This window comes from Neodiprion virginianus, chromosome 5, assembly GCF_021901495.1.
Source record: "Neodiprion virginianus isolate iyNeoVirg1 chromosome 5, iyNeoVirg1.1, whole genome shotgun sequence".
NCBI classification, from domain to species: domain Eukaryota; kingdom Metazoa; phylum Arthropoda; class Insecta; order Hymenoptera; family Diprionidae; genus Neodiprion; species Neodiprion virginianus.
This window is the reverse complement of record NC_060881.1, coordinates 8,019,006-8,134,459: the sequence shown is the minus strand read 5'-3', so window position 1 is coordinate 8,134,459 and position 115,454 is coordinate 8,019,006. Positions and strand designations below refer to the sequence as shown.

At 36.7% G+C, this 115,454-nt stretch overlaps 12 protein-coding genes, 3 long non-coding RNA genes and 1 other non-coding gene across 35 annotated transcripts; 6 read left to right on the top strand and 10 right to left on the bottom strand.

Moving 5' to 3' along the window:
- Positions 1 to 8,898: 8,898 nt before the first annotated feature.
- On the bottom strand, positions 8,899 to 12,029 carry LOC124304442 (uncharacterized). Of its 2 annotated transcripts, none has more exons than XR_006908191.1 (4): positions 11,985 to 12,029; positions 9,813 to 9,867; positions 9,341 to 9,427; positions 8,899 to 9,090 (listed from the first exon to the last, which is right to left on the bottom strand). It is a non-coding gene; the product is annotated as an uncharacterized LOC124304442 (long non-coding RNA). The 2 variants fall into 2 exon arrangements; XR_006908190.1 differs by lacking the exon at positions 11,985 to 12,029 and adding an exon at positions 10,144 to 10,173 and having other exon boundaries at positions 9,341 to 9,490; positions 9,753 to 9,867.
- A 1,911-nt stretch (positions 12,030 to 13,940) lies between these two features.
- LOC124304841 (guanine nucleotide exchange factor subunit Rich) lies at positions 13,941 to 22,080 on the bottom strand. The gene is made up of 16 exons (XM_046763542.1): positions 21,774 to 22,080; positions 21,272 to 21,379; positions 20,964 to 21,119; positions 20,410 to 20,724; positions 20,179 to 20,270; positions 19,804 to 20,077; positions 19,527 to 19,679; positions 19,162 to 19,365; positions 18,719 to 19,082; positions 18,435 to 18,640; positions 17,945 to 18,286; positions 17,365 to 17,854; positions 16,962 to 17,250; positions 16,379 to 16,851; positions 15,926 to 16,283; positions 13,941 to 15,772 (listed from the first exon to the last, which is right to left on the bottom strand). The coding sequence occupies exons 1-16, from the start codon at positions 21,906 to 21,908 to the stop codon at positions 15,448 to 15,450; spliced, it is 4,284 nt and encodes a 1,427-aa protein (XP_046619498.1). The 5' UTR covers positions 21,909 to 22,080; the 3' UTR covers positions 13,941 to 15,447.
- Positions 22,081 to 23,228: 1,148 nt separating this feature from the next.
- LOC124305130 (la-related protein 6) lies at positions 23,229 to 27,002 on the bottom strand. Its single transcript, XM_046764206.1, has 2 exons — positions 24,758 to 27,002; positions 23,229 to 24,332 (listed from the first exon to the last, which is right to left on the bottom strand). The coding sequence occupies exons 1-2, from the start codon at positions 25,851 to 25,853 to the stop codon at positions 23,758 to 23,760; spliced, it is 1,671 nt and encodes a 556-aa protein (XP_046620162.1). The 5' UTR covers positions 25,854 to 27,002; the 3' UTR covers positions 23,229 to 23,757.
- Positions 27,003 to 38,987: 11,985 nt separating this feature from the next.
- Positions 38,988 to 48,654, bottom strand: LOC124304302 (protein lingerer). 5 transcript variants are annotated; one of them, XM_046762312.1, is made up of 15 exons: positions 48,603 to 48,654; positions 46,631 to 46,832; positions 45,788 to 46,154; positions 45,440 to 45,703; positions 44,842 to 45,035; positions 44,461 to 44,754; positions 44,032 to 44,349; positions 43,418 to 43,858; positions 43,015 to 43,239; positions 42,600 to 42,804; positions 42,299 to 42,504; positions 40,128 to 40,337; positions 39,915 to 40,037; positions 39,520 to 39,795; positions 38,988 to 39,437 (listed from the first exon to the last, which is right to left on the bottom strand). In XM_046762312.1, exons 2-15 carry the CDS (start codon positions 46,763 to 46,765, stop codon positions 39,186 to 39,188), a joined length of 3,510 nt encoding a protein of 1,169 aa, XP_046618268.1. In that variant the 5' UTR covers positions 46,766 to 46,832; positions 48,603 to 48,654; the 3' UTR covers positions 38,988 to 39,185. The 5 variants fall into 5 exon arrangements, with proteins under 5 accessions (XP_046618268.1, XP_046618270.1, XP_046618271.1 ...); XM_046762314.1 differs by lacking the exon at positions 48,603 to 48,654 and having other exon boundaries at positions 39,520 to 39,792; XM_046762315.1 differs by lacking the exon at positions 48,603 to 48,654 and having other exon boundaries at positions 40,128 to 40,298.
- LOC124304304 (probable 28S ribosomal protein S16, mitochondrial) lies at positions 48,629 to 50,088 on the top strand. Its single transcript, XM_046762319.1, has 2 exons — positions 48,629 to 49,479; positions 49,695 to 50,088. Exons 1-2 carry the CDS (start codon positions 49,351 to 49,353, stop codon positions 50,001 to 50,003), a joined length of 438 nt encoding a protein of 145 aa, XP_046618275.1. The 5' UTR covers positions 48,629 to 49,350; the 3' UTR covers positions 50,004 to 50,088.
- A 365-nt stretch (positions 50,089 to 50,453) lies between these two features.
- On the bottom strand, positions 50,454 to 50,545 carry Trnai-uau (transfer RNA isoleucine (anticodon UAU)). The gene is given in 2 exon segments: positions 50,454 to 50,489; positions 50,508 to 50,545. It is a non-coding gene; the product is annotated as a tRNA-Ile (tRNA).
- A 4,485-nt stretch (positions 50,546 to 55,030) lies between these two features.
- On the top strand, positions 55,031 to 61,711 carry LOC124304303 (juvenile hormone esterase-like). The gene is made up of 7 exons (XM_046762318.1): positions 55,031 to 56,128; positions 56,213 to 56,350; positions 58,032 to 58,598; positions 58,898 to 59,081; positions 59,168 to 59,440; positions 60,721 to 60,862; positions 60,958 to 61,711. Exons 1-7 carry the CDS (start codon positions 55,862 to 55,864, stop codon positions 61,106 to 61,108), a joined length of 1,722 nt encoding a protein of 573 aa, XP_046618274.1. The 5' UTR covers positions 55,031 to 55,861; the 3' UTR covers positions 61,109 to 61,711.
- Positions 61,712 to 65,170: 3,459 nt separating this feature from the next.
- Positions 65,171 to 69,081, bottom strand: LOC124305675 (uncharacterized). 6 transcript variants are annotated; one of them, XR_006908411.1, is made up of 7 exons: positions 67,689 to 68,054; positions 67,472 to 67,596; positions 67,043 to 67,262; positions 66,778 to 66,910; positions 66,305 to 66,538; positions 65,456 to 66,202; positions 65,171 to 65,304 (listed from the first exon to the last, which is right to left on the bottom strand). XR_006908411.1 is itself a non-coding variant. In XM_046765312.1 (7 exons), exons 2-7 carry the CDS (start codon positions 67,701 to 67,703, stop codon positions 66,045 to 66,047), a joined length of 885 nt encoding a protein of 294 aa, XP_046621268.1. In that variant the 5' UTR covers positions 67,704 to 67,773; positions 68,945 to 69,081; the 3' UTR covers positions 65,388 to 66,044. The 6 variants fall into 6 exon arrangements, 5 of the variants coding, with proteins under 5 accessions (XP_046621268.1, XP_046621270.1, XP_046621269.1 ...); XM_046765312.1 differs by lacking the exon at positions 65,171 to 65,304 and adding an exon at positions 68,945 to 69,081 and having other exon boundaries at positions 65,388 to 66,202; positions 67,689 to 67,773; XM_046765314.1 differs by lacking the exon at positions 65,171 to 65,304 and adding an exon at positions 68,823 to 68,926 and having other exon boundaries at positions 65,388 to 66,202; positions 67,689 to 67,773.
- LOC124305670 (tetratricopeptide repeat protein 37) lies at positions 65,192 to 90,133 on the top strand. Of its 6 annotated transcripts, none has more exons than XM_046765298.1 (15): positions 65,192 to 65,225; positions 81,889 to 82,068; positions 82,271 to 82,604; positions 82,713 to 83,089; positions 83,188 to 83,603; positions 83,698 to 84,168; positions 84,280 to 84,434; positions 84,495 to 84,630; positions 84,701 to 85,068; positions 85,265 to 85,584; positions 85,670 to 85,966; positions 86,049 to 86,309; positions 86,594 to 86,977; positions 87,052 to 87,313; positions 88,566 to 90,133. In XM_046765298.1, the coding sequence occupies exons 3-15, from the start codon at positions 82,279 to 82,281 to the stop codon at positions 88,723 to 88,725; spliced, it is 3,933 nt and encodes a 1,310-aa protein (XP_046621254.1). In that variant the 5' UTR covers positions 65,192 to 65,225; positions 81,889 to 82,068; positions 82,271 to 82,278; the 3' UTR covers positions 88,726 to 90,133. The 6 variants fall into 6 exon arrangements, with proteins under 6 accessions (XP_046621254.1, XP_046621252.1, XP_046621255.1 ...); XM_046765296.1 differs by lacking the exon at positions 65,192 to 65,225 and adding an exon at positions 81,597 to 81,665 and having other exon boundaries at positions 81,839 to 82,068; XM_046765299.1 differs by lacking the exons at positions 65,192 to 65,225; positions 88,566 to 90,133 and adding exons at positions 81,597 to 81,665; positions 87,383 to 87,929 and having other exon boundaries at positions 81,839 to 82,068.
- LOC124305671 (zinc finger protein 93-like) lies at positions 65,237 to 72,559 on the top strand. Of its 3 annotated transcripts, none has more exons than XM_046765303.1 (4): positions 65,237 to 65,306; positions 69,310 to 70,519; positions 70,604 to 71,169; positions 71,270 to 72,559. In XM_046765303.1, the coding sequence occupies exons 2-4, from the start codon at positions 69,319 to 69,321 to the stop codon at positions 71,882 to 71,884; spliced, it is 2,382 nt and encodes a 793-aa protein (XP_046621259.1). In that variant the 5' UTR covers positions 65,237 to 65,306; positions 69,310 to 69,318; the 3' UTR covers positions 71,885 to 72,559. The 3 variants fall into 3 exon arrangements, with proteins under 3 accessions (XP_046621259.1, XP_046621260.1, XP_046621258.1); XM_046765304.1 differs by lacking the exon at positions 65,237 to 65,306 and adding an exon at positions 68,312 to 68,382; XM_046765302.1 differs by lacking the exon at positions 65,237 to 65,306 and adding an exon at positions 68,896 to 69,028.
- On the bottom strand, positions 72,626 to 75,849 carry LOC124305674 (peptidyl-prolyl cis-trans isomerase FKBP8). 2 transcript variants are annotated; one of them, XM_046765308.1, is made up of 5 exons: positions 75,677 to 75,849; positions 74,942 to 75,262; positions 74,606 to 74,805; positions 73,767 to 74,369; positions 72,626 to 72,929 (listed from the first exon to the last, which is right to left on the bottom strand). In XM_046765308.1, the coding sequence occupies exons 2-5, from the start codon at positions 75,248 to 75,250 to the stop codon at positions 72,911 to 72,913; spliced, it is 1,131 nt and encodes a 376-aa protein (XP_046621264.1). In that variant the 5' UTR covers positions 75,251 to 75,262; positions 75,677 to 75,849; the 3' UTR covers positions 72,626 to 72,910. The 2 variants fall into 2 exon arrangements, with proteins under 2 accessions (XP_046621264.1, XP_046621265.1); XM_046765309.1 differs by lacking the exon at positions 75,677 to 75,849 and adding an exon at positions 75,350 to 75,638.
- On the top strand, positions 77,164 to 79,150 carry LOC124305677 (peptidyl-prolyl cis-trans isomerase 5). The gene is made up of 4 exons (XM_046765316.1): positions 77,164 to 77,376; positions 77,785 to 77,992; positions 78,082 to 78,266; positions 78,781 to 79,150. Exons 1-4 carry the CDS (start codon positions 77,284 to 77,286, stop codon positions 78,913 to 78,915), a joined length of 621 nt encoding a protein of 206 aa, XP_046621272.1. The 5' UTR covers positions 77,164 to 77,283; the 3' UTR covers positions 78,916 to 79,150.
- Positions 78,782 to 81,491, bottom strand: LOC124305679 (uncharacterized). 2 transcript variants are annotated; one of them, XR_006908414.1, is made up of 4 exons: positions 81,228 to 81,491; positions 80,726 to 81,018; positions 80,075 to 80,225; positions 78,782 to 79,968 (listed from the first exon to the last, which is right to left on the bottom strand). It is a non-coding gene; the product is annotated as an uncharacterized LOC124305679 (long non-coding RNA). The 2 variants fall into 2 exon arrangements; XR_006908413.1 differs by having other exon boundaries at positions 81,240 to 81,491.
- LOC124305673 (pentatricopeptide repeat-containing protein 2, mitochondrial-like) lies at positions 88,872 to 91,030 on the bottom strand. The gene is made up of 5 exons (XM_046765307.1): positions 90,823 to 91,030; positions 89,982 to 90,511; positions 89,521 to 89,820; positions 89,352 to 89,456; positions 88,872 to 89,149 (listed from the first exon to the last, which is right to left on the bottom strand). The coding sequence occupies exons 1-5, from the start codon at positions 90,902 to 90,904 to the stop codon at positions 88,988 to 88,990; spliced, it is 1,179 nt and encodes a 392-aa protein (XP_046621263.1). The 5' UTR covers positions 90,905 to 91,030; the 3' UTR covers positions 88,872 to 88,987.
- A 28-nt stretch (positions 91,031 to 91,058) lies between these two features.
- LOC124305678 (uncharacterized) lies at positions 91,059 to 92,572 on the bottom strand. The gene is made up of 3 exons (XR_006908412.1): positions 92,556 to 92,572; positions 92,232 to 92,394; positions 91,059 to 91,348 (listed from the first exon to the last, which is right to left on the bottom strand). It is a non-coding gene; the product is annotated as an uncharacterized LOC124305678 (long non-coding RNA).
- Positions 92,573 to 103,173: 10,601 nt separating this feature from the next.
- Positions 103,174 to 105,585, top strand: LOC124304774 (E3 ubiquitin-protein ligase TRIM71-like). Its single transcript, XM_046763392.1, has 5 exons — positions 103,174 to 103,359; positions 103,480 to 103,794; positions 103,924 to 104,076; positions 104,175 to 104,210; positions 104,414 to 105,585. Exons 1-5 carry the CDS (start codon positions 103,174 to 103,176, stop codon positions 105,563 to 105,565), a joined length of 1,842 nt encoding a protein of 613 aa, XP_046619348.1. The 3' UTR covers positions 105,566 to 105,585.
- Positions 105,586 to 115,454: the final 9,869 nt, after the last annotated feature.

Below are 115,454 nucleotides of genomic sequence, written 5' to 3'. Positions count from 1 at the left end.
GGTACCAACCGCGCAGTAGGGCGGACGGTTGAGAGTCGCGCTCCGCAAATTTCGAGTACCGGGTTCTCAACCTCCCGGATCCCGCGCTTCGGGTCCGCTACGCGGTGAAACTCGACTTCCAGGATAAGCGCTCCGTGGTTCCTGGTTCATGTTTACAATAAATTATTTCAATTCGTTTTTCGCGCAATCCCAAATTCGGTAGCTGTCGGTCCGCTAATAAAATTTCTCGACTTCCAGGATAAGCGCTCCGTGGTTCCTGGTTCATGTTTACAATAAATTATTTCAATTCGTTTTTCGCGCAATCCCAAATTCGGTAGCTGTCGGTCCGCTAATAAAATTTCTCGACTTCCAGGATAAGCGCTCCGTGGTTCCTGGTTCATGTTTACAATAAATTATTTCAATTCGTTTTTCGCGCAAGCTGAAATTCAGTAGCTGTCAGTCCGCTAATAAAATTTCTCGACTTCCAGGGTAAGCGCTCCGTGGTTCCTGGTTCATGTTTACAATAAATTATTTCAATTCGTTTTTCGCGCAAGCTGAAATTCAGTAGCTGTCAGTCCGCTAATAAAATTTCTTGACTTCCAGGATAAGCGCTCCGTGGTTCCTAGTTCATGTTTACAATAAATTATTTCAATTCGTTTTTCGCGCACGCCCAAATTCAGTAGCTGTCGGTGCGCTAATAAAATTTCTCGACTTCCAGGATAACCGCTCCGTGGTTCCTGGTTCATGTTTACAATAAATTATTTCAATTCGTTTTTCGCGCACGCTCATATTCAGTAGCTGTCGGTGCGCTAATAAAATTTCTCGACTTCCAGGATGAGCGCTCCGTGGTTCCTGGTTCATGTTTACAATAAATTATTTCAATTCGTTTTTCGCGCACGCCCAAATTCAGTAGCTGTCGGTGCGCTAATAAAATTTCTCGACTTCCAGGATAAGCGCTCCGTGGTTCCTGGTTCATGTTTACAATAAATTATTTCAATTCGTTTTTCGCGCACGCCCAAATTCAGTAGCTGTCGGTGCGCTAATAAAATTTCTCGACTTCCAGGATAAGCGCTCCGTGGTTCCTGGTTCATGTTTACAATAAATTATTTCAATTCGTTTTTCGCGCAAGCTGAAATTCAGTAGCTGTCAGTCCGCTAATAAAATTTCTCGACTTCCAGGATAAGCGCTCCGTGGTTCCTGGTTCATGTTTACAATAAATTATTTCAATTCGTTTTTCGCGCACGCCCAAATTCAGTAGCTGTCGGTGCGCTAATAAAATTTCTCGACTTCCAGGATAACCGCTCCGTGGTTCCTGGTTCATGTTTACAATAAATTATTTCAATTCGTTTTTCGCGCAAGCTGAAATTCAGTAGCTGTCAGTCCGCTAATAAAATTTCTCGACTTCCAGGATAAGCGCTCCGTGGTTCCTGGTTCATGTTTACAATAAATTATTTCAATTCGTTTTTCGCGCACGCCCAAATTCAGTAGCTGTCGGTGCGCTAATAAAATTTCTCGACTTCCAGGATAACCGCTCCGTGGTTCCTGGTTCATGTTTACAATAAATTATTTCAATTCGTTTTTCGCGCAAGCTGAAATTCAGTAGCTGTCAGTCCGCTAATAAAATTTCTCGACTTCCAGGGTAAGCGCTCCGTGGTTCCTGGTTCATGTTTACAATAAATTATTTCAATTCGTTTTTCGCGCAAGCTGAAATTCAGCAGCTGTCAGTCCACTAATAAAATTTCTCGACTTCCAGGATAAGCGCTCCGTGGTTCCTGGTTCACGTTTACAATAAATTATTTCAATTCGTTTTTCGCGCACGCCCAAATTCAGTAGCTGTCGGTGCGCTAATAAAATTACTCGACTTCCAGGATAACCGCTCCGTGGTTCCTGGTTCATGTTTACAATAAATTATTTCAATTCGTTTTTCGCGCACGCTCATATTCAGTAGCTGTCGGTGCGCTAATAAAATTTCTATAACTTTACAATCTTCTCATAATCTTTTTGGTAAAATATGTCGTTAAAAAAATTATATCAAACCTTACACATTATCTTTGATTTGTTCTCATGCTGAAAATGTTTATTAGTATTCGAGGTATAACTCGAGGTGGTTGGCGGTGGTCGTTGGGGGAGGTTAGGGGTGGTTGCGGGTAATCAAGGTGATTCCGGAGGAGGGGGACGAGGATTTGTGCTCGGTGAGTTTAACGTTTTTATAATATTCGATGGCAATTGTAATTATATTTCATCTAATCTTTTTCAAACTTGTCATCTTTACAATAAATTATTTCAATTCATTCTTCGCGCAAGCACAAATTCAGTCGCTATAAATGCGGTAGTTAAATTTATTCTACTATCAATTAATTAATTAATTATATTAATTCTTACACAATATTTTTGATGTGTTCTTATACTGAAAATCTTTATTATTATGGCAGATATACCTGTGGTGGATATCGGTGGTTGTTGTAGGTGATTGGCGGTGGTTGAAGGTGTTCGGAGTAGGACGAGGAGGAGGACTGGGAGGACGAGGATTTGTGCTCGGTGAGTAAAACACTTTTATAATATTTGATGGCAATTGTAATTATATTTTATCTAAAATATTTCAAACTAGTCATGGTTACATAAAATTATTTCAATTCATTTTTCGCGCAAGCACATATTCAGTAGCTATGAATAAGCTTATACAATTTATTATATTATTAATTAATTAATTAATATTCTTATAATATTTAACGGCAATTGTAATCATATTTCATCTGAAATATTACAAAACTTGTCACGTTTACAATAAATTATTTCAATACATTTCTCGTGCAAGCACATATTCAGTAGCTATGATTAATCTTATACAATTTATTATATTATTAATTAATTAATTAATTATATTAATCCTTATACAATATTTTTGATGTGTTCTCATACTGAAAATATTCATTACTATTCCAGGTATAACCCGAGGTGGTTGGCGGTGGTTGGAGGTGGTCGGAGGTGGACGAGGAGGAGGACGAGGTGGACCAGGAGGAGGACGAGGAGGAGGCGGGGTGGGTCGTGGGAGAGGACCTCTCCTCTCCTCAGAGGAGTGGAGGGGGAGGGGCAGGGAAGTGGGACAGGTGGGCGGGGAGGGGGAAGGGACGGGAAGGGGCGGGGTCGGGAGGGTGGCGGTGCGGGGGGTGGGAGGGAGGGAGGGAGGGAGGGCGGGTGGGAGGGAGGGAGGGCCTGTGGGTGGGAGGGAGGGAGGGAGGGCGCAGCGGGGGGGGGGGTGTACTGCTCTATTAACTCTAACGGGCTCGCATTGACATCCGTTCTCCACTCTCTCCCTCCCACCTGCCCTCCCTCCCTCCCTCCCGCCCACCCGCCCGCCCTCCCTCCCTCCCCCCGCCCCGCCACCCTCGCCGCCCCTCCCCTTCCCGTCCCTTCCCCCTCCCCGCCCACCGCTCCCACTTCCCTGCCCCTCCCCCTCCCCTCCTCTGAGGAGAGGAGAGGTCCTCTCCCACGACCCACCCCGCCTCCTCCTCGTCCACCTCGTCCTCCTCCTCGTCCAGCTCGTCCTCCTCCTCGTCCACCTCCGACCACCTCGGGTGATACCTGGAATAGTAATGAATATTTTTAGTATAGGAACACATCAAAAATATTGTGTAAGGATTAATGTAATTAATCAATTAATTAATAATATAATAAATTGTACAAGATTATTCATAGCTACTGAATATGTGCTTGCACGAAAAATGAATTGAAATAATTTATTGTAAACGTGACAAGTTTGTAATATTTCAGATGAAATAGAATTACAATTGCCATCAAATATTATAAAAGTGTTTTACTCACCCAGCACAAATCCTCGCCCTCCTCGTCCTCCTCCTCGTCCACCTCCGACCACCTTCAACCACCTCAGGTTATACCTTGAATAGTAATAAATATTTTCAGTATAAGAACACATCGAAAATTTTGTGTAAGGATTAATATAATTGAGTTATTGATTAAATAATTAATTAATAATATAATAAATTGTATAAGATTATTCATAGCTACTAAATATGTGCTTGCACGAAAAATGATTTGAAATAATTTATTGTGAACGTGACAAGTTTGTAATATTCCAGATGAAATATAATTACAATTGCCATTAAATATTATAGGAATATTAATCAATTAATTAATAATATAATAAATTGTATAAGCTTATTCATAGCTACTGAATTTGTGCTTGCGCAAAAAATGAATTGAAATCATTCAATGTAAACATGAGAAGTTTGAAAAATTTCAGATAAAATATAATTACAATTGCCATGAAATATTATAAAAGTGTTTTACTCACCGAGCACAAATCCTCGTCCCCCTCCTCCTAAATCACCGAGATTACCCGCAACCACCCCTAACTACCTCCAACGAAAACCGCCAACCACCTCGAGTTATACCTCGAATACTAATAAATATTTTCAGCGTGAGAACAAATCAAAAATAATGTGTAAGGTTTGATATAATTTTTTTAACGACATATTTTACCAGAAAGATTATGAGAAGATTGTAAAGTTATAGAAATTTTATTAGCGCACCGACGGCTACTGAATTTGGGCGTGCGCGAAAAACGAATTGAAATAATTTATTGTAAACATGAACCAGGAACCACGGAGCGCTTATCCTGGAAGTCGAGAAATTTTATTAGCGCACCGACAGCTACTGAATTTGGGCGTGCGCGAAAAACGAATTGAAATAATTTATTGTAAACATGAACCAGGAACCACGGAGCGCTTATCCTGGAAGTCGAGAAATTTTATTAGCGGACTGACAGCTACTGAATTTCAGCTTGCGCGAAAAACGAATTGAAATAATTTATTGTAAACATGAACCAGGAACCACGGAGCGGTTATCCTGGAAGTCGAGAAATTTTATTAGCGCACCGACAGCTACTGAATTTGGGCGTGCGCGAAAAACGAATTGAAATAATTTATTGTAAACATGAACCAGGAACCACGGAGCGCTTATCCTGGAAGTCGAGAAATTTTATTAGCGCACCGACAGCTACTGAATATGAGCGTGCGCGAAAAACGAATTGAAATAATTTATTGTAAACATGAACCAGGAACCACGGAGCGCTTATCCTGGAAGTCGAGAAATTTTATTAGCGCACCGACAGCTACTGAATTTGGGCGTGCGCGAAAAACGAATTGAAATAATTTATTGTAAACATGAACCAGGAACCACGGAGCGGTTATCCTGGAAGTCGAGAAATTTTATTAGCGCACCGACAGCTACTGAATTTGGGCGTGCGCGAAAAACGAATTGAAATAATTTATTGTAAACATGAACCAGGAACCACGGAGCGCTTATCCTGGAAGTCGAGAAATTTTATTAGCGGACCGACAGCTACCGAATTTGGGATTGCGCGAAAAACGAATTGAAATAATTTATTGTAAACATGAACCAGGAACCACGGAGCGCTTATCCTGGAAGTCGAGAAATTTTATTAGCGGACCGACAGCTACCGAATTTGGGATTGCGCGAAAAACGAATTGAAATAATTTATTGTAAACATGAACCAGGAACCACGGAGCGCTTATCCTGGAAGTCGAGTTTCACCGCGTAGCGGACCCGAAGCGCGGGATCCGGGAGGTTGAGAACCCGGTACTCGAAATTTGCGGAGCGCGACTCTCAACCGTCCGCCCTACTGCGCGGTTGGTACCGGACTGAGGAACTCGGCTAGCCGATTTTAGATTGGTGACGTCACTTTCCGAACATCCGAAAATTCAAACTTTGGTTTCGAACTGTAATACTAGGTATGATGATGTATGATGTATGATGTATGATGTATGATGTACGATGTATGATGTATGATATATGATGATATGATATGATGTATAATGATTCTAGTGTTCACATTTCATACAAGAAATACACACCTTATCTGTCCTGCCGATTCCAGACTCAAGCGGCCAGGCCCTTCGATGGTCAGCCGTTGACTGAAGATATATCCTTTACTTAACGGGTCAGCCGATAACGCTGCCGTTCTGCGACAGTTGGATGATGAAAAATTTTGCTCGTATCTTTCAAATGTGTGTTAAAATACACTCGAAGTGTTAAGAAGCTTCGTTCATTCTCTTCCTATCACCTTTTTAGGTCTTTAAATCACTACGCAGCGTTAAATACTATCTCATATACGAAGCATCCATTTCATCTCGTTCAAAATTAGCGCATCCGTGATGTATTACAGTTACTCTGAATTTTTTTCCATCCGAATACTTTTCGAAAAACAATTTTGCTTCTCTACCCAACGTAGATACTTCACTCTCAACTAGCTAGAACAGCGTTTTGGTTATATGCCTACGAAAATTCAAGATCGAGAGAGCAAATGAAAAGTTGTTGAAATAATTATGAATACTAATGTTATGGAATACATCGAGCGCGCGTCGAATAGAATCCCATTTCGAAGTGAATAATTCTTCTCTTTTCATATAATAGCTAATCTAGTAATATAGGTAAATAGGATGGTTGGAGGTGTTCGGAAATGGTAGGACATTTCAAAAGTTAAGGCTGACACCCACTGCACCGCGGCGGACCGCGGCGGACCGCGGCGCAGTTACCGTGAGATGCGCCCACTATAGTCGCGTGACCACCCGCCGATACTGTTTCTACGAAAAAGAGATATTTATCAATTATCTGATGACCACGATTTGTCTCAGTCGTCATGGGCACACAATAAATAATCATGCATATTTGCCACTACTTCTTGATTACTCATTATGGATGAAGAAGTGTTTAACACGAAATAAAATTACTAACAATTGTCCATCATAAATTCGATAAAAAGGAAAAAAGGATTAAAAATCAACCGACAATGCTCATCTTTCGCCAGAATTTTTGTTTCTACCTAAACTATTTCGGGTGTGGCTCGTTGGAAAATCGTGAATTTTTTTATTTTGAAACACCCTATTATACATATAATATATGTATAGTAAAAATGAAATAAATTTTAGCTCAAAATATGCTCTCTCATTTCTTATGCATAAAAATTAATACGCAAAATAAAAAACAGTCTTCATGAAATCAGCATCATACCCGAACAATGAGAAAAAAATAAATTTTTTACATAAAATAATCCGTTGATCATAACTTGTTGTTCTAAAACTCACATTTACTTAAATTTCTTTAAAAATGAAGTAATTACTTGCGTAACATTTATTTAATATCCGTAGGATTTATTTAAGATGTAAAAATGAATACATTTATTTTTCGCAAGAACAGCGGAGAGAATGAAAAGAATCCTTGTAAACCATAACCATTTACATCAAAGTAACGCAGGTTTCCCTATTTTTATACTTGGGATGAATTTCGGCATCGGTCGGGTGTTCACACTAGACGACGGCGATGCGCGGCGATGCGCGGCGCACCGCCGAAATATTCCCAACCTGGAACTCGCGAAAAATTGCCGCGGTCCGCCGCGGTCCGCCGCCGTCTAGTGTGAACACCTATATGGATAACTGTATGAGCGAAAATTTCGCCGCCGTCCGCCGCCGTCCGCCACGGTCTAGTCGGCGTCAGCCTTTAGGTTCTCGTTTTTTGGCTGTAACTTTTGATCCGTTGATCTCAGCCTATTGGGACTGCGCCCAATCGATTTCACTCGCAAAATTACGTCGGACTACTGCCAGAAAGAATTTATTCCAGCACTTTTCAAAATCGCGAAAATTTTCGCCAAAAATACAAAGGGGTTAACCTTCCTTTTTTCTCGACCGAAAAATCTTCCGTCTCAGAATTGATTTGTATGACCCTTTTCCGACCAATTGGACCCCCAGGAACTCAGAAAACGCAGCCAAAAGAGCGTGGGACCAACCGGAGAGAAATGGCGAGCGAAAAAGCACCAGCTGAAAAATGTCGAAAACTCAGGTTCTCGTTTTTTGGCCGTAACTTTTGATCCGTTAATCGCAGCCTATTGGGACCGCGCCCAATCGATTTCCCTCGCAAAATTACGTCGGACTACTGCTAGAAAGAATTTATTCCAGCACTTTTCAAAATCGCGAAAATTTCCGCCGAAAATACAAAGGGGTTAACCTTCCTTTTTTTTTGACCGAAAAATCTTCCGTCTCAGAATCGATTTGTATGACCATTTTTTGACCAATTGGACCCTCAGGAACTCAGAGAACGCAGCGAAAAGAGCGTGGGACCAACAGGAGAGAAATGGCGAGCGAAAAAGCACCAGCTGAACAATGTCGAAAACTCAGGTTCTCGTTTTTTGGCTGTAACTTCTGATCTGTCGATCGCAGCCTATTGGGACTGCGCCCAATCGATTTCTCTCGCAAAATCACGTCGGACTAGTGCCAGAAAGAATTTATTCCAGCACTTTTCAAAATCGCGAAAATTTTCGCCAAAAATACAAAGGGGTTAGTCTTACTTTTTCTTTATTTCCGAAGCTGAAATTTTTTGGTCTCGGATTCGATTTGAATGACCCTTTCCTGACTAATTGGACCCCCAGGAACTCAGTAAACGCAGCGAAAAGAGCGTAGGACCAACAGGAGAGAAATAGCGAGCGATATTCATGATTTATTTGTGATCAATACGTGATGCATACTATAAATTTCATAATTTTCTGGGAAACATACTAGATTATTTACAATAATTGGCTATAATATGACAATAAAAGAATTGTTCGTTCCGATATGGGATTTAATTTGACATGCAGTCTATATATTTCATAACATCAATATTCAGAATTAGGAGTAGGAATAGGTGTGGGATCAGGAGTAGGAGTAGGAGTAGGATCAGAAGTAGGAGTAGGAGTAGGATTTAGAGTAGGAGTAGTAGTAGATGAAGAAGTTGGAGTAGTGGGAGTTGGAGTAGGAGTTGGAGTTAACGTAGAAGTAGGAACAGTAGAAGTAAGAGTAGTAGTAGTAGGAGTAGGGTATGGTAGAGGTAGACCACAGCTTTACCCCACCACCCCATCACTCCACTATCCCAACACCCCAACAACCCATGACCACACCACCCCAACACCTCACCACCATCGCGCTACCTTCAATCACCTTTGACGAGCTCCGTCCTTCTCGTCACCCTCGATCAGCCGCAAACACTTCTTACCGCCTTTGACCACCTCCAGCGACCACCGCTGACCACCTCGGGTCATACCTTGAATAGTAATAAATATTTTCAGTATAAGAACACGTCAAAAATATTGTGTGAGGATTTATATAATTATTTATCAAATTAATAAAATAATAAATTTTATCAGCGCATTTATAGCTACTGAATTTGTGCTTGAACGAAGAAAAATTTAAATGAATTATTGTAAACATGACAAGTTAAAAAAATTTCAGATAAAATATAATCAACCTTGCTACCAAATATTATAAAAATGTTATAAAAATAAAAAACTCACCATGCATAAATCCTCGTCCTTCTCCTCCTTGTCTTCCTCCTCGTCCCGCACGATCACCCGTAACCACCTCTAACCACCACCGACCACCTCCAACTACCGCCAACCACCTCCAACGACCACCACTGACCACCTCGGGTTATACATCGAACACTAATAAATATTTTAACTATTAGAACACATCAAAAATATTGTGTAAGGATTATTATAACTTTTGTATTGACACATTTCACCAAGAAGATTATGAGAAAATTATAAAAACTTATAGGAATTTTACTATCGCAATGATAGCCACTGAAGTTGGGCTTGCGCGAAAAATGAATTGCAATAATTTATTGTAAACGTGACAAGATTAAAAATTTTTGTAAAATATAATTACAATTGCCATTAAATAATATAAAAATGTTTTACTCACCGAGCACAAATCCTCGTCCTCCTCTTCCTCGTCCTCCTCCTCGTCTTCCTCCTCTACCACCGGCAACCCCCGCCAACTACCTCTAACGACCACCGCTAACCACCTTGGGTTATACCTTGAATATTAATAAATATTTTTCGTGAAATTTAGAACACTTGAAAATATTGTGTACGGATTAAATATAATTTTTCTATTGACACATTATACGAAGAAGATTATGAGAAACTTATCAAAAAGTAAAGAAATTTTACTTGCGCATTGACAGCTACTGAATTTGGACTTGCGCGGAGAATGAATTGAAATAATTTATTGTAAACGTGACAAGTTTACAAAATTTGAGATCAAATATAACTACAATTGCCATTAAATATTATAATAAAGTTAAACTCACCGAGCACAAATCCTCGTCCTCCTCGTCCTCCCCCTCGTCCTCTTCCGAACACCTCCAACGACCACCGCTAACGACCTTCAGTTGTACCTTGAATAGTAATAAATATTTCCAGTATAAGAACACATCAAAAATATTGTGTAAGGATTAATATAATTAATTAAATAATCCATTGTAGAATAAATTTTATTTACGCATTTATAGCCACTGAATTTGTGTTTGCGCGAAAAATGAATTGAAATAATCTATTGTAAACGTGACAAGTTTAATAAATTTTAGATAAAATATAATTACAATTGCAATTGAATATTATAAACATGCTAAACTCACCGAGCACAAATTCTTGTCCTTTTCGTCCACCTCTGACCACCTCCAACCACCGCCAACCACTTTGCATTATACCTTGAATAGTAATAAATATTTTCAGTATAAGAACACATAAAAACTTTGAATTGACGTATATTTTCATCATCGATGAACTAAATAACTCATAAAACAACGTTAAATCACATTCATTTTCGTTCAGAAATTTCTTGGTAAAAATCGTTACCTTTCACGTTTGAGCTCGACAAATAATAGGATATCACGGTTTTTTGGGTTATTTTGGTACATCGATAATAGAATGATGCGCTAATTAAAAATAACTAGTTTTAAAACACTCGCTCTGTAAAGCTCGCTCGGGTTCGGATGCCTAGTGTAACTGGTTTTGTGCTCGTGCGCTCGCTGACTCGTTGTCAGTGTTCTACCAAATGACATAATTGCAGGGGAGACTGGGGCACGATGATTTCCTAAAAATTCTGGTATTCGCTTCACAGTATACAGAATGAACACTGCCTTTGTACATGTGACGCAAGCCGCATCTGCCATTAAGATTTTTTCTATATAATGCTACAAATCACGTTTACACATGCATGTAAGTTTAACGTATTGTGATGTTATGACAATTAATTTCGTCAAAAAATACCACAGAACAATCAGCCAAGTGCTGACAGATTTGAAACACTAGGCACAGCAATTCTATCTCCAATTGAACGAAGTTATTGTCATGTATTCCTGTATGTATACAATGCCAACCACTCACCAATTGCAATTTGTTGATCCTGGTCGTTCGTTTCTTTTTCCGATTCAAAATGTTATCTGAAGCATGCATATTGGGTTGCTAGCACAGAACACGACGTTTTCAATAATCAAACTTGTAAACTTGAAAATTAGTCCGGAGGGTCAAAATTTAAGTCACCGGGTCAAGGACCTGGAAAACCAGAACTACGGAACGCTTGTTCTGGAAGTCTAGTTTCACTAGGTAGCGGACCTGGAGCATAGAAACTACAGAGCGCTTGTCATAGAATCAAGTTTCACCAGGTAGTGGACGTCGAGCGCAGGAACCACGAAGCGCTTGTCCTGGAAGTCGAGCTCCACCAGGTAGTGGACCTTGAGCGCAGGAACCATGGAGTGCTACGAAAAACTGGAGAACTACGGAGTGCTTGTCCTGGAAGTCGAGTTTCTCCCAGTAGTGGACCAGGAGCGCAGAAATCACGGAGCGTTTGTCCTGGAATTCGAGTTTCACCAGGTAGCGAACCTGGAGCGCAGAAACTACGGAGCGCTTGTCCCTGACGTCGAGTTTCACCAGGTCGTGGACCTGGAGCACAGAAACTACGGATCGCCTGTTCTGGAACTCGAGTTTCTCCAGGTAGCGGACCTTGAGCGCAGGAACCACGGAGCGGTACGAAAAACTGGAGAACTACGGATAATTAGTCCTGAATGTCAAAAGTCACCAGGTCAAGGACCTGGACAGCCAGAACTACGGAGCGCTTGTCCTGGAAGTCGAGTATCACCAGGTAGCAGACCTGGAGCGCAGGAACCACGGAGCGCTTGTCCTGGAAGTCGAGTTTCACCAGGTAGCGGACCTGGAACATAGAAACTACGCAGCGTTTGTCTTGGCAGTCGAGTTCCTCCAGGTAGTGAACCTGGAGCGCAGAAGCCACGGAGCGTTTGTCCTGGAAGTCGAGTCTCACCAGGTAGCGGACCTGGAGCGCAGAAACTACGGAGCGTTCGTCCTGGAACTCGAGTTGCACCAGGAAGCCGACGCGGAACGCAGGATCCAGGAGGTAGAGAACCCGGTACTCGAAATCTGCGGAGCGCGATTTTCATCCGTCCGCTCAACTGTGCGGTTGTTTCCAGACTGAGGAATTCGGCTAGCTGATTACTGTAGATCGATGACGTCAAGAGAAAAAAAATCTTGAGTGACGTCACTTTCTGAACATCCCGCGAACATCCGACCATCCAAACTTTGGTTTCGAACTTCAATACTATGTATGATGTATGATGATGTACGATGTATGATGTATGATGTACGATGATGTACGAATTTTATCGGCATAGTAATATGCCTGTATATATAAGATGCTTATGAGGTCACGAAATCGGACTTTAGTGGTGTTGCAGGGTATGAACTTCGTTGTAGTGTTGGATTTTCCGATAAATAATTGCTCCCTATCTCAGGTGTCTGTTCCTCAGTTGTAGGACGACTTGCACGTCTCCGTTTCCGAAAGAGACTCACTGCAGATGAGATGTATGCTCTGCCGCAAAAAAAAATTATTCCTCCAATAACAGATCCAATTTACACCACACACGCTCTGATTAACGTGCAATCAGCGTCTAGTTGCCTTTCGTCCATAGTTTTTCACCACGGTGCTGTTTAGATATAATTAATTATGCATCAATTCAGGTTATATACGAATCACATTGCAGTTTTTGCACTCGCGAGGAAATGACGAGGAAGAACTATTGAATCGCCCGCATGTAAGAAGTCGAAGTATACGTCTGCTCTGGGTCTTTGAAACAGTCGCATTTTCAAAGTTTTCTAGGCTTTCAAAAAATCGAATAAAATTCAGGGTTACTTCTTAGGTCTCCACTACATGGCCTAAAAGTTGAAAGTCATACAAAATGAGTATTTATTGTAGGAAATACACAAATTATTAAATAATAATAATAATTAAGGACAATGACAAAATTTATGGTGCGCAGTTATGGCAAAAAATTACTGCCACAACCTAGAAAAGGTGCGAGACGCTAGAATAATATGTAAAAATTACCGAATTATACGCCAAAAATACAGGCGGCTTGAGGTCAAAAATTCTCCGTAGTTTTGCTGCCTCCACTGACAAAATCGATACAGAAACATTTATTATAGCTATGAAGAATAAAAAATTATGAAATAACAAAAAAAAAAACTGCATTCACTTACCCTTGAAAACACCAATATAGTCTGTACACTCACCCCTAGGGAACGAACGGGACTTCCACCGACTGGCGTTTGTCGGTTGAATCCTAGGGTCGACTGCCGGACCCGAATGCCCCTTGGGCCTTTAGTCCCCCCCCCCCCCCTGCTGCACAGATTTTTTTAGGGGTGGTAGCCAAACCCCACGGTCTATGCATGGAAGGGAAATTTGATTTTGAAATTTCGACTCTTCCTTAGAAAGACTTACGCTGAATGAAATATGAAGTGGCATCTTTGACTAACTGGGGTAATCGAAATGGCGTAAGACTAACAATAAGCTAACGGTAATTGCACCGAAATTCCTGCGTTGTTAAGTTCAGTAAATTCATTGAAGCGTTTTTCACAGTCCTGAAATCTTAGAGCGAATAAGTAAAGCGGTAAATCTGTCCAATTTTCGGATACAACCATTTTTTCCATCTTGTTAAGGGGAATGTTAAGGATACCTACAATACTTAGCGAAATCCACTTATATAATACAGACCGTAAAGTTCGTCACAGTTATGCTCAGAGTAACAGAATAAAATTATGAGAAAATATAATATATATTTACGAAATAATATTTTACAATATATATGTATAAAGGTAACTTATTGACTTCTAATTATTTTTAGCCTTCTCGATCTGAATGGACTCTTCTCACTTCGTTATGCACGAGATACTTGAACTCCAGTTATTGACATCGTTACCTTCACCTGTACTGTGTAAAAACCACAGATGTGAATATCATTTGCTAATCCTCCTACTTCTGCCTGTCATCGTTTTGAACAGGCTATACTTATGTACGAATATCGAATATTTGAAAGATTGCTATTAGACTGATTCCTGCATCGTTGCATCACTACAGATTGAATAATTTATTATACATTCTATTTCCAGTTTTTTTACAGTCCTTCAATGAAGTGCGGAACTTTCAAATTATTCCAGTACTGAACTCCAGCAATTCTGTCAAGCAGATTGCCCACTAGCAATTTTGTGACGCCAGTTTTGATTTGCCACAAGAAAAAGTTGTACCACCTTTCTTACTCTCATAATAAGATTCGTTCGTAGAGATAAAAGTAATGAATTGTTATTAATAATATCATACATCATAAGTGATAAAAAATCAGAATAAATCTTACATTATAGATCTGCTACTATCTTTGACAAGCAGATCGAAATTACCACTCGCAAAGCAAGACTATTTTCACTGGGAGCGTACAAATTGTCAATAAAAATAGCATTATTTCGCATGAATAGCAAATCTGTTTCTCATCACGTAATCCGCTAAGCTAAGAGGGTCTAATATTAACGAGTATTATCCTATTAGTATAATAACATTTCGACTCTAAATTACCAATTGAAAAGTAAGAGAGTCAAACAATACGATAGAAGAATACGACTGAACATATCTCCGTATTTCTTCTCTCATTCCACGCTAGATATCAGTAAAGATTAATTGCACATTTTAACTTGCTTTCGTTGCCTAACACAGACTGATTCCGTTGAGCTTTGGCAAAGAAGTGATAACTTGATAATTTCAAATTGAAATATCATTGAGCTGTCAAGTAGTTCATATACTTGAGTAATTTGCTATTGCTATCGTGCTGCTTGGAAAGAATATTCAAACCCTCACCAATTACAAAAATGTTATCTAGTCGAAAAATGCTTCTACTAACGAGTAATTATCAACGATCATTAAGTGCACAATACATACATAAAAGTGCGATTTTTGATTATGGGGGAATACTACTGATGCACGTACATCATTACGGACGTTTCAAATACAGTCAACAGTGTTACCATTTTGTGACTGATCAGTCAACTTTTATCTTCTATCAGACATATTTTATCTACGGGTTTGTGTATAACGTAAATCATCTACATTTCTGAATACATCGCAGGCAAGCATATCCATTCTCAACTGATTCCCATTGTCTAACCTGTAATCTAACAATAAAACGGTAACAAACAGGTTGTAATCGGATGGCGAATCGTTTTAACAATTAATTTCACGTGTAACATTATACATATAGAAAATTATGTTTCACACACTAAGAGATGATGCACCCTGATTGAATATTATTGCTTTCCACTACATTAACGTTGTTAAGGCTTCCACGCAAATCAGCTTCCATAGTTAACGAGGAATCGTGGGATGTCTCCTCTTCTAGCGGTGCAGTTGTTGATGTATGACTAATTGAGGAATGTCTCGATCGTGAAATTGTTCCGCGGGGATTACTGCCTGACGAAGGGGCAGGGCTTGGAGATGGACTTTCTGGAATTTGCTCCTGTTCCGGTTGCTGCTTTGTTGATATCAAGCGATTCAACATAGTCAGGTGTACTTGAATGCCAAGCATGAATGGTTTGTATCCCAAGCTAAAAAGACAATTATTGCATACGTCACGATTTTTTAGTTTGTTTAAATTGTTCAGACACTCTAATTTGCTTGAAATATTTTTTTTAAATGACCTAACCTAACCTGAGTAGACAAAAGTTTCTCATGTAACTAATTAATTTATATCAGCTCACCATTCAGTATTTGACCACCTTGTTAGTGCTATCAGCCCGTCACGTAAATTTATGACTGAATCTAAAGTCTGCGATGGAGCGTTTGCAGCTCTAACAATTCTCGCCATAGCTGGTGAATCTCTGAGAACGGTAGCCAATACAGTAGCCCAGCCCAAACAGCCACCCTCCAAAAAGAGCTGCAGAAGGTATCTCAACTGTACCTCTCCACGACTCGTAGAACCACAGGATGCAGAGACATGTATGTCAGTTGGTTCGACTGGCTCTGCCTCCCAGCAAACTGGACCAATACCATTTCCTACAATTGATTCAACGTCCTCCCTCCAAACTGTACTGGAATCGCTTAAAACACTGCTTTCATCTAAAAATGAGAAAGTAAATTCACCTGTTGATACTAGAAAAGTGATAAGCATCATCCGATGTTAACAAAATCTGATGTAAAAACCAATTAGTTACCTTGCAACATGTGCGGTGCAAGTTTCGCTTCGACGGCTGGAAACTGTGATTCCAAACTAGCAACAGGAGATATTAAACTTGTATATGGAGGCCTGCCTCCTGGTAAACTGGTGTATCCACTGTCAGGTAAATCGACAGCAAAGTTCGGTTTTAATTCATTTTCATCGGGATGTTCTATACTAATAGATCTCATCGATCTCAAAGAAGTGATACTAGCACGCCTGATTTTCTGTAACATTGGTAACGACAGCACAGGATAAGGGAATCCAAAATCTTCATGAACTGTCTTCAGGGCACTAATATAGTCATCAATTTTGGCAGCTCGGTCACGTTCGCGTGCAAACCAGGTAACTAGATGAAAATCAAGTCGTGCAGCAAATCTTCCTAGATCTGCAAGTCGTCTGGCAGTTAATAATCGCCTTGCATGTCGCTGCAGAATAACGTCAATAAAAAATTCTTCTGCTGATCCCTCTCTGTCAATTGAACAAAAGAACACAAGGATAATAATGCTCATAGATTTCACAAATATATGTTTACATCTCAATAGTTTTGTAGTTATACGTAACTGTTACAGACTACTTACTTATTTTCAGTTTTCTCAGACTTGGCAGTTGGGACAGACTTCTTTCGCCTCATTACTACATTTCTGGTCTTCTCCAAAACGGAAGATGGGGCTACATCCTTAGTCGTTGTTTCAATCTGAACTTTAGGAGTTGTAGTAGTGCTGTAACTTCTACTTCTCGATACTTGCATAGTACCCAAGACAAATGACAGATCTTCTTCATGAGGAGATACAGAAGGAGTTTGCGGTGGTCCGCCAAGCTTGCCTGTCCCGCCCCATGATGTACGGGGCGATTCCACGTCGTTCGGATCTGGTTTTAATTTTACTCATTAATTAAAGATAACAATTGCTATTACTTAATATCAAAGAGTAATTAGATTGCAGTGAATCTTGTCTTAAACTAAATTTACAGCTCATCACTCACCAATCGCTCTGAGGAATCGTACTAAATCTTTGGAGAGTTCCCACCTTCCCTGTTCTAAAGCAGCATCAAGTAAAAGAGTTGCATGTTGCCTGCTCACTGAGGAGGGTTCCAAATTTTGTAGAATTATCAAATAACTAGCAGCAGTATCAAGCTGTTGTCTTTGGAGACAGTCTTGAAGTAATTTCTTAGGTGGTCCTGCCACGGAGAACAGATACGGCCAAAGTGCTATTTCCGTTTTTCTGGCACATTGAACAACTGCACGAGCCCAGACACCAGGAAATTCACGTATAAATTCAACAATGGAGGGTAATTGAGCATCAGGAATTGGTTCCTTGCTGGTGGCTTCTTCTTCTAAAACCTCGTGTAATAGAAGTTCTAAAGAATGAGGAAAATATGGTAGAGCTGAACACGACCGCGCAATCTCCCATGCATGGTACCCCAAATTCCGACAAATTAATTGACGTAGTATCTGATGTAAGTAGACTTGACTCTAGAAAAAGACAGCACAGTTTAGAGATCAAAATTATAACAAGATAATGTTTCATGTGTATGGTAAATTAACTATAAAATCAACAATTACCGTTAACTCCAATACACTGAAAGGCAGAGAGAACGGTGAGTTTGTATCCGATGTGTATAAAACAGTATCATTTTCAGCCCCAAGTAAAATTGCATCTTCAAAAAGTATAGCCATTGGATATATTCTCAAATGAAAAAGCAACATTATTCTTTTACTCATAAATGTGTGTGCCTTCTCTTGGTGATTCCTTGGAAATAGAGGAAGCCAAACTCTCATACCATGAGCTCCACAGAACAGCCACAATGCTTCAGTCAAATGAGGTTTATCTCGTCGTGATCTCCAAGGAACCCAAACATTTTCAACACATGATGCAAGTACTGTTGGCGCACTACAAGCGTACAGCTGAAAATAAACTGAGTGAAATATTGAAGCTAAACTCGATGACTGAACTTATTAGTGATTAAACAGCAAAATTAAATCTTAAACAGCAAATTTAAACCAGAACCACGAGGTAATATCCTAGTATTATAATAAGTTACTTTAGTCTTACCACTTCAGAATTATCATTGCAGTGATCGCGCTGAACCATCAGTAATCGTCCAGAGACATTTAGTAATAGACTTTCAGGATGCGGATGACTACCAGCTGTTTCCGCACGAATCGTAGTTAACGTAGCGCTCACAACGCACGCTGGATGAACACATAGACCGCTAATATCTACAGTCTGTATTCTTGTAAGCTCTATACCACTTGTACCTGTGAATAGAAATAAGTCAGTATTGTAAGTTTCATTCTCTTGATAAAATGAGTGGAGTTGCAGACTTGATAACTCACCTTCATCACCTTCTAGCACCATATCGTAAATACTGACTTGTCCATTGGCACAAAAAGTGAGTAATCTTTCTTTTAATGTGTTCAGCAATAAAACCTGAGCAGGCATTTTGATGTTTTTTGCATAACTATTATCTAATCGCGTGTCTCTGGGATAGATTCTGATCTCATCTTTATCCTCCAGCAATGAGTAACTTCCGGCAATTAGATGACCTCGATACCATAACAAGCCTCCAGTGACAATGAAATCACGCTCCTGTGTTTCGTTACCAAAGAGTTTCCACTTTCTGGGTGGTAAAGAATAATGTGCCAAGCCCGCACGACCGGCTACTGCTATACTAAGCCCTTTTTCATCTATGGCAGTATACTGGAAATCGTGAGAAAGGAAGTAAACATTATGCCAAAACTTTGTAGAATTATTGAGGAGTTTCTGTTAAGATACACACCCGAATCGGCCAGTTCGAGCCACTGTACGCACTTGGTATGGGAACAACTAGCCACTGTTTACACCCGGCAAGTGCCTGATTTGAAATATCTAACGGTGATTCGTTTGAGGGATACAGTACACTGCTACTCGTCGATACCCCTCCGCCACCTAAATTTAAATACAAACGATCCTCACCTTGCAGATATAAATGCCCATGGTGACTCTGAAACACAACTGACACTGAATATTTTCTAAAATATTCCATGGAAAATAAATAAGGACGAGAAATATGAGAGCCATTTGCAGAAAACGAAAATTTATGGAATTACAAGTTAATCACTGAAATTTACTTTCATGGGTGAAATTTTGGGTCATTCTACTTACCATGCATGGATTTACGGTTAAAGGACTCTTTACAAAATCCAACTGAACAAGGAACCGTTTTCGACTAAAATTTTGGTTACCAGTTTCCTCAGACAATGTTGGCTCAGGTGACTCTTGAAGCATCCATAATTGGTAACCTTCTGCCGACCATTCCTGAATATCAGTAATAAAGATTGATCACTTTTAAATAAAGAAGGCATGTGTACGAATAAATGCTATAAAACGGCAACTGAATTTGTTTCAGAAAAATGAAAATGAGTTTGTGTAACATCGTTACCACTGCATGGATGTGTAGTGGATTGTCTCTCATTAAGTCTACTCTCAATCCGTAATCCCATTTCAAAGTGCAAAGTAACAGCGCGCCGAATGTACTCCATATTGCTAATCCACCTCCTTCCCAAGCTAAAGCAATTGCACAACCATCTGGGGTCCATTTTAAACACTTGACAGATCCTGGTGTGCCGGGATAATCTTTAGACAAAAGGCTTAGAGTGTGGGAAACCTCCAAGCCACCAGTAGTTTCATCGACGTAGTACACCACACCTTGAGAACTACAAGAAAAAGATTAATTTAATAAAAATAGGTACTTGGGAGGAAGTTCATAAAATAAACTGGTAACTGCAGTCTTTCATTGAGAATAGGATATACTAACTTTTGTCTACCAACAGCAATAAGCCGATATTTATGATTAACAGCAGCACAAGTCGCGTCATCCAAATCTCTGGCCCATATGCCCTGTACTTGCTGGAATATTAACTTTATGTTATACATAAAAGGAAAGAAAGTTGTATCTTCTAAAAGGTTTACAGGGGGTTTCTAAGTGTGAAACGACTGCAAAGAATTATAACCAATCTTAGGAATATTTACAGAAATGCTGACTTACGTTGGGATCAAATTTCAACGACTGAGCAGTGAGAAATGCCGCTTTTCCATTGCTTAGTGTGACGGCGAAACCTCCGACTAAAGGCGAATATTCAATATCCGTAACATAGACATTATTTTCAGTAATGGGCACAGCTAACGTGGACACTTGTTGGTCGACACTAAATGGAATTCTACGCAAATCGAGAGAATAATCACGATTCACACTTCCATCCCACTTGTAGCGAATTACGTGACTCGTCTGTGTTGCTAACATTAATTCGTCCCTGATGCAGACTAATGAACTGATTCCACCATCAACCCATACCGACTTTTCCTACAACACAATATATGTTTTGGATAGACAGTAAATTTTTGTACTTATTCAACAATCCAACAGTTGGCAGCAAGAAGATACGGAAATATGTGAGAAGATGATAATCAAATTAGACACAAAGTTTTGTTGCCAACATTAAAAAATATGACAAAGCAAAGGCTTTTTGCCCAAAGTTTCAAGTTGTTTTCCTTGCAATATATTCCTCACAGTTATGGTTTTTCATTTTAGATTGTACCTACCAGAGTCAAAACAATTGGTGGGATCACCTCCTTGATGAATAATTCGGCACTGTCGCGTCTTAAACTACTAACAGGCGAGTCTTTCTGCTCATAAAGTCCTCTTCCCTCGACTCTGTACTCTGTCAACCGATAAAATAAAAGGTAGCTGTCCGATGTCTGCAAAAAATAATGGTAGTAAATAAGTATCACATCTCTAAATCCAGATTATATTCTCATGTGGAATATTAACACACATCCTTCAACTCAAAAATACCGACAAAGTTTATCAAATAATTAACAATTTTTCCTACTACAGGTAAATAACTCACCCCGATGACCAGCATACTTGAATCTGGACGCCATTGGACTAATACATTCTCCCCGTATTTTATTATAGAATCTTGTGGACGCCTTACAAACACAATTGGCACACATGGCTGAAATGTTACAAACAAGGATTGCAACTTGCATATATTTTTATGATGGATCACAAAATGTTGTCAGACAACATTTGATCATATCGATATAACAATAATTAAGTACAACAATCAAATAATTTTTCGCGAGGCAAGTAGAAAGAGCATTGATGAATTGAGCAAATGTTTCGAGGCGCAAGCACTAGCATTGTCAATGATGATTTCCAACCACAGGAATTGACAACAACATTCGAAAATAAATGTCACAAATTAGAGTAAAGAGAATAGGGGTTGATAACAGAAGGTTATAACACTTGAAAATAGAATAACACGACAGTTGGTTCAACTGTCACAGCTAAGAGTTCGGATAAATTTTCAACAGGTAGATTTTGTTTCTAAATATGAAATTACATACCTTACAATACCAGATGGCAACCACGTCATCCGTTAGAATTGCGAACAATATTTTATCCCTGTTGCAAACGACAGCGCGTATTTTCTCGGTTTCAGGTATGTTCAATACCCTTGGCCATCCTATCGGAAAAAACATGATTTTCCGACTGCCACCAACTTGCGTGCAGACCTCACATTTCACTCAACGTCAATCTAAACACTAGCATTTCACAGTGGAGCCGATATGTAAACACCATTTAACCTAAATATTAGAATTTCTTCGGTATAGTACGCCGTTGTCCGAAGTTGGCTTCCAATCCCGATCCACGTAGCTCGCGAACATAGCAGCTATCCCCATCTCGCTGTGAATATCGATTGGTAAACGCTACTGGCGCAACCGATTTGACATGCTTCACAAACCCGACGCAGTCTGTCGCTATTAACTGATACAACCTATTTCTCAATTAGTAATTTGTTCCTAGCACATATATTCATACATATGAATTATACATACGTTTAACCACCGTTTTTGTAATGCATTTGTCCAATATGTAATGTCAGCACCATTACGCGTCGAGAAGAATTCGAAGCAAAAAATACTGATTGTGCAGTGTTTGTACGTCAGGTTGCCTATTCTAGGGCGTTTTGTACTGCCACGTATTGTTGTTTCTTTTGGTATCCTACTTGCTCTACAGATTTTATTTTTCATTCATAGCACGCAAGTCTATGAGATTTATTTGCATTATGAATTTATTTTCTGAAAATAATGCAAATGCAAGGAACAATTTATAACTACAACGTTTTCAGGTTCATCTGTGTGAAGTTGCTGCCGATGTATTCAACTGTAATAATTAACGGAAGGTCGACACTGTTAACTCGATTAGCTATGCTTCGACATCATAGTAAAGATTACCTCCAAGTGTGGACACGAATTGGGTTATACCATTTCTTTGAAGTGTTCTTTGACAGTTACTAACTGCACGTAGACACTATAACTTGATTATCTACCTAAGTTCAGATGAAAATCCACGATTCCAAAAGCCTTAGAGTTTCCAGCCAATCTAAAGAATAGCTAGCTACTGCAATTGGTAAACCAAATGAACAAATCAAGTTCCGACCAAAATGCAGGGAAAATATTATACGCAAAATGAAATGAGGGGACTATACCTATACATTGCGTAACTGCGCTTTTTACTAATCGGATTACTGAATGTAAGATACACGTAATATTTTCCCTGCATTGTGAACTACACGATAAATAATCTGATTAACAAGAATATTAGTTCTGGAAGGATATTGCATCGTTCCGAATTTGAAAGTACCAGGTGTATTTCTTCCTAATAATAGTTAGACGCAGGCAGTCGTAACCTACCCGAAATATGTACTAAAGTCACGGAGGCGGGCGATATGATATATATTGTACATTAAGACGTGACTCACCAGTGAAATAATTAAATACCGTATTAGAATAGCGGAATATTATTCAAACATCATTTTATTACCCATTTCCTTTTCACTAAAGAAACTATACGGGTATACAAATACACATGCAAATGCCACGCGTATATACTATGTACATAAACAGATCCTTACACAATTCGCTGAACCAAATATTACATTATTGCGCGAGAATAACATCACGAAAACAGCGTATCTGACTTATAGTACGATTATAATTAATTAATATCTAATATACATATTAAGTAACAAAAGAATAAATAAAAATAAATAAAAAATAGAAAAAAAACGCAACAAAAAGAAGAAAATTTTGCTGAAATAATAAGAGCAAAATAAATTACACGATGCCGGTGTTAAACGTAGGTACTTACACGATAATACTAAACAGTAAATATGCGGTGAAAATCTACTGACTTCTTAAATTCTATTCTGACAATCGGGGTTCCACGTGATAAATTCTCTTTCAATTGTTGGGAACAACGTCTGCTATATGCGCAACAACAATATAAAATAACATGGATCGTGTAACGGGAATTAATGAAAAAAATTTAACACGGCCCGATGGGGGCTGCCATTAGGGGGGTCATGGGATTCATCATCATATTCATCCGCGGCGGTCTGCCAAAGCCTCGAGTACCGTCGGGGCCGGAAGGCATTCTGGTAATATTATCGGGAAGATGGTTTACTCCGCCACCGCCACTATTGCTTCTGGATCTGCCGAAAGAGGCATCGGATCCGGAAGAGCAGGCTGACAGTCTTCGCGCTCCATTGTCAAAGCCAGAATCTCGGCTGCAGGCGGATAGCCTTCGCAAAAATGGCCCACAGTCGGAGGAACCTCTCCTGGAAGGGTTGAATCCGGTCGCACAGTCTGATCCCGAACCGGAACAGCAGGAGAAACGTCGATTTTGAGGAAAGTAACCGGCTGTCGCAGGCGCGTAAATCTGATGATGGAAGCCGGCTTCCGAACTGGATGAACAGCTCGAGTATCTTCGTCCAAAACTACTGCTGTCCGATCCTGAACCCGAACAGGAAGAGAGACGACGCAGGATGTAGCCGGTGTCTGAACCGGACATCGAACAAGCGGATAATCTTCTTGACAACCAAGACTCTGGCGAAGGAGGACCTGAAAAGCGATGGAGACAATTTTTAATCGTTCTTTAATACCACACGTTTCGACAATGTAACATCGGTAGTCAATTAATTTTTACACAACGTCAACAGTCGACAGTTCTGAGATCAACCCTTTAAAACTGTTATACCTATAACGTGCTTCTTTAATTCATCAAGTTTATAGCAATGATAAATAATCTAGTTACAGCTTCAGCTATTAAATATTAAAATTGTGTAAGTTTATTCCATTGTACAAAAGTCTAATTGTAATCAAAATTAAATAGTATTAGTTGAGATCATGTGCTATTTATACAATTACAATAATATAATATGTGATCGCAGGAAACGGGGAATATTTGATGTGGTCTATAGGTCAAGTCTACTTTCTAGAATTGAAAACCGTGAAATGACATTTATTCCTCAGTAAACAAACGGTACCTTGGTACGGTTGCCCAGGATAAACAGCCATGGGATAAATTGGATGTCCATGAACCGGTCGTCTGTGTCTCGACCTGCCGTCTTCGGCCTCAGATCCGCTCGCACAGCTTGAAGAATTGTAAATCTCTTCCCTAGAGATTCTCGTGACAGCGTTTTTCTTGCCAGGCTGTTGTTTCCGCTTCTTTTCCGCCGACTGCTGAAGTTCGTAAACTCTCATATCCCCGAGACTCATTTGCTGAGCAGTTCTGGCCGATGCCGAGTCCGTGAATTCGACCAACGCGCATTCCTCGCTCGTTGCCAATTCTTGCCTTTTGGAAATGGCCTGCCTGACTTCCGCGGGTGCCGGATGTCCCGGTCTGAGCACTCTGATCAACGCTATTTCCCCGCAGGAACCAAATATCTCAGCTACGCTTTCCACCGACAGTTTATCGACCGGTAATCTGGCCGCCAATATCGTCCTGGACGGTGTCGTCTGGTCGTAGACTGGCAGAGGGTCCAGCCTTCTCAGCTTGGTCCCAAGTTCATTGACCTCTAATTTTTTTGACCTGGCCAAAGCCGCGCCAACGACTCTCCAGTCTCTGCTAAGGTGTTTCACTCGCTTGAAGCTGGAGATGAGTTTCAGGGAAACGAATCCCTCCTTGTTTCGTTTAACGTGCTTCAGCAGGAAGGCGTCCTTCACTATATTCTCATCCGAGAAGTAAAACTCTACCTGAGCGCATATTTTGTCAGCCAAATCGTCGCTAGGTGGTGAGAAATCTTCTTCGGTATCTTTTGGACTGGGTTTAGACTTCGCGACTACCGGAACGTCCAACTCGCTGGGCACGACGTCTTCCAAACAATCTGCTCCTGAGTCCTGGTCACTGGTTTTTTGCTTCTTATTGCTCGTTGAAGTCTTCCGGTCGCAGTCGGAGCTTCCGCTGTCCGAAAAATCCGCCTCCTCTCCTTTCGATCCTCTCCGATCGAACGACAAACTGACGTCGCTGTCAATCGAGGAAATGCTGTCCTTGGTATCGGACTTCTTCATCGGTGGTGGAGAAAACGTCAAGCTGCCAACTTGGTCGTTTTTTTCAACTTGCACTTCGATTACTTCCTCCATTATAATAAATATTTTTATACCTCGAAATACTCAACGATGGTAACAAGACTCTTTCCGTTCGCCAATATTTACCTTTCGAATATATATTTGAGCTTTCTGTGCGCCAGTTAGCACCGCGTTCCGCACGACTTATCGTCTACAATAAGAACTAGAAAATTATTCCCATTTGTCTTGAGAAATGAATTTTCAAAATTTTCAAAGATTATAGATTCATCAGTCTCAGTTAAGCCCGCATCTATTGTTATCCTTATTGCGATAAAAAAATATTCACTTCTCACCGTTTGTAATATATTGGCTGTGAGATTAAATTTAATACTGGCAAGAAATTTCCTCTCCAATAAAAAAAAAAAAAAAACAAAACATATAATAAACGAAAGAAGAGCAAAACCAACCAACAACAAAAAAAAACAACGATTTTCTTAGTTAACGGCTAAGGTATATGGCACTTTTATGCACAGCTCAAACAGACGTGAAATGTGCGGCACTAAGTTCCACTGAAACTGAACAACTCGTGTAAATTCAATTGTTCGGCAATTGCTGCGGGGAGAGGATGATTTCCTAAAGAGCTTTTTAAGAGCCGATCTTGAAGCTCTTTGGATGCTCTTTCAGGCACCAGGGCGGACCACACTGAGCTTATGCCTGTTCACTAACTAGTAGCCTTCTGCAAGGCTCGCTCCCTCCTTTAAATACTTTCGCTTCTGTCGGACATGCAGCGTTGCTCGGTTTATGCGCCTGCGCGTGAGCGACATTCGTCAGCTATGAGTGATCGGCCTGCCGGCGAACCTTTAAAGACCTCGATGAGGTCGTGACCTTCTCGTATACCGGTCAAGTATGACCCCTTCCCGTGGTTGGCGATTTTTGCGGAAGCTATACACTCACACAGAAAGGAAATAAACGAAAGGACGTCCGGTTTATCCGGCGACCGATCTGCGGCACAATGCCTTAACTTGACTCAACACTCTTCGGTCGCAGCCGCCGTTTTTATGGCTTAAGGCTTATCGTTTGAAAGGTACATACATAAACACCACAACCTCGTCTGCCGGTATTAAGAGTTATAACACATCCGGACGCTGAACGAATAATAAGATATGGGTCAAGTGCGGCCGGTACCAAGATCGGAGAAGGGGTTCTCTCGAGCATTCTCTGATCACGATCCAATAAAAATATTCCCACCGTTAGGCAGCGGCTGACTTTAATACTATGGTAATTTTTAAGTTTTTATAATACTTTCCCAAATATATTTCATTGTCGTGCAAACGACGTTTAAGAGCTGGCAATGAGTTTATTTCAGTTCCGCAGGTTGTCCGGCTCACCGTCGAGAATTATCTGAACATTTGTTTCAGTTTGAGAATTATTTCACCATCGTCGTCGTATTATTATCACCCTCTGCGACAATTCAGTGGAAAATTTAATCACAGATAAATTATACGGGTCGTCCATGATCGTCCATAAATTATAAAAATTCAACGTAATTAGTGTGAGAGAAATTTTCCTTCTGTACTTTAGCCACGACTGATTAGAACTGCAGTTTGGAAAATACCCGAGGCACGCGACATCATTAAGAGATCAGTGTTATCGCCTAATCCATTTCGAACTTTAGTGTGTCCCTCTCTGACGTGTAACTTGCATCTTTTTCACGCCACCCACACCCTGCAGACCTCGATCACCTTACATTTTACTGCTGGAGGAAAACGAGCCGCCCTGCTGACAAATTGGTTTAACTTTTACGTAAACGTATTGAAGCACGAGGTGCGTGCGTTGCCTCGTTTTTATCTATGAGGGGCTTCGGTGTCAATTATGCAACGGGAACATGTCATCACAGTCTAGTTCGTAAATATTGGATATTGCGTCATCCCATTTACAGGTACACTGACCTACAATCGAAGTACAAAGTAATAGTTTTAAGGTATCTACCTTTTGTCAATAATCAAGTCTCACGCAACTTGTATTATTTAGAAATTGGTAACGACAAAACCTTTCGTATTATCTTTTTTCTACAATTAAATATAAGCTAAATACGGAGAGACCCGCGTGTCTTGCAAAAGAGGCCAAAATCTCATCCCAGTCAAGGCGGCGATTATCAAGAAGTAATGTACTGTAATAAACTTCGCATGGGAATCTCTATTAATTTATGAGTAGTTGTATACGAAGCCTATACACATACATGTATACGCCTATAGGACTTCCTGAGAAAAATCTGACAATGAACGAGGTTAAAAAGATGTGTGTTTATAAAATCCATAACGGTGTACGCATATTTTTGGGTGTCTTTTCAATCAGGTTATTGTATAGATTAATGCACAATTTAGTACATAACAATGAAGTCTCGACGAGCTCTTCGTGAGAGTCTAACTTCTTGAGAAACCGCGTTACTGAAGAATAGTGCGAACGATATTTAATGAGAAGAAATCACGAAGACGAAGATTACCATTTGCACGTAACTCCGCGGGGTCTATTGAACAAGTAGATTGTGTAACCGTAAAATTAGGAGGCTCAACCTTGGAGGCTGCAATAGCTACAGAGGTAAATGTATCTTTGAGCGGAACACTGACATGTTCTCTGATGGCCCGATATCACAACACTACGATATACGCTGTAAATGAAATCACTGTTCCAAGAAAGTTGTTTTATGCACGAACAAACCACCTGCCGATGCTCGTATGTCCGTGCGATTCCGATGTGTTAACAATTTCTGTAAAGGTAAACAATTACTCATGTCAGACTGTTCACTGTAACGATCCGCTCGTACGTTCTTGATCCGATTCGGAAGGGAAGAGTTGGCTCGTAGATACATTACAGGCATATACCACGCAATTAGTCACGAAAGGCACGCAAGCACGCACAAAATGTTCAAATAATACGCGTTTACACCGTAATTATCAAACCTTAATTAAACAGCTCCAGCTGCTTATGAAATTTATACCATATGTAGTATTTATACCAAACACGTAGATGAAGAATTATAATGTAAAAATCGTACTATTATTTACAAACTGGTGTCGAAAGAAAACGTGTCAGCGATCTTAAGAAGCGAACTATTATATCAGAAGTACAGCTGATGTGCAAGTAATAGACATAATTAATTACAAGCTGTTGCGTACCACCTTGGGGATTGATAATTGCAGCTTTCAATTTACAAACCAATGCTTTTTACTTAACGCAACGCAACAACTATAATATAAAATAATCAACGTATACGTAATATGTTGATCTATAAATTAATGCTGTACCTCTATGGACAAACGTTACGGGTATAAACACCAACGAATACGGTATGCATGCAACTATATATCATTCTGGAGCAGTATATATTCTCGAAGGGCACGTCGAATGAAATAAATGCAAAATATTATCGTGGCCTAGGTATATTAGTAGGTACGTAATCAATTTGACATTGGTTAGGAATACCTAACAAGTAACTACAAACGATGGAACTGTTTTTGTTTTTTTGATTTTTTTTTTTTTAAATAAAACAACGTTTTGTTCTTTCGTTCCTTCGATATGTTACACGAGGTTCGATATTTTTTTGTTTTCTTACCTCTATTAACGTAAACACTTGAAACAAGACATTTGATTCTGTTTACCGGGATTTTAGACAGCTGATGAAGTCAGAAGTTGTCGAGATCGAGATAGTTCCAAGGAATGTCAACGCTACCTGACCTCGCACTTAACCATCACGCATCGTTGGTTACAACTTCTGCAGTACAGGCGGAAACACGCGGGCATACATTCGTATATGTGCCTATGATTGAGTGTAATTAGCGTAACATTAGAACAAGGGAGCATTATTGTGGGATAACAAGCTGCAGATATCATCAATAGATTGTGCATAAGGTGTAATAACTCCACAGGTGAGTAGACTTTCGCTAGAACGCCATGCATCAGTTTCATAATAACGTGATCGTTGCACCGCAATTTTGCACCGCAATTGAGCGGGTCAGTGACGACGCTTAGCAGTCTTTATGAATACAATAATTATTACAAAATGGCTTGTGGATACAAAATCACCGGCGAGATTTCTATCGGTTAATAATCGAAGAAGTCAAGGCTCAATGTGCTTATAAGCTAATAAATACAGGCAATTCCAACCGTTCTGCATTTTATTGTCCTTACCGTCGTTATTCCGCATGTATGTTAACGTTAACACGGCTCTTGATATTGCGAGAAAAATATTTTTCTTTGTCCAAAAAAATAAGCTAATGGATATAGGAATAAAGATTTATAATATTGTTTTATAGCGAGGGATCTAATATCAAACAAAAATGTTTCCAATAATATATAATTCAATCGTGGAACATAAATGCAGAATGGTTTACTGTTTTGAGCATTCTAAAGTCGTTGTTTGCGATAACAAATTTATTTTATGGTTATATATTTAACCAATTTGTCAAACTTGTCTCTCCCACAGTTCTGTCTCCTTCATCGTTCAACAAACATCCTTCGAACGGGCCCAAAGCACCGGGTGTTATCAAAATTATAATCGGTGACGGGATTAGTTGAGAACAGTTCAATAAGCCAATGACACAGGTATATATACAACCTTCGCAAATTCGCCGTAAGGCTGGCTGGCCGCAGACTCTCATTCTTATTACTTATGTGTACTCAATGCGCACACTATACGCGTGTAGGAAGAACTTCTCAAGTTCTGACGCCTACGGTTGCAGCGTTCACAAAATGACTTTCAAGGCTCTCCGTCTACCGTGTAGCTCCAAACCATTTCTGACAGCGAGATGGACATTCACACGAACAAAACGAAGCCGAAATTAATATTGAAATTAAATCACGTCATAGGTATAGATTGAAGGGTCGTTATCTGATCTCCAGCCCCGGGCTGAGCTCTACGCACACCAAAAATCTACGTACGTTATCGAAAACAAAAATGTGATTTCTCTACGCAAACACGTGCGTGTATGCTTGCCTTCTCGTATTGTGTAAAATGTGATAATTAAACGAGCATGCGATATGAGATATGATCTAAAGACTGGATTTCCATATGTCAGATTCTTGGAAATGACTAATGAAACGGAAACATTCAATTGCTTTACGTGTGTCAATGACAACATCTCGATACATTAAATTGTTGCGCTTATTGCGAAAATTGAGAAATAACTGTATCGGTTGATACATTTTATGCGCGTTGCATATTAATTTCTAGAAAATATTACGTGTTATGATTAGCGCGCCGATGCAGCGATATCCGGTTGGCGGTCAGCGATTTTTAGTCCCCATTTATAACGTTGAGGAGAAGGACATGCATACAGAGATACATGAAATATATGAAATAATTAGCTTTTACCAGTCCCAGTGTACCACTCTCAACAGTAGAAATTCTACCCTTGTCGTGAGTAAAACAAACAAATATTCATACGCAATATTAAGATTTATTCGACATAACCATTGGACCCTGAGGATCGAAACGATTGTAAAGAGTCCGATCGGACACGGATAAATCTCTGCGTCCAATACTACTTCCATTTTTTTTTTTGGCGTCCAATAATGTTGGTGTCCTACCGAATGATGTCCAAGCGGCCTTTCCATGATTTATTGAGCGCGCAAAAAGCGCCTGCATTGACGCAACCGAACATTCACGATAAACTTGCGCACAGTGAAAATAGACCGGAAATTTGAACAAATTATCATCGAATGCGATAGAAAATTTTTATAGCATATACGGGGATTGGTTGATTCGTAATTGGACACTTTTTTTCCAAACACATTCAAACCTTCGTCAGTAAAAATCTTAATATATTATTCACGTCGAACGCATAAGACATGTACGTTATACTACCGGTAATCCCCGAGGCAATTTCCAGCTTGCGAGCCGCAAGAGACAGGAACGAATCTGGGTCATGGCTCAGGGTAACTCGCCAAACGATCAATTCAATTTTATTTTCAACTTATCACTCGATTTTTACTTTTATTTTTGTCTTGTTGGTATGGGTTTTTTTTTTTTTTTTTTAGTCATTTATTTATGTTTGCATTTTACTTTTTACTTCTTGCTTTTTTAATATCCTCGTACCGTCTTGACCTTGTTCAGTATTATGCGACGGTCAATTTTTTTAAAAACTTTGTCACCTTACCCGACAACCTTAACTTCAATTTCCTGTTTTCGCATCGCTATCCATCTTAGTTTGCGCTATCCATGAGATGAGAGAAAAGGGTACTCGTAAGTTAATAGTTCCGATATCAATTAGTTAGATACGGAGTTGGTGATGAAGATTGACTGGACTTTTTGATACAACAGATTATGAAGGTAGAAAATCGCCCTTGAGTAAAAAAAAGTCGGATCTTAACGCGGTGTTTTAGCGTTTTTCACTGATTGCACTCAATGCATACTGAGTACAATTTCCCCAGTTTCGAACCAATAACAGAAGCGAAATCGAGCTGAAAATAAATTGAACTATTTAGCCTAGAATATTTCGGATGCCGAAAATCACCCTCTAGTTTTAAGAAATCCGTTTGTCAATGAGTTTTTACCGGGTTTCGAAAATTGAGCGACACTGCTTTCGTTGAGTCAGTCCTTAAGGCCCGAAGTAAGGCCCTGGGGTGATCCGCCGCGATGACCATGACCATATTACAGGCCAGAGGCCCAATACTCGGTATAACAATACCAATACCAGTCATCGCACCTTTTACGTCAAGCGCCGCGCACACAACACCCAAAGTACATGTATGCCTATCTCCTTAAAGTAGATAATGATTCGATTCTATGTCCTAAGGATAGATCCACGACTTTAGACTGTGATGTATGTGACGTATACAGAACAGCTGCTTATCGGTAGAATCCGCGATCGAGGTTAACTTGTAATACCGATATAATCTTTAAAATGTTATAAGATCAACTGTTTAATTATTACAGCATAACGTATGCAAATTTATCATATACACACAAACACACACACCTTGGTAAATTCACAAAGTTTACGTATATAATCTTAATACATATAAATATAAGCTAAAGTTAGTAACATCTATGCATCCAGTCATTTGAGATTAATTGTTAGGAAACGTGTAAGATACATGTATGACGAAATTCAGCATCGATTCTACATGTGATTATTTAAATTTCACATTATTTAAATGCCAGGAAGACGTAGCCATGCATGTAAAAATCTGGTAAAAACCTCGAGCAGGATCGATGCCCCTCTGTAAACTGTTTCCCCACAGAATGTGACAAAATTTATATGCGAATTTGCTGTTTTTAATATTTACCAACTGCCGCCCGATACCGAGTCGATTCGGTACTTTCTTTTCGCGACCTTGGTGCATCTGATTATAATTTTTATCTTCCGGTTATGACTCGTTATTAATTTATGGCTACGATAAGGAATGGAAAAAGAAGGAAAATAGTGTAAAACTTGAGTTTCCCTCTAGAGAAAACTGATGCTAATAGCGACTTGGCGAGCTTTCCCGATCAACAAATACCCACAATCGTTCCAACCCGCAAAGTAAAGAGCTTTTATTAAATACGGGAACAATCTAAGGCGGTTTGCACAGCGCAAAACTTGGACATAATTACGCTTGGCTCTTATTGTTAGTAAAAACTGTAAATTCAAACTCTGCACTTCGATCACGAATCAGAGAAACCTAAATCCGTGTAAAAACCGCCAATAGATTATCGGTATCAAAGTCGGAACCCAATTACCATTTGCGTTATTAATTTTCTGAACGGTTTTTAAAACTCTTCGACAAACGAGTGCGATTTCACGTCGAGATAAGGGTGTTGTTTGAGGCTTGATGCTCAGAAAATAAATTCACACAAAACTTAATGCAGCCTGTGAATCTTCTACTTCGCAACTATACAGCTAATACTAAGAAAAAATACGCCAAAGAGCGAGCGTTACCATTAAACACGAAATTGTACTCTTCAGTAATCCACGTAGTCCAAGATCATCTGAAAATTAATGACGCCTAAAAGTCCACGAACGTCACATTGATATTCTTGACTGCTTATACGTATATTTTTTCTCATTAAATTTCCGCACTTTTTAGACGTCATTAAGTCAGTTTCAGATGATTTTGTGCTACTTGGAAAGTTATTCTCTGCCTCTAGATGGCATTTTGCGATGTGCCGGGTTCCCGTGATTAAAAATATACTCGTGTACGTACCATTACGGGTAAAATGGGTTTTGCCAAAAGAATGGTTTACGCAGACGAATGCTATTCTCACCGGACTTTGTAGACGGTTCAAGAGTGGAAGGGATGTAACAGTGCCAGATCCGTTTCGATATGAATTGGAAGGGGCGGTCGGCGGTATAATAATATAATAATATACTGGGTCAGGGATCTTAGCTTTGCTCGAGGGACATCGCCGCGAGGCATCCCCCATCCCTCCTTGGAGCCAACTTTACCAGAGATCCTTAACCGCGGTATAAAATCTTGGGAGTAATGCAATTGTAAGATCATAAATTTTTTCAGGAAAAACCACGAGCGTTTCTACCTACAAATGAAATCACAAGGGGGTTCGATGAATTACTATAAAATTACGCGGATCACTTTTCATTTCGAGCGAGGCTTATATTAAAAAGGAAAACTTGACGGAGGACCGCTACGTGCAAAGTGTATTCGGCGGTATTCCAGACAAAGCCCGCAAGTTTGAAAGTTAATGTACACACACACACACACACGTTGTATTCACTTTGTAAAGTATATGTACAGGTATACACACATAGATCGTTCATTGCCAAAATAATGACGTAATTTTAGTTATGTATATTAAAAAAAAAACTTGAGCGCAAGGACCTGAAACAGACTGAAACTTCGGCCCACTTATGACGCGCAGAAACAACAATCCGCTATTTGAAATTATAATATGAACTAATCGCCGCGCTCGGCATATGTAGGTCGCATATACCAGTCGACGTAGTTACGCACATACATACATACACGCAAGTTTATCAAGAGCGAGTTATACAATTTACTCCCTATTATTAAGTTGTTCGACCAAAAAACGTTGATGATAATTTAGTTTTGTCATCCCACTTTTTCTTTCACCCAGAACGATAGATTAGGATATGACACAAATCCTTCTAGATCTACGTTGGTTTATTTTGTATTTTATATAAGTGGGCTTTTTTATTTTTCTACCTTATCATATATTTTCAATTATCATGTATTATTGCTATACGTTCATTTCAAGCTACGCTTGATTTATGTAAATACGAATGAATAATCAGCTAGTGGTAACACGAAATGGTGTATTTTTTTCTCTTCTCTTCTCTCTCATTTTTTTCTTTCTTTCCTTTTTTTTTTTTTTTGTTGTTCGTTAATTTATGTATAATAACTAGTTCAACTCATTAGCTGAATAATTATTACTGTAACAAGTAATTTGTAACGTTATCTATGTCTAATCCATATAATGATGTTCCTATTCAAATAATGATTAAAATTTTTACGATATATACATAAAATATAAAGTATAATCGAAATCAGTACATTAAAAAGAATTTCATTGAACAGTCGGCTGGACGGATGGATAATATATATGTATATAATATAACGATACGCGTTTAATGAAAACCCAACCGATTTCAGGTATATGGTAGTTTTAATACATTTATTCTTAGATATCCATATTTATACACAGTAGTAGCTATTATTAATAATTATAGTATGTAGTTAGCAGTAGTGGCGCAATGCATTTTGCATTTTCGATCATCATATCCAGTTTAACGTTTGACAAAAATACAAAAATTATCAAGGTATAATAATTATTATGAGAACGAACGCTTTTTACTCTTGCCTCTTCTTGTCATATCATTTGTTTTCCCGTTACTTTGTCGTTTATTTTATTTTTATTTTATTTTATTTTTTTTGAAATTTTAATTTCTCATCAATTTCTTTTCTTTCTTTTCTCGTACGTTTACACTTAATATACTTCGTCCTAAGATAATCGTCATCACCATATTTATATACGACGAATGAAAATAAACTTAAATATCCTAAAATCAAAATATAAGGTGTGTCTGTCATCTTCTCGGGTACTTTTTAGTACACGGTCTGTATTGGATCCCCAGCGATTTCTGCAACTGCTTGCTTCTCTCTACCTCTACCTACCGCACGCTATTAATTTGCCACTCTCACTTTCTACCTATCGTTCTTTCACGCTCTGCGTGTGTATTTTATATGTATAGGTACAGGTATCCAAGTCATGTTCATTTTCTTATCTGCCGTACTTGCGGTCTGCGTAGTATATATTTATGTATGTATACATGAATACGAAAAATTACTTACAATGATTTTTATTTACTTTGTATCAATGATGTTTCGTTACTTTGATCATTAGATATACATATATACATATGTATATATATGTATGTGTGTGTGTGTGTATATATATATATATTTTGTAAACGTTGAACATCATTTGAAGAGAATTTTCGGGCAGGGATTTGCGATTTAACGTGGGACAGAAAAAAAACAAAGAATTGGAAAAAAAAACACCAAATCGACATTACGCGAGTACGTCCGAATTTTGTAGCACCCATGATAGATTTTCAGTCTATGTATATTTATATATGTGTAATGTTAAAATTATTCCTTGTATTCCTGTCTCTGCAAGAAATGACATTTCCTTTGATCGATTTTAGATGAAAATTAACATTTATGACTCTATAAACAAAAGGAAAAAAATAGAAACAGAAAAAAAGAAAAGAAAAGTAATGTTTTTAGAATTTTAGAAACCACAGTATGTATTGCAATAGTACAAGATGATTTTTATTCAACTATAGTACAACGACGCTAAGATTAAATAAAACGTTCACTCGTCCGTTTCAAAGCTAGTTATATACGTTTCATGATGAAAAACAGAGAAAAGTTAGTGGTTCAATAAACGGAAAAATATCCGGTGACTTGACCGAGAATCGTTAAAGAATTTAAGAGCGTATGAAAAAAAGAATAGTAACACTTTTTTAATTTGACAAACAAACGTGGTTCATGTTTTTCAATGAGAGGACATCGCTTAAACTATGGATCATACTCAATTACATACCTATACAGTGGCATTCGTATAGCAATAAGAATCCGATGTCGTAATGTATGTATGCATGTATGTATGTACACACCAAATCATTATCCCCAACAGATCTACAAGATATGTCCCTTATTTGTGCATAAATTTGATGTTTAATTTTATTGTTGTTTTTTTGTTGCTAGGGTAAGTCTAAATGTTTGGTCAAGTGACTCGTGATAAAGGGACCGATAATGAATACAATAGACCAGCTGTGTTGTAGATTCAATAGAACATAAACGTAAGAACAGAAAAAAAACGAATAAAATACATAACAAGAAATATGATTGTTTGTTTAAATTAAATATGTGCATGTAAAGTAATTATGTAGAAATTTGCTGCTTGGGCAAAATAAATGTTCACCATTCTCTACCGTTTTGTATCTTCAATTTTTTCTCATGATTAAATACACACAATCATAATCTACAGTAACAATACCTTATTAGCAATTTTACTCAGACCATATTTGGTTATTGCGTTTTAAAAACACTTTAATCAGGCGTCTTAATAGCCAACTAGAATTATCAAGATAAATTGAGAAATTCTAAGAATCGGATAACTTTAGAGTATATCTACTTTTGCTTGCAGCATAATGCTGGTAAAAATGAAAAATAGTTCTGAAGAACGTTGCACTGAGAATGACGCAAATAATAATTTTATATAATATTCGACAAGTATACTTCGAATACCGATGATTAAATGAGGGATTAACGGGAAAAGAAAACTGACGTTAGTGGTGATGAAATTGTGAAATCCTAGGCGAAATGATATTTGTAAACATTTGTTTCGTTTCATTGGGTGCATCAAATTATAGAATTCAGCCTTGATGATTGCTTAAGAATGCGAGTTAACGGTTAAGACAGTAAAGTGCGTAGGTCAGTTTTATTGATTTTATATTATCACCTTTGGCTCTGAACGCAAAAAAATTGCCAATTGCACTAGTTTATGAAGTCAGATATTTTTATTAAATTAGTATTTTAAAAATGTTTTTCTCATTTTGTCAAAAGCGATTGGAAAACCCACTGAACCAAATTCATGTTGTAAATTACATAAGATCTATAACTTTATAAGTAAGACCTTCACAACCGCGTACAAGGATGTTGGGTTGAACTTATCTGGAATTCTAACAAATCATAAGGGGCAGTGACCATGTCATTGCCATTTGGTGACTTGTTGAAAAATCGTGAGGTGTCGTAACGCCGAATGGAAGAACTAAACAATTGTCCTGATATATATATATATATATATATATATACACTGTACTATACATACATGCATATATATATATATATATATATATATATATATATATATATATATATATATATATGTATGTATGTATATATACATACACATATATATATATATATATCATACTAATATTGTGAGTTATCGTTATGTTTGTTTATCGATCTTTAGTATCATTCGTAACACGTTTTACAGACGGTAATCTCTAATAATATTTATACAGCTTATGTCTTATAAAATCTTTATATATATTCAAGTTCACTCCAAGAAAAGAGAAGTATATTATTTTATTCGCCTACTATCTCCCTGTTTTTCTCTTCGGTAGCGTTTATAATATTAAGTGAAAAATTGTGTATTCGTGTTAAAATTTGTATGCATACATATATAAACATTTCCTAATTATCGATATGAAAAAATCATGGGGATTTGTAGAAAACAAGCTGTGATTTTTAGGAGTTTTATAATTTTCTTTCAATTTTCCTTTTACTTAAATTGATTATTTACTTAGTTATAAATGCAGTTTGTTTTTATAATATTTAAGTGAATACGACGTGTGTGTACGTATGTTTACATATATATATATATATATTTTTTTTTTTCAACAGATGTACGAATTTTTGATCTTCACTAAGTTTATATGATAATATATCTCAGCGTACCTGAAATGTTCAAACACAGGTTCTTGATTTTAGGACGTTTCATAGCCTACAGCACTTGATATATATTTATACATCTTACTTTGTAATTATGTATAAAAAAATTCGTCTATAAATTAACTCTCACTAATGAGACAAAACGAATTGTCTAATTCTTCCATTCCTTGGAAAGTTTTTATATTTTTATTTCATTATGTTTGTTTTTTTATCCCCCAATTCATATAATTCGTTCGAGTTTTTATTTTCCAAGTCTTATTACAATCCAGTTATTTAATCGTCTATATCCTGTATATATAAAATCTGGTCTAGACCTGGTTTTTTTTCCTTTCATGTAGATCGTTAAAGCTTATCTAAATCTGTGACGACGTGAATTGAACAATCTTTCCTTTTTTACGCTAACTGTATTACGTCTGATTAAGGTTAGTTACCACCAGCCCAGTAGCTTGGACTGTAACCTCCTGGCTTAGCTTGAGCCTTGTTCTGGGAACTTGCATTTGAACGCTGTCCCGTGGTACTGCCACTATCTTGATGTAAGGGCTGATGCAGCTGATGTGGCATTGTGGGAATAAACAAATGCGGAGCTCCGTAACCACCTGGTAAAGCGGCACTCTGACTTCCAGCTAACCCAAATGGGGGGGGAGTGGCCGAATGGAACGTCTGCTTATCATATGACTGAAAAAACAAACAACTTATTCTCCTAACGCCTTGAAACAAGGTGCGGTTCGTGAATTATCATCTTTCCACGTAGACTTACGTTAACCTTGTTCAGTGCAACATGACTCTTTCCATACATCGTTGCACTGATTTCAGTTGCGGAAGATCCTCCGGAGTTGGTATTTCCAGTGGACGTCCCAGTCTTGCCAGTCTGTGTACCTGTATAACCGCTGCTGGCACCTTTATACTCGCCAGCTGGTCCAGCGCTTGCCAAAGCATCATAACTAGCGCCACCACCGTAACCAGACCCATAGCTACCTGGTTTTGCACTATATGCGCCGCTATTTGTACCTGCATTTCCAGCTGCAGCAATCTGCTACAATCGAGGAAAATCGTATGTTAAAAATGCACAAAACGCTATTCTATCAGAGGTATTTAGGTAATTATATCGCAAGAATGATAAAAACCCATACAAAACGAGTTCACAACACTCACTGGGTAAATGGCGGGCGTTCCATATTGAAAACTTCCAGGCATCATGCCGCCACCGTATGCAAAATATGCGTATCCAGGTGGTAACGTTGGGTTCATCATCGGTTGCTGATGCTGCGTAGCAGTCTTGAAATGTAAATATTCAAGTTCAGTACCAGAAGAGTGAAGAAGTGATAACTGAATACATAATTCGGTTAGAGTATGAGGAAAACTTACCTGTTGAGACATAGTTGAGGGAACTGGCGACGCGTTGCTATCATTTCTGGCAAACCTGGCGTCACTAATACTGGTATAGGCCCCTTGTACGCCCTGAACACCCTGAACACCTTGGACGCCAGTCAAGGCGTCCCCGCGCCCTCCTCCAAGACTCGTTGCTGGACCAGTCGTCTGATAGCCCAGAGCCGCGTCATAGTAACCAGTAGTGGGCTGCACGTTAGTCAGGGAGGCCAAACACAAAACTACATGCATACACTGTGTACTCCAGATACAAGGAGACTAACTAAAACTAGGGTTTATGCCAACTAAATTAGGACCAATGATGATGTCTAGCCATCGTTCTACTAATAGTTTGGGCTCTACTGGATGGATAAGTACTATTTGACAGTTGAGCCATGCCATGGTTCTGCCAAAGAATAGGGTCGATAAATTGGCATTGCATCAAAGAATTAAAATTCAAAGTAATTAATCATAGGCTTAAAAATTGAACACTGGAATTAAGTAAAAAATTAATGAATCAATCGCCAGGCAGTGGTTTGAAATGAAATGAAATGAAATGAAACACATTGGCTTGAAGTTAATGTGGAAAAAGATTGCTTCTTAAACTGTACAAAACTGTAAAATTTAAGATTAAAAAATATTGCCATCGATTTATTTCGAAATTGATGGTTCACCTAGATATACAAAGATCAGATTACTTGAAAAAATATTCACAATTTAAGCATAGCGGCACTACAAAATGACAATACTGATCAAATTAATGGGCAATGGATTATAAACAAAAATTCAATCTACCATCGATTAATTATTTTTTTCACCTCACCCAGTGCATATCAATCATACGGTGTCATTTATTGGTTGCTGGATACATTATCCTTGAACAAGTGAGACCTTCTTTCTGCATTTATGTTCAGCAACCGATAAATGACCCTGTATATTGATGATACAGTTTTTCAATTCACTCTTTATAATACCGCAGGTTCGAGATTAAATATTTCATTATCATTACTTAAGTCAGCCCCCAGAAACTAGAATAATAAACTTCGTGATGCCACATTAAGATATATACCAAATAATTTTTACCAAATAAAAATACGAGCGAGCAACTACCAAGCACCAAGTTAATAGTAATTATTGTCATTCTTTAATAATTTGAATAAGTATAATCATTATCCGTAATTTATCTAGTATTGAATAAACCCTCAGTTCTCAATAGAAAGCAGTAGGTACAAAAATTATAACATTCAGCAATTGCAACATTAAAAGCAATGGTTTTTGGCCTTCTGGCACATCTCTAAAGTAAAAATAGTCGCAAGTTTCATAGAACAATCATTCGTATTAAGGGGTTTTGAGCACGATACCTGTTATACTGTTTTTTATTCTACACGCATTGACATAGATTCAATAAATACTAGAAGTATCTATGCGAAGCTGTGAATTCAGCACTTTGAATGAAATTCCAACATTGCAAGCGTGCTGTAAATCCTTGTATTATAAACTGTCTAGCATTATTCCAAAACAAATACGTATCGCGGGGCAACTTAATTCCCTTTCCAAATGATCGTACGATACCAAACCTTCCGATATTCGACGAGAGACCAGTGATATTTGAATGACAGAAACTTTTATTCCGCACCAATTATATACTTCCTAGCGTTTCTATGTAGTTTTACATGTGAAAGGCTCAAACTTGTAATTTAATATGCACGATGAGTGGAGTATTTTTAATATATTGGCATGTAAATCATGAGATTCTGTATTATATTTATGTAAGTCACTAATTTACCAAACATTCATGATAGGTATTATTCTCTGATTTCGTAATGTTGACACTGTACTCAAAACCCCGTAAAGTATTTAGGTGAATTACTATAAGAAATAATCGGATCAAGCAAATCTGAATTACGAAATTTCAACTTTTGAAGATCGAAGTCAAGGATCACAGTCTTGCATAGACATCGCGAATATTAATAGTAAGATAATAGACATATAATCGATTGTAGGTTTAGATAAATTATTTGAAGTATGTAAAAACCATTAACGAGAGTGTCAAAATGGTATGGATATAGAAATGACAATATCGGGACAGGTTGACAACTAAGAAAAATAGAGAAAAAGTACAATTTGCCTGTATACTAAAAAGAAGGTAGAAATTTGCATTCAACACTGACCATATGTGGTATTCTCTGCTGCATGAGCTGCAAATCTTCGTAGCTGTACATTGGCTGCTGGAACGCTGCATACGGAACGCCTTGTCCCATGATATACTGATGACTGAGAATTGGTGCCATGCTTCCAGCAGCACTACCACCCGTCATGCTGCCAGCCCCACTGCCACTGCCAGTCACGACTCCACTTGACGTGCTCTTTGGTACAGCTGTCACAAAATTCCATTCGATTTCGCATTATTGGAAAACTAAATCTTACTCGAGGTCTGAACCAATTTGCGTAAATCAGGTGTGGCAAAGTTACCATTTGAACTAGTTGCTTTTGCTTGCGAACTATTTGCTGTAGTCGGAAGACCCAGAGCTGGTGCACTTGTCGTGGCGAGTGAATTACTGGACGTTGTCGCACTGCCATCGTATTGCGAATCCTTATTTGTACCACTGTTGAGCTTATGATTGTGAGCCCCGGTCTGTGGTTGGGTACCATAACTACTATACGCACTGGCGTAAACCTATTAACAGCAAGGACAGAAATAAAAGTAAACTTGCACAACGGCATGTCAAAATCTTTTCAAATTTTGGATGATTTTTCAACTGGAACAATAACTAAATCGTCATTTATGAGCATTAGTTCTCACGAATTAATTGCAATGAAAGAAAAGGATATGAATTATACTTGCAATTGCGTAAAGTAATATTTTAGATATTTTAGCGATAATTACCGATTGTGTTGCACTTTGATAGCCGCTAGATGCTTGAGTCATTGGTGACGTAAAGTTAGCTCCAGAATTTTGATAAGCCTGTGGGGTAGATTGGAATGAAGAGGAGCCTTGATAGCCGGTTGCTTGGTAACCTGAGTTACTGTTAGCCGCAGTATTAGTGGCTACAGATTGCGACTGATACTGAGACGTTGTTGCAGGTACGTAACCACTTGCTGGCTGAAATACCTAAAGTAAAAAAAAAAAAAAAAAACAGAAAACATTGTTGCATTACTAGGCACGCCTGGAAAAATATTACGACAGATGAATGCAGGAATGTGGATTAAAATAGAAAAAGAAATTCAACAAATTCCAAATTCACAGCAATGAAACCACTCTAGATCTACCCGAGTATTAATATAGTTACCTGATTAGTTGTATTTTGGCTATAGGTCGATGCCGCAGATGCGACAGCAGCTGGGGAAGTTTGATTGAAAGTGGAGGCATTATTTTGGGAATAAGAGGATGACGTGTTGTAACCAGAGACCTGGGTGACTGCTGCTGTAGCTGAGTAACTGCTACTGTTACTAGCAGATTGTGCAGGGAATGATGATTGGGTCGATTGCGTACTAGTTGAGTATGCATTGTAGCTGTTTGGTGTCGCATTGGAAGGCTGATAAGCTGTCTTCTGAGACTGATAGGCAGCAGTTGTTCCATATCCAGGTGTGTTCCCTGGAGATACCTGGGAGGAGAAGTCCTGCTTGGTAATATCCAGAGAAGGAGCACTATTGCCACTACGAGCGACAAAACCGCTTTGCGAACTTAGAGAGTGGTCACTAGACACTGGCAAGCTATCATTGCTTGACAACTGAAATCAGGGACAGGGAAACAAGGTTACAACAGGCCACAGGGAAGTTATCAAAGCAGCAAATTAGCTCTCTCTCTCTCTTTTGCTGAGGATGCATGCGCAATACATGTAAATCTGACATGGTTAATTTGGAAAAACATACATTAAACTGTTTGTTACATGTATACACTCACCATTTGCGATGTAGCGTTATACTGATTAGTATTTGTCTGGCTGGTCTCGATATCCAGAGTATTTGGAGCATTTGAAGGGTTGGCGACATTTGTCAATGGAGTTACGTCTATCCCAGGCGTGGCTGAATTCGCAGCATTGTATTTCTCGGTCGCGGAGCCGTCCAAAGATCCGGCATCGGTTCCAAAGTCCAATGCTCCAAACTGCACGTCGAGAAATCCAATACCACTGTTCACAGCATCGCCAGGCATCTCAACTGCGGTGGCCGGGATCTTTGAAGGAGGAGGTACTCGGGGTCGCTGCTTTGGTTGCCTCTGGGGCTGGAAAACACAAACAAAATGATCAAGAATTGATAAATATGCGCAAATAAATTTTTCGATTGTTCATTAAAACGCATTGTTGTCAATTACTGAATAGATCATAAATTTTACCTGACTGTTCATCGTTGATGAGAACGCGCCTTGATTGGCTGCCTTCAAGTTTTCACTTGTTTGTTGAGTCAGCTGTGTAAAATATTGACTCTGGGCAGCTGTAAGAACTCCTCCAGTCGAGACGTGAGGTTGTTGAGGTAGTTGCATAGTTGGCATATTCAACATCGACTGCGTCTGCTGCTGTTGCTGAGAGACCATGGATTGTTGCTGTTGCTGAGAGACCATGGATTGTTGCTGCTGCTGTAGCTGCTGCTGATGTTGCTGCATAGGAGTATCTGACAACTTGGGCATTTCCTGATAAAAAATTCCCCATTAATAAATGAAACCTACAACAGCGGATTCTACATTAAAAGATAGTTTCCTAAAGTTTGTGTCTCTTACATCTTGTTGCAATGGGGACAGTTTAACAGATTGAGTTGACTGTAGAGGTTGAACTTCTTGGTGCTTAGGATCTTCTGCGCCAGGCGTAGCTTCAGCCAAACCACCACTTGGAGTAAAAACTTTTGTATCTGCTAGAGAGCCGGTATATTCTTCGTTATCCCAATCTTCAGTGGGTTCGAGATTATTCCAGGCATCTATGTGCATGAAAACTTATTCTTACTACGCAGTCTTCAGTTAAAGTGACGTGAAAAATTCCAAATATTTCTCAATGCTAAGGGCATAGTTTTCGAAGACACGTTTTTTGATAATCACTCATAGTAGATGGAAGTTGAGAAAGTTTCAATTAAATGATACTGATACTTTATTTTGTTTCAATGAATAAGAATCGTTCCAAAAAATTTAAGGAATTGTCAAGAAAAATGTAAAATTCCAGTATATTTCTGAGAGATTTTTCAAAGAAGTAATAATTTCAAGAATATAACCAGATTTTCACAGAATGTTGGACACTTACAGGGTTAAAATTTTCTTATGGTTGATTAAGGCTTCATCGATCCATATTGAAATTGCTAAATATACGATATTTTAAATAAAATCTTACCCATCTTGGGCTCCTGAACTGTTTGTTGCTGTTCTTCACTGCCAGTCCAAGTGTCAATTGGTCGACTAAAGCTGTGCCCTGTTGCACCTGAGCCATTATCACCTCGATTGGCAAAAGTACGGGGTCCAAGACCCCTGCCACCTCCTCGACCACCTCGCCCTGACCGACCAGGTGCACCTCTGCCACGTCTGTTTCCGCTATACCCACCCTCACGGCTACCATCTTCCATGTTTCGTTCATTCTCTTTATTTTCTCGTCCACGCCCTGTGACCAGCAAGAAAATCATTAATGATTAAACAATTTAATGGTATTCTGATTTGTCAATTTGAAATAATGGGTAATTCTTACAGCCACGATTGTCATGGTTTGCTCCGCGTCCTCGCAAACGTGGAGGCCCACCGCCCCGTTGGTTACGTCTCTCTTCCCAATCCCCACCATCGTCCTGACCACCTGATTGATCAGCATTCTGCTTTGAGCCTCCCGGTTGGCGGGTCTTCTTCTTTTTTACTTCCCATTCCTGCGTGACACCCTCAAGCAGATTATTCACGGCACTATCTAAGTCGCCGTCACAATCATGCAAAGCTAGCACCACTTCGTCCTCAGAACGGCGCGTCATGTCCATGACTTGCTTTATGCGCTCTTTTAGAGTCGGATCCTCCCCACCAGCCATCCGAGTGTCAATGATTTGTGCGTGTCGCATCTGGTCCGTATTAGGCTGCAACAAGAAAATTTAAATAAAACGCCATTTGAAAACTGGGTTTAGACAATTTTCAAAATCATTGTGCAAACTCAATACATAAAAGAGTAGTTGAAGCTGTTAGCGATTTGAGCAATTCATCCTGTGCAACGAGTAATAAACTTTACAGGAGATAAGGACTGCAGTTAACGGTGAAATATTTTTTTTCAGAAGAACATATTCACCAAGTTATATTATAATTATAACTCATCTATAGACGTGTGCATATTGCGCATCGATCTATGATTATGTACCTGAAATTCCGATCAATAATTTGGATTGAAAACTCAAGTTGCTGCTAACACTACGATTCAGCAACTATCTGCTGAATAGTAAATGTTACCTAGGTAGCTATTTAACATTAGGAAATAGTGAAAATATGATTGAAAGTTATTACTGAAGCTCATGTTTCACTAATGTTTCATAAGAATATGTATGATATTTATTCCATGTACCTGTGCTTTGTCGTGTTTAGCTGTGTCTGTGGACTTAGAGTAATGATGATCAGACTTGCTGTGTTGCTGTGATGACTTGTTCTTATTGGCACCTCTCCCGCCGGAGGGCACCGACGATTTGTTGCTTGCACTCATTGCCAACTAAAACCTCGTTCACCTATGTCACTCACCTATCACACTATGTACAGTCACTATTTACAATCTGAAACCACAAGAACATAATTTATATTAATGAAAGGCGATGCAATACATATCTAATGTTTCCTTAACATTAATCAAAATTTAATTACATAAATCAATTTCATTATTGCAAATAAATTGAAACTTGTAGTTCAATGTCGTCCTGGAATTTAAAAAAAAATGCTGATTCAAAATACTGGACATCCGATGGCTGGAAAATTTAGAATTTTGGGTTATTTGGATAAAAAATTTCCTTATTACAAAAGTAAAAACTTGTATCGTAATTCATTCATTCTCCCTTTTGATCAATTTCATCCACACTTAGCACCACATTTCAATTATGAACTAACGACAATATATTTGAACAGATATTTAGATATTCAAATTCTGAGCTAGAAACCCAAAAATTGTTTCTAACTAACTATGGTAAAGAAAATTAGTTCAAGGAAATTGGAGAGCACAAGAAAAATGTATCGCTAAAAAATTTCAGGCTCAAATTTTGTTAGACTGAAATGATATGGTGCAGATTTATTATATGTCATAATAGTATTGAGGCATTGATACGTGTACTATTTCACCAAAAATTATTAGTCTGTACCAAAATTCTACAAGCAGTGTTTACAGATGTGTGTGGTTTAATTTTGTTTGAAAATTCAAACTTTCCTGATACGGTTTTATGGAAGTCTCAAGAGCTCCCTGCGAAATCGAAACCTCTGAGATTTCCACGATCCACAGGTTGTTAAGACACCTTGCAAATGAACGACTGGTTACGTTAATGATGCTTTGTTATCTCGTTCCGCTAATTATAATGTTATGATTCAGAGGTATTTCCTGCGTAAAAAGAACCCTACAACACGTCTGACGAGCAGTAATGTCTGGTGTTTAAAATTTATCGATAATATCATAACGCCTATGTAAAGGCGTTGAAAGATAGCAAACATGCTCACATTACTGCAAGTGTGACGTGCCATGTTTACATTGCTAATAATTCAGCTATTGAGAGACGATATTCTAAATCTTAAGACCCACCGACACACTGGTTGATCTGTATACATGTCAAGCTCAGACTTGACGATTTATCTAGAAACGAAATATGAAACGGTATAGTTATAGCAAATTCAATTGGTTGTTTTACCTCAATGAATGAAGTATATCTAAAAAGATGGAACTTGAGAGTGTATAGATTACTGTGTCCAGATAGAGGCGGTTGACTCTACGGCTACAACGAAGCTGAGTATCCTGGGAGGTTTAAAAGTACGAAACGCACGATGAACTGAAGTGCGTTTATCAAGTGTCTTGAAATGTGAAATTCAAGTCTATAGGTGTTAATAATTTTCATGGAAAATGGTGAAGTGAAAAACGAGATTTTTTGACGTGTGGCAACGCTGGGGCGATCCCCGGATGCACACAAAAGAAACTTGCACGATTTACTGTTGTTGGTACGGGGGTTGGAAAAAAATGTTTAAAAAAATCGATACCATCGTGTAGAAAGGGGCCTCGGAAGGATCCGTTACGATATACGTGCCGAATTGATAGAAATAAGTGGCAATTTTATCCAACCATGTGGACGAGAGACGCCATTTCCCAGACAAGGCTTGTCAACCCATCATCTTGCTCGACCATCAATACCCGAAGACCTGATGAAAAAACCGTCGAAAAAAGGGGAGAAATACACCCGTGAAATGCACAACTTTCACGTTTCTACGTTCCCTACCTTTATACTATCACAAATTGTCTTAATTCTCGTAGGCGGCGGGCGAATATCACGAAAAAACAACGATTTTTACCGTACCTGGTTAGTGCGCTCAAAACGCAGCTCGGTCACGTGACCCCAGGCTCCCCCCTTCAAAGCTCATTAACCCCCCGGCGACGCGACCGTCGAAACATCGATGCGCGCGCCGCGTGGCGGCGTCAACGGCAACAACAGGCAACAATTTGCAAATTCAAAATTCAATATTTTCGAACCGTTTCAAAATTCTGCGATTGCTAGGCAATATATCCAAATCGTCGTAACTGCTGTTATATTTTCTATTAATCGTGGGCATGCCTGAATCGCGGTGACAAATATCGACGGACACCGGTATGCTTATATTTTTTAAAACGATGGAATTTCAACAATTCTTTGGTAATTAGCAGTAATGCTACAACGAAACATAGGAATTCCACTGCACTGAAAAGTCGACGGAAATCGTAAAATTCCATGGACAAAAAAAAAATCGGAAAACGCTCGAAAAAGCATAGACGTATCGATGCCCGAACTTTTGTTCGCGGCTACGGAGGACGTTTTTTTATATAATACAAGCTTTAAATTCTTACGACGAAATTCTTACGGCATTTGAAATTACGTAATTGCGGATATTGCCGGCGTTTAGATTCGATACACGTTACGCAACGTTTGTTTGGCTTGAACTAGGTATCTTAAGTTTGAACTTAACCTCTTTGCGGATCAAACATCACCTCGCGCGAGGTTAGAGAGGATACGTCAGGTTACGTTGGATAGTTGATCGAGTTTTTACAAACCTGCAAATAACAGCATCAAAATGCCGAAGATGCCATGGCACCCCGCTTCCGGAACTGGAATAGTAACTGCTGAGAATGCAAAAAAAGTTATCAGACTCGCACGATACGGCTGTACAAACAGACCTTTCTTCCACATCGTTGTTATGGAGGTGAGAACGATGTTTGATAGGTTAACCTGATTATTAAGGAGTTTATAAATCTTTGCACAATATCCATCGCTTCGTCATACCAAAAGATCAAGGCTCGTTTCATCGACGGGCTGATGATTTTTGGTGAAAAAACTTTGTACTTTTCATTCGACAAATTCTTAATCTTCACCTGTCTCTTGTCTCGCACCCAATAATTTTAACATTACTATTTACAGTCCTTCAAAGAGGTCCGTGCGCCGCCGATCGAGCAAGTGGGAACTTTCGACGAGGTTGTAAATGAAAGGAATGAAAAATTGGTCTCCCTCAACTTTGAAAGGATACAATACTGGATTGCTAACGGCGCCCAAATGTCAAAACCTGTGGCAGAATTACTTGGCCTTAGCGGATTCTTCCCGATTCACCCGAGATCCTATATGTTGGCTTGGAGAAACAGGCAAGCTGCAGATGCCGAGGCCGCAGCTGCTGCTGCTGCAGCTGCTACTGCTGAATCTGCGAAGCAAGAAACAGAAGCAAAAGATTGTTAATAGATTAATTTTAACATTACATTATAGGTACTTTATATTCTGTAGATGATAAAAATTGTGCTAATAAACATGTACATGAATGAAATATTTGTCTATAGAATCCTAGATATTGTTACCATAATCCTGATTTAGTTTTAACATTAATCGTGTACCTTTAATTGTTTCTTCGGATTTTTATCAAAGAAAGGAAATGCGAATGCTACATCCATTTTACTGGCGTCACAGTGCATTATCTTTGTTATTATCTTTGCTATTATCACCCCTCATTATTCATTATTGTACTGAAAAATCCTGCCGACTGAAACATAAAATCAAATTATACAAAGATCTCAATTGTTAATTAACCAAAGATTGGCTGATAATTCAATTCGCTCAAGAATATCACTTCGTTGGCGTAAGTGAGAGGGTAAGATGTAACAAAAAAAAAAAAATTAAATTAAACAAAAATAATTCCCCAGGTGAGGCTCGAACTCACAACCCCGGCATTGCTCACGAACACTGTCTTATAAGTACCGTGCGCTAACCAATTGCGCCACTGGGGATTATGCGTGTTAACCATTTATCAAATGACTTAACTCAATGACTGTGATTTGATGATAAAGACGAATGTACTTTAGGTATAAACTGAACTCATACACGCAAACTCATTTCGAACGATCCGAAATATATCGCGGCACGTGAGTCGGTAATATAACTGCGGTATATAACATGCCATGAATATCTATATATGTATCAGTCTATTCACATGAGAGGTGTGTACATAGTTATAGTAAATGTGTTCTAAAGTCTGAAATGTAAAATATGTATTAAAACTATAATACACGTGAAAAAAGTGAATAAATTCAAATAATATTCGCGCGAGTCGCGGACGTTCGATTATCGATTTGAATGTTCTTTCATAAATGATGACTAAACGGTTATTGAACCACGTATCACAATTTAAAGTATTATGAATACAGAAAGAATTTTCGATTACAAATCATTGCACTACATTGTTTTACACCTGAGGATTTGTACTGATAATAATTGTTCACCGGTTGTTTTCATTTTTTATTTTAACTAATAATAACTGCTGGATAATATTTGGTTTATTTAATGGTAATAAATTAAATTAAATAAATGGTTTCATTTAAAATTTAAACGGCATATTGCTTTTAACATTTTAAATATTCTAAATGTAACCATTTACATTTACCTATTTAAATTATGTTTTAGAATGCATTTTTCGTTTTTTTATTTTAAACGGATCTATCGAAACATTTTTTACCCAGCAGTGGTAATAACGTTTTCGAAAAGAAATAATGAACTTGACCGAGTTACGATTACGACTATGTACCATGATTTTAATGCTAAAAAGACATGTCAACGTGTCCTATATATTGGGAATGAATCAACCATTAATAATTTCGTAATCATCTGCGCCCTCGATGAAAGTTCAACATTGGATTGAAACGGCATCGCTCTTACCAGTATAAAGCGGAAGATCGCCCTTGTGTAAAATAAGCGATATGATATAATATTTATAACAGGACGCAGTTGTTTCATGTGTGTAAAATATATACTGGAATAAAGCAGAGAGAGAGAGAGAGAAAGGAAAGTGTATACCTATGTTCGAAACTCCAAACAAGGGCATAACGGCACTATATAAACTTATATTCTCGTAGCTATGATGCAGTGTCTATATGACGAAAGATTATTATAAAAATTTCGTCCGATTCCAGACTATAAGCGACAGTCTCACCCTCCTAATCACGCCGTTATTCGTACCTATTTAAATGAATGAATCCGTATATTATATGCTGAAATTCAATATAGTGGTAAATATCTGCACGTACTTTCAGTTACATATTCGGTGATTCAAATTTCCCATCTCGTACGTCTGGATTTTGACGATCGGAACCATCAACGAATGATAACGGTTCTCGTTCTCTCGAAGAAAGGGAAGAATTTACGACCGATGTGCAGTGAAGATTGATGACCCTCGCGGCTTCGATGAAACGGCATACTAATTAATATAGTTTTGTAATATCTATAAGTAACGTTTAATCATTCGTTGTACAAAACTATTCGAACGTCACCATGCGTATCAGACGGAAAGGAATATAATTTGGAGGTCAGTAGCATTTTTGATCGAATTTATACTTATCTGTGAACTGTATTCGTTCCTCATTGTAAAAACGCGAGATATACCAATTCCCGCAAAATTGGTGCCTTTCCTATAAACTGATTACACAGCTACAGGCATTGACAGAATAATTCCTTATAATTGTATATTATATTATATTATAATTACGCCTAGTGACGACTATACGCGCTAGTGACATTTACAAACCTGTGGATCGTGTGGAGTACACTTTTTTACTTCTGGCCGAAAATTTGGTATGCAGAGTTCAAAGTAACGGTACATCGGATTCGAACGACTTGAGTCTAATAACGGAATGAACTTGATATTATATTACCACGGAATTGGTACAAAATAATTATTATAGGATGTTGAAAATAGAAGAGCAAAGTTAGGCTTGACCTTTTTTTTCCTCGTACAATTATCTAGTGGCAGTCCTTCTCTTTTATAGACGATGCTCAGTCTAACTTTTTTTCTAATATTAAATTATGTAGTACTTGGAAATAGCCTTGAATCATCAGCAGAATTTTACATACTACAGAACAATGCAGGGTTGATTAAAACCGGATGACTCATTTTTGTATTAATTAGTAATAAACCCTCACATGTTACATTTATTATTGTTGTTATAGATTAATGATATTTTCTGATGAATTATTTTCTCGTGTCAGGCGGTTTTGAGTTACCGGGGTAGCAGAATTTCACTTTGTAAATTTTTTTTTTTTTTCAAACCAATGCCAAAGCATACGCAGTTTCCGCTGAAACAGAACTTTTAGAGTGCAGTGTTTTTTTTTTTTTAAACTACATACAGGTCGTTCATTTACAAGACGGTGGTACGGAATTCAACATAATTCAAATAGTTTCGTGAAAGTGAAGTTACTTCGAGGACAGAGAACTTTTCTAAAGAATATATATATATAAATATTCTTTATTATCTAACGTTGTACATCGGCATCAAAATCAAAGTAAAATTAATGCCAAAAAAATCATATCGAAGAAGAAACAAAAACGACAGTTTGCTAAAGTTTATTTTTACAAAATAGAGAAGTCCAGAAGGTCGTGCTGAAATTAACAATTACATACATACGCGCTGCTATCAACGATTCTCGTAAAAATATAACTGCAGGTATCTTATAGTAATCGCGTTGAAGGACAGATTACGCGGTTGGACTTTTAGAACATTTTTAATTGCCCACTCGCATTTGCCTCGCGCTCAATTTTTGTTGCAGCGTGTGAATCCGGAGCGTGAGCAGCAGCTCATGCATGATCTCTGTTGAAAATACCACGCTTTACCGTTAGAAATGTCACTTTCGTTAGGATACTAATGAAAAGAGAGCGTTTTGTCGTATCATGTAAGGCGGCATTGAAATCCCCAAAGTTGGGTAGTGTCCTTGCCATAGATTCAAAAACGCGCGCGTCGATTTAATTTCAAAGTGCTAATAGTGCATGTGCAAAGTACATGCATCAAGTAAAAAGAATCTTTCTGCATAGTTTATACGAATAACTAACTACATAAGAATATTTTAAATATATTAGATGTATAATGTACCTGTATACATGTAGAGTGGTTCATCAAAACAAAATGAACCATTTTTTTTTCAGCGTGGCTAACTCATAAAACTGTTATTTGTGACGAAAAAAAAAATTCCCTACAAATTTGAACTTGATCGGATAAGATTTAGAGATACCACTTTCGAGTTTTCGTTTTTAAATTCAAATAACACGTCAAAAAATTCTTACCTTGACTCACCGTCGATTTCGCGAGAAAATATAAACGAAAATGATAAATATCAAGAGACCTGTTTTGTTGGCAGCAACGTTTAGTACAAAAAAGGTCTCTAGATATTTTATTCAGTTTTACACATTTTGATAATTATTGTGACTTGAGACTAAAGAAATATAAAAATCTTATTTTTCATCTAAGTCAATATATTTTCACGCAAAATCGACAGTGAACTAAGGTGAGCATTTTTTTACGTATTATTACAATGTAAAAACGAAAACCCGAAAACGGGACCGCTAAATCTTATCCGATCGAGCTCAAATTTATAGGGTATTTTTTCGTCGTCATAAAAGAAGAAACAGTCTTATGCGGAACCCCCATTGTAAAAAAAAAAAAAAAAATTATTTCTTTTCGGCGAACCACTCTAATACATATATTAGGTATAAATGACCGAGACGTTGTGAGAATGTTGAATTTTCGTTTCTTTACTTTCTGAGCGTTAATTACAATATGATAATTTATTTTGCCCGTATTCAAATTACGTGACAACTGTACATAATACCGCGATCGAAAGGACAAAGTATCAAACGAATCAAAAATAATGTCTGTCTTTAAACTGAATATCATTTACCATCATTACATATTTATATTATGATGCGAAGAAATATAAATAAAAATAAATGGAAAAACAAATAACGGATTGACGTAAAGATAAAAAAAAAGTAACGTAATCTATCAGCTTGACATTTTATTTTCTCTTTCTTTCCTCATGACGGAAATCATCAAAAATACATAATATCAAAATATCTGCACACGATGTATTTGAATTATCGAAGGTTGCCTTCTTCGCAGCACGTGTGTACACTGATAATTATGCTCAATCATTGAGAGAGGTAAGTATTATATGAGAAAAAAGAAAAAAAAAAACTAATCAAAAATCTGCATTAGATCATACCCATGAGTGAATTAATGATAATAATTATCAGACTTATTCATAAGACGTTTTTTTATTTATTTTTTTTTTTTTTTTACCATGGGTATCAGAAGATCAATCTTCGCGTAGGTAAAGAATATTACTTCCTAGATAAACAGAGTGAGAGAAAATGGGTGCACCAATTGACCTTAGAGCTAGGGAGAAGGAAGCGGAAGATCTGTATTTCAACTGTTGGACTTGAGATGGAATGAAGTTCCCGAGTTTATTCCGTTTGTTGTTAGTCCTTAAGAGTCGTCGCAGCCGAGCGGAGGTTCAGCTGTCTCCTGATGACCGCAACCGCTGTAACACGTGGTTTCGGAATTGCCTATCGTCAGGCTAAGCCGCGAAAGACCGTTTGAATTATATTTTCACCTTGAAACAGCAATGATAATATTTTCTCACGCTGATAGTTAGAATTTTCTTTCAACTATAATATAAAACTTAATGCACCGCGAGTAATAACGAACGAATGTATAAATTCCGTGCTAAAGTTCAAACGCTCAACTGAACAATTCGTATCGCGATATTTATGAATTATTTATTTACTAAACAATGAACGCATTGTTTTACAACCGGTGCGAAACTTAACCCTGCATCTTCCACATTGTTTATAAATCATTTGTCGTGACAAGATTATTTATCAAGTGACCTTTTCATTTGTCAAAAGTTTTCACGTGGTTAGTTTGAAAACGATTGTTAGCGATATTTTCCACGAGAAAAACTGCGAAATTCAATACTGACGGCAAACACTAATTGACACTACTCACCGAGCGGTTAACCGGTTCGTACAGTGTGCGCAAATAAAATATTGTCAAATTATAAACAGTCAAAATCATACCGAGCATGTATAATTCTAAAACAACATAGTTGCGTTGAAAATTCATGTGTTTAAATCGAAGACGATCTATCTATAAGAGAAAAAAGACACATAACTAGATTGAAGAAAAAAAAATTTCAACAATTGCGCGGGAAACGAGACTGTCGAAAATTCCTGGTAAAATTTAATTAACGAAATAATAGTGACAAGCAAGTTTTGAAAAATGTTTGAAAGTGGGAAGTTATTTTTCTTAGCCTCTTTATTTATGCTCAATCACGGTGACACGATCGGGTCTAATCAATATGTACCTGAAATACCGCAATACGCGGAAAATTTAGTACCAGACGCTGGCGCGCCAAATTTCCCTGTCATTCGTTTGAATTTGGGATATGTAAGAGGTCAATGGTTGACCTCTGCACGCGGTAAAAGATTCGCGGCGTACAAAGGAATACCTTACGCGCAATCACCGCTGGGAAACCTCCGTTTCGAAGTAATTGTTGTTTTCATTCCCGGCACGATATCACTTCTGTTGATAATTATAACGTAAATGAAACGTGAAAATTCTCACTTTCAGCCACCGCAAGATAAGAAGCCTTGGCAAGGTATTCGGAACGCTTTTAACCACGGACCTCAATGCCCTCAACTACTATATCTGGTGAACAAAATTGTTGGCAACGAGGACTGTCTCTATATGAATCTTTACGTACCTCAGGTGAGTTGTAAAGACTGCATCGTGATTTCATTTCACTCGATTAACTGATATTTTTCGTCTTATCACGTTCACATTTGTGTCCGGTTATGTTGGTACGCGGATAGTATATATGTGTCTATAAACTGGTGCGCGTCTATGGCTAAGAGTAAAAAGGTAAAAACCTGCTGTTATTTTCAATTTGTGGGATTTTTTCGATGATTGCGGCTTTTTTTGAAATCTGAAGAACATGTGGTTTACGCCCTTTTAGTTCTTAGCTCACGATACAGTTCCCGTTATTGCACTGACAATTATACCGTTCGTCGATTATATGGATGTCTGATTCGATAATATAATCATCAATAATTGATTCCGATAAGGAATCCAATTGTTTAAACTGAATGATAATATCGAGGAATAAAAATATAATAAACTCTATAATCCAAGATCAATGATCAACGCTTTATAAGGTGGATAATGACATTGACCTGTAAGTCCAGAATCAATGTTGAGCGTAAAAGAAAAGTGACATTTTACCTTGAAAGCGTTCAGTTCAAGTTGAAAATCTTTCGAGGAATCGATTTATATATACGACGACTTAACGGGTCGTTAACTTGTGTCGATAATTTTTTCAATAATTGATTATAAAATATTATGATCTATGTTATTTCAGTTGATGCGTCCAAATGTGTTTATACCAGTGCTGTGCCGTGAATACGTGTAAAGTTTGAACGATTAGCTTTCCAATGAGATTTGATTATGGAAATTATTGTATATGTTAATAAGTGTTGCGTCAGTTTTCCCATGTTTAAAGAGTGTACAGCATCGCGTCGCCTTGATAGTATCAGTAATTTGAAAAGTAAATATAAAAATTATTGTAAACAAAAGTATTCTGTCAAGAAAGGATCAATTTTTTTACCTCTCTCTCTCTCTCACACACTCTTAAACATTTCAAACGTTGTTCACTCAAAATCGATTACGAATTAATTTATAATTACGACGAGTGCGGTAATACACGTTGGGCTCAAAGTACCAAATCATTTCAATGATTTATACATTGCGGAAACTCTGCAGTTACACATGCGTGTAATCAATTACAATATTACAGTGACGGTTGTCTTCAACAAAATATTAACTTATCAGATTTCTCTTGGCGGATAGCTTATAGTATATTTATATTGAAAAGCATGGAAAAACTCATGTGTCATGGCACACTCCTCATCGCCCACTCAGAACATAAAAATATTTGTCAAAACTTGAAACTTAAACACAACGGTCAACTTATATGCCTTTGTAATTTGTTTGCTTTCGTCGTTCATACGCGTTCACGCATATTCAATGTCAACTGACCGTAGAGGCTTGACTAACAGTATATTTCATCTAACCGTAGGTATGCGGGGATAATCAATCACGTTCTCTTCAAACACTATTCTGCAATTTCTATTAAGAAATTCAGTATATAACAAGACCTGAGAGTCTGCTTAAGATTTCTTCAAACCATCTCGTTATACGTACATATAGTTGCATTTACAAAAGATGCCACTCCTCGATACGCGTACTATTTATCTCAGTATAAAGTACATGCAATTTATGTATATAATACACCCGAAACGAATAACAATGAGATTGAGTATAACCGTGCAATGTCAGGATTGTCTCATCTTTTTAAAAATTAAAAAAAAAAAAATATCCTACCGTCTTCCAGGCGAACGGAAGCCGCGAGCCAAGAAGCTCCAACGACGAACTCCTGCCGGTGATATTCTTCATCCATGGTGGGGCTTGGGTTATCGGTGCCGGGGACATGGACGACTACCTCTATGGTCCGGACAGAATAATGGATGAGGACGTAATCGTTGTGACGATAAATTACCGACTCGGAGCCTTGGGATTTCTGTACCTTCAGGACAAGATTCCGGGGAACATGGGAATGAAGGACCAGTCGATGGCGCTCAAACTGATACAAAAAAACGCAAGGTCCTTTGGCGGGGATCCGAACCGGATCGTTATCATGGGAGAAAGCGCTGGTGGTGCTTCCGCCGAATTTCATACACTGAATCCAGAATCGAGGAAAATCATGTTCGGCGCAATTGCTCAGAGTGGTTCGGCCCTCGCTCCTTGGGCCTGGACGAGACCCGATGTCCTGAATATCAGGACCCGCCGTTTGGCCAGACTTTTGAGATGTCCCACCAAAGGGCAGCCCGGCGATCTTCTTGAATGTCTCAAGAGAGCCCATCCCGCAGAAATCGTTCGCTATCAGATTTTCACCGATTGGGTGAGTCCCGCACCTTTCTATAATTATAATTGGATTAATAGCCTTAACATCACATCATCAAGAACAGGTTGCTCTCAAGTGCTGGTAATGTGCAGTGAAAAATTATGCGTAAACCGGTTTCTCAATCTTGACCGTGAAGAGTTCGCTGGCTCGTCTGTGGCCGGCGAGATGAACTTGTTCATATTTCAATCATTATTTATATACGATCTTAGTATGTTCCATTCCAATCAATGACTTTGTACAGTTTGCGTTATACATTACGGGCTTATTTCAATATCAACCACCACCGATTATTTCAGTCAATTCTACAAATTCCCATCGGAATCTCTTTCACGCCAACCGCTGAACCGAGGGAAACGCCAAATAAATTTCTCGATGACTGTCCGAGGAACCTTTTGATTCGACTTCAAGACTCCCGTCCGAAGATACCCTATTTGACAGGTTACAACACTGTAGAGGGTCAATTTTTCACAAAAATAGGTGGTACGGAACTTGATATCGTACAAAGATGGTTCTTGCGATATTTTACATCTCCCGGAGTTTATTAAAACAGGTTTTGAATTTTACAGTTGGCCTCATCGATTCTGTCCTACAATCAACTGTCAGAAGACTTGCGGGACTTCCTAGAGAACCGACGACCGTCGCGTATTTAAAAACAAAACCTATCCTCAAACAGCCGACGCCGAAAATTGTCGACAGCGTTATAGGTGAATGGCAGTTCAAAACTCCGATCATAGACTCGGCTCGACATCATTATTCGGGCGGATCCAACGTCTTCCTTTACCATTTCTCGTATACCGGGAGGAATAACCTCGTGAGACTCTTCTGGGACAACAGCCAACGTGAGAAATTGTCATTTACATCATACGGTTTACTTCAATAGCTATTTTCGTATCAAGGGCGTAAAGTGTTATGCCCGTGATGCGAACAATATTTTTTGTCCTACGTAGGCGTAAAACGGGATTTATCCGTTTTATTATGACTAATTGTGACGAAAAAGTCTTTTTCACAAGTCAAACGGAAAAGTAGGCGATTTTGGCCACCTGCTGAAAATGAACATAACACGCTATTTTTCAATGAATTACGCGTGCGTTGGAAAATATGTAGCGAATCATTTTTCCACTAATAGGCGAAAACTGTGTTTTTTCCACCTGTGGAAAAATATTTCGTCACTAGCGCAGAAATGGTTCGCTATTTGTTAATTTTCAGCAGGTGGCCAAAATTGCCTAATTTTACATTTCTATCGTGAAAAGTATCGCGTGCAACTCATAGGCAATGACGATTTTGATTTCACATGATATGCGCACTCGTCGTCCCCTGGAAAATATTCCGTTACACGAAGATAGATACCTACGGAAACTGTGCCAAAAACAGTATTGAAATCAGAGACAGAATCAGTATTCTCTCAGTTTCTTTACGATTTTTGGCACACTTTCTGTACGTTTCTATCCGCGACTAACAAAACTTTTAGTAGAATCGGCTCGCGCGGCTAACTTCATACTCACTGAGGAATCGTCACTTTTGCCCGCTTGTCGCACAATAGGTATATTATTTCCCCGTGCTTACGTCTGTTTGTTTTATTTGGATTTTATTCTCTTCTCACACCACAAGATTATCTCCAATGACTGAAACCACGGCGGATTAATATGTATGCTAATTAAACGTTTTGGCAAACCCTTATTGCCGCCCATAATTTATGACATTAATACCGTAAGCACGAGCTATTTCACTCGTAAGATTATCAACTTTAAGCAGTGAACGTGACGTTTAGACCCACAAAATTCAGCTAATAGGCTAAATTTCTCATACCGCAGAAACAAGTTGAGAAGATAAATGAGCTGGCTTTAATATAAAGTATTTGACTAAACTGTTCACATTCATTCGTCAAATATAACCACAATCGACCCAGTTCTTGAAATGAATTAAGATGGAACGTTCATTTTACCGACTGAGTTTTGATATTGACCCAAAAAATTACCGTTTTCCCAAAATAATAACTCAGGACTACCAATATCGGTTCCCTTGAACTAAATATTACAGAAGCGTTAACTTGAGGCCATATACCTCTATAATCCGCATATTCACGACTGATTCTAACACGGTTCTTACAACACGTTTTCAGCGCCAACGCACATGGACGAACTGACTTATTTGTTCAAGGGACGTGGATTGTTCGGGAAACTCCCGATACTGGAGAACGCGTCACCGGAAGCTGCGGTTTCCCAGCGTTTGTTACGAATGTGGACTAACTTTGCTAAAACTGGGTAATTGTCAAGGTCGTTCTGCAGTGTGACATAGATCTTAACATTCATTCGGTGAGTCGACGATCGCAGAATAAATGATTTAATCATTTTCACAGTAACCCAACACCGAGGAACAGCTCCGGAGTCGATATTTACTGGCCTTCGAGGCCGTCTCAGCTGCTTCTTATCGGGACAGAATTGAAGGTACGCGATTCTCCGCTTCAAACTAGTTGGAGCAGTTTTATCGACCAGCAATGCTTTCTGTAGGTCTCAAACTTGTCAGTGAATAATATTTATTACAAAAAACTGTGAATTATACGCTTTGATAAATAATATTTAATAAATAAGCTACGGTTACGCGACACGGATGTCGTCGGTAATTACAATTATACGTGTGCGTGTGTGTGTCTGTGTGCGTAGTGAATTATTTATGATATCCTCTAAATAAGGTTGTCAAGATCTTGCCCAATGTAAATACTTAGCCAGGTGTACCTAAATCCTCAAGTACTCTTATATCAATAAGTTATTTAAAATTATTAGGTAAATAATTCCGGAAAAAAACGGTTACGAATCCGACTGTGTTAAATGATCCTAAATACTACGATATAATTTATTTAAAATTTTATAATACAAATATATATACCTTATAGATATACGAAGTTTACAATATTTATATTCGTTGTCAAGATAATACAATACGATTGTCATAATAACCAATACAGTTATGAACTACGATGCGATGCCAAATTTAATTTCAAAATATTCAACGACTTACGTACGCGTTATGTTTCACTGTCATGTGTATATACATACTTAGACGTATGTGTTACCCCTAAGAGTGTAAACGAAAATACATTGCAAATAAATAACATAACATCTTAATTATTTCGCCTGACCATTTAGTGGTACGTATACGATGACCAGTTGGTTAGTATCAATGCCTGAATTGCAACCTTGATCGCTTCGCATTATTTATTGCTGTCACGCACGTATAATATACACAATATAGCAATGAGCAAGGCCTTTACGTATTGCACAGCAGCTTATTAATTTACTGGACGTTTGACCACCTGCAAGGGCTAACGACCGAACTGATACCAACCTTGAAATTCATACAGAATGATGCAGAACTGTTCAACTCCTTGCAATTTAGTCGGCAATCACTGAATCGTACGATCGCCAACTGACCTCATCGATGTTCCTGCAAGGTCGCGACGCGTTGTTTCTACTTCAGATATGTTGAATTTGAGACAGCGGCGAATAGCAGATTGCCAAAATGAACCCATTCGCATTTTTTTTTTTACACTACAGTTTACACAATTTTGATTTTATTTTTTTACAAGAGATGTAATGCATAATAAATAATTGTCAGGTACGCGAAGTAGGGGTCAAATTATCTGACTTATCTGAAAAATTGAAATTAAAAAAAAAAAGGCTAAAGACTCAATTTCTGAAACATGTCCAAACCATGTCAATATCGTCCAAAAAGTATTTTTTTTTTTTTACCGAAATAAAGGCATTTTGAGTTAATATTTTCATTTTTAACTGAACGGGTTAAAGTAACATTGATCAAGGTGATCCGGTTAATCCGATATGAATGTACTGTGGAGTTATAAATATTATGTATAATATCTACAGGCAAGAGGATAGGCGATTCAATTTCTTCTATCCCGTTTTTTCATCTCCCGTTCTCCGACGTGAGCAGGCCGAAGGAATGCATAAATTTCTGCAATCTATCTGATTAGCATATAACACAATATGTGTGTTTTTTATACTCACAAAACCATGAAGGGTGTGAATTAAGAGGATTTTGCATTATGAAAACCTTGATTTATGCATCTACACACTCTTACAATTCATCGCTACCTGGCGTATCTCGTTTCGCTGGATATATCAGCGTCAATTTATTCGAATAGGTTTATCGATTACGGTATAAAAAATTGTCAAAATACTTAACAAGCCCAAAGGGCATTGCGAAGGAAGCTTTAAGACCAGAAGTCTGTTCAAAACATTTTTATAATATTTTTCAAAATTGCTATCTTAGAGTTATTTTACAGTGCATAAAAAAAAAAACGGATAAAAAGAACAAAGAAAATTCCCTGAAACCCTTTTGAAAACGAAGCGAGTGGCCAACTTGAAGGGATATAATTTTCCTGCAGCGTATGAGCGTAACTGTTCAGTGAGTTCGTAAGCTCGATGTGGAATTTTCACGCGTGCATACATAAATAGATATTTTTTTTTCACTTTTTCAAAAGAAAACGAAGAAAAAAATTATTACAATATGATTTGTTTCCAATTAATTCGTCGGCCGCAAGCGAGGCAATCGAATTATGAATTTGCTAAAGGGTGTGAAGGTCACCATGCCAAACCACTTGTCTGCAAATTGCGTTGGCACTTGAAACATTCACCGCCGAAATCCATTAGGTGTATGATTAAGTTTGCTTCCGGTTACGTGTAAATATACATAGATATTTATAAACGCGAGGTGTACGTTACAAGTTTTTACAGCCCATGCAACCGGAGGTGCGAAATTTGTGTTAATTATACCAACTGGTTAATCTTCTCCTTGATTAATTGATGAGCAAGATGTCTTACAATATTTAAGAAGCGGCCTCCGCAGGCTATCAATTATAAGACGTAATAATTTGGACGCTGATCGTAGTTACTTTCGATGCATACAACAACTATTTCGGGGTCACAGGTATTCGCTGTTTTCTTTTCGAAAAATTATTCGAGCCTCGCAAGAAATCGGGGACAAGGAAAATGCGTCAATTGAGGGTCAGAGGGAGCGTCAAGTGATGTTTGGATTACGTCAATTCATAAATTACACGGAACATTTGTAATGTGCTGTTTGAACACGGTGTAAAAAAAATAAATACGAACCGTTGCCTTATACCTTTGGAGTACCCGCATAAGGTACGATATACCTATAATAATAAGGAATTTTAATAATACGAATACGCACCAATGCACCACGTGTAAGTGAAAAGTTCGAACGTTTTTTTTCATCGGTACCTAAGACCGTCTTACGAGTGAATTGATGAGTAATTTTTTCGCATTAATCAAGTTGAGTACAAAATTCACGTTTTTATCATATGTTTCTGTAATAAACCGATTGTTTATTATTATTGTTACTATTACCATCACACGCGAAACGGTGATTTTTAATCTCATCAAGAACTCTGAAATTGTGCAGTTCCACTCTAAAAATAACGGAGATGAAACACGCTGTAACGACTCTGCCATATGGTGATAAATATTCAATCTTCTATCGATCGTAAAGAACCGTATGATTGCAATTTTACCATTTCGATCATCAAGGCTGTCGAGTGATTGCTGTTTAATTCAATGTCCATCTTATCTGCGAAATCATTGACGTACTTGAAATGTAATCAACTTGACCGTGCATAGACAATGTGAAATGTATTCGGTCAAGACCGACACACCTTCGAAACAAGTTTTTATGACTAGACTTCTCTATTTTCCTAATTTCGATCAAGTTCTATAAATAATCAATGGATGTAAAACCATGGTTCAGTTCTGCAATATTTAACTTTTAAGATTTTTATGCTATATTGATAGTGCATAATTGGGATGCAACTCCCATTTAAATGTCGGAGCTGATCAATTTCTTTCAATTCTAAGTTTACGACATTCCTCTTCGAGAATCACAAATAAAAAATTCAACGAGTAAACGATATTTGAATGTCCGTGATTTTGTGTTTTTATTATACTATTCCGTCACTATATTCCGTTATTTTGATAAATTACGAAGCTTTTAAAGCAGATTAAAATCTCAAAAGATAACTGCTTTAAAAAAAGTCCGGTAAAGTCAATATAATCATGGATTACGGTACAGTGCGTGCATAATTTTTCTACAAGAACAAGAAATATCGAAATCGGAACGAGAGTAAACATCTCCTGACATCGAATAATTCGAATAAACACGCGATTTGAATAAAACGTACATAACGAATCGTTTACATCACGATATATTCTATACATACATACATATATGTATATATAGAACACACACATAGTGTACAATATCTCTTAACATGTTATCTGCATTGCTGAGTCCCGAATTTGAATACCCCGAGATTATTATATATTGATCCGTTATATTATACTGAAGAATTCAAACTGTGTACATATGTTTAACACCCGACAGACGTGACCAAGAGGACATTTTTTTCATACAAATGAAAGATGATTTAAAACTGCTTGTGTTTACTTCTTTACTATACTAATCTTCTTTGGTTAAATCACTCTATCTCTCCTCTCGCTTCATTTGGAGAGAGACTTTGTTGAAGATTGACTGATTGCAAAGAGGTCAAGTCGTATCCCATGAACAGCATTTGTGTACTTCTAATAACGTATGGATGTTGCAACACGTTTTGGCTACGATGGTCTGCAAGAATAACGTCCTCGGAAATTGGATAACTGACTTGATCGTTCGGTATCTGTAAGTGTTTTTGTCGATAAAGAATATTCAAAAAATATGGAAGCGAAATAAAGGCCACATATAAACGAAAAATTGCTTAAATTATTCAAGAGAACTATTATTTATTGCGTACGATGACTGATACAAGATTTAGTAAGTATTTAATGTACCTGTGGATTGTCAAGGCATAAAAGTGCTCGGGACAATGTAACGGAGGAATCTCCTACAGCAAAATTTACGGAAAAACGATCAGTCTGAGATTGACGGTTCTCCTCGTTACTAAAGCAACAGCAGAATGTAGATAATAGAGATGAAGATTCAGTGTCCAACTGATTTGGGGTATTAAAGCGACAAGGAGCGTAAGCCCAAAGAGTTTTTGAGTTTGCTTCGGTCTCCTCGTTATCTTTGATTGCACTCCTTCGCATGATTCCATGCGAGGTTGTTAATTGGAAAGTACGATTTTGATTTCGTATTCCATAAAATATTGTTACAAATATTTTGACACATAAACTCAAAACTCACAAATTTACAACGTGTAAAGTGTATGACAGACTGAATCTGGCAACTTAAACCATTTTTAAACTGTGAAGTTGCAAAATTATAACCAATATCTTCGCTTGTCTTTAAAAATGTGAGAAGTGTTTTCAAGATGTGAATGAAACAAAAGACTATGAAAATAATTATTGCAAGAATTAATCAGTCGCCAACCGGGCGATTGCAAAGATTATTCACGGTTGAAGATCAGAATAACTAATACAACTATATTGGTATTTCTGACGAGCCTGTTTCACTTGGTGTTTCATCTTGTTCTACTACATTGCATAATTTGTTCCATAGATCCTCAAGTTCAGTCTGATTTACTTTATTCTTGCAAAAGTTCTTGAGAAGTTGGGAGTGGGTTGTTAAAAAATCATCCCCTAAGAAATGTATGAAAATTTTTCGTGTTTCAGCTGAACTTTGAACAAAGTTAATTTTATAATTAAGTATTACTGAGTACAAGAATAATATTAGATTCTTACCAGCAGAGATCTGTGAGATTATAAAAAAGTTGTCAATACACCACATACTTTCAAGGAATCTCAGTATCCACCTTACTTCCAGGTAGATTAAATCGGTGTTGTTCTTTGAGTGTAACAATATCATTATGCCGCCATCGTCGTCTATAAATTCTTCCACAGAGACAACATCACGATTTTTTAATTGGTTCAGAATTTTTGCGCGTACTATATTTTGTTCGGTGTAATCTGATACAGCTGAAAGTTGTAATAATTTTCGAAATTTATTTTGATAGCATAAAGCAAAGAGATAGAAAAATAAATAGAAGCTACCACTATTAGCAAATGAAGATTGTATCATAATGTTTATAAAATGATATTGGATAATAACTGGAAAAAAATCTACCACATAATTGTAATCAATTTTTAGGCATTTGGGAATTTTAATATGATAAATAAAGGAATGACTAATTTATAACTGAGAAGTGTCATTTTACCACCAAATAAATTTGACGTATCTTTAGCTTCAGTGAACCGCTGAATCCAAGGCGCTATTTCAAGAAGATAGCATTTTTTCACAGTTTCGAAGCGGCACTCGACCTCCAAAATTTCAAGATTTTTATCTGAGTCCTGTAAAAAGGAGTTCAATAATCGGTAGATGATCGCATGTAAACATTCGCATTCTTTGTAGTGATTGGGGAAAAAAAAGGAGTGAGCCAATCATTTCAGGCATAAGAAAACATGCTCCGGTGACATTATTACCTGTGAATTCACAGTGATCTCCATAAAAAATTCCAACACCTTTGACTTGACTTTGGCAGTGTACAAGTACTTATGATCCGATATCCATTTCTTATCTACATCGTTGAATTTGAAACCCAACACAAAGCTGGATACAGTAACACATTTTTTGTTCAGATGATTCCCAGGATCATGTTTATTAAACAAATCTTCAAATTGATTTTCTTCGGGTAGGAAATCTCTGTGTGTCAGGTAAAAAAGCATAAATAAAATTTTGTTTAGCAGTGACAATACACAAGTTCAATAATCAAAACACACTGAATTTTCAATAACAAGATCACCTTGCAGAAAATGATGAAGGAAGTTAAAAATGCTTTCAAAAGTAACGCCTAGCCAAGATTTGCAAAAATGTATTATATTACTTTGTGTATGGGGATGAATATCTGATACTTTTCTGTTTTGTTATGAGTTTTGCCTCCTGCCTTTTCCCAGGCGTCCAATTCGTTCCTTAAGTCAATTGTCCTCTCAATGAGTTTTTCCTTAACTTTCCTCAATTCAACTAGTTCCTCGTCAACCTTTGAAAGATGATTAAAGAATTAAGGAACTTGTAAACTTTAGCAGAACACATAATATAATTCGAAACCAGAATTTTGAAATGTGAGCTTACCTCCTCGTCAGTCATGTTGATCAAATTTTTCTTCCAGCAATTATGATCTTCCGATTGCTGATCTAACCGGCCTTATTTAAAGCACCTTTACAAGTTGAAAAAGTTCAATAATGAATACTAACAAATTTTATCTGAACATCATTACTCCTAAAAACAAAGATAGTTTAAAAACTCTGTACGATAGCAGGTAAAAAATTTGGATTTATTAATTAAATGAGATTAACAACCAATTATAAATGCATAACACAAGCGCAACCCAAGGGACTATACATTTGCATTATTTTGGGTATACAGAGTTGTACTTGAGTGATGCTTGCTCAAGTCGCAAAATGTAATCAAAATATAATGGTTACTGATGGTTACTCCCCTTACTTCCACTGAAATATAACTATACATTTCGGTGCTTACTCCTAGGTATATTTTCGCGACCAGTACTCCGCAGGTATGTGCGATAGCTTTTTTATCGACGGGAACCGTTCAACACGCGATCTTACAAAACACACAAAACCCATTTGAATAACCGTCTTTAACAGTGTTTTGTTAATGGAGTTGAGAATGAAAGATTGGGGCTAAAATGAAATCAGAATTAATATCTACCTCCAAACGCGTATTCCAGTTTTTACGAACCAAACGAACGACTCTCAGGAAGATACGAACTTGTTTGTTATATTGATAGACCTCGAGTCGAATTCAGGTGAATATTTCTGCGAGAAGGCGAACGAATTAAGCGGTGCCGACATTCGAGGTTTAAAAATAATATTTAAGAGAGCTTGGCTGACGTGGATTTTGGCGGGAAAGAAAATTGATCATCACGGCGCAGGTGGTGCCATAAAAGATGGCCGAGCTAATACCGCGTAGCAACAAAATTGCAAAATAATTTGATTAGCTTCTATATTTTTTAGCATAAATATTACCTTGTACTATTTTTTTATCACACATTAAAATCAGTGGGCCGTTATTTTTTCCGATCTAAAGTGTACCATTATTAATTTTTATTGTTAAATTACTAATCATCAATTTTTGTAGGTTAAACATTTCGACATTCTTATTGTGTAACTGTTATAATCTTTCTAAATAGTCGAAAGTTATGCGTGTGGTTTATTATTACTATTATTTGAAGTTGTTTAAACTTACTTCAAAGTTTACTTATTATTCGAATGTAACATTATACCGCGTTCATAATCGAGGATAGTGTTTATATCCTGTACATTATAGTTTTGGATTATCTTCCTTTTGCGTTTCTTTCAATTACTTACCAAAGAAATATTATGTCGATAAATAAAATGTCCGATAGAAATCATCAAGAATTTACTAGTTTATTATCGGCGTATTCTAACCAGGTGGGATTTTCCGCGATTAATTATATTTATTTTCGATAATCACTCGAATCAGGCTCACTTGCAAATTACTCAATTCCTGAATATCCAATAATAATATTCATTTAACTCCGCCATTTTTATACATATATACTCAATAACTTCATTCTCGTACATTTCATTTCAACCTCATTCTAGCATATAAGTATTTTTAATTTGCAATCTTGTTGTTAGACTATCTCTCAACAAAATCTGATCTGTGATTTACATTACAACCAACTTTGTTACACGTTCAATTGTTCTAGGATGACTCAATGCTCGAATCAATAGATGGAATATCCTTGGAAAATGTCCACACAGTATCGCTTGATTATTTGAACGAATGCATGAGCGATCTGGAAAGCAAGGATTCGGGAATACGTTTGTCTCCCGGTTCTCCTGGAATGTTCCCATCGGATCATCGCATGGACAAATTTACTGAGCATGATTTGGCAAATCTTGATATCGCCCTGGTTAAAGAAGGGGATTTATATTTGAAATCTGAATCCAAATTTGAAAAGAATAATGTTATTATTCCTAGATTAGGACATGAAATATATAAAACCAAGAACAATCTCGATTATACCCAAAATTCTGAATCTATTCTAGCAATTTCAATAGAGAATTTACAACGTAATTGTAAAACGTGTGTTGAAGTATGCGGTGAACGTGAAGATGCATTTATGAAGCTCGATCAGATTCAAAAGAATACGTTGATCCATGATTCAGAGTTGGATAAACACAACGAACTTTGTTCTGGTGAATTCATCATCAAAGCGCAAAAAAATAATGAAACTGAATGTCACAAAGGACCATCAAAGAGCGAATATAGCACTGACAGGGATTCAGAAATTGAGAAAAGCTCAGACACAGAGGAACCGGCTCATGACTGTAAGATTGACGATGAAGACAAGTCGTGCGACAATAAAATTAAAGTCGAACTACTGCCTCAAGCTTGTGAACAATGCCCAATGACATTTAAGTACAAAAGACACTTGGACCGACATTTGGAAGGTCATCAGAAAAATAACTGCCCGTATTGCGACGCTAAATTTGCCAGAAAAAAACATCTGGACGTTCATTTGTTTCGGCTACATGGAGAGCGGATAACTAAATACCCTCATACATGCGACATCTGTTTAAAAGGTTTTCCAAAGCGACTGTTACTAAATCGGCACAAAGCTAATCATCATAACGAAAAGGCTCAAACGTGTGCAGACTGCGGTGATATATTGGACAACAGTTTAGAGGCTCTAAAACATAGTGAAAAACATAGTCAGGAGAGAAGATTTCATTGTGATAAATGTCCTCAGGCTTTTAGTATGGAACAGAAGTATCTAATACATGTAAAAAATCATGATACATATAAATGTCCGAGATGTGAGTCTGGTTTTGCCTCTAAGAAAAGAGCCAATGAACATTACCGGTTAAAACATTCAGCAAAAGTACCCAAAGAACCTGAAACTTCTATAACTGGTAAGCTATAAATTACATACGACCTTTTATTTTAATTAGAATTGAAATCTGTGTGAGTTTTTATTGAAATTATTTGACTTCCAGGGATGTTTTACTGTAACGATTGCCGGCATAACTTCATGACCAAAGATAGCTATCTCCGCCATTTGAAAACAGCATCGCACCTCAGTAAAATGCACGCCGAAATACCTCTAAAAGCTTTATTCACTTGTACAATTTGTACAAAACAGTTAACATCGCGTAAAGCATTAGATCAGCACATCAGAAGAGTGCACAGAGATGAAAAGAAATATTCATGTGATACTCAAGGATGCGAGTTTCATTCGACTAATAAAAGCGACTTGGAAAGGCATAGGCAATTGCACATAGAAGAGAGAAATATAGTTTGCGAACATTGTGGAAAGACGTTCACTACGATCAGCATCCTTAAAGATCACGTACTGTATGTGCATAACATGGAAAGACAATTTGTGTGCGAAGAATGTGGAAAAGCATTCAAAAGGAACAGCCTGCTCAACAGACATAAGATGTCTCACCAACAAATCAGACCCTTTACCTGCGAACAGTGCGGAGCTGCATTCAAAAGATCTCATCATTTAACAAGGCACATGGAATCATGTCACAGGATTACGTTAGAAAAGAAAAAGCGGGTAATGTATATAAAATAGATTGGGTATATTTGTCAAGCTTGTAAGTGAACCCAAAATCACTTGTTATCGAACTTATCTTATGATTTGATTTATTTACCAGGTGGTCAAGTTAATGAAAACTGAAGATGGTCGATTGGTACCAATTCCCGAGGAACCTAAAAAACCGAAAACTAAAAGAGTTAAATCTAAAAAGGATAGTCAACTGATTAGCTACGATGAATCTAGTGCAAGTGTAACGAATCGTCTTCTTATAAGTAAAGACATGGCCGAACTGTCTACGGAATTGTCGCACGTTACTCCCATGTCTACAATTACGAGCTCAGAATCGACTGACATGTCCCTAGGACTGTCAAATACAATTTCTGAGGTTGATTCTGTGCCTCAAATATTGTCTCTGGTCGATGTTAACTCTGGTCAAGTAGTTACTGTCGAAGTAACGAATCCGGATACACTGCCATTAACGGATTTGGTTGACCAATTTGAGGCTAATTGTAACGAGATCCTCGGGCTATCTAGCTACCCTGATCTAGAATTTCAAAATGGTATTTTAAATACAGAACAAAATTATTATGATCAAGTTAGTTATGCCGAATTACCCTTAGAGAATGTTGGTGAATCTTCGCTCTTGTTAGACCCAAATTCGAGTAAAATGGATAGCCTACCAGCTATTGAAAATTATTTAACACAACCCTTTTCTCCATTTCTAAACCTCTGAAATCTTAGATTTCTTGACAAGTAATCGCACGTTATACCTAGAGAATGTAGACGTCTTACCTAGAGCTCCTAACATTGACCCTGCAATAAAAATCTATATTTTGATGATAACACAGTGCGCAAAAAAAGAATTTTTAGCTAGATATCACGACTATATTTTTTCAGGTCGTGTAAGAGAAATTTCTAGTTTGAATAATGTTACCTAATAATGTAGGTACTAGAGGCAAAAATTTAGCTTTAGAAAGTGACAAAACTTCAGTATTAATATTGTAATATATAAAAATGAATGCATATAAATTTTATTGATAAATTATTTAAAATCGTGTATTACATTGGTGGAATGTTGAATATGAAATAAAAATAATATATACATAATTGCACAATGATTTTCCTACATTTTTGCATTTCCGAGCATTGATCTATAAAAACTTATTGCTTTGAAACGGTACAAAGAATAAGTAACGGCACCAACAGTGGGACACTACTTGGTAGTGGGACGCTTTGCTATTTCATTGCAATAATGAGTGGAAATTTTAATTGTTTCAATTTTTGTTCATTGAAACAATTGAAATTTCCACTTATTATTGCGTTGAAATAGCCGAGTGTCTCAGTACCGGGTAGGGTTCCACTACTGGTGCTGTTATATGTGAAGATTTTCATTGAACTTAGACAAATACTCATTACCTTCAATATTCCAGAAATTTCTCTGTTAAAATAATGTAACAAGTACAATACTCAGAGATTAAATTTAATCAATGATTTATTTGGTTAATTAATATTCACACTTCATTTAATTCTAAGATGCCTATTATTTAACAAGTATTGTATTAGTTTTATCACTCAATAGTCAGTCTATAACATTGAATTTAACGACAGTTTAGTTGTCCAGTATAACTCCACTTTAAACGAAAACTTCTCGAGCAACACAGAGTACTCAGTTTCATATGCGCAATTGCACAAGACTCTTCTCGCCAAGCAGTGATATCTCCAAAAAATCCAATCGCACTAATGTCGTCAATTCATTTAGTCAACTGCAGCTAATTTTCCTTTATTAATGATGATTCAATTATTTTAAGCATCACATAACACGATAGATAACAAATTTGTCAAGGGCAAGTGTGCACAGATAATGCACGCCATTGTTTTCAATGTAGAAGAAAATAATGATTTTAGTTTACTATACAATGCGTACAGTGTTTAGTTCGCTTGTATGTATAATTCTCGTATCAAAAGTTTTTTTTCACTTTGTTTTATTCAGATTGCATGCAGAGTAAGGTTAATTACAATTCGTTTATAATAATTGTTGTTAATCTATGATGTTTCAAGGAATGTTCGGTTTTGCTACTAATTTGATTTGTTACAAAATTATGTCTTTCTTAGAGAGTTAACCTTGAATCCCTTTACATGTAAAGTATTTGTCTTTAAATATTGAAAAAGAAATGCTACGTTTTTGGTACGCTAATATGATTCTCGATATCAATCATAAATCTCTTTCTGATAAATGCAAGTAAACCACAATCATAAGAAAACCGAGAATATATTAAGGTAACATCAATACCTCTTAGAGAATAAACACCAAAATATATATCGTATTATGGACAAAGTGAACAAAAATTCAATAAGTTAGAATATCAGATTTGTTGTCACAAGGACACTGTCGGCTCTTATAAAGCACCAAAAATGACTTTTTTCTCAAAATAAGTAATTCAATAAAAGTCAAATAATCATGTTGTACAGAGTAACACACACAAGGCCAACATAAACATTTTTTCTAATTTTCATTCGTGATATCCATCGACTTCCATCTTTGTAGCAAGTAAAATATTGTGGGATGTACATTATGTATTGAGAGTATGATGTATTAAGTTTAGAAAATGTTATACCTGTACACAATAACTCCTGCTATAGCAGCAACAGCCCCTCCAATCAAACTCCATGCTATAGTGGAAGGTGTAGTCTTTGGGTTTTGATTATTGGTGTTTTTGTTTGGCGAACCATTTTGCTTGTCTGTTCCGAGCATCTTTTTGTACAAATTTTTTTCATGTTTGGCATCTTTGGCTGTTTTTTCTTTCAAAATAGCCAATTCTTGCTGGATTGCTTTCGAGTCGGGATCCAGTTTTGCAGCTTGTAGCAAAATTGCATAGGCAGCAGCACGTTCCCCTTTATGTTGTAAAATTTTACCTTTCCTAAACAACGCCTTGACATTTTTTGGCTGACATCTCAGGACATTTTCCACACTTTTCAATGCTGCGTCATATGCCTCTGTTTTCATTTGCGCTGCTGCTAGATTATTACAAACTTTCATACGATCTTCTAGCAAAGCTTGGAGGTCTGCGTTACTTATAGACTCTTCCTGATCACCCTGGGGATAATTTATCCCACCTTTAGTTTCATCCAAATAATCCAAAGCTCTTCTATAGCATTGAACTGCAAGCGATGCTTCATCTCGAGAATACCACCAATTTCCTCGCTCCCGTTTTTTATTCCTATGCAACGTGGAATATTTTATGAAATAATAATAGTATATTCGATTACATGAATTGCCATTCCGTTTATACAAATGACAGAATAATCTTATGGTAAGTGCATATTATTTGATTTTTTCTTCCAAGTTGGAAAGCGACGGGAATGAATTTAGAGAAAAAATGGAATGAGAAAGATTGCAAAAATCCTAATCAAGCCATGTCAATTAGCTTCCAAGTCTACAAACTCATTTGATTACCCAATATTTTTCCTTTGAGCAATTCCCAAGGTTTCAATTTCTGGTTCCATTTCAACAGACAGCAACTCGATAGTATAAAAAAGTTTAGCACCACCAGGTATGTCTGGTTCCCTTCCTAGGTCGCCATAACCAAACCGAGCTTCAACTTCAACTTCAGCAACTTCTTCAACATCCATTAATGCAATAACCAAATCTAGTCCCTGTTTTATGCATATATAAATTATTTGGCATAAAAGAAAAATTATTGAATTATTCCAGTACGCCATAAAAACACTTTTGTATGACTGTTAACAGTTTCTATATATCTTTAATTCAATAATTGCCAATGTATCATACCTGTATCACTTCGACATCTCCCAATTGAATGGTGAATTTTTCATACTTTTCAACGACAGTTCCATCTTCCAATTTTCCAGTCAGATTAATGCTACAAATATCTGACCGATTTGGCCTTGTTCCTTTCTGTCCAGCTTTGACTACCTTCTTTTTCAATTGACCAACACCTAGTACATCCATCCATTCATCTTCTTCGTGATCTTCAAGCGTAGCTTTTGTTAAAGGATCTTTCAGGTCAACATCAAAGTTGAGCTCATTCTGAATGAAATCAGCTTGACTGCCAGCGTTATCAACAGTTTCGTTATCCATTTCGACAGTGCTCTAATGACAAGAGAAAAGTCGGATACAATTGTAAAGAGCAATTGTATATACACGTAAATCATCGTGTCAAGTAATAACATTCCATACTTCTATTTTTTCGTAGATTATGATAATCCGGCTAACAGTTACCGGCAAATTTTTATTACGAGGTAAAAATTTGACGACTGATTTTGGTTATGTTATGATTCGTCACGGTCGTTTTCATAAACAAAGCAAGAATTTTTCAAAAGCGAGTAAAACAAAGAATGCCGAACTGAACTTATTATTTCACCGAAGTAGGAGCACAGAATATTAGACGAATTGTGCAAAATCATCATTCAACATCACGCACGATATTGACTTTCTATGAATATAACCAGACAGACACAGGGATAAAAAAATTATACGCGAGTTATGGAATTTGTCTATACGTACCTTTACTGGTTCGGAATATTCACACGAACGGCTCGTTGGGTTGTGTAGAAAATTAATATCACAGGTTTTTTCGATAATTATTCGTCAACACCGCGGTCAAACGCACGACCGCGCAGTACACGAGAAATCAACTCGTCTGACAATGAATCATGTATCCGCCTATGGTATCCGCTAGCGCCCGAACCGATCGCTACTGCTAGCAGACGATTTAAACGCCGAACTTTCAAAAGGTACGTAAAGTCATCACGAAGAATTCTGTATTGCTCGGCTTATCGTAAAACAAAATAATTGCTGATCAATTAAATGTGTTTGTCCTTTTTCATTTCTATAACCGAAATTTTTCCTTATCTTCAACTAAGATGTTTGAGGAAATCGTATAGTGTGTACGAAGGAGGCAAATTCGGTCTTTCCGAGCCGAGCGTCAGCTTGCAATATAAGTCGTAGGTAAAGCCGAAGATAAATATTGCAAGTACGCGACGTGAAAAAACCGTTGCCTCCTTTTTGCACTAAATTCTTCATATAACAAAAGTATGTTATGCGTTTTTTCACGAAGCACAAAATTGAGGTTAGGGTCGCGTAATGTCAGATTTGATCGTGACAGCGCATGCGTCCAGTAGAGAAAAGACCACTTTTAACTCTGAGGACTTAGAAGTGGTCTTTTCAGTACTCTGCGCATGTGCATTCGCAGATTCATTCGACCATCATAGAAACGGGTACTTTGTCTACGGAAAACACGCATGGAAAAACGCGTAAATCAGGATAGGGTTACATAAAAAGAGTTTCTTTTCTTTGCCATTATCTTTACCTCTCGTCCTCGAACTTGATCTTTGAAAAATGGACATCGGAATTTAATAATTCATTATCGGATTAAATTTACTAAAGATATGTGTCAAACAACAGAAGACACACTGGAACCATACTACGAACGTTTTTTGCTCCAAAAAAAATAGTCAAGTTTTTACGAAAATACAGGGATAAAAATAACTCATTTGTGTGCCGAGAATACATGAAGGTAATTCATATATGCAGGTTTTTGGAATTCAAGATGACTTGACTACACAGTGCGTTGACTATCAAAAATATTTATAAGTTGGTTGAGCTGCTAGACTATGAAGCGTCGTATATAGTCGATAGTTCAGACGTAATATAGAAATTGATCATTTTGTACATTTTTTTTTTCTTCAATAGAAACGGTAAACCATGTTTTTTGCTCTCTTCGATACCTTCGCCTGAGATTTAAACTGTTAAATGACGCATAAGTAATATTTATTCATTCTCATCGTAAAACAGTGATCAGTTGCCGTGTGTATGTATTTACGTACGTATGCACGTACATACATACGTATATCGACGAAAATACGGCAGCACGACTAAAAAATATTTCTCCAGAGTAGAGAAGCCTTCGTTTCAAAGCGGCACCTCTCTCCTGTAATATACGTGGCAAATGCTCAGCCAATCAGAGCAGACCACCTATTGCTTCTGTCGGATCTGCGTCAAGATCCGTTGTCAGTTTAGGTCGGTATCCCTCGTCCTCGGTTCTCCCGGTTCTCCGCCGCTCCGTCCTGACATTCCTTCACATCTCGATTCGTTATTCTCATTAATAAATAATGAAACTCCTACTAATCTTCGGCCTCGTATGGCTGATTTCATGTTCTGGGAGTACCGCCGACACCCCAAAAGGACCCAAAGTTACAGATAAGGTAAGGGATACGAGTTTGTTGAAATATGTCGGCACGGGGAGACAAAGAAAAAAGTTCAACAACTATGCATTACCAAATAACAATGATGATACGATCCTTCGAAATAAATAGATTCGAATAGATTGCTTCACTTTTTTTTTCAACTCTCAATATTTTTCTTTATAATCGTCACATACCCGCACAGAAAAATAATGACAAAGACAAAACGAGAGAGACGCCCAATGATTGTTTGCTCTTAATATTCTTTCTTTTTTTAATTCATCAAGTTTCGGAATAATATCCTTCGGGCGTCAACTTTGATGGAAGCAGTGAAAAAATATATCCTTGCGGAAACGCACATAATTGTTTATTATTCTATTTTTACTTGAGGTTTATGTGATTGCTAATTAAGAATATCTATTGTTTTAGGTATGGTTTGACATAGAAATTGGCGGTGAACCAGCTGGAAGAATCGAGATTGGTTTGTTTGGTAAAACTGTTCCAAAGACCGTAGCAAACTTCGCCGAGCTTGCAAAAAAACCTGAAGGAGAAGGTTATAAGGGAAGCAAATTCCACAGGGTAATCCGTGACTTCATGATCCAAGGTGGTGACTTCACAAAAGGAGACGGAACCGGCGGTTCGTAGTAAATTCTTCAAAGCTTCGAATTATAGCCAACCTTCTTTTCAAAATTTACAGTTTTCATTTGTTACATGATGCCGAAACAGGACGCAGTATTTACGGAGAACGTTTTGCTGATGAAAACTTCAAGCTCAAGCATTACGGTGCTGGATGGTTGTCCATGGCCAATGCCGGCAAAGACACAAATGGCTCACAATTCTTCATCACCGTCAAGCAAACCCCTTGGCTCGATGGAAGACATGTCGTTTTTGGAAAAGTAATTAAGGGAATGGTTAGTTCATATTATTCTGTTTTATAGAATACTTAGCTTAATCACTTTATTTATAAATTTTTATACAATAGATTCCTTCAGACTTGCCACTTGGAGAAATATTATGAACTGTAGACGGCCAAGGCTTCTTAGCAAAATGATCAACTTTTCATCATTACAATTGATAGAATTAAGAACAAGTGTGGTCAGTCTGTTTTAATGAGCGAGACATTCCATAAACTCGTTTGAAACAGTCAATCAAATCTAATAATCAACCTAGCAAGACTATATACTTTCAAGTTCTTAGATCAACTTGTTCAGAAGACTAGTAACATTCAATGCACATTATTTACTCACACAACGCTTTATGAAATACCATGTGAAAAATCAAATGAAAGTTGTAGGAACTTTTTGTATATTGTTATTACATTTTCGAAATACTTCAGAACTATCAATGTAACAGAAATTTCGAATATCGTATGCGGTTACAGAAAAAATTTGTGAATATCGTTTGATTCAACTTTTTGCTGTCCAGGATGTCGTGAGGAAAATCGAGAACTTGAGTACGGACAGTCGTGACAAACCATCTAAGGAAGTGAAGATAGCTGATTCTGGTGCTGAAACTATCGAAGAGCCGTTTGCAGTTGCTAAAGAGGATGCAACTGATTAAACCTTGAGCTACTAACTGGTGTAATAAATGTCCCAAGCTCAACACGTCTACTGAGGCCTGATGCATAAATCATTTATGATTAGAAATGCCATTGTAGCGTCGTTGAAATGACCAAGTTTTATTACCTGTGTGCTACAATTGGTCACCGAACAATGAAATAGGCTAACAATTTTCTCAATCTATAACTACATTTTTACGTCATGTCGATGAATAAATTTGTTAAAATTTTGTAAAATTTGTTGCCACCATTATTTGTAAATACCCTCGTCTTATTGTCTACATTCTAAAATTCTTTCTTCGTTTGCAATCGCGCATATTTTTTTCAACGCTTCTGTAAGCTCTCCATTTGAAGGTAAAGGCATATAAACAGCTGAAGGTTACAGCGTTAAGCGTGCACGGTTGTATGTAGAAAAAATACGGTATCTTCAAGCAATCGCGTGAAAGGTCAGCATGTTAAAAAACTTTTTAGAAAAGATATGCAATAAATAATCGCAGCCGTTACTACGGAAATAACACTCATCCAAAATAAACTGTTCGAAGTAATTTTCGACTCCATACGCATGTAGGTACCCGATCCGTAATTAGCATCACGAAAACAGTGGACAATTCAAAGTATATTTATCATAGTAAATTGCTATTGCAGTGGTTTTTTGGAATTCTAAAAAACTTCTTCATACCGCGTCACCCTGTTTCTTGATTTACCAATAAATATTCTACCCGATCTATAATATGGACAATAAATTTTAGTAAAAATCGATTGTTAATGGTTAACTAGTATTTTTTAGTAAATTTCTAACATCCGCAACAATTAATACAATCTGTGTCAAATGAGGATCTAACCACATGGAGTTACTGAACATTAATCTATTGTATGAAGAGATATAAAAAATGCATGTACTTGTCAAATAATGTGGGCCTCGATTTAACAATTTCGGAAAACGAACACCATTATTTATCAATGCACTGGCAGAGAGAATAAATAATAAAACATATGTGTTCTCGGGTTGGACACTTTCTTCCTTTCAGTGTAGTGAAAAAACTAACTTCAACAACCTGTAAGAAAAAAATTATTAGCTGAAATTCTGAAAAAGACAAAAATGTACTGATTAGGTGAAGTAGACAAAGGTACGAATAGCAAAATAAAAAATGAAAAACATACACTGAAAACATAAGGTGTTGAACCCTAACATCATAAACGCTTCAATGGTCGTAGGGAAGATTGTTTCAATCAATAACAATTATCTACTGAGAATTGTATTCAAGTCAATATTCCGTTAGCATAAATTATCTTATCCTCTTCATTGTATGTACTAGAAAAAAAAACTAGTGCGTTAATCTGAAAAGGAAATTAATATGATCAATACAATAAAATTAATATTTTAGTACACGTTCGATTTTTTCAGAACTGAAAGGTATCACATTATCGCGTCAATGGCGCAGTGAAACTTGAAAACTTCATTATATGTTACAATATTAATTGAAGGCTCAGCTAGTGTCCAATCGGGCTGTGTCCGATAAATCTCGTGTCCAATACAGCTTCCAATTTTTTTGTTGCCCAATAATGCTGGTGTCCTATCGGGTGACGTTCAAACGGACCTTTTCCATCATAACGCCTTCAAATTTAAGAATTTCTAACGGAAATACTTTCGACATTGAAGTTTTGCAAAGCAACTGGTTTTTGTAATAAAATTCGACATGAAAAGTACTTTCATTCGAAATTCCTAAATTCGAAAGCGTTATGATTCGTATCAACGGTCAAAAGCGCTCATCAACGACACTGTTGACAGATGCCGGCTTTGTATTCAATTACCTATATGTCCACGTGTAGCGCAACTTTTTAACCGGTCGTATTCATGGAGCTTATATTTCTGGAGTAATCCAGATATTTTTTCTGGCGAGATCGTCGTTCGATCAGAAAGAGCGGGAAAATGTAAAGGGAGCAAAGGGTTAATATATCTAATGCTTTTGATCACGCGTGAGCTGTTGTACTCCAGACTATTATTGTCTGTAACGTTGCCCACAAAGAGGATGATTGAAGATTGCCCAAGATAGCCGGTTGAATACTGACGTGTACATCGACCTACGAGAAGTTGGCCTGCGACCCTACAATTTATTGAAAATTTTTACACCTAATAATTGTTTTGAAATTGTTCTTAATTGCTCTCCAGCTTTTATTATTCACATGGTTCTCGAGAAAATATAAACAAACAAAAACGCATTTCGGAAGCCGCTAGATGTTTCGCGAATTTCCAAAAATCGCCGAATTTGTGGAGAATTTAAGTATGTATGTACGTACATATACATATACATACCGTACAACGTACCGTATAATTGTTTCTTAAGGGGAATTTTTGGCGAGCCGCTCATTAGTGAGTCGGTAAGTATAGGCCGCTGCCGTTGCCCCCGCACCTTGGGTGCTCCAATGAGAATTTCTATCTTCATCAGCCGACGAATTTGACACTCTGACCCGTGACTCTGACGCACAATCTTATATACGGGTCTTCAAACTCGCTGAAAATTTCAGTGGTAGGGGTGTCCTCTATTGAAGCACCGGCCGTTTCGCCTGGTGACCACGAGTGTTGCTGCTATCGAGGGATTCAGGCTGTGCGAAAGAGACGGAAAGGAATTTCAAAACCACAGACGGTCAACAACCTATTTCCATCTCTCTCGCACAGCCTACCCCAGTCCCACCACCGGAGTTCCCCGACCTGTGTGTAAGACCAGCCCCCTGACACACGCTGCTAAAAGTGGTTCGCAAAATGTCTCTCGATTCTGCCGCCAATCTCCACCACTAGTGGCGCTAGTAGTAGTCTGACAAGCTTACGCGGGGTCAGCCTTAGCAGGGGCAGTGAGCGTGTCAGAAGTCTACTAGCGCCACGTAGAGGAACTAAAAAACGGAGACAAAACGCGTACAATTTTTTAGAGCGTATTCGGAAATCGACTGACCGTACTGTCAGTACTGAAAATCTACAGTATACGTAATTGCGGACTTGTGGTTATGTCTTGATATAAAATCAAGTTTCAAAAACAGATCAGTCTTTAAACAAGAATGATGGAACCGGAATAAAATATCTCGTTGAACAGAACTGCAAAAATTCTCATTGAAGACTACCGCATCTATGTAAATTCGAATATTCTTGTAAATAAGCGCGGGTATGTACCACAATAAATTAAAGATATCCGATCACATAAATATAAACACTACTGCAATTGCTTCTACAAGATATTGTCCGTTCTTTTACCTTTCCTTGTTTGAAGTTGCCTAAGAAAATGTGTGAGAAATTCACAAATCTTTCAATTAATCAAGTTCATAATGATTATTTAGTCAAGCTCAGAATCTCACCAATTTTTTCAGACATCAATATGTCGAAAGTGATGAAATTGGGATTGAAAGAGGCTCGGGAATTGATCAAGCAAAAAGAATTCAAGGAAGCTATAAAAAGATGTAAAACCATCCTTAAGGAGGATAAACAGAATTACGTAGCACTAGTCCTGCTTGGGGCCGCTATGCAGGAAGTAGAAGAACTGAGATCTCAAGCTCCGTTAGCTCTCAAAAAGGCAGCAGAACTTCAGCCCAATAACATTTTGGCCTGGCAAGGTTTAGTTGCATTTTACGAGCGAGAACCAAGTAACCATTCTGCGCTGCTGGAACTGATCACAGCTCACAGCAAACTGTTGCAGGTCGATAGGTAATTTTTATTAACAATTTTTCATATCTGAACAAAATTCAGAACTACCTTAATTTTGTGTTTGATAAGAGTTAATTGCACAAAACTTATTTAATCAATTATTTTTAGCGATTCTGCAAAGTTTTCTCCCACAATCAACAAAATTGTGGATCTTGTATTACAAATACAAGATGATACAGCCTTGGCACAAGTTATATCAACTTTTAACCAGCTTAAAGAGAGAGAAATGTTGAGCGAAGATAGAGTAAGAATAATCAGTTCTAGCTTGGCGAAGATTTTAACTCAGTATCCAAAAGATTTAAAGGAATATTCTACTCTGTTAGAAGATACACTTGCAAAGGTGTGCAAAGATGTCAATGTAACTAATAGGCAAGAATATTACAGAAAATATTTGAAAATTCTGTATAATATCGGAAAATTAGATGCTTTACTTACAGAAGCTGCTAGTATGCACAAAGAGTTTTCTGATGACACATATCCGTTGGGTAGGTGCATAGGGAACTGTTCGTATTGATAAAATTTATTTACAACTTTTCACCCCTGCTGTAATTTTCTTTACTTTAATTGCACTCTTTATTCTCAGAATGGATTTGTCGAGTGTATTCAGAGAAAAGTATTTTAAATGGTTCATGCAATGGTATAGAAATAACACCATTTTATGAAACACTACAAGTTCTGAACGCCGATTCAAGTATGGCAGCGATGGCTAAAGCAGTAAATTTATACCAAAGTGCTAATTTCATTGAGGCAAGGGACACTTTAAATCACGTCGTTTTTCTTAAACCAAACTGGTTGCACCCGTGGGTGGCTTTAGCGGAAGTTAATTTAAAACTCTATTGTTTTGAGGAAGCTGAAAGGGCAGCTGCCCGCGCTAACCAATTAATAAAACCTGACACTCCATGCAAGATAGAGCTGAAGATACAACTTGCTATGTTCGAGGCAATAAGTCGAACTGCAAATTCAAAAGACTCGACTATTTCTATGGAAATGATTGAAGATGTGAGTTTTGACTTTGTCAAATTTTAACAATGTCAGCTTTTTGTATTCGGCAAATGAGGGATTAATTGAAAATTTGTAAATATTCACTTGCCAGAGAATCAGCAGAGATTCGTCTTCGCACAAATTTAAATTAATATTGGCACGTGTGCGTGTTCAACTTGAAGATCCAAAGGCAAATGACTTGTTGAAGGAACTTGAAAATTACTCGGAAACAAAAGTCGAAGCTACCGTCCTTAAAGCGATTGCCTTAAAAAACCAAAAAAAATTAGATGAAGCTGCAGATGTTCTTGGCTCGGCTTTAGAGAACTCGGAAGCGTGGTTGGTGCTGGGAAAAATTCATTGGGAAATGGGTGACTACAATCACAGCCAAATGGCATTTCTGAAAGGCATTCATGCCGATCCTTACAACTGGGAGTGCTTGGTTTATTTGGGTCACTACTATCAACGATATGGCAAAGACTTGGAACGGTGTCGAAAATGTTATCAAAAAGCCTTGCAAATCAATCCAGCCTCTGAAGAAGCAGGAATCGGTCTTAGTACAGCTTTCAGGCTCTTGAAAAACAGTGTAAGTATATTCCTATGAACAACACATCACCAAAGCAGGCTGAAATTTCTTCTGAAACCGTATCAGGTATTGAGATGCATGTATAACAGAATGTTTTTATATGTTCTATAGGAAGCAAACATGCAGTTGCTGCAGCGTGTAACAATGTACGGAGGGGGACCTAAGTGGGCTTGGCTTCAATTGGGCTTGCATTATTTAGACCAGGGAGAACCTGAGCAGGCAATAAACTCATTGCGTAATGTTATAAGGAGCAATCCGAATGACAAGTAAGTTAGAAATATTGTGATCACGGATATGAGTATCTGGTTCATTTTATTTTTCTACAGCCATTGCTGGGAGATTTTGGCTGATGCATACTTGGAAAGAGGAGCTCATACATCAGCACTCAAATCATACCACCGTGCCTTGGAACTGATTCCTGGATCTTTATATCCCATGATACAAATAGCTAACATTAAACTGGTAGTTATCACGAGTTAATTCTTCGAGCTATACGATTTTTGCACCAGTTTCAACCAATATACTCTTTTAGATACTGAGTCAATTTATAGAAGCCAAAAAAGATTTCGAGCAAGTCTTACTGTCTGAACAGAGCTATATCCCAGCATTAAAAGGACTAGCAGAAACATTACTTGGCTTGTCTAAAGAATATGCTTGTAAACAACTGCTGGGTCGATCAAGAGAAAATGCAGAACTAGCTGCTGACTACTTGACTACAGCTATCACAGAAAATAGTGGGATTTCTTGCATTTGGAAACTATTGGGTGATGCTTGTTACCAAATAGCAACTTTACCAAAGAAGTATTGCTTCATGAAAATTACTGCTGGCCTAGTCAAATCTCAAACTCAAGAACAGCATGTAACAATTGAAAGAGCTGATATATTCTCATTGTCCATAAAGTAATAATCAATTTTCTAATTTTAAGTAAAGAGACTTGGAATTTCCGTGAGATAAATAGTCTTCATAATATAATCTCTGCCTTTACCACCGTTTTCATGGCATCTATGTGACATATTTTTATAATACAGAGAGCTATTTGAAGTCTTAAACTATGAAAGGATTTTGTAAATATTTATAATATTACCTTGTTTCTAGGTCATACTGCCGTGCATTAAGTTTATCACCAGTTTCTGCATTACTTTGGCATGATTTGGCATCCTGTTATTTATCACAGTTGAAAATGAATTCAGTCTCCGATCGTCATGACGTGGCTAATAAAGCTGCAGCAGCTGCTAAGCAAGCTATAAAAATAGCACCATCTTCTTGGATGCATTGGAATCTATTGGGTGTGATCTGCATGACACATGAAATTAAGAATTACGCCCTTTCACAGCATTGTTACGTGATGGCGATTGACATGGAATTGCAAAATCCTGTAGCTTGGAGTAACTTAGGAACTCTGTATCTACATTTGGGTATATATTTTTCGTGTTTGACACCGGTTAACCAAAAAATATTTCAATTTTAAAAACTCGCTATTTCTATTCCCTTAACTTCAAGGCGATCCTTATAGGGCAAACGAAGCATTTTCACGAGCTCAACGAGTCGATCCTGGGTATAACAATAGTTGGATAGGTCAGGCTCTAATTGCTGAGAAAATGACTAGAAAAGAAGCTATGGATCTGTTCAGGCACACTACGCAGTTAGGGTATCACAATCAGGCTGCATTGGGTTACACTCATTGGGTTTTAACAACTCTTTTAAACTCCGAAGCAAAAAAAGATCCTCTTTATATATACACAATTGAAAATATGCATGCGGTATCTGTGGCAATGGACGGGATAAATTGGTACCTCGGTAAGTCAATTACTATTATTGACTAGCTATTCTAAGGAATTTATGTAATTATGGAATAAGATTATAAATTAAATTTTTACAGAACATGTTCCTGATGATCCCTGTGCCTTGAATGCTCATGGTTTATTACTAGAGCGCCAAAAATTGTATAACCCTGCAGTCAGGGCATTTACGTTGGCTTTAAAATTAGCCACCAAAGATAATGAGAAAGACTCCTTGCGTGTTAACTTATCGCGCAGTTTAGTACAGCTCAATAAATTTGATGAAGCTGTTCAACTTTGTCAGGGTATAAAAAATGCTGATTTCAATTCCCACTGTCAGCTTGCTCTTTCGTTATTCAAAGGTATGCATCATTCAATCTATACGATCACAGGAAAAGTTTGTCTGTTCTTTCTGCAGTTTTCTCAATTCTCGAATATGCTATTTCGAGCTTGTAATTAAAGTAGGCAATCTCATGGCATGTGACCATTTCTATTGAAGTATTTACAGTTTTTGGTTGTAACTTACTTGAAATGAAAAACTAGTATCGTTTCCTGTTACCTGTTGAATAGGTCACCATTACAAAAAAATTATCCCCATTTCACCTCCTCTTAAGTGCTGCTAAAACAATTTTCTTGTTGTCAGTAGCCGAGAGATACGAAGAATCTTATGGTGCTTACGAAGCAGCCTTGCATTGGCTAGCAGGTGATGGCTCAGATAAGGCGCATGTACTTTGCGCGATGGCAGCTATGGCCTACATGTTTCAAGGCGTTGATGATGCAAAGACTCTACTTTTCCAATGCATTCGAATTCAACCGCCAACCGTTTCCGGACTCCTTGCCGCAGCTGCACTCGGATTACTTCATCAAGACATTAACTTGACTGCCTTGGTTCTGAAGGAGTTGAAGCCATATCAGGATCATCCAGAACACAGAAATCATATTACTTTGCTCTCCGCTTACGCGCATGTTGTTCAAGATGATCGTAAAACTGCTATTAGAGTATTGAGTAAAGCTGCACACAGACATCCTGGTAAGTAAATACCTAGCGATCGAATTTTAACAATTTTTGAACGATTGTTAGTTGGATGTTTGTTTCAATGCTAGGTGATGTCGAATCATGGGTATCATTGGTGCGTTTGTTGCCTGAGTCAGAGCCAAAAATCATTGGTAACAGTGCAGAGAAGGCTCTATATTTGGGCCGAAAAAATTGTACAGATACCGTGGCAAAAGTGAGCTGTACCTCATCGATTAGTCATCTTGTTTCAGGCCTGGGTGATAAAGGATTGAAATCTAGTGAAAAGACAATACACTCATTTCCCTATATGGCGGAAAGTTGGGCTACATTGGTTGCAGCACTTCTTCCACGGTAATTATTATTTTTTCTTTAAAAGTGAAAAGATGTCGTATCACATGGTAAAAAATCACATGCTTCTAGCATTGGTGACAGCTGCATGTGAAATAAATGAAAAGTTGGCCTCGATGTTTCCTATTCTTCTGCAATTGTTTCACTGATGCCATGGAACAAATTAATCTGCAAATCAACTTTTCTTTACTTGAATATTTTGGAAGTTAAACAATGTTGAAATTTAGCATAAAAATTCAAAAATCGAAACACACTCTTTAAAATATTTATATCTTCAATTATTTTAAAACAGTGATTGACTTAAAAGTGCTGCGGCATGGTATGACACAGATCATACGCAGCTGAGGCCTTTCAAGCCAAATATACCCACTTGAAATTTTGATTCATAACCGCTTTTTGTTCAACTTATCCCGTGCAATTTCCAAAATATTAACTTGGAAGAAAAAACTTGAAATTGCTTAAACAATTCACGTTTCGTAGAATGATTAAATAAAAAAATTTATGGAAAATTCTAAGTCCCGTGTCATAAAAGTCTCCCGCTTAACATAGAACAAAATCGTATATAACTTCTTCAGTATTTCATGATTATTGTATCAGTTTTTTATAAAAATATTTTACGCTGTACCACGACTTTAATTTTTCTCATTTGATTTCTGAATTTAAAAAGGTTGGTTTATTACATTATTGTTAGATAGGGTGGTGACAATTTTGCTCAAATAAAATTCCCTGATTTTTGCCGTCAAATAATTCAGGATTTCCTGACGTTTTCCCACAAAACTTAGGTAATGTCCGGGAAATCTTACAACCAAAAGGTCCAGAAGTTGTGCACCTTGAATATATAAATTTGGATTCCTTCGTTTCACACAAATAATTAGAAATTGAATGATACCATTTCCGAAAGTTAGCTTAACTGAATTTACTAAGCATAATTGAAGTTTGAAAACGATTTATAAAAAAAGTGTCTTTTTCTCTATGGTCCATCATAATTCCCTAACTTTTCCCGATAGACAAAATTCACTGACTATTCCCGGTTTTACCGGTTTGTTACGACCCTGTTAGATCCTTAAAGTATAAATTATTCTCAATAAAGGTAACTGTAGATGGCCTGGGGTGACACTATTTGTGCAACTATTTTTCGTAATTGATGATACTAATGCCACTATTTTGCTTTACTCCGGGCGTTGGAAGTCCTGATATACCTAATATTTGCTACACATAACAAACCTTATATGTAGAAATTTTCCCTCCATTTCAGATCGAATTTCAAAGATTCTAGTCCAAGCGCTCATTGGATGACGGTGTTAATTTCCATCATACGACGGCGGTTTGCAATGACCAGACCCATGGCTCAATGGTTATCAAACAACGAAAGAAAGGCTAGTCTTATGGCTGACCGAATCGTAATATCAGGATAAGTTGTGTATTGGTAAAACTATTCGATGAATTTAATTTTTCTGTATGCAATCAACTAAAGGAAATATCCTGAATTAAAGGAAGATTTCACCAGTTTTGGTACGTTGGATATCCTATAAATCTGTATTAACGGTCTAAACAGAGAAACTATGAGTTACTAACGACTTGTATTGCATAAGGTTTACATTCGATTGTGATTTTTATATTATGTCGTCACTAATTACACGAATTGTAATGTTTTATGCTCCAAGTTCCGTTCCACTTCTAAACTAGGTCTTTCAAACCAGTCCGTTGATATTCGTTGTATGGTCTACGTGTTCTTTCACTTGGGTTATATGCTCTAGTTCTGAAATTTGCAGGAGTTTTGTACTGCCCTTGATCCTTAATGCGACCAATTATTGTCGTACAAAGAACGTCATCCAATGTCTGCAATTAAGTGTGAAAAATAATATTTAGCTATAAATTCGTAATCATAATTAACAGATCAGAGTATCTGACGACTTGAACAGCACGATTTACATACAACATATTATTAACCACAATTTGTCGTCCAAATAGGAAATTTTTTCATCAAAAACATAATGAATATTAATCAGATAGGTTTAATCTAGAGTTAAAGTCTACTCACTTTTGTTTCGATGTGATCGTTTGACTTTAATTGCCTGAGTACAGTCACCATGGGATCATTCTCATCTAACTGTGCTCTCTCTATGGCTTTCTGAACTTTATCCAACTAAATAAATGAATACAATGATGAGTCAAGTATCTAGTATATCAGAAATACAATAATCACGTACCACTTCTATCGGGTAAAGATGCTTGACCTGAGATATGCGGTCATTACTCAGGGAATTTCTCAGTATTGGCAATACATCGTCGAGCCTGTCAAGATCCGACAGAGCTGCAACCTTGAGGAGTCTGACCGAGACATAATTGAATTGTTTTTCATTAAACATAACCTCTGCTGTGATTTCGGGTCTTCCTTGTTTCAAGGCAAGTCCTGCAAAGAATGTGGCAGCTCTACGGACTAAGTAGTTACCCCTCATTTTTAATTTTTGATAACAGTTCAAAGCATACTCGAAACTCTCGGTGGAGTTCTGAAACAAAATTAAAGTACACCTGTTAATGATACATGCAGAGCATCGATACTGTGATTGTAGAACTAGTGAAGGATAAATTTTCTGAAAAGACAAAGTTCTTCTGTGACAAAAATATACTATCCAACACAGCAAGTGACTCATCTATGAAAGTTGCCTACCTCTTTGTAACACGCTGCAAAAACTAAGACGACAACATCTTTTGGGAAACTAGTACCCAGGATGTTCTTGGACTCAATAGTATCAAATACTTGTCTGATTTCAGCATATCTTCCATGATTGTACAACAAATCCATTAGGATCTGACAGCTGACTACTTGATTGAAAAATCCTTCCAATTCAGGATTATTGAAGGCAGCCAACGCTTCATCGGTTTTGTCTAAGTAATAATAAGTACGCATAACGACGGGTCCAAATACAAATGAGCCAAATCTCAATTCCTTATTCTGTTTGTTAAATTTGATTAACATTTTCGAAAGCAGTTCCAAGTCAGTCGGATTATCGTTTGCTAAATGTAACATATTCTTCAGATCTTCTGTGAATACCATGTTCTTCGACTCCCCATCAACAAAGGATACCATTTTCTCACGGAATTTATCGCTCATGCTAAGAAATTGCTGCTCAACATTCTGACGTTGTTTTTGATAACTGTCCAACCCTAACACTGTAGCTGCGTACAGTGTTCTTGTACCTTAAATCCAAATTCATAAAATTACCAATGCGTTTTCTAATTTAAACGTAAGTATACAGAAAAAATACAAGTAAGAAAAATTTCCCAACGAAAACCCGGCATTCGACCGGCGGAAGTTAGGTCTAGATCGTTAAATGGATAACAACAACGAAATTTAAGCTTGATGTGGGGTTTGAGTGCATATATAAAAATATTTTATATTCCTCAGCGAATATAAAATTTATTATTGAACCTTTTTTTCAATCGTCGGTTTTTATCGGAAAATTAACAGCGTTATTGTAAGTTAAGGTTGTAGTGAAAATAGTGCTTACCACTGACACAAATATTTTGTGTAATACTCTTGTTGAACACATTTAAAGTAGTTCTCAATAAACTTTGAATATTACGAGCCATGACTAAATGGTGAAAATTATCAATTTCTCAATTAATTCACAAATAAATTCGTTAGCTGCTTCCATACAGCTCCGCAGTTAGATCACGGTTAGAATATGGACGACGGAAAGACTGCTGCTATCTCGAGTGTTGACAACGACTTACGACATTCGATGTCACGGTCTTCGATTGTATGCACGCTCAGTCCGGGCGTTAACTTCCGGTCTTTGAAATTATATGCAAGTAAAATGTTCGTCTATTCTTCTTCTCTCCTTTACCTCCTCTCCCTTGGATTCCCCCATTTAACCGCTATTTGTAGTAGATCCATTCGGTTACGTAGTGACTCTTTTTAGACAGTTGATGATAGAATTAACGTAGAATGGTTTGTTGAACATAGTTGGAGCATCGTATTTCGCGATGTGAAGTTAGCGCCAAGCTGGCCTAACAATAAGCCGAATGGGCGAACTGAAACATTTGATATTTCATTATTTTCTCTATATTTTAGGCACACAATCGCGAAAAAGAACAAACAACGTTTTAATTATAATACTTCAGACTCTTATTCGAATGTGATAATTCTGGAATATGTAAGCGGGGCATTCCGACTGAACTCGACCTACGCTTGAACTCGGTTGTTCAGATACAATTCTGAACTTTTTTCGGAATTCTGTTGGCCCACAAGAATACTTTACATTTTTTTCAGTTTTTTAAATCAAAGGGTTTAGAGTTATGGTTGTTCTTTGAAATTCAGTTTTTTTTTTTTTAATGACATCTTTGAAGAAGACGTAGCGCAAAGACGAGAGGTCTGACAGTAAAATTTCATTAAAATGAAGTACTCAGTTCGGTTCGAAGTTTGACAAATAAATGCTGTAAAAATCTAGAACCTTCCAACGGATGATTTTTTTTTCTCCTAAAATAAAAGAATTAATTTTTCAAGAACGTCTTGATTGATTTAACCCGATTTTTTTTCATGTCATGCATTCATTACGACCATTTCAAGTCAAAAATCAAAATACGAAGTACTCTTTTGGGCTAATAGAATTCCGAAAAAAATTGTGGATTGAATCTGAATAGATGAGGTAGGTCGAGTTCAGCTGGAATGCTTGAAATATCTTTCACAATTAAGATGTTCTGTTCAAACTGTACTGAAAATATTTTTAACAAAATATTTTGCAAACATTTTAAATGAAATGCCGAGCTGGATGGGTTCTCAATTTATCACTATCAATATTTCATTGTCTTATCAAACGCATACATTTTCAATTTCTGAGAAACGACTAGATGGATTCGGAATTTTTTTAATTTGCATATTTCACGTGTAACACCTTGATGACTTTTATATACTTACATGACACTACTTTAATGTCATTAAATTGTGAATATTTCATGTGTTAAATGACATTAAATAAAATATATTATAGTCTTGGTGATCGGTCAATTAAGAAAACGTATTTTTAGTTAACGTTTCGACCCGGATATGGGCCCTCCTCAGAACGATTTCTTTTTTTAAACTGTCAAAAATAACAAAAAGATTTTTGTAAAATAAATAATAGTACTAGAAGTAATCAGACTTAAATATTGTAGATGTAATACTCTTAAGAGCTATTATATATTGTTGATAGTAAGAACCTTATGATTAATTGAAATAAGGATGTTTTTGAGTGTTATTTACCTTTTGAATTAAGTAAGTGGACTGAGATGTAGCCGAATTCACAATTACAATTGGTGGAAACAGTGTTCTTTTGAGTGACGGTAGACAATGTCAATCTTCAAGTTATTTTATATGTGGGAGTTAATAGTTGGTAGTCATTAATTAAAAAGATTAAAGAACTATGTTTCTTCACAGTCAGTATGTCATTGTGTTAAAAGGTTATTAAAGAAGGTCTTTTTAGCAATGAAATTAATTCACAGGTGTCAATGAAGTGGAGGTAGGTTCTTTATAATTAAGTTCTTCATGTCTAACGAAATATTGTTGGTTGAACCAATTGAGTCAACAGGTGAATAACGGCTGATGGGAGAAAACAATGTAATCCAGAGTGAAGGTGAACCTATTATAAACAATTATACAGAAAAACAATAAATATTTTGTAAGAAAAGTTATGTAGAAAGGACTGTAAATGGGGACAAAAAAAAAAAAATTTTTTTTCTATGTAGTTAAGGTTAAACAATATTTGTTGTGTGGGCGGAGATTAGAGGTTTGTAAATATTACTTAAATGTTCAACATCTCGTCTAAGATTAACAGAATTGGTATGACCTACAATGTTGCACATTTCTAATAACAGTCTTCTATAATAATTGTGTTCTTCACAAAGGATGTTTGTGTTGTCGTAATTAAAAGTGTGTTGTTTATCGATACTCGATCGATTTAAAATCATCAGATCACTGATCAAAAAATCCGGGAGACCATGAATTTTAAAAAAAATAACCCTGAAATTATGATTTTAAAAGCTGACAAAGGTAATACGTCGGTTGCTATGTATAGAGACACGTATAATAAAAAAATGAGACAGCAGCTTTCTGACACCAGTACTTATAGAATTACTAGATATGATTTGTGTAACTCCCTACAAACTAGGGTGAATAAGCTCACTTTTAATTGGTTTACCTCTAAACTTATAACCAAAAATCTACATAGAAGCATTTCTACGTACAATAGTGTCCCTCCACGCGCATATGGGCTTCCAAAAATTCACAAAGAGGATGTCCCTTTAAGAATAATAGTCTCATTTGTCAATAGCCCGACCTATACCTTAGCCAAAACTATCAATTCATGGCTCACCACCAATATCACACCTCCCATCTCGAGAGTTAAGGATAGCTTTTTCTTAGTTGATAAAATTAAAACATTGATTATCCCGGACAATTACACGTTAATATCTTTAGATGTAATTTCACTCTTTACCAACGTTCCTACAGATCTCGCATTGCGTGCAATAAACAACCGGTGGGCTTCTTTGGAAAATAAGATCCCAATTCCCCTTAGTGAACTTGAAAAAGCCTTAAAAATATGTTTTGACTCCGCAATTTTTAAATTTAATAACGGTACTTATGCACAACAGTTTGGTTTGCCTATGGGATCTCCTCTCTCCCTAATCCTGTCAGACCTCGTCATGGAAGACTTGGAAACGTCTTGCATTAACGATCTTGGTTTTGATTTACCGTTCTATTTTCGATACGTGGATGATATTAATTCTTACTGCCGTTCCAGATGAAAAAATACATCACACTCTTAATATTTTTAACGGGTACCATCCTAGATTACAATTTACTATCGAAACAGAAGAAAATAACGCCATCAGTTTCTTAGACGTATTGTTGATACACAACAATAATAATATCAAGACAGATTGGTTTCACAAAAAAACCTTGGTCACAAAGATACCTGAATTTTAACTCTCACCATCCTTTGTCCTTCAAAATAGGCACCATCTTTAACCTAGTTGACAGAGCTATCAAACTAGCTAGTACAGAGTTCCAGGAAAAAAACCTGTCGCTCATATACAATGTACTAAGATGGAATGATTACCCTCACGGCCTATTACACCAACAAATTGATAAGAGACGTACCTACATCAACAACATACCTGACAATAATATTGACTCTGCTCCCGCTGAAGATAACAATAGACCCGCTACTACATATATCCCCATCCCATATGTATCCGGCCTCTTTGAGTCACTTAACCGCTTATTCGCCAAATATAATGTCAAGCTTGTTGGAAAAAATTCAAAAGATTTACAACTAGTTTTTGATACAGGCAAAGACAAGATCCCCATAGGCAAACGATCTAATGTCGTGTATAAAATACCATGCAATGACTGCAATCAAGTCTACATAGGTCAAACTGGTCGACATCTCAACATTAGAATTAGGGAACACCAACGCAACATACATTAGATTGAAAAACGTCACACAGCTCTAACGAAACATAGTATCGATAAACAACACACTTTTAATTACGACAACACAAACATCCTTTGTGAAGAACACAATTATTATAGAAGACTGTTATTAGAAATGTGCAACATTGTAGGTCATACCAATTCTGTTAATCTTAGACAAGATGTTGAACATTTAAGTAATATTTACAAACCTCTAATCTCCGCCCACACAACAAATATTGTTTAACCTTAACTACATACAAAAAAAATTATTTTTTTTTGTCCCCATTTACAGTCCTTTCTACATAACTTTTCTTACGAAATATTTATTGTTTTTCTGTATAATTGTTTACAATAGGTTCACCTTCACTCTGGATTACATTGTTTTCATTTTTTTTTTTTTTGTCCCCATTTACAGTCCTTTCTACATAACTTTTCTTACAAAATATTTATTGTTTTTCTGTATAATTGTTTATAATAGGTTCACCTTCACTCTGGATTACATTGTTTTCTCCCATCAGTCGTTATTCACCTGCTGACTCAACTGGTTCAACCAACAATATTTCGTTAGACATGAAGAACTTAATTATAAAGAACCTACCTCCACTTCATTGACACCTGTGAATTAATTTCATTGCTAAAAAGACCTTCTTTAATAACCTTTTAACACAATGACATACTGACTGTGAAGAAACATAGTTCTTTAATCTTTTTAATTAATGACTACCAACTATTAACTCCCACATATAAAATAACTTGAAGATTGACATTGTCTACCGTCACTCAAAAGAACACTGTCTCCACCAATTGTAATTGTGAATTCGACTACATCTCAGTCCACTTACTTAATTCAAAAGGTAAATAACACTCAAAAACATCCTTATTTCAATTAATCATAAGGTTCTTACTATCAACAATATATAATAGCTCTTAAGAGTATTACATCTACAATATTTAAGTCTGATTACTTCTAGTACTATTATTTATTTTACAAAAATCTTTTTGTTATTTTTGACAGTTTAAAAAAAGAAATCGTTCTGAGGAGGGCCCATATCCGGGTCGAAACGTTAACTAAAAATACGTTTTCTTAATTGACCGATCACCAAGACTATAATATATTTTATTTAATGTCATTTAACACATGAAATATTCACAATTTAATGACATTAAAGTAGTGTCATGTAAGTATATAAAAGTCATCAAGGTGTTACACGTGAAATATGCAAATTAAAAAAATTCCGAATCCATCTAGTCGTTTCTCAGAAATTGAAAATGTATGCGTTTGATAAGACAATGAAATATTGATAGTGATAAATTGAGAACCCATCCAGCTCGGCATTTCATTTAAAATGTTTGCAAAATATTTTGTTGAAAATATTTTTAGTACAGTTTGAACTGTACTAAAACTGTCGTTACGTTTCTTATAAATACAAGGAAACAACGGTTGCTTCCGAAATGCTGAAAAGGAAGTTAAATTGACTAACATGAACTATAGAACTCGGTATCCTTGTAATTGGAATTCGGTTTTGGATTTTGGTGTAAAAGTAGGATCATTCGGCACAAATCATACTCAATTAGGAAGTACCCAGAATTTAGTACAAAAAAGCAATACCTCAGTCTACTTTCAAAATAATACAAATTTATTCTCTAAACGTGTATTAATGAAGTAGTACTTAATGTTTATCAATCTGTATTTATCTATGCTAAAAGTATAAGATTTTGTTTGAATTTTTACCAAAAAGTGTATAATTTAGATACCTAACAAATTCTGTTACAATAACTCATACGTATACAAACATATATATGACATAAAAATGATGATTCACTCGCATACTTCAGTAAATATATATAATGTTTGTTTGGTAGAGCCTAGCCTCCTTTTCTTCGATAGCGTCCGGCGTCGTAAAATCACGCGTTTCAAAGAATCGACGATTTTTTTCAACCGCGATATCAATTTCCGTAATGATATTGTAATACTTGTCGTCAATTTTCGATACACGGTATTAATGCATACACGCTTGGTATGCGCAATCTTACCTGTAATTAGTGCTGATTGCCGTTATGATATTATTACAACAAACTGCCATTGTTTATAAAATTTATCAAAGACGGTTTGTTGTACTTGGCCATTCGGTATAGCCATATAATTTATGTGTATTGCACATATCCACCCTCTTGTGCGGGATAAACTTATCGATTGGTGTTTCGGTTTCAGAAATTCGGGGGCGTCCCCTTATATATTCTCATCTCCCCTCGTCGTCTTTCCCTACCGTAGCAACAGCACTTATCGTGAGCTCTCGCTGCACCAGGGTGAATTGTATTCCGGTTACAAAAATAACTTCCGAAGCTTTCTTAGCCCGTACATTATATGCTATATACATATGTGCTTCGGGAACTCCGCGGATGGTCCGTATCATCTATTTTCGCTTCAGAAAAACCAAACCAGTTTCATATATTAATGCGTATACACTACAAGTAATTTATACATTATTGGCACTCATCTCATCTCCAAAATTTAGTTGATAGATGTACACACACCGTATATATATATATATATGAACAATATAATGATTATTCCTCTCGTTCGAATGTTTCGCTTGAATTAAAAATAGTGCAGCTAAAAATCGGCACGGCCGCTGATCGCACGCTTGCGATTCATTTCGGCTGTATTATCATCTCCCAAACTCACCGGTCATTTAGCGGTTTTTCACTTAAAAAAAAAAAAAATAAACTATTCAAAAGAAATTCAACATTCAATTTCAGAAACATACGTCAATCTGCTCGAAGATTCTCTGGTTGATAGATTCTCGTTTCTGAAGCAGTTCTTCAAAATACTAGAAAAAAGCGTTATAACTATATCATAAAAAATAACTACGTTCTTTCGCCATCCTCGACACACACACACACACACACACACACACGCACACACACACACACGGGCAGATCCATTATTTTTCGACGAAAGTGTGCGCACTTGGGTCAGTGATTTTGATGCTGATTTTTTTTTTCTGAAGTAGGGTAGGAAAGGAGAAGAGCCTGAAAATTTCAGTCCGATACGATCAAATTTGGCCGCTGGAGAATTTTTTTAAATTAAAAAAAAGTCGATTTTTTAGTCATATTGAAAAATTTGTATCTTAGTTTCTAATCAACTTAGAGACTCGTTCGAAACGGCATTCTTCTCTGTTTACTTTCTATTTTGAAGAAAAAAATATATTTTCAGTTCAAACTGAAATTTGGGTGGGCGGAGAACTTCCAACTGAGTCACTGTTTTAGCGAAATTTTACCTAGTTTTTGAAAGGCTCTCAAATCTATAGTTTTCAATGTAGAGGGTTGACTAACTGTTGATATTTTTCATTGAGGTCTATTCTGTCTATATCTGCCCTACATTTCATTAATGATGACCAGATAAACGGGGGAAAAATAACAAATGACATATTATTATTGTCGAAAGACTGAATTCATCGCAAAGTAAGCTTCACTGATACAAGTTCGATGGTAAATTCTACGCATTGCCGAACCTTCTATTAATTATTAGACAACTATTGTGATAGGTTGGCTGAGAGAAAAAAAGTAGTCATGTGACTTCTGACCGCGCACATTAATATTGCTTAACCCTTTGAGGGGCAGTGGGAAGTATACTTCCCACCTATGTTATTTTCGTTCTTTCTTTTTTTACCTCTTCGATGTTTCGTGGCTGTAACCTGTACTAAGGCATTTTCAGACTCTTAGGTTCCTAAATAATATAACCATTATGAAAAATTAGGCCAACTGAATTATTTTTTTTTTTTTTTACTCTTATAAACAATTTAAAAAAATCAATTTCTTCCGAAAAAAATCGGCTATTGCTAAACGAATAGAGCTAGAGCTGTGAAAATTTTGATGAATCTTTTCTATGTTTCCTATCATATATATCTTGTGTAAATTTTTTGACACGCCGGTTTTTTCAAAAAAATAATTATGGAATTTGAATAACCCCAAAACCCAATAACCCAATAATCAAAATTGAAATACCCATGTTTTACGGTGTGCTGATTACGCAAGTAATATAATTTTACATGAGGCAAATGGCGAATACGAACCTGCAATAAAAATTGAACACTTGAATACTTGCAACTAGAGCTATTGTCGCACAGTACTTTGTCTGTTCTTTGCGTTTTTTCGATTTGAGTGGAAAAATGAGAAAGCAAAAACAAATAAGTAACTAGTTTCTACCCACGTCCACGTCGTTAGTTTTGTGTCACGCCGAGAGGGAGAATAAGCGCCATATTTCATTTTTTATCTAGGATTTTGAAAATTATAATCGCCATCTTGCATCCACGATCTTAAACGTTGCAAATTTATCCTCAGATTCGTAATCAGCGACCCCAAAAAACTCTTGTATCACTTTGACTTTGATGATTGGTTTTTTTTTAAATGTGCCCCTCAAAGGCTTAACACGCGTCGCGTCGTATTGGGTAGATAAAGGTAATATTAACTCGTTGCGAAGCGATTTTTCTCGTACAGTATCGCTTAGAACGTTCTACCTTTTTCCGTATGGAAGAAAATGCATTTCTTACTTCAAAATACGGTTATTGATTTTTAAAAGATCTCTTTAGCTTCTCCGAACCCTGCGAGACCCAGGGTTTGGGCCTGTCCCATACCGTAAACCGAGTTTCAATTGTTTCCTTAGCCCTCCAACTTGTCACGAACCTGGGACCCTGGCCTATTCCAGACTGTAAAGCAGGGAGTACGAGTTTTTCGTTCCGGGACCCCGAATTTCTAATTTCACCTTGCATTAATTTACATTCGGAATTATCTTCATACCCATAAATATGCCATCCAGTTGCCATACCCGTAGTATACGCATTTCAGGGCTTTCAGTGTGCAACTAATAACAATATGTTGCCACTGTTTTCACACTCGCTACTATTTACCTCTATTTACATGTCTCTGATAACAAGAAAATGAAAATTTTGCTCTTCGCGTGAACGCGTCGCCCAAAATGTCTGGATGCCACTGTAGGACGAGGTTGATTTTAGTAATGTTATCACAACGAAACATTGGGAAAAAATAATTGTTTTCTTAGTTTTACAATCATTTCGAAGAAACTAAGATTTCGAAATATGAGTGTGTTTTGTTTTGTTACGATTTACTAAATTTCAAACAGTCCGAAAATGGCGAAATAACGGTTTTACCTCAGCATGAATCCTTACGATAACGTGAATAACTTCAATATGATTGTGTGGATGACTGGTTTCATTTTAAATCGCCCATCAGGGTCAACACAATAATTTCAAGACTTGTAAAAAAAGAAAAAAGAAAACCTGATTCGTCGGTAAATTTGAAGAGACGCATATTCTGTCATTCTGCTACAAAAAAAAAATTCGCAAGGGTGAAACAGAACACTAGACGATGTTGAAATACGAAAGATTTACGTCCGAAAAAAAGGAAATAGTAACGAACCGTACTTTCACTGCAAGAACAAATCAACGTTAGGGTATTCATATAGCTATAACAAGCTGGAACAGCCGCATTCGAAAATCGGTGAATCTCCCGCGGAATAGTTAAGGGCTAATCAAAGGCTAATTAAATGCTTTATTCGGAAATTAAATGCTCCACGTTTTTTTTTAAACCTGTGCTGGTGCCACCTCAGAAACCACGAGATCGACAAGAAATTTTGAAAAACTGTTCCTGCCAGAATTAAAGGCTCGTTAAAGGCTCCAGGAATCCATGTTTAAAAATTATTTTGTTGACCAATCTAGGTGAGAACACCCCCCGAACTCGAAAAATTTCTTTGACGGAACAAGTTACAGGGTTCCTAAAGGCGTCAAAATTACTCTAAGATTAAAGGCTCTTGATACACTGTCCTTGCGTATTAAATGGTCCACCCCAGCACCAGATCTACGATGTTGTCAATAGGGAGCAAGACCTAAGACTGCCGCCCTCTACCACTAACTTAATCTAATTGTCAACTCAGTTTTATTTCTTAAGAACTGGAAATACATTCAGGTATTTCAGAAAAGCAATGACAAAGAGAAGTTAAAGAATGAAACAAATGATTTATTGCGCAAATAAATCACATAATGTTATTGTTACAAAGGGTGAAATTACCCGTCTTACCCACCTTTCTAATCATCTAGTAGTCATCATAGATAAAAGAAGTTTGTAAACGTCGTATGGCTTAAAGTGAATAAGATTTCTGCGTCAACCAGCATTCTTGCATAAACAGTCTTGTTTCAGGCTTTAAACGAATAACACCGCATTTAGCAATAAACATAGTTTTCACAACTATTTCATTTTTCGCTACTCATTTGCCACACAAGCTCAAGTACCCACATTTTATTTCATAATTCCAACGAGAGTTACAATATATTCGAGAAAACAAAAAGGTTGATGACTTGTCGTAGAACTGATATAAAATATTGGAACTTGATTAATTATTTTAAAATCTCATGTGGTATTTATTTTTATTATATAGTATATGCAACAAGATATCGTAGATAAAATATTCTGAGAAATATTCTTTATGCAGCTTGGATGCTACGGTAAATGCTCAGGTGGCAAAGGTTCGAGTGAGAAAAACAAATGAAAAATGGCAAGAATATTTGTTGAAGAATGATTTGTAATATTCCGATTGAATAAAATCGAAGTACTCGCTGAAAGTCGATTTCTGTAATTCTTTATTATTGAATTATATCTTTGAGTGATTATCCTCCTGTAACCAGCATGTAAAGAAACTAATTTTTGGAAATTTATTTCTGAAACGCTACGAATGTAATATTATGAATTTGATGCATATGTTTTTAGGTACATCTTGAAGAGTGTCTGTAAAACTTTTCGTAAAAAAATATTGATATTTTCATAGAGTGATTTTGACGCCTCTAGGAACGCTGTAACTTATTCCGTCAAAGATTTACAGTGATGTTTCGAGTTCGGGGAGTGTTGTCGCCTAGGGGTGGCTTTCAAAAAATCTTTTAAACATGAATTCCTGGAGCTTTTAATGAGCCTTTAATTCTGGCGTGAATAGTTTTTCGAAATTTCTCTTCGATCCCATAGTTTTCGGCGTAACGGTTCTAGGATTATCTCGAGGTGGCACCGCCACAGGTTTTTTTTAAAAACGTGGAGCAATTAATTCGAAGATAGGGCACCTAATGAGCCATTAATTAGTCCTTAATTATTCCACAGGAGGTTTATCGATTCTCGAATGTGGCGGTTCCAGCTTGATATACATAGCTTACTCATGTTTATTGTTGTAATATTCCAATATTTTGAAGCTGATACAGTCTTATTTTCCATTGGATTTTTCGTACTTGTCATATCCACTTATTTCTTCGTAATACAAGCATTATACAGAAGGAAACAACGTAGCTACATGAAAAAAATAATTTTTAGTAAAAAACATACATCTGAATATGTCGAAAATGCGTGATATTAAAAGACTCATAACTTCTCATAGAAGACCTTACCCGCTAAATAAACTTGTGTGAAAAGTTAGTATACTTTTAAAGGAATATGCGAGAAAAAAAAGAAAATTCTAGAAAATCATAAGTGAATTTTTTGACAATATGTATCACGTTAAATAACTCCGGCAGTTTTCAATCGACCTTCCTTACTTCGAGATCCTCTGAATGAAGCAAACAATACATTTTGGAAAAAAAAAAAATTACTGGACTCCGTTTATTCATCCAAAAGTTGTGGCATTTTATAAATTTACGGAATGTGTAAAAATGGGTTTTTCACAAAAAATGGGAATAGCTGTACAGAGAGACGACGTTTTTTTAGACCAAATGACTAAATATGAGTCTCCTCTAATTTGTCGTTATCATGGATATTTTCTATAAGTTGCTTGAATTTTTCGCCCCGACCTTGATCGGTGATTTTAGATAGAACAGGCCTACACTACTTTTTTGTGACCCCCATATTTATTAATCAGAAAAAAATAGATTCTAAGGGTTTGAGATGCCACTATTTTAGTAAATATTTTTTCATGGCAGATGCCACTGACACAACTACTTTTTCAGACTTCGATCGCTGGCAGCCCTGGCATGTAAACTCAAGCAACGTTCCAGTTTTCACGTATCATTCAATTTGCAATCAAATATGAGATTGAAGCTCTTTATTTTAATGTGACGATGCATTTTCAAGAAAATCGTTATTTCCTATAACTTAGGAATTATTTGAAATTCACGATTAGTATACTATTGTACAGCAGAACATAAACATTATTTCCAAGCTTAATTCCTTCAACATAATTCTAAACTTGCAAAATAGGGATATTTTCTTCAGCAATGAATTTAACAGAAATTTTAGAAATAAGAACTTTGTTGTTGGATTTGTTAGAAAACATCTAGCAATTTTGTTGTTTTTCTTCCAGATTCAATTGGGAGTTGAAGCTGATAAATTCGTTGAACAGGACGTGGGGCATACAATGGCCTCACGAAGTAGTTTGAGTCCCACGTGGACATTTCCTTCTCGTAATAGTCCTGGGTGGGTCACCAGGGAGGTCTGTGGCAACTGCAATCAATCGAGTTCCAGGAATGTTCCCCAAGTGGTGGCAAAGTGTCTAGATTGCACGTACCTTCTTTGCCAACCATGTCTGATGGCTCATCAAAGGGTACAAACTGATTAACACTATCATCTCTATGCTTTTAACATATTTTAGTTGATGCTAAAACACACTGTCCGACTAAAGGGAGAATAAATGTATTAATGAAAACCTCTTTTCTGTCTAAAGGGTCGTCTGACAAGAAATCACGGAATTCAACTTGACACAAGAAGCAATACACCAAGTCCATCTTCAGCTGTTACCTCTTACTCAACCCCACCAACAATTACCTTCTATTGCGATGTTCATCGGGAAATTATAAAACTTTACTGCGAGCCTTGTGAAGTGGTATTATGTGAAGTATGCGTAAACAAGGATCACAGGGGTCATTTTGTGTACCAATTGTGGAGGGCTACTAGAGGTGGTGAATTTACTCCGCTCCATATATTGAATGAAATTTGCAGTGCAATCTCAAACATTCTACGAGGGATTGAACTAGTCGAGGTAATGACTTTTCTTGTTCAATCCCAGCATATATATTAATAAAGTGGATCGGCCGAGTAATTTGATACCACAGTTCTGTATCATAAAAAAAAAACACAATTCTGATATGTCTTCTTTTTTTTTATTCAGCATACTCACGAAAATATGGAGAGATGGGTGATTCAGACAGACCCTTTTTTGAGGATAAGGATCTCTGAAGGGTTTCCTATACATTGTGAAGAGCAAGAGAAATTGCTGACTGCAATTCAGAGAATAAAGCTGATGAGAGACGAAAGACTAGAGGTTAGAGCACAAGCTCTTACGAAAATACTCCTTGGACTATGGGATATTTTTAACAGACTCAGGGAAGCAATCGATCAACACACGACAAATAATCCGAACGAACTTTGGGTATCAAGGAAACGGGTGCCAAAGAGGTTAGTTCTTTTTTCTTTTTATTTAGCAATATGTACATCGTGATTATGAGAAAATGTAATATTTTAACCACTTGCCAATCACAGGCGATCAATTAAAGGCAGTGAAAATTTGTATATATAAAAGGTGTATATTGCTCTTTCCAATATCTTTGACCATTAGGTCAGATAATAAATGACTAAAATCTACTTATATCTATGCACAGGTGCTTCAGATTCGTCAATATCAGAATTCTGTAGTACCCAGGGACGACGACTGGATGTCATTCCTAGATTCAAATATCAATTTGGTAAATTCATTCGCCTCCGTGGGACCAGTCACTTTTGGAAATCCAGGCCCCATAGGAGATCGTCGATCTGTTAGAGGTCGGACAGCGGCAATAGAAACTCCCATGGGCAGTAGTAGGATAGTATCCAACTTCCCACGGCATGTCATACCTCGTGGTAGACCTGTGCTAGGATGCGATCTTGTCGTATCTTTGAAAATCAATCGCAGTTTAAATTCTATGGGACTAAGAACAGTTGCTATTTGTGGTTCAGAAGGGAACAAAGATGGAGAGTTATGCAGACCCTGGGGTGTTTGCTGCGACAAGAATGGATATATCATCGTAGCAGACAGATCGAATAATCGTATTCAAATTTTTCAAGAAAATGGTACTTTCGTAAGAAAATTTGGTACCCAGGGCTCTGGTCCGGGTCAATTTGATCGACCCGCCGGTGTAGCTACAGACTCGCAAAGCCACATTGTGGTTGCTGACAAAGATAACCATAGAATTCAAATTCTTACCATCGAAGGACTATTTCTACATACATTTGGTGAAAAGGGCTCTAGGCCAGGCCAATTCAATTACCCTTGGGATGTGGCTGTTAATTCTGAAGGCCAAATAGTTGTCTCTGACACACGAAATCATCGTATTCAACTATTCACACACCAAGGTGTATATTTAGGAAAGTTTGGCTTCGAAAATACCACTGGTCCTTCAAAGCACTTTGATTCGCCTCGAGGTGTTGCTTTCTCTCCAGAGGGCAACATAATTGTAACCGACTTCAACAATCACCGGCTAGTCGTTATTCCGCCGAACTTGGGAACCGCAAGGTTCTTAGGTGGGGAAGGTACTGGTTCAAAGCAATTCTTGAGACCACAGGGTGTTGTGGTAGACGACGACGGGCACATCATAGTTGCAGATTCTAGAAATCACAGGATACAGATATTTGAGCCGTCAGGAGAGTTAATGTGGAGGATAGGAAGTTCGGGTAAAGCACCTGGTGAACTCGATAGACCCGCGGGCATAACATTAACACCCAATGGAGCAATAGTTGTCGTTGACTTCGGTAACAACAGAATTCAAATATTCTAGATTTTAAGAAGCAAAAACCAATACCGTCAAGATAAATCATCTTCATCAAAAACCAATACCGTTGCAAAACTGTATAACTCAGAAACTGAGGTCAATCACTTGATACATTTTTAGCAAGAAGTATGTAGCGTGTTATCTGTTTATAGAAGCTTTTTTTCGAGTCGAGCTTAGGCATATATACCGGGTGTCCCATTTTAATCTTACATTTTTCGATTCAGATTGTGGTTTTCATGTGGTTTGGGTTTTGTATGGTACCTTCCGGACAGCGCTAAATAGTCAAAAATGGAGTTCCAACATGAAAACCACAATCTGAATCGAAAAATGTTTCTTACAAAAGTTGTTAGTTTCAATGCAATGCATTATTTTGTCATAAAAAAAAGTTGGGTTTCCCTTAAAAAAAAACCATGTCAGCCATCGTAGCGTCGCTATTGTAAATTTGGGACCTTGAAACAAAATTTTTTTTCAACGTCCCCCTTTGAACTCTAAAACTTTTGTTTCAAACAAAATTTGATCAGAGCAATATTTTTCGAGATAATTTAGATGTAAGATTAAAATCGGACACCCGGTATGTATACATGGGGTAAAGCTTAAGAACTGAATTTGCGATATCTAATATACGTAATGAAAGGTAAAAACATAATCAATCTAATTTTGCCATCATCTTATTTGAATTGGAATAGCGCCTTACAATGGGCAAATGGTGGAAATAAACTTGGAGCTAGAATAAATTTGGGAGTGTTTTCAACAGTAGTCATGCTACAACTAAGAAGCTGCAGTTTAATGGCAGCTTTAAAATGAGTTCACTTTCATCTTATACTAAATAGAGTGAAATCAGGATTAGGTTATATAGTTGAACCCTGAACTCAATTTTAACAAGGTATAGTGCAATACATTTGAAGTATTTTATTTGCAAATAATATTGAAAGTATATATTAATTGAGTGAATATAGTATTCAGATAACAGATAACAGATCTGATGGATGATTTTCAATGATTACTTTAGATATTGGGGGGTTATGCATGGTTTTTTTTTTTTTTTTTTTTTTTTACCTGCCTTTGAAAGCATGTGATGCAATTACGACTTGTTATAATATCATTTTAAATGATGTGCTGATCAAAAGCAGTATTGATAAAACTGCGTATGAAGATTTTTAAATCTTATGGTAGGCTTTACTGTTACTGTGTATTCCTTATAAATTTAACCTGACGAAAGAACTACAAGAACGAAGTCAAATAGAAATTAGACCGTGTCTACCTCAATATAAAAAAGTACCATATAATTCAGACATTTGATGATTTTTCCAAGTTACTTATATGTGTGATAACAATTGCCAGAAATTTTTATTGCTGTTTAACAAGACTTGATGATTACGCGTAATGTCTTATTTTCCAAAAATATAGAATTGGTAGGGTACTTTATAATAATAACAGTAATAATAGCAATGGTAATTAATATCTTTAAATTTAATCAAGTTACAGTCAGTTGAGTGACACAAGATTGATTTAATATTATGAGTGTGCTAATATCATATTTGTGAAACTGTTTTAGTTCAAATTACTTTTAACGTTAGCGTGTTAATGTCACGATTGCAAAATTAGAATCAAATAATCTATCCAACGTTAGCAAAATGCGTAAAAGTAAAAAAAAAAAGTGTATGCTTAATGAGTGTGATTATATGTTCAAATTTGAGAAGTAATGACAAAAACAAGTAAAGTGAAGAAAAAAAAGTGTTTATAAATTAAAATGAGAACTGGCTGACTCTAAAGTCCCTGTAGTCGAGGAAATAAAGCAATGGACTGTCGATTTTTCGAGCAGTAAGACGGATTTTAATGCGGTTTTTTGTATTCGCTTCGTAAGAGCGCCTACAAACTTTGTGAACTAAATTGATTAATTAATTTTTTGAAAATGCATTATGGCATTAATACTTCCAAGAGATCACAATTTTCGCCAAAACTCTAGGAGAAGACGTTGATACTGTCCACCCTTTTTTCTGGAATTATCTTGAGTATTATCATTTTTACCTCAATTAAAGTATATTGTTCTTAATTAAATCACAAATTCGATCACAATTTTCGCCAAAACTCTAGGAGAAGACGTTGATACTGTCCACCCTGGGCACCAGGTACCTCGGAGACGGTTGCCGTGGCGATATTCGTGTTCAGCGACCCCAAAAACCCCCGAGTAGCAAATTTTTTATTTAGTGTCTCTTGGAAGTGCACTTGCAAAATGTATATTATTAATGCCATAATGCATTTTCAAAAAATTTATTAATCAATTTAGTTCACAAAGTTTGTAGGCGCTCTTACGAAGCGAACGCAAAAAACCGCATTAAAATCCGTCTTATTGCTCAAAAAATCGACAGTTGGGCCGTTTTTAGTGCTTTATTTCCTCGACTACTGTATGCACCTAAAAGTGCGTTCGGCAGAAAATTTTTATCTCGGCGCAGAGACTCAGCAAGGCACGAATATTGAAATTACAATAGCAAGAAATCTAGGATCTTAATGTTGATACATGATTAATACTAAACTTTGCAAAATTAACTGTTGTTTTTACTTCAATCATGGCAAGAATTAATGCATCGTCCTGCGAGGCCACGTATGAACGAAAAGAGGGGAACGAGATGGTGTAATTAAATTTGAGTCAAATGTTGATTGAAACAGTCCATATTGATTTAGCTAATGTTATAAACTTTTGTATTGCTTTAACTTACAGTTTATTTCCGAACGTACCTGCTAATGTTAAAACTAATTTTATTTTATAGAATATTTACAATACGTACAAACAATATGAATATGTACAAACAGCCTTGCTTGGCTTAAGAAGAGCCCTGGACAGTAGCTTATTTATCCTTTTTTTCCCCTTATTACCTTGGACTATAAAAAAGGTCGAAAGAAAATAAATAAGGTTAAAATTTTTACGTAGCATACATTTTGTGCACCTAAACGGGTTGTTTTTTAATCTGTTTAATGACGGTGTAAATTTTATTGTTTTGTTTCTCCCTCTTCGAGTTCGGCGCCGCTATATATGTATACTTAAGAATTAATCGGACATGAACTTCAGAAATTTTTAATAATTTTCTTTTTGTTAGGTAGACTATTTATTTTCTCGCATACAGGGAAAGGGATATTATTAGTATTCGTGGAATAGAAAGTAATGGCTCGGGTGGAAATAACGGATTCTATCAGTAATTGGTCGTTTTGTAGTTTAGGTATTTGAAAAGAATGAACTAAGTTGTAATAAATATTGATTGCACACACCAGTAAGACTGATTGAAGACTGATGCAAAGAATTATGTTGATGTTGTCCAAAAAGAGAATCGAAAATATATAACGATATTGATAGTCTACTGCCCTAGAGAATTTCTCTAGGCTAATCTTTTTGATCTGCTTTAGGGGTAATTTCATTTGGTTGAATGTAACTAATCTAGTTTGACTCCAAAAACTATGTCTGTGTATATATTATAATACACACACATAAATATGTGTACAGTCAAAGTATGATTGTAGAGTGAAAAGTGGTAATTAAAAATATATGTTAAAAGGGTTAAAAGTATGTTCTGAAATGAGTTTGTGCTATCTTTTTTTCAAACTTTGAATACTAACAATACCACCGATTGCTTAATAATTTTATAGCTGTGAACTTGTGTTAAAGATATTTACATTTTGAAACGTTAACAATATTTCCAGGCTATGGGAAAAAAGTTTTAGAGAATTTAATGTAGTCTCAGAGGGTAGAGAATAGCATTTTAAATTATTCAAACGATTATACGTAACCTAAGTCAACTATGAGATGACTAAGTATGTTAATTTTTAGGTGAAAGTTTGATAATATATAATACAGGATGTGCTGTATAAGCGAACTATAATGTTCCTTTCAAAATTTCGTAATTGCAGGATAAAGTTGGGACGAAAATTGTTGATTTGATTACGTTTCTTATAAATACAAGGAAACAACGGTTGCTTCCGAAATGCTGAAAAGGAAGTTAAATTGACTAACAGGAACTATAGAACTCGGTATCCTTGTAATTGGAATTCGGTTTTGGATTTTGGTGTAAAAATAGGATCATTCGGCACAAATCATACTCAATTAGGAAGTACCCAGAATTTAGTACAAAAAAGCAATACCTCAGTCTACTTTCAAAATAATACAAATTTATTCTCTAAACGAGTATTAATGAAGTAGTACTTAATGTTTATCAATCTGTATTTATCTATGCTAAAAGTATAAGATTTTGTTTGAATTTTTACCGTAAAATACGAATATATGCGTGTTTCAATTAATGACATGACTATTGAAATATGTAGTGAAATGTGTGTGTGTGCGCGTAGAAGTCATAAGTATATCTTAATTTACGTTCGATTCAGAGTTAAGAAAAATTTCATAACACGAGATAATAATATTTATTGGAATAAAAATTATAAATTCCAACTATTAATTTTTGTTCCATTACTTCCAACAATTTTATACAGCTATTGTAACCAATTCAAACTCTAGTCAAAGATTGCTTTTGTATGGCAATCGTTATAGTTTTTCCTTCTTTAGAACAGACTTCTCAATGCTAACGTATAAAATTTTATTGACATTTATAATTACCATGTACAAATAATTTATAAAATTAAAAATGGTGTAATAGATTTTTGCCAATTTTATCTTTCACTCTGTTCTATTTACTTTACTTGACAAAGCAACATGTGCAATAGACATTAAACTATACAGATATGCCATTAAAACTGAACTAATGTTTGTTGGGAATGAACGAAAAATGTAATTTAAGACCACGTGTATCGCAGTTTGAATAAGCTTAAGTTGTAAAAGTCAGTTATTTCTTAATTTGTATTTGTATAATAACAATTGGGATTTTTGCGTGTTTGTTTTCCTTTTCGAAATATCAATTTAATATTTTTAATGGATCAATACATGGATGAAGGAATGTAATTTTTGTTGATGGGCACGAATGGAGATTATGAAAGGTTTTACACTTGCCACTTCATCATTCTACAACGATTCGCAAATGCTGTATGTCAAGATATTCCTACAGTATTAGATCAATATACCAACTGAACACAAGTGTACAACAATGAGAATAGGTAAAATCATTGTATAAGACTAATTTAAATGTGGTGTAGAAAAATAGGTTGTAATTGAAAATTTAGATATGATGAAATGGTATATAACGCTATAGTGTATTCTGCATATATTATATAAAAAATATAAATGTTTCTTAATTTTTCGCTCCATCATAGTGAAACTAATCTAGTCAGGGAAAAAAGCGTGAGATGAAACAATGCAAGTTAATTTATTTGCCAAGTACAAACTATATAATTATTGTTGATGAAGCAAGTCTTATAAAAATGTGATTTTTTATTTTATTGATGGTTCTGCTTTAGCGCACAGAAAAAGAAAAAAGACACGATTCTAAATCAAGTGAAAGTTGTGATTATTGTAATAAATAATATATATCTTCAAGCAATATTTCTTGCACGGACAAAACGAAAAGGAATATTTTTATGCTATTTGTCTCGAGTTTGGTATTTGATTTTTAACAATAACAATATATATTCATTCGAATTTTAAACAATTCAGATGAAGCTGTGAGTTACCGATTTATAATATTACTGAAACTTATACCAATAATTTATGTTAAAATTAATATGAAACCTAAGATTCGTGGAGAATTTTGATGTCAAGTATATGATCCATATTACGATGTATAAAATATGAAAAATAAAGTTCCTAATTTCTTTGAAATATTGTTTACGACCTTCAAATTACCTATGCTGTATTCTATTTAATATGCTTTATTTAATGTCTGATGAATAAGAATTCTCGACCTCGTATGTAATATATTATAGAGTCTTGGTGATCGGTCAATTAAGAAAAGGTATTTTTAGTTAACGTTTCGACCCGGATATGGGCCCTCCTCGGAAAGATTTCTTTTTTTAAACTGTCAAAAATAACAAAAAGATTTTTGTAAAATAAATAATAGTACTAGAAGTAATCAGACTTAAATATTGTAGATGTAATACTCTTAAGAGCTATTATATATTGTTGATAGTAAGAACCTTATGATTAATTGAAATAAGGATGTTTTTGAGTGTTATTTACCTTTTGAATTAAGTAAGTGGACTAAGATGTAGCCGAATTCACAATTACAATTGGTGGAAACAGTGTTCTTTTGAGTGACGGTAGACAATGTCAATCTTCAAGTTATTTTATATGTGGGAGTTAATAGTTGGTAGTCATTAATTAAAAAGATTAAAGAACTATGTTTCTTCACAGTCAGTATGTCATTGTGTTAAAAGGTTATTAAAGAAGGTCTTTTTAGCAATGAAATTAATTCACAGGTGTCAATGAAGTGGAGGTAGGTTCTTTATAATTAAGTTCTTCATGTCTAACGAAATATTGTTGGTTGAACCAATTGAGTCAACAGGTGAATAACGGCTGATGGGAGAAAACAATGTAATCCAGAGTGAAGGTGAACCTATTATAAACAATTATACAGAAAAACAATAAATATTTTGTAAGAAAAGTTATGTAGAAAGGACTGTAAATGGGGACAAAAAAAAAAAAATTTTTTTTCTATGTAGTTAAGGTTAAACAATATTTGTTGTGTGGGCGGAGATTAGAGGTTTGTAAATATTACTTAAATGTTCAACATCTCGTCTAAGATTAACAGAATTGGTATGACCTACAATGTTGCACATTTCTAATAACAGTCTTCTATAATAATTGTGTTCTTCACAAAGGATGTTTGTGTTGTCGTAATTAAAAGTGTGTTGTTTATCGATACTCGATCGATTTAAAATCATCAGATCACTGATCAAAAAATCCGGGAGACCATGAATTTTAAAAAAAATAACCCTGAAATTATGATTTTAAAAGCTGACAAAGGTAATACGTCGGTTGCTATGTATAGAGACACGTATAATAAAAAAATGAGACAGCAGCTTTCTGACACCAGTACTTATAGAATTACTAGATATGATTTGTGTAACTCCCTACAAACTAGGGTGAATAAGCTCACTTTTAATTGGTTTACCTCTAAACTTATAACCAAAAATCTACATAGAAGCATTTCTACGTACAATAGTGTCCCTCCACGCGCATATGGGCTTCCAAAAATTCACAAAGAGGATGTCCCTTTAAGAATAATAGTCTCATTTGTCAATAGCCCGACCTATACCTTAGCCAAAACTATCAATTCATGGCTCACCACCAATATCACACCTCCCATCTCGAGAGTTAAGGATAGCTTTTTCTTAGTTGATAAAATTAAAACATTGATTATCCCGGACAATTACACGTTAATATCTTTAGATGTAATTTCACTCTTTACCAACGTTCCTACAGATCTCGCATTGCGTGCAATAAACAACCGGTGGGCTTCTTTGGAAAATAAGATCCCAATTCCCCTTAGTGAACTTGAAAAAGCCTTAAAAATATGTTTTGACTCCGCAATTTTTAAATTTAATAACGGTACTTATGCACAACAGTTTGGTTTGCCTATGGGATCTCCTCTCTCCCTAATCCTGTCAGACCTCGTCATGGAAGACTTGGAAACGTCTTGCATTAACGATCTTGGTTTTGATTTACCGTTCTATTTTCGATACGTGGATGATATTAATTCTTACTGCCGTTCCAGATGAAAAAATACATCACACTCTTAATATTTTTAACGGGTACCATCCTAGATTACAATTTACTATCGAAACAGAAGAAAATAACGCCATCAGTTTCTTAGACGTATTGTTGATACACAACAATAATAATATCAAGACAGATTGGTTTCACAAAAAAACCTTGGTCACAAAGATACCTGAATTTTAACTCTCACCATCCTTTGTCCTTCAAAATAGGCACCATCTTTAACCTAGTTGACAGAGCTATCAAACTAGCTAGTACAGAGTTCCAGGAAAAAAACCTGTCGCTCATATACAATGTACTAAGATGGAATGATTACCCTCACGGCCTATTACACCAACAAATTGATAAGAGACGTACCTACATCAACAACATACCTGACAATAATATTGACTCTGCTCCCGCTGAAGATAACAATAGACCCGCTACTACATATATCCCCATCCCATATGTATCCGGCCTCTTTGAGTCACTTAACCGCTTATTCGCCAAATATAATGTCAAGTTTGTTGGAAAAAATTCAAAAGATTTACAACTAGTTTTTGATACAGGCAAAGACAAGATCCCCATAGGCAAACGATCTAATGTTGTGTATAAAATACCATGCAATGACTGCAATCAAGTCTACATAGGTCAAACTGGTCGACATCTCAACACTAGAATTAGGGAACACCAACGCAACATACATTAGATTGAAGAACGTCACACAGCTCTAATGAAACATAGTATCGATAAACAACACACTTTTAATTACGACAACACAAACATCCTTTGTGAAGAACACAATTATTATAGAAGACTGTTATTAGAAATGTGCAACATTGTAGGTCATATCAATTCTGTTAATCTTAGACAAGATGTTGAACATTTAAGTAATATTTACAAACCTCTAATCTCCGCCCACACAACAAATATTGTTTAACCTTAACTACATACAAAAAAAATTATTTTTTTTTGTCCCCATTTACAGTCCTTTCTACATAACTTTTCTTACGAAATATTTATTGTTTTTCTGTATAATTGTTTATAATAGGTTCACCTTCACTCTGGATTACATTGTTTTCATTTTTTTTTTTTTGTCCCCATTTACAGTCCTTTCTACATAACTTTTCTTACAAAATATTTATTGTTTTTCTGTATAATTGTTTATAATAGGTTCACCTTCACTCTGGATTACATTGTTTTCTCCCATCAGTCGTTATTCACCTGCTGACTCAACTGGTTCAACCAACAATATTTCGTTAGACATGAAGAACTTAATTATAAAGAACCTACCTCCACTTCATTGACACCTGTGAATTAATTTCATTGCTAAAAAGACCTTCTTTAATAACCTTTTAACACAATGACATACTGACTGTGAAGAAACATAGTTCTTTAATCTTTTTAATTAATGACTACCAACTATTAACTCCCACATATAAAATAACTTGAAGATTGACATTGTCTACCGTCACTCAAAAGAACACTGTTTCCACCAATTGTAATTGTGAATTCGACTACATCTCAGTCCGCTTACTTAATTCAAAAGGTAAATAACACTCAAAAACATCCTTATTTCAATTAATCATAGGGTTCTTACTATCAACAATATATAATAGCTCTTAAGAGTATTACATCTACAATATTTAAGTCTGATTACTTCTAGTACTATTATTTATTTTACAACAATCTTTTTGTTATTTTTGACAGTTTAAAAAAAGAAATCGTTCTGAGGAGAGCCCATATCCGGGTCGAAACGTTAACTAAAAATACGTTTTCTTAATTGACCGATCACCAAGACTCTATAGTAGGGGAGGAAAAGATGCTAAATGGTAAGTCACTCGAGCGCTGCGAAAACCTATTGGATCATAAATATTAGATACTAAAAAGAAAAAAAGTTCATATGATATATGCTCTTTTACTGCCGGGGGAAGTAGGTACTGATTTTCAAAAATGTAAAAAATATTCATTATAAAGAAATACTCGAGCGCGTCAGACATTAATATCGTATACGCCCTATGTGCTTCCGGTAACAGAGAAGTATTAATCTGACGGCTGACAAGTCGGGGGTGGCAGCACGAAGGGGTAGAAAATGAAAAAAAAAAAAAGTTATTCAAGCTCGTCAGATATTCAGGGGGAATGTTAAGTGACCTCTAAAAGGTATCCTATTCAAAAGACTGACGATTTGGATGCCGTCAGAACTCACAGCCGATTTTTGAAAATGTAAAAAAAAATAGTGACCTTGAAATACTCAAGCTCATCAGA

What these genes read in the sequence shown, in the direction of transcription:
- LOC124304841 (XM_046763542.1), bottom strand. Translation starts at nt 21,908, where the DNA reads ATGTTTTTTCCGATAGGATGGCCAAGGGTATTGAACATACCTGAAACC. An exon ending in ATTGCTGTTGGTAGACAAAA is followed by an intron (nt 20,078 to 20,178) that starts GTTAGTATATCC and finishes TTTTTCTTGTAG; the next exon opens with TTCTCAAGGTGTGGTGTACT. An exon ending in AGGTGGTCAAATACTGAATG is followed by an intron (nt 15,773 to 15,925) that starts GTGAGCTGATAT and finishes TTGTCTTTTTAG; the next exon opens with CTTGGGATACAAACCATTCA.
- LOC124304303 (XM_046762318.1), top strand. Translation starts at nt 55,862, where the DNA reads ATGTTTGAAAGTGGGAAGTTATTTTTCTTAGCCTCTTTATTTATGCTC. An exon ending in TGAATCTTTACGTACCTCAG is followed by an intron (nt 56,351 to 58,031) that starts GTGAGTTGTAAA and finishes ACCGTCTTCCAG; the next exon opens with GCGAACGGAAGCCGCGAGCC. An exon ending in CTTCTGGGACAACAGCCAAC is followed by an intron (nt 59,441 to 60,720) that starts GTGAGAAATTGT and finishes ACACGTTTTCAG; the next exon opens with CGCCAACGCACATGGACGAA.
- LOC124305670 (XM_046765298.1), top strand. Translation starts at nt 82,279, where the DNA reads ATGTCGAAAGTGATGAAATTGGGATTGAAAGAGGCTCGGGAATTGATC. An exon ending in ATATTCTCATTGTCCATAAA is followed by an intron (nt 85,069 to 85,264) that starts GTAATAATCAAT and finishes CCTTGTTTCTAG; the next exon opens with GTCATACTGCCGTGCATTAA. An exon ending in GTTGCAGCACTTCTTCCACG is followed by an intron (nt 87,314 to 88,565) that starts GTAATTATTATT and finishes CCTCCATTTCAG; the next exon opens with ATCGAATTTCAAAGATTCTA.
- LOC124305671 (XM_046765302.1), top strand. Translation starts at nt 68,957, where the DNA reads ATGTCGATAAATAAAATGTCCGATAGAAATCATCAAGAATTTACTAGT. An exon ending in TATCGGCGTATTCTAACCAG is followed by an intron (nt 69,029 to 69,309) that starts GTGGGATTTTCC and finishes CAATTGTTCTAG; the next exon opens with GATGACTCAATGCTCGAATC. An exon ending in ACCTGAAACTTCTATAACTG is followed by an intron (nt 70,520 to 70,603) that starts GTAAGCTATAAA and finishes TTTGACTTCCAG; the next exon opens with GGATGTTTTACTGTAACGAT.
- LOC124304304 (XM_046762319.1), top strand. Translation starts at nt 49,351, where the DNA reads ATGCCGAAGATGCCATGGCACCCCGCTTCCGGAACTGGAATAGTAACT. An exon ending in TCCACATCGTTGTTATGGAG is followed by an intron (nt 49,480 to 49,694) that starts GTGAGAACGATG and finishes TACTATTTACAG; the next exon opens with TCCTTCAAAGAGGTCCGTGC.
- LOC124304774 (XM_046763392.1), top strand. Translation starts at nt 103,174, where the DNA reads ATGGCCTCACGAAGTAGTTTGAGTCCCACGTGGACATTTCCTTCTCGT. An exon ending in GTCTGATGGCTCATCAAAGG is followed by an intron (nt 103,360 to 103,479) that starts GTACAAACTGAT and finishes TTCTGTCTAAAG; the next exon opens with GGTCGTCTGACAAGAAATCA. An exon ending in TGAGAGACGAAAGACTAGAG is followed by an intron (nt 104,077 to 104,174) that starts GTTAGAGCACAA and finishes AAATAATCCGAA; the next exon opens with CGAACTTTGGGTATCAAGGA.
- LOC124305674 (XM_046765308.1), bottom strand. Translation starts at nt 75,250, where the DNA reads ATGGATAACGAAACTGTTGATAACGCTGGCAGTCAAGCTGATTTCATT. An exon ending in GAGATGTCGAAGTGATACAG is followed by an intron (nt 74,806 to 74,941) that starts GTATGATACATT and finishes TGCATAAAACAG; the next exon opens with GGACTAGATTTGGTTATTGC. An exon ending in GCTCAAAGGAAAAATATTGG is followed by an intron (nt 74,370 to 74,605) that starts GTAATCAAATGA and finishes CACGTTGCATAG; the next exon opens with GAATAAAAAACGGGAGCGAG.
- LOC124305675 (XM_046765312.1), bottom strand. An exon ending in TACGTCAAATTTATTTGGTG is followed by an intron (nt 66,539 to 66,777) that starts GTAAAATGACAC and finishes TACAACTTTCAG; the next exon opens with CTGTATCAGATTACACCGAA. An exon ending in AATCTCACAGATCTCTGCTG is followed by an intron (nt 66,203 to 66,304) that starts GTAAGAATCTAA and finishes TACATTTCTTAG; the next exon opens with GGGATGATTTTTTAACAACC.
- LOC124305677 (XM_046765316.1), top strand. Translation starts at nt 77,284, where the DNA reads ATGAAACTCCTACTAATCTTCGGCCTCGTATGGCTGATTTCATGTTCT. An exon ending in GACCCAAAGTTACAGATAAG is followed by an intron (nt 77,377 to 77,784) that starts GTAAGGGATACG and finishes CTATTGTTTTAG; the next exon opens with GTATGGTTTGACATAGAAAT. An exon ending in GAAAAGTAATTAAGGGAATG is followed by an intron (nt 78,267 to 78,780) that starts GTTAGTTCATAT and finishes TTTGCTGTCCAG; the next exon opens with GATGTCGTGAGGAAAATCGA.
- LOC124305673 (XM_046765307.1), bottom strand. Translation starts at nt 90,904, where the DNA reads ATGGCTCGTAATATTCAAAGTTTATTGAGAACTACTTTAAATGTGTTC. An exon ending in TTGCAGCGTGTTACAAAGAG is followed by an intron (nt 89,821 to 89,981) that starts GTAGGCAACTTT and finishes ATTTTGTTTCAG; the next exon opens with AACTCCACCGAGAGTTTCGA. An exon ending in ACGATCACATCGAAACAAAA is followed by an intron (nt 89,150 to 89,351) that starts GTGAGTAGACTT and finishes ACTTAATTGCAG; the next exon opens with ACATTGGATGACGTTCTTTG.
- LOC124305130 (XM_046764206.1), bottom strand. Translation starts at nt 25,853, where the DNA reads ATGGAGGAAGTAATCGAAGTGCAAGTTGAAAAAAACGACCAAGTTGGC. An exon ending in TCCTGGGCAACCGTACCAAG is followed by an intron (nt 24,333 to 24,757) that starts GTACCGTTTGTT and finishes ATCGCTTTTCAG; the next exon opens with GTCCTCCTTCGCCAGAGTCT.
- LOC124304302 (XM_046762312.1), bottom strand. Translation starts at nt 46,765, where the DNA reads ATGAGTGCAAGCAACAAATCGTCGGTGCCCTCCGGCGGGAGAGGTGCC. An exon ending in GCCAAAATACAACTAATCAG is followed by an intron (nt 43,240 to 43,417) that starts GTAACTATATTA and finishes TTTTTACTTTAG; the next exon opens with GTATTTCAGCCAGCAAGTGG. An exon ending in TTGCACTGAACAAGGTTAAC is followed by an intron (nt 39,438 to 39,519) that starts GTAAGTCTACGT and finishes TTGTTTTTTCAG; the next exon opens with TCATATGATAAGCAGACGTT.